General features: G+C 41.0%; 2 protein-coding genes across 3 annotated transcripts; both read left to right on the plus strand.

The window, feature by feature from the left end:
• The first annotated feature begins 13,904 nt into the window (after nucleotides 1–13,904).
• On the plus strand, nucleotides 13,905–23,127 carry LOC309567292 (uncharacterized protein). Its single transcript, XM_082272694.1, has 3 exons — nucleotides 13,905–14,082; nucleotides 19,274–19,342; nucleotides 21,919–23,127. The coding sequence occupies exons 2-3, from the start codon at nucleotides 19,289–19,291 to the stop codon at nucleotides 22,789–22,791; spliced, it is 927 nt and encodes a 308-aa protein (XP_082128820.1). The 5' UTR covers nucleotides 13,905–14,082; nucleotides 19,274–19,288; the 3' UTR covers nucleotides 22,792–23,127.
• Nucleotides 23,128–36,788: 13,661 nt separating this feature from the next.
• On the plus strand, nucleotides 36,789–80,052 carry LOC309567300 (uncharacterized protein). Of its 2 annotated transcripts, none has more exons than XM_082272707.1 (6): nucleotides 36,789–36,845; nucleotides 42,447–42,494; nucleotides 48,384–48,461; nucleotides 51,462–51,500; nucleotides 53,445–53,594; nucleotides 79,432–80,052. In XM_082272707.1, exons 1-6 carry the CDS (start codon nucleotides 36,792–36,794, stop codon nucleotides 79,768–79,770), a joined length of 708 nt encoding a protein of 235 aa, XP_082128833.1. In that variant the 5' UTR covers nucleotides 36,789–36,791; the 3' UTR covers nucleotides 79,771–80,052. The 2 variants fall into 2 exon arrangements, with proteins under 2 accessions (XP_082128833.1, XP_082128832.1); XM_082272706.1 differs by lacking the exon at nucleotides 79,432–80,052 and adding an exon at nucleotides 64,716–65,317.
• Nucleotides 80,053–136,693: the final 56,641 nt, after the last annotated feature.

The raw sequence follows: 136,693 nt of genomic DNA on the forward strand, positions 1-136,693 counted from the left end.
CAGGTTATTTTGCCATTTGAAAACTCGATCATCTTTATAATCGTTAATGTCTCTTAAGTACTTTTTTGTCTTCCTTTGTTGAACTTCTCTGTCTTTAGAGTTCAGATCTTTATTTAATTGTCCAGTCAATTTGATGAATTCGGTATTATCCTTAAATGGTTCCAGTGATGTTTTCAATTCTGTAATCAGGGCTTCTATCCGTCTCTGCTTCCTTTGTTTGCGCTTTAATAGAAATTGCACCAGTTCCAGACTTTTTTCATTAAAAAAATTATACCATTCATCGATTGCTTCCTTATCCATAAGGCCATCATTGATGGGGACCTCCCATCTTAATCTCCTTGGGACTATCTTTTCTTTCAAATACTTATCGAACGTATTGATATCCCACCACAGACTTATTTTCTTTTCCATGTTGTGCTTCAATTTTCTCATTAAACCTGTCACATCAATTTCTTTATTCTTTTTATTATTTTGGTTCCCTTCTATGCTAAAAATCTCATCCATATTAATGTTTCTATCTTCTAGGAAGTTGAACACTTCCATGACTGCTGCAGGGCTCGGTTATTGGTATGAGGAGATGAATCGTATAGTACAATGAGTCCTGCGCTGTCTAAACTAGGGTGATAGGGGATAAAATGGAGACCCCAGATGCTGCTAGTACCGGAACTGGTGACCATACAGTGTGAGATATATAAACGGTGGGGGGTACTGCGCTTCTGGGTAAGTGAATAATATTGAATAATAAATAAATAAAATGAACTAAAACTGGTGTATGTGACTAACACAGTGTATACACATGGGAACTAAACCATATACATAAAATTCATAATCATAGTGAACAAGGGTAAACATACAATAACCTAAAAATCACTTAATGTGTTCATCATTTTTTAGTGATAGATAAAGTGCTCAGGTGCATATATAAGTGTCCTCTGTGCTTCACAGAAAAATAAATCGCGGTCTGGGTGTAAATAAAGTCCAAAGACTAAAAAAATTTGTGCAGGTGAATAAATATAAGTCCACAGGTGCTATTCCTTCACCAACCACCGTGCTATAAAAAATGGGGTGCTTCTCCTTCCCCTCAGGGTGTCCAAGCCTCTCACCTTAAAGACTAAGGGTAAAAGCCTTAATAGTCATCCAGGGGGCTCCTCTCCAGTTTTATGCCGTACTCCACTAGTGTCAGATATCTGGGCTACTGCAGATGATAAGACTCCCTCTCCAGATTCTCCACAGTTCCAATGGCTCTCAAAACAGAATGCTCAAAATAGTGCAGTATGTCTGGATAATGGGTTCTTTATTAAAATTAGCTTTAAAAATACTCACATTTGTTGAGTATAAACAGCGCAAAAACAAAGGATAGCGTCGGAGTGGGATCGCAGTCCTCACTTCCGCGATGTGCGTCACTTCCGGTCCGAACGTCCCTACGCGTTACGCCACTTCCGCGTCACGTGGCTTCTTCAGGGGTAGCTATTGGACGCGTGTGACGCTCATAAATACTGTTGAAGCCGGATATACTGATCTCGCCATTTTGGATAAGGGTGTTGGATTGATTGTCCGAAAACCGGATATACCGATTCCGCCATCTTACTGGAGCCCGCTCCGGACTTACATAGTATTTCATAATTATATAATTTGGTCTGTGAGTAACGATTTGCAACTGACTGTATAAATACAGACAGGGCAATCGTATTCATAAGGAAGTGCAACTAGATAAAGCCGAATCCATTCAAGTTATTCACGGAGGACTGTGTCCCGGGAGTGTAGCACATATTACCATTACTGAATAATTGAATATTTTATGCTAATACCTAATAATATATACTCTAAAATTCCTATACATTTGAATACATCATTAAAATATAATTAAATTGATAAACCCTGAAAGAAATAATAATAATAAAGCACTGGGTCAAAAGGTACATTCATAAATAATCCTAAATGGCATAATCACTGATTCATCTCAAATATATATATAATGTATCCCAAAATCCATATATCTACAGGCAGATATTTATATAAGACAAAAATAATATTAGTGTGTCCAATATATGTTAAAATAATAAATATTATTAAAAAAATATATATATAATATATTCAATGGGTCCTAATCAACGGAAGGAAACAAAAGAAAGATGTATAATAAGTTCCTACCACCAGGTGGAGCCCATTTTAGAAACTAGGGAGATATAGTCATAGAATAATGGACAGATGATGAAGGATGGTATAAATAGGGATCTAGAGTCTCACAATGGGATAAAGTGCGAGGGGCATACATTACATCTACGCTGATACGTCAAAGTTAAAAAATTAGATAAAATTTAAAATTTAAATTAAAAATCACTTATAAAGCAGTTTAAATCAAATTCTATATTTAAACCATTGGGATAAAGTGTATCTAAGGTATGTATCCAATAAGACTCACGTTGGCTCAGGGATCTCACTTTATGACTCCCTCTCCAATGTCGTTTATATGGTTCAATCGCCCAGAACCTTAGCTTAGAGGGATCTTTCTTGTGATATTTCTCGAAGTGTCTAGATACGCTGTGTTTCTCAAAACCTTTTTCTATGTTTTTAATATGTTCTTTGACTCTGATTCTTAATAGTCTTTTTGTTCTTCCAATATACTGATGGCCACAGTCACATTCTAGAGCGTAAACAACTCCTTCGGTATTACAGCATACAAAATCCTTAATTTTGTGAGTTAGGCCATTGCTCGTGGATCTGAATTCAAAGATTTTTTCTTTTGGATATTTACTATTCAAACAGGCGTAGCATCTTTTACATGGATAAAAGCCTTTCCCTGAAAAAAATGTGAGATTTCTTTTTGGAGGATCTACTACTGTTTTTACTAACATATTTTTGATGATCGGCGCTTTCTTGTACACAAACACTGGTTTATCAGGAAGAATATTCCTCAAATGTTTATCAAATTTTAAAATCTCCCAGTGTTTTTTAATCACTTTTTCTATTTTTTTATATTGCATATTAAAGTCTAGTAAAATGGGTAATTTCTCATTAAAGGTGCTTTTATGTTGTTCTTTGTCTTTAATTAATGTTTTTCTTTCCAGATTCCCGACTTCCTGTATTTTTTCAGATATAAACATAGGGTCATATCCTTTTTCAATAAATCTATTTCCAATCAATTTGGCTTGTTCTTCATAGTCGTTGTTCCTGCTACAATTCCTTTTCAAACGTAGTAGCTGACCTTTCGGGATATTGCAGATCCAGTTTGTGTGATGGCAGCTATCTGTGGGAAGGTAGCTGTTCTTATCTACCTCTTTAAAGTGCGTTTTTGTGATTAATCTTTTGTTCTCTTTATCCTGTATAATCTCTAGGTCGAGGTAGTTCACTTGTTCCTCACTGATCTCCCATGTCAATTTAATATTCATCTCATTCATGTTGAGTTTGTTTAAAAACATTTCCAAAGAATCTCTAGTGCCACTCCATATTAAAAACACGTCATCAATGAATCTTTTATATAAAAGTAGCTCAGTGGGGGTATCAGTAAAAACAGTATCTTCTTCCCATCTTGCCATAAAAATATTCGCTACACTCGGCGCAAATTTGGCGCCCATTGCAATCCCGATTTTTTGGTGATAGTAGGTTCTACTATACCAAAAATAGTTTTTTTCTAAGCAGAAGTCGAGACATCTGATGATAAATTTTCTTTGTTTACAGATCAGCGATGAATATTTCCTCAATGCCCATTTTATTGATCCTTGTGCTTCCTTATGATTGATAATGGTATATAACGCCGCTACGTCTACAGTCGCCATAAAAACATTATTATTAAAATTCGGTAATACCTCTAAAATCTGTAAGATATGTTTCGTATCTTTGACGTATGCCTTCGTCTGTGGTACTATCGGTTGCAAGAATGAATCTATATATTGCCCCAGTCTAGATGTAAGGGAGTCTATCCCATTTACAATAGGCCTTGGTGGGGGATTCACTTTATTTTTATGCATCTTAGGTAACATATAAATAATCGGAGTTCTGCAGGCTTCAGGAAATAGGTACTTGGCTTCTTTTTTCGTTAAAATTTCTTTTTTCAAGCCTAGGTGTAGGAGTTGTTCGAGTTCCTTTCTATGTTTGAAAAGGGGATTGCTGGGTAATTTAGTGTAAGTCACTGTGTCCTCCAACATTTCCTTCATTATTTTCCCATGTTGTTCTTTATTAAATATCACAATTCCTCCTCCCTTGTCTGCAGGTCTTACTATTATATCTTTTCTCTTCTGTAATTTATTCAGTCCACTCTGTATTGCTCTAGATTCATCATATTTCTTTATTTTAAGATTCTTTAAGTCTTCTAAAACCATATCTTTAAAAACCGTAATGTGTCTATTATCGTTCAATTGAGGGTTAAAAACGGACCGGTTTCTTAAAGTGCTGTGCTGTATGCCATCCCCTTGTGAGGTAGAAGAAATGCTTGTAATCGGGTTACTTACTAAATATTTTTTTACATTTAATTGTCTTATATATTTTTGGATCCCTATGTATGTTTCAAATTTGTTACAATTCTTTTTGATCCAAAAATATATAAGACAATTAAATGTAAAAAAATATTTAGTAAGTAACCCGATTACAAGCATTTCTTCTACCTCACAAGGGGATGGCATACAGCACAGCACTTTAAGAAACCGGTCCGTTTTTAACCCTCAATTGAACGATAATAGACACATTACGGTTTTTAAAGATATGGTTTTAGAAGACTTAAAGAATCTTAAAATAAAGAAATATGATGAATCTAGAGCAATACAGAGTGGACTGAATAAATTACAGAAGAGAAAAGATATAATAGTAAGACCTGCAGACAAGGGAGGAGGAATTGTGATATTTAATAAAGAACAACATGGGAAAATAATGAAGGAAATGTTGGAGGACACAGTGACTTACACTAAATTACCCAGCAATCCCCTTTTCAAACATAGAAAGGAACTCGAACAACTCCTACACCTAGGCTTGAAAAAAGAAATTTTAACGAAAAAAGAAGCCAAGTACCTATTTCCTGAAGCCTGCAGAACTCCGATTATTTATATGTTACCTAAGATGCATAAAAATAAAGTGAATCCCCCACCAAGGCCTATTGTAAATGGGATAGACTCCCTTACATCTAGACTGGGGCAATATATAGATTCATTCTTGCAACCGATAGTACCACAGACGAAGGCATACGTCAAAGATACGAAACATATCTTACAGATTTTAGAGGTATTACCGAATTTTAATAATAATGTTTTTATGGCGACTGTAGACGTAGCGGCGTTATATACCATTATCAATCATAAGGAAGCACAAGGATCAATAAAATGGGCATTGAGGAAATATTCATCGCTGATCTGTAAACAAAGAAAATTTATCATCAGATGTCTCGACTTCTGCTTAGAAAAAAACTATTTTTGGTATAGTAGAACCTACTATCACCAAAAAATCGGGATTGCAATGGGCGCCAAATTTGCGCCGAGTGTAGCGAATATTTTTATGGCAAGATGGGAAGAAGATACTGTTTTTACTGATACCCCCACTGAGCTACTTTTATATAAAAGATTCATTGATGACGTGTTTTTAATATGGAGTGGCACTAGAGATTCTTTGGAAATGTTTTTAAACAAACTCAACATGAATGAGATGAATATTAAATTGACATGGGAGATCAGTGAGGAACAAGTGAACTACCTCGACCTAGAGATTATACAGGATAAAGAGAACAAAAGATTAATCACAAAAACGCACTTTAAAGAGGTAGATAAGAACAGCTACCTTCCCACAGATAGCTGCCATCACACAAACTGGATCTGCAATATCCCGAAAGGTCAGCTACTACGTTTGAAAAGGAATTGTAGCAGGAACAACGACTATGAAGAACAAGCCAAATTGATTGGAAATAGATTTATTGAAAAAGGATATGACCCTATGTTTATATCTGAAAAAATACAGGAAGTCGGGAATCTGGAAAGAAAAACATTAATTAAAGACAAAGAACAACATAAAAGCACCTTTAATGAGAAATTACCCATTTTACTAGACTTTAATATGCAATATAAAAAAATAGAAAAAGTGATTAAAAAACACTGGGAGATTTTAAAATTTGATAAACATTTGAGGAATATTCTTCCTGATAAACCAGTGTTTGTGTACAAGAAAGCGCCGATCATCAAAAATATGTTAGTAAAAACAGTAGTAGATCCTCCAAAAAGAAATCTCACATTTTTTTCAGGGAAAGGCTTTTATCCATGTAAAAGATGCTACGCCTGTTTGAATAGTAAATATCCAAAAGAAAAAATCTTTGAATTCAGATCCACGAGCAATGGCCTAACTCACAAAATTAAGGATTTTGTATGCTGTAATACCGAAGGAGTTGTTTACGCTCTAGAATGTGACTGTGGCCATCAGTATATTGGAAGAACAAAAAGACTATTAAGAATCAGAGTCAAAGAACATATTAAAAACATAGAAAAAGGTTTTGAGAAACACAGCGTATCTAGACACTTCGAGAAATATCACAAGAAAGATCCCTCTAAGCTAAGGTTCTGGGCGATTGAACCATATAAACGACATTGGAGAGGGAGTCATAAAGTGAGATCCCTGAGCCAACGTGAGTCTTATTGGATACATACCTTAGATACACTTTATCCCAATGGTTTAAATATAGAATTTGATTTAAACTGCTTTATAAGTGATTTTTAATTTAAATTTTAAATTTTATCTAATTTTTTAACTTTGACGTATCAGCGTAGATGTAATGTATGCCCCTCGCACTTTATCCCATTGTGAGACTCTAGATCCCTATTTATACCATCCTTCATCATCTGTCCATTATTCTATGACTATATCTCCCTAGTTTCTAAAATGGGCTCCACCTGGTGGTAGGAACTTATTATACATCTTTCTTTTGTTTCCTTCCGTTGATTAGGACCCATTGAATATATTATATATATATTTTTTTAATAATATTTATTATTTTAACATATATTGGACACACTAATATTATTTTTGTCTTATATAAATATCTGCCTGTAGATATATGGATTTTGGGATACATTATATATATATATTTGAGATGAATCAGTGATTATGCCATTTAGGATTATTTATGAATGTACCTTTTGACCCAGTGCTTTATTATTATTATTTCTTTCAGGGTTTATCAATTTAATTATATTTTAATGATGTATTCAAATGTATAGGAATTTTAGAGTATATATTATTAGGTATTAGCATAAAATATTCAATTATTCAGTAATGGTAATATGTGCTACACTCCCGGGACACAGTCCTCCGTGAATAACTTGAATGGATTCGGCTTTATCTAGTTGCACTTCCTTATGAATACGATTGCCCTGTCTGTATTTATACAGTCAGTTGCAAATCGTTACTCACAGACCAAATTATATAATTATGAAATACTATGTAAGTCCGGAGCGGGCTCCAGTAAGATGGCGGAATCGGTATATCCGGTTTTCGGACAATCAATCCAACACCCTTATCCAAAATGGCGAGATCAGTATATCCGGCTTCAACAGTATTTATGAGCGTCACACGCGTCCAATAGCTACCCCTGAAGAAGCCACGTGACGCGGAAGTGGCGTAACGCGTAGGGACGTTCGGACCGGAAGTGACGCACATCGCGGAAGTGAGGACTGCGATCCCACTCCGACGCTATCCTTTGTTTTTGCGCTGTTTATACTCAACAAATGTGAGTATTTTTAAAGCTAATTTTAATAAAGAACCCATTATCCAGACATACTGCACTATTTTGAGCATTCTGTTTTGAGAGCCATTGGAACTGTGGAGAATCTGGAGAGGGAGAGGGAGTCTTATCATCTGCAGTAGCCCAGATATCTGACACTAGTGGAGTACGGCATAAAACTGGAGAGGAGCCCCCTGGATGACTATTAAGGCTTTTACCCTTAGTCTTTAAGGTGAGAGGCTTGGACACCCTGAGGGGAAGGAGAAGCACCCCATTTTTTATAGCACGGTGGTTGGTGAAGGAATAGCACCTGTGGACTTATATTTATTCACCTGCACAAATTTTTTTAGTCTTTGGACTTTATTTACACCCAGACCGCGATTTATTTTTCTGTGAAGCACAGAGGACACTTATATATGCACCTGAGCACTTTATCTATCACTAAAAAATGATGAACACATTAAGTGATTTTTAGGTTATTGTATGTTTACCCTTGTTCACTATGATTATGAATTTTATGTATATGGTTTAGTTCCCATGTGTATACACTGTGTTAGTCACATACACCAGTTTTAGTTCATTTTATTTATTTATTATTCAATATTATTCACTTACCCAGAAGCGCAGTACCCCCCACCGTTTATATATCTCACACTGTATGGTCACCAGTTCCGGTACTAGCAGCATCTGGGGTCTCCATTTTATCCCCTATCACCCTAGTTTAGACAGCGCAGGACTCATTGTACTATACGATATAAACTAACATAGTTCAGCGTGTAGCTACAGTAAATATGAACTGGGTTCTGAATTCAGTGCAAATACTGAAATTGTGAAAGTCTTTTTTTCGCATAGGGCTAGGTGCCCCAACAAGAGTGACATGCAGTAAGACAGCTCCTCGTCTGTGTTTGCTTTTCTGAAGCACCAAAACTTGCTCTCATCTTCCGCCCAACTTGGCAAGGAAAGAAAATGCAAACAGGCTGAAATGCACTCATTTTTTTTTTCCTCATTCTACTATGTAATTCCTACATTGCCTGAGAGCCATCTGGTTCTTTTATCTATCTCTTTTCTTTGAGTGTTGACCTTATGGAATTCTTGTTAGATATCTTGGGCACCAGAGAAATTCTGCCACACCAACCATGCCTATTTTCCGGGGAAAGGGACTTACATATAAAATACTAGCACGATCTTAATGAATAGTCATAGTTAAGGCAGGTTAAGAATAAGATTTAGGAATAAGTCCCGCCTTTTATACATTTCCAGATATTCGGATATGTATGAATGCAGGATTCTGTAGCTGCAGAGCAAAAAACACACAAAACACACAAAACACAATAGTGGAAAAGCTATGCCCCTCTGCAAAGGTCTCACAGTATCCAGAACCCCTTGATATCTAGCTACAAATATAATTCACAATAACTCTTAAAAATGTAAATTTTCCCAAAGGATGGGCATTTTTCCAGTGAGCGCACACTGACTCTGGGAGGCCCCAAAATAGAATTATTTTTACGGTGAATGGGCTAAGCTGAACAGTCTCTGTGTATTATAAAACCTGTACATAAATTTTAGGGTTTAATTCATCCTGCCCCAAGAGGCCATTTAAAAACAATGATGGGCTCAGTGCAACATATTTGGGGCTGTTACTGGGGACAAAATTATTGTTGATTAACTCCACTCCCCCTAAACAGCCTGTAAAAGCTAAGTCTAACACTAACGTAACCCCCTAAACTAAGCACCAGCAATGCCCCAACAGCTAGTGCCATTTCCCCCCTCCCCAGGCCAATTTGGCATTTCTACATGGAACCAACAAGATAATGAAGCTGGGTAGCCAGTTAACCACTTGCCAACCAGCCACAGTATATATACTGCAGCAGGTCAGCTCTATTGCACAAAACCACGTACCTGTACGTCGTTTTGTGCAATAGCCAGCAGGGGCATGCACTGATTGGGCATAGGGGGAGCCAATCAGTGTGTCCAGTGGACGAGATGTCCACCAGCCACCCATGATTGCTCCCCAAAGAGGTTGAACGGCCGTTCTGTAAGGGATGAACACAGTGATCTTGTGTTCCTGCTAAACCGGAACAGGGATATCTGTGTTGATCCAGTGAGTCCATCCCCCACACCATTAGAAAGCATCCCCTAGGGACACACTTAACCCTTTGATTGCCCCTGGTGTTAACCCCTTCCCTGCCAGTGTCATTAGTACAGTAACAGTGCATATTTTTTTAGCACTGATCACTGTATTAATGTCACTGGTTCCCAAAAAAGTGTCAAAAGTGTCAGTTAGGTGTCTGATTTGTCTGCCGCAATGTTGCAGAGCCCTGCTAAAAATTGCTGATCGCCGCCATTACTAGTAAAAATAAATAATGAAATAAAAAAATGCCATAAAAATATCCGATTGTTTGTAGACGCAATAACGTTTGCGCAAACCAATCAATATATGCTTATTGGGATTTTTGTACCAAAAATATGTAGTAGAATACACATTGGCCTAAATTGATGAAGAAATGCTGTCTCAGCTAATGAGGAGGGAGAGTGTCTGGATAGCCAAGGCTCTCGTGCACATTGCTGGAGGAAGATCAGGCTTAGGTAAGTATGAGGGGGGCTGCTGCACACAAACATACAATGCATTGGGGTAAAAAACCTTCTGCCTTTAGAACCACTTTAAATGATTCTGTAGCTATTAGGAAGAGCTAGAAGGTGTAGTCCCCAGGGCATACTGGAGGAGGGAAAAGGCCAAGGGGTGATTGTCAGTTGCTGGCTAGCACAGAAGAAAAGGGGATAGAATAACTCACATAAAAATGTGGACAGAAGGAGCAAACTTCCAGTCATACAACCCACACAGAAGAAAAGACCAATTCACCCTAATCATTGTCTATTCTTCTAATAGGTCTGATTCATCATGTTGTGAGAGTTTTTCTGCAAATCAGGGCATTTTGCAAGGTGGATGTTTTACAAAAGAGCGGGCACATCTTGGCCTGAAGCCAGGCAGGTTGTAAGCTGCAAGATGGGACCCAAGCCAGTCAGGATCAGTATATAGGGACTCTGGAACTTGGTGTATATATGGCCTCGGGGGAGATTGAGAGGGCTTAACTGAAGGTGCCTTCAGTTATTATTGGGTAGCATGTGAGATGCCACGATCTGCAATAGGGCTCTGATGTGATTTAAATGTTTGAAATGCTCAATAAACTTGGGTTCTGCCATTTTGTCATAAAGTAGTTGTACAGTATGTCTTTATTTGGAGCACAGTTAGCAGTTACGTGGGCATAGTGGGCCCTCTAGACATTGTTCATCACTTGTCCATTATCTAAATATACAGCTAAATTTAGCAATTAGGGAACTATATAATATGTGATCTATGGGGAATCAGGTAAACTTTCTGAATGTAGGGCGATTTTTTTTTGGTTCACAGCTCACTTTTTACTGGACTTTAATCGGAATGACTGCAGGCATGTTGAGTTTTATGCTGCCCCAGCCAGGAATGTTAGTGTTAATATGTTTCCCCGTTCTTTCTTGGCAGCCTTTCTTGGGTCAGACCCACTGGTACTGTACTATATAAAATGAACAGGGGTCCGACTCGGGGGCGCATGATAAGTAAGTAGGTGCGCAAGTTGCCTGTAATGTCGCCGTTACCAGGGTCTGTCTACACAGCCTTCTGCTGATTCCAGAGCGCCTATAGATCATGAACCACTACAGAGTACAGGACTACTGAGAGCTACAAAAGACATCAATGCTGTAATTCTGCCATAATGTTGTAGCACTACTTGCACAAGAGTCACTGGCAACTGGTTTCACTACTTCTGCACAACCAAGCAACACGCATTCTCCGTTTGCATCCAAACAAAAGAAGTCAGTCCCTTGGCTTTGTTTTGATGTTTTATTAGGGTTAACAACTTGAATGGGTAAAGGGATTTACGGGATGTTCAACTTGAATCGGGTAACAACAAAAGGGGGACAACTTTCTTCCTCTGTACAAAAAAAAAAATCATTAACTGCTTTCTTTCCTTTCCTCATACAGTCCTTAATAGATTAATAGAAAAAGTCCATTACAGACTAGAAGCTATCAGCCCCTCCTGAAAATAGCACAAAAATTGAGGCAAACTGTGTGCAGGAGTGTATCCTCTCCGTGTGTAGAACTGCTCCCAGCTACACCGCTTGCAGGCACTACCAGCCCTCCTGGCTGCTTTGAAGATCTCCCAGGGCAAGGATAAAAGGGTTAAGCACAACGTTGACCTTTAGAAAGCTTGCTACATACGACAGTCTCTCTTCTTGAAAATCCCTGGATGTGCTGATGTACTCACTCTGTCCTTCTTGCTCCCACTACTTCTCAAGCAAGATTCCAAATCAAACTGCTCTGCTGAATGGAACCTCCTGAACCAGCTAGAGCCCAGCCTGGAGCTGGGGTCTCCCATAAGCCTAGAAGTCCCTTTCTAGGCAACCAACAGCCTTCTCAGCAATCCATTTTCCACCCAACTTCCCTGCAAGCATGATTCACCCATATTTAAGAGCTGGTCTACAGTACTGCCAGGACAGTATGCCTGGGGATGGCCTAGGTTCCCCTAAGTATGCAGAGCAACCCTCCTGACCTCTGCCCATTACCTTCTAGAAGTTTATCCCAACTTCCAGAACCAGGGGAAGGCACCAGAGACCTGCCTTTGTGAGTCATCTAGCCTGACCTACAGTAAACCCTGACCCAGATTCAGACTCATTTTACCATGAGTCATACATTTGCCTGCACTATTCTAGTAGCACACTAAAAGGTGCTACAATGGACTTTATTCTGTGCAGGTTTGCTGGGGCAGTTAGGGATTAGTTTAGGGAAAATTGTTACCTTTGTTCTACTGTTATGCCACGTAATTCGAGTAAAGCGTTTGAAACTTTGCCTTTGTGTGGTCTGAAGTTACTAAAGGGGTATAATGCATGTAACTGTCACACATAGCCTACAACTCGGGTCAGTTAAACCCTTTGGGGTATGAAAACAGCAGTACAAGAGTTAATGTGGTACAGAAAACAGCAAGTGGTTACCAAGTGTAACAATGGTTTCACATGCAGTCTGTCATAAGTGTGTACATGTGACAGGTGAGATAGCCTCTTGTTGTCACTCTCTCCTTGAGCAGATCAGAACTGCAGAGGTCCCTATCCTGTGAACGGGTACACAAGAGTTAAGTGACTGCTTGCACAGAGACCGTGCCAGGTGCAGGTTTGGACCCCATTCTGTTACTGGGAGTGAGGTAGCGGAGAAACGCTGGAAGGGTGGAGAGATCATCAGCTGTGGGTGTTGCTCCTAAATACATCAGTGACTGTGGTGGTGTATATTAACATCAAGTGAGTTGACTAGAGTTCAGTTGTCTGTTCAAGTAAAGGTACCCCATATTATAGGCAGAGACCCTTTCTAAAGTGTCTAGCGTAGACCAGAAGAACCAAGCCCAGGGTGGGCCCCTTATGTGACCCCAACTTGCCACCCAATAAGGCTGTAAACACGGAAGAGGTACCATCTGCCTGCCCCCCTGCCCTACATGCCAGAACAAAATTAACCACATAAATATTCACCTTCAATCCAGAACTATCACCTTCAGTATATTCTTTCTGCCAATAGATCTCCTTTGAGCCCAACTGTCATTACCCTGCCACAGTCTGTTACTGGACAAAGAAAAGAGCAGGCCAGTAATGAGCTCATCTCTCTGTCACTTTGCTCTCTCCTTCTGTCCTCTGTTCCTTGTCAGCACATGAACTGTTTTATTTCTTGTACTGCTTCTTTAACTTACCCTTGAATCCTGATGTACAGGAACCGAAAGAGGCTGATGTCAGGTCAAATTCAGGTACTTTCATTGTGTGCATTTAAAAAATTATGTATTAATAATTATAGAACTGCATACATTTGCATTTTCATATATATCTAGAGTTCAGTATAAACTTGAAATATTATTAATTTTACCAGTAAGAAGTATCTGTAACTCTTTGAGACCTTACAAGGTGTTAATCTGGTAAACATACTAAATCATTTTATTATAGGCTTTAGTGTTTTGGAAGGCTGCCTGGTGAGTAATAGTATACCTAGAAGCAAACAATTAGAATGATTAGTACATAAAATGTGGCGCTCTTGCTGGAATAAACTAATGATTACAACAGTCTTACTGGACTGGCATCTACAGTCTACTCTTCAAATTTTTGAAAGGCTGCCTAGTGAGTAATGGTATACCTGGAAGAAAACAATTGGTATGATTAGTACACACAATATGGCTCTTTCGCTGGATTATAACAGTGATTACAGCGGTGGCATTGGATTGGCTGCAGTACTGTATTTATGGAGTTTAAATGTTCAGCTCATCTCTCACAATTCAGTCTACTATCAATATCAACAGGTGACATCCCAGTCTTTTTGGGTATATGGTCGGGTATGTTTCCTTTTTCTTACTAAATACATTTTATTTGTGTGTAATAAATGTTGTTGTCATTACCTTTCATGTTATGCATTGCAAGTTGCACTTTTTATAATATAATCGAAATATATAATTCGCAGAAAGGCAGAACGTTTAGGTGATTTGAATTGTTAAAAACGTAAAGTTAAAGGTTAGAACAGATTAAGTAAAGTCTACAAAGATGTAACAAAGATAACCTTTTCACAGCAGTCCTTTTATATCAAAAGCAGCCTTATGGAAACTTACAGGCTGCTTTTTTAATCCATCTATTCAAATCAGAGGTGGTAGTACAGCCGTCATGTGGTGGAAGGCTCACCGTCAGAGTAGAAATACACTCAGTGTTCCTGCCATGAAGTTACCATATTACATCAAAAAGGGTTGGACGAGGTATAATATGCATTCCAGACATATTAGAAATCAATGGTACTTATTAAAAATGATTAGGATGTTTGCAAATTTGCTTGTGAAAACATTTAGAAACCTTTAGGTAGTTACCGAGGTAGTGATGGAAGGGATCCAAAACTGGTAATATGTCTATAACCCCAGTTACCCTTAAGGCCTCATGCACACTGGACCTTTTTACAGCTACTTTTTTTTGCGTCAGATGTTTTTTCTGCAGTCAGTAAACTCCCCAGCATGTTATCCTACAGTCAGGTCCATAAATATTGGGACATCAACACAATGAAACGAACAAGATGTGCTTTAACTGCAGACTTTCAGCTTTAATTTGAGGGTATTTACATCCAAATCAGGTGAATGGTGTAGGAATTACAACAGTTTGTATGAGTGCCTCCCACTTTTTAGGGGCTAAAAGTAATGGGACAGATTAACAATCATAAATCAAACTTTCACTTTTTAATACTTGGTTGCAAATCCTTTGACTGAAGTCTGGAATGCATAGACATCACCAGACGCTGGGTTTCATCCCTGGTGATGCTCTGCCAGGCCTCTACTGCAACTGTCTTCAGTTCCTGCTTGTTCTTGGGGCATTTTCCCTGCAGTTTTGTCTTCAGCAAGTGAAATGCATGCTCAATCGGATTCAGGTCAGGTGATTGACTTGGCCATTGCATAACATTCCACTTCTTTCCCTTAAAAACTCTTTGGTTGCTTTCGCAGTATGCTTAGGGTCATTGTCCATCTGCACTGTCCGATGACAAAGCACAGTCCAATGAGTTCTGAAGCATTTGGCTGAATATGAGCAGATAATATTGCCGAAAAACACTTCAGAAGTTGATCTTGGTCTCATCTGTCCATAGGATGTTGTTCCAGAACTGTGAATGCTTTTTTAGATGTTGTTTGGCAAACTCTTATCTGGCCTTCCTGTTTTTGAGGCTCACCGATGGTTTACATCTTGTGGTGAACCCTCTGTATTCACTCTGGTGAAGTCTTCTCTTGATTGTTGACTTTGACACACATACACCTACCTCCTGGAAAGTGTTCTTGATCTGGCCAACTGTTGTGAAGGGTGTTTTCTTCACCAGGGAAAGAATTCTTCGGTCATCCACCACAGTTTTTTTCCATGGTCTTCCGGGTCTTTTGGTGTTGCTGAGCTCACCGGTGCGTTCTTTCTTTTTAAGGATGTTCCAAGCAGTTGATTTGGCCACACCTAATGTTTTTGCTATCTCTCTGATGGGTTTGTTTTGTTTTTTTTCAGCCTAATGATGGCTTGCTTCACTGATAGTGACAGCTCTTTGGATCTCATATTGAGAGTTGACAGCAACAGATTCCAAATGCAAATAGCACACTTGAAATGAACTCTGGACCTTTTATCTGCTCCTTGTAAATGGGATAATGAGGGAATAACACACACCTGGCCATGGAGCAGCTGAGCAGCCAATTGTCCCATTACTTTTGATCCCTTAAAAAGTGGGAGGCACATATACAAACTGTTATAATTCCTACACCTTTTACCTGATTTGGATGTAAATACCCTCCAATTAAAGCTGAAAGTCTGCAGATAAGCACATCTTGTTTGTTTAATTTCAAATTCATTGTGGTGGTGTATAGAGCCAAAAAGATTAGAAGTGTTTTGTTGTCCCAATATTTATGGACCTGACTGTATGTGTCCATGCACACATAGGCTGTTATCAGCAGTTTTTTGGCAGGGCATTTTCTGGCTGGAAAAAAACCCCAGAACTAGTGGGTTCTGAGGGAAGTTCTAACTCTGATAAAAGTTTAAAAATGCTGAAAAACGCCCAAAAACACAGCTATTCGGCTTTTATCAATGTTTTTGAGCCATAAGCTTTTGTGGGAGTATAGTTTTGCTAAAAAAAAAAAAAAAAAGCTAAAAAACGCTGAAAAATGCTATTGCAAAATAGCTCAAAAACTCTTCTACAGCTACAGCTTTCTTCTAACGCTTTGATAATGTCCAGTGTGCATGAGGACTTATACAGTTTTGGCCATAACATTAGTTATTAAGATGGATTCCATTGAATTTAGTCATACTGGGCTAACACAAGACAAGAAAAGAAAATTTAGCCACTTAGTGGAAACTAAGTGACAGACCTGGAATCTTGAGGGAAGCTTTTTTTTTTTTTAATGCTAAATCAACATACGCTTTTACATTATAATTATTTGCAGTCAGTGAAAAATATTTTGTGCCATGACACCAAGCTAGAAGTATAGCAAAAATGTAGCAGCTCCTATCCTAAGGTGAATATAGGCAACTACATAAAGGATGAATAAAAGCACTCTTCTTTTAAACATACTGTATTGATGCATTTTACAATATCTGCTAACACCCTATTTTGCATTTAACAGACATATTCAATTGTGACTGCTTCTATTATTCAAAAAGAAACATAGCAAACAGAATAATATGCTACAAAATGGGAGACTCCAGGTTTTTGTGTAGGTATGAGTGCAGCAATGGCAAAAGTCATTGGCAAAAAATTGATTTGTCTTATTTGACTCAAGTACGAACAGTACTGAAAAAAGAACTATGGGCAAAATAAATTAAAAAAACATATATGATGCACAATAACACAGCAGTTTTCATTTTTCTGAATACTCCCTGTAATTTAGTTTTATTATCTGTTGATCCTGCCAGCATAACTCCTATTTTTCCACTTCTTTTAAGGGGACAACAACGTTTGGTGTGAACTTGCTCAGTAGTGTGGTCACCTTGTGTATAGAGAAGTTTTAAATGGAACTTAACCTAAAAAGGGTAGTTCCGCTTTTCCTCCTCCCTCTTCCTCTACTACTTTTGGATGTTTTTTGGTTTTTTCTTGGAGCAGGTACCTTTTTCTGCCCCCTGCCCGCACCCTCTTGATACACTTCACAGGTCTCAGGAGGCTGCCAGTCTATTAAGAAAGAGCAGCGCTACTTATGCAGTGGGAAGCCGGATGTGAAGCACTAGTAAGTCACAACTGGCTTCCCCCATCCAAGATAGTGGCACTGGGTACCAGTAAATAACTGGCCCGGGTGAGGACAGCACTGGATTCCTAGACTGGTAAGTGCATGTTTAATAAAAATCAACAGCTACAGTATTGAAACTGCTGATTTTTCATTTTTCCAGGGCAAAGCTCCTCTTTAAAGTGGCACAAAACTCAAAATAAAAAATGACATATATGAGGATATCTGTCACTAGCATTAACACAAATGTAAATTGAAGCACCACACCACTGCTTGGCTCCAAATACAACTTTATTCCAATCTAAAGAGTAATACAAAAAAAGAGGGGTTCCCCTATTGGTGGGACTTTTCAGGCACTCCAATGAATGTACAATTAAATAATACAAAAGTAATTTTATTTAAGCAAAATAGTATAATTTAAAAACAGAGCAAGCAGTAATAGCAATACAAAAATGCAGGTGACATGAGTACTGTAATAGCAGGAAACCTAACGCATTTCGAAGTGTAATACTTCTTCTTCAGGGGTACTCTTTAGCTTACAGTATTTCTCTACAACAATACATTAAGTAATTAGTGCATTAAATTATCATATATTACAAAGAAAAATATATATAGAGAAAGAAAAAAACATATTCATGTATTGTTGCACTTACATCAACTGCGTTGTATAGCGCTTAAATTGCTTGCAAACATATAAAAGCAAACCGAGCCGTAGAAGCCCAAGATTACGTCCGTAGATGGAAAGGAGGGAATTTGTTTGTGATATCCCAGTAGTTCAGCCAAAATGTGAAGAAGCTCCTGGTAGAGCCTATTGGACCAGAAAAGAGCCCCCTCTTTTCTGGCTCTTTCTTCTTTTTTCTTTTCTATACTTTTTACATATATATTTTTGTTTCCTTTGTTCCATTATTTACATATTAGGGCTCCTCCATTTGGACTTCAGCTGTCCAATAGGCTCTACCAGGAGCTTCTTCACATTTTGGCTGAACTACTGGGATATCACAAACAAATTCCCTCCGTTCCATCTACGGATCTGAACAGGCCCCATGCATCTTTATGGGGCATCGGATGTCAGCGGAGACATGTCCGCTGACATCCGATCCGTCAAATCTGGATGGATGAAAACCATATTTTCCATCCGTCCAGTCGATCGGATCAGATGGGATCGGATGAGATCGGACAGACGGTCCGTTCTCATGCGATTCCACCATAGAGAACAGCTGGGACCTGACAGCTCTGTCTCCGCACACAGCGCAGAGACACAGCTGCTCATCGGGGGATCGGCGGATCGATCCCCCGCTGAGATAAACGGAGTCCGCCAATGGACCGGAATGTGTGAAAGGGGCCTAAAGGAATAGAGCATGTTCATTTTGCAAAGTGAATTTTCATTTATCTTAGACAATCGGTGAAAAAAAGTGAAAAATCACTTTGTATAGAATAGCCAGTCATCAGCAAGGAACGCTACATAAAAGCAGTCTTTTTGTCTGATGGGATGACTGGAATGATCAGTTTCATCTTGTTCACTATACTTTGCAAAGTGAATTTTGATTTAGCTTGGTGAAAAAGATAAAGCTGCTGTGGCATCAACCATCCAATAAAGTGCAAGAAAAAAAAAAAAGCCGCCGAGTTCTTTTACTTCAATAAATACGGCTTCATTAATTTTTATTAGACTGGTACTTCCTCATAGAAACTAAGAAGTTTTAATGATCAAATGCTAGAAAGAAAGGTTCATTTGATTAGCAGTAGAAGTAGTAGTTATAGTAGTAGCATTAGTTCTTGTATGTATTTATTTATTTTATTTTTTTGGATTTTACAGATCCCTACCTGAATCATGGGGTGCCTGGTTCTTTTTGGTTTTATGTTAGGTTTAACCCTTGCATCTCCAGTAAGTAGAAATCATGATTTTTTTGCAATGTAACTACATTTACAATCAAATCTGGGAACAGGAATTTTTTTGGTTCCTACTACTTCCAAGTTGGTAGCGTCATCCATACGAAAAACTACTGACTGATCAGACACATATGTAATTCAATCGAAACAGCAAAGTATATATGTCTGGGCCACAGGTATATGTAGTATTTAGTATTAACGGTGCAGCTGCTGCCTAAAAAAAGTATCACCGATACTGTTGTAAATATAAGTATATATATATATATATAAATAAGTATAAAAATAAAAAATTGGATCATGTGACAAACCATACATATATCTGCACACATAAAACCTTTTTGAAAAATAAATTACTCAATAATGTATAATAAAAAAAAAAAAAAAAACACCCAGTGTTTAAATATCATATGCATTCAAAGTGTCCAGTGCTTCAACCACTTGGTCAATGGAAGGTTTTACCCCCCCTTAAAGCGGAGTTCCACCCAAAAGTGGAACTTCCGCTCTTTTGTTCCCCCCCCCTCCGGTGCCACATTTGTTTTTTGACAGGTACCCTTCCCCACTTCAGGGATACGGCGCCGCGGCGCTGTCCCTCAGAAGCTCGGCCCCCTCCTCCCTCCTCCGCTGCCGAGCCAGTAGGAATGCACAGCGTGCTTCGCGCATGCACAGTAGGGACCCGCCCGTGAAGACGCAAGGCTTCACTGCCGGGTTCCCTTACCGGCAATGGCGGCGACAGCACCCGACAGCTGATGAAAGCATTGGCTGCGGTGCCAACATCGCGGAACTCCAGGACAGGTAAGTGTCCTAATATTAAAAGTCAGCAGCTACAGTATGTGTAGCTGCTGACTTTTAATTTTTGGAGGGGTAGGCAGAACTCCGCTTTAATGACCAGACTATTTTTTTCTATTTAGTAGTGCTCTGTGCAACTTTAACTGGCAATTGCTCAGTCATGCAACACTGCAGGCAAATTACATTTAAATAATTTATTTCACACAAATAGTGTTTTCTTTTGGTGTTACTTGCAGGGTTCATTATTTTATTATATAAACAAAAATATAATCATTAAAGCCCTAAACGTTTGAAAAAAATATATATATTTTCTATTTTCTGTTATAAAACATATCCAATAAAATCAAATTTCTTCATAAATTTAGCCCAAAATGTATTCTGCTACATGTAGCAAGTGCTGGCAGTGATTGGGGCTGATCCTGCTAACATTGCATTTTTGGGGACACTATACTATTGGGGACACTAGTATAGTTCTGACTGTGATCGAGATACAGACTCAGACAGACACTATACTAATAATGGCTGTGATCAATGACTTATAGTGGGACTGTGATAGTGTAGCAGGCAATCAGGGACTGGCACTAACTGACACTGTCTGGGAGGAATGCTAACTGACTCTAACTGACACTATCTGATGTCGCTAGTGACATTTATACAGTGATAATACTGTACATGGACACTGTGCTAATGGCACTGACTGGGTGACAGGGGAGATCAGGAAGGCAGTCAAAGGGTTACCTGTGTGCCCTACAAGTCTATATGCGCTGATTTTACTTACAGACTGGTTGGCTTTTCTTCCTGATTTCAGTTCTTTCCGCTAAGTGAAATCAGGGAGAAAAAAACAGCCAGATCTGTGTTGCGTTTACTAACACACAAATCTGTGCTGTGATTGGTCAAAGCAATCCGCAGGTTCACAGATAAAAGTATTTGCTGTGAGCCTGCTAACGATCTCATGCAGTAGATAGAGTATAGAGAGATATAGAGAGCATCTCATGCAGTGTCCAACCACAGTACAAGAAGGAGGAGGTACATGAATGCATGTAAACCCGGAAGTTTGGTGTGACACAACACACCGGCCAAGTTAAAAAAAATTATGACAAGTCCAATTTTTGGGACATTTTGCGCATTGACAGCCCATTAATTTATCATTTATCTTAACAAAACACACAATTATATAACACGTGTTAAGGCACAGCACAAATATAAATGAGCACTTAGGGGTTGATTTACTAAAACTGGAGAGTGCAAAATCTGGTGCAGCTGTGCAAGGTAGCCAATCATCTTCTAACTTCAGCTTGTTCAATTAGGCTTTGACAAAGAAATCTGGATGCTGATTGGTTTCTCTGCAGAGCTGCACCAGATTTTGGACTTCCCAGTCTTAGTAAATCAACCCCTTAGTCTCTTACTAGCCCACCCCTTACCCACTTATATGACCTACTTATATACTTATATTCACTTTATAAGTTCCCCCCACAACTCCATGACAGCTATTCCTAGCATCCAATGCCCAAACATAGGCAGCAAATCAACAGGTCAGATCACTGTCATGTAAGGGAAGGGATTGACATCACCCAAACTTCTTTTCTACTATGACCCGAATTGGCAAAGTGGCAGAGTCCCTTTGTCTGTAAATTGAATTTAGAAGCAGGGTTGACTTTCAAAAACTGAAACTGTCAGAAATATCCCCTGGGGTACACACACCGCTTGTTGGGAAACCCTTTGCTAAGCTAAAATGTCAATTATTCTCTTAATATGTAAATAAAATCTGTTTTTGAATTTTCCAAGACCATAAGACCTCAAGAGCTTGGGAAAGACCAGAAGATAATGGATTTGACTATGGAAACTGGATACATGGAAACATATGGAAATAATTACACAAAACATAGTAAAGAAAAAGATGGACAAGAAAAATACCAGCCAAAACATGTAGAGAAAGTAAGAATGGACAATAGAAGAGAATCACCCACCAACGATGTTACTGATATCCAAGACAAAATCATTGAAACAAACGGGATTGCAAATGAAATAATGAGTGCCAACCTAAAAAGTCTAAAGCATTTTCATAAAAGAAGTGCTGGATTTTCCATTCATGAATACTTGGGTGAATCAAATGACTCCATTACATTTCATTACCCAGATGACTCCTCACAAGATATGGTGAATGTTACCCCGGATGATACAAGTGAAAATGATGACAGTGCCAGTTTAAATGACCCTAACAATACAGGTTCAAGTGAATGTACTAATGCTGCAGGATCTTCAGAATGTAGCAATCCTACTGGATCAAAGAATTTAGATATACTCAGTAGTTCTGAGGAGTTCATCTACGATTCCCAGGAAATGACCAATGCTGGATCAGACGAGTTAAATAGATCATCTGTTTTAAATAGTATAACCATCCAATCAGATTCAAGTGAATCTGATATGCAGTACAGTATTTTTACAACACCAGATGATGTTTCTGGGAACTCTAATGAATCCAGCGGTACCAGCATGAAAGCTGATTCTGGGCTTTCGAGTGAGCCCCAAAGTGCCAGTAGCTCTAGTGAATCAAATGACCAAAGTGATTCCAATAAATCCAGTAGTTCAAGTGATTCTAACACTTCCAGCGATTCCTCAGAACCCATAACTGCCACTACTACAGACAAAGTTATTTAAAAAGTGGAATACACATATAATAAAGAATATTACCACATATTGTCACTTTCAACTGTATATGTTTAGAAGACATGTGTTTGAACTATCATGTGAAGATAAAAAATGCTTTACCACTAAACCAAATGTGTATGTCAAGCTCAATTTTTTTTCTCTATTTTTGGACAGAGTGGGAATGGATTTGATTTACTGTTATGTCTTTACTTTATGTTTGAGTTAAATAGAGAGATTTGCCTTCACTCCCTGTCTTGCTGATAATGGTTTCGCCAGACAGAAAGACAGAAAAATCTACAACAGATACACAGATAAAAATAAAAATCTAAATAGACTTTCTCTACTTTACTAAAAAGAAAAAGATTTTTTGTTTCTGCATGTGATGCTGTTGGCAAGTTTCACTACTAAAACATAGTGTAAATCTCTCTAAAGTAGGTTGAGCAAAAAAAAAAAACCTCACAGATTCCTGCATCTATACAAGCGATGTGGATGATGGGAACTCCTCTGATTCCCATCATCCAAGCATCTATACAAGCGATGTGGATGATGGGAACTCCTCTGATTATGTTATGATAAATATTAGAAGTCAATTTTGTGATGTAAAAGAATATAAGGACTGCTTTACTGAAACATACAATTAATACTCGAGCATTACATCATTCAATAAAACAAAATAAAATATTCTCCTGAGTTTTTTTAGTTAAAACCTACAGTATGTACTGTATCTCACAAAAGTGAGTACACCCCTCACATTTTTCTAAATATTTTATTATATCTTTTCATGTGACATCACTGAAGAAATTTGACTTTGCTACAATGTAAAGTAGTAAGTGTCCAGCTTGTATAACAGTGTAAATTTGCTGCCCCCTCAAAATAACTCAACACACAGCCAATAATATCTAAATTACTTGCAGCAAAAGTGAGTAGACCCCTAAGTTAAAATGTTCAAATTGGGCCCAATTAGCCATTTTCCCTCCCCCAGTGTCAATGGACTCGTTAGTGTTACAAGGTCTCAGGTGTGAATAGGCAGCAGGTGTGTTAAATTTGGTGTTATTGCTCTCACTCTTCCATGCTGGTCACTGGAAGTTCAACATGGCACCTCATGGAACAGAACTCTCTGAGGATCTGAAAAAAAGAATTGTTGCTCTACATAAAGATGGCCTAGGCTATAAGAAGATTGCCAAGACCCTGAAACTGAGCTGAAGCACGGTGGCCAAGACCATACAGCGGTTTAACAGGACAGGTTCCATTCAGAAAATGCTTTACCATGGTCGACCAAAGAAGTTGAGTGCACATGCTCAGCGTCATATCCAGAGGTTGTCATTGGGAAATAGATGTATAAATGCTGCCAGCAGAGGTTGAAAGGGGTGGGGGGTCAGCCTGTCAGTGCTCAGACCATATGCCGCATACTGCATCAAATGGGTCTGCATGACTGTCATCCCAGAAGGAAGCCTCTTCTAAAAATGATGCTCAAGAAAGCCCGCAAACAGTTTGCTGAAACAAGCAGACTAAGGACATGGATCACTAGAACCATGTCCTGTGGTCTGATGAGACCAAGATAAACTTATTTGGTTCAGATGGTGTCAAGCGTGTGTGGTAGAAACCAGGTAAGGAGTACAAAGACATATGTGTGTCTTGTGCCCCCCCCCCCGACACCAATGAAGGGGGCACAATTTCTTGCAATGACACCAAAGACGGGGCACAATTCCTCCCACTAACACCAACAATGGGGCCCGATTCCTCCCAATGACACGAACAATGGGGCCGATGACATTATTAATGGGGCACAATTCCTCTTAGTGACATCAATGATATGGCCCAATGACATCAACAATAGGACACAATTCCTCCCACTTACACCAATAATGGGGAGCAGTTACTCTCACTGAAACAATGGGGCAATTATTTTCTTTCCAACTGACATCAGGACCGTTTCTACCCCCACTGACCATAGTTCAGGCCCCCTAAGAACAGTGATCTGGCTCTTTGTTTAGAAAGTTTGGGGACCTCTGCTCTAAGATGATAAATTTTATATAATTTTTTTTTTTTTTTATGCATCATATAAAGATACAACATTCAAACGTATTTGTATCAACAAGGAGTCATACAGATAAGTGTAAATAGACATTATTGTCGTAGTAGTCAGTATCAATAAGATATCATGGCAGAAACCAACATATTACTGGAGTGCAGAGATTGTTCGAGGTGTCACAAGACTATCATAAGAGGTTTGTTGAAATAACTAATATTTTCTAGTAGAGTAAAATGGGGAGGGAAAGAAGGAAAGGGAAAAAGAGAGGGGGGGGGGGGGGGACAAGAATAAAAAAAAAAGAAAGAAAACTCTAGTAGGAAAAAGATGAAAAAGTTATTGGACACGTGGTCCAGCCAGAAGGTAAAGTTCCATCTATTGTAAATGGTTAGTAGGGTAAGGAGTGGGGAAGAGGTACCCTCTTCGCCAAGAAAGTTTGAATAGATTCCAGAATGAATTGTTCTCTCCTACCCTGAGCAGTCAGAACTAGGTCTTCTAGGGTCTCCATCGATCTGACTCTATTTAGCCACATGGCTACAGAAGGAGACTTAGTGCACTTCCAACATAAGCTAATACAGGCCTTGGCAGCACTGAGGAGGTGGCACAAAATAGATTTTTTTTGTATTTTATGACGGAAATTTGTGAGAAGTGCAGCAGAAAGAAGGCAGGGTTTCCTGGGACTGGGAAGTTTGTAAACTTTTGTGTAATTTGTCTCACCATCGTCCAGAATTGTTTAAGCTTTGGGCAGCTCCAAAAGATATAAAGCATAGTCCCCGGCTCCTCTTGGCATCTCCAGCAGCGATCTGAAGCATCTGGGAAAAATCTGGAGAGGGCTATGGGGGTATAGTACCAGTGTGTTAGTAGTTTGTAATTTATCTCCTGAGTGTGGGTATATTATTTTTTTTTGTTTGCTAAGCACCATGTATCACATACATTTGCTTTCTTTTTAATACTTGTTTTCAACGTTTGACTATTTTCTAAGTAAAACTGAAAAGAGCATTTAAAAATTGCGTTTGGTTTTGGCAACAAAGCAAATGCAATAGTGTCCTGTGTAATACCCAAGGTCCTATGGTCATATTAATGTTTAAAACTTTAATTCTACCATACTTTACAACAAATGTAAGTTATGTCAAATTATTTTCAGATACTAATTGGCTTTTAAAGAGAAACTGAACTATGGAAGCTGTGCAAAAATGGCAAGCAGATTAGTCACCCTCATTGCCTGTGGTCCCTCTACAGTTGGTATTTTCCCCATTATTCCCATTATTGACTTACCATGTCTTTTTCTGCATAGTTCCATGGTTAGTCAGGTTGAAAAAAGACACAAGTCCATCTAGTTCAACCAATAAAAAAAAATAAAAAAAACTACACAGTCCCATATGCACAATCATATACCCACAGTTGATCCAGAGGAAGGCGAAAAACCCCAGAAAAGCATGATCCAATTTGCTTACAGCAGGGGAAAAAAATTCCTTTCTGTTCCCCCAAGAGGCATTCGGATATTCCCTGGATCAACTTTACCTATACATATTAGTATCCAGTTATACTCTGTATATTTAGGAAAGAATACAGGCCCTTTTAAAGCAATCTACTGAGCTGGCCAGAACCACCTCTGAAAGGAGTCTATTGCACAGCTCTTACTGTAAAGAAACTTTACCATATTTGGGGATGAATTTCTTCTCCTGTAGACATAAAGAGTGCCCTCTTGTCCTCTGTGATGACCTTAAAGTGAATAACTTAACACCAAGTTCATTATATGGACACCTTATGTAATTGTATATTTTGATCATATCTCCCCTTAATCTCCTCTTCTCAAGAGATAATAAATTCAGTTCCTCTAATCTTTTCTCATAGCTGAGCTGCTCCATGCCTCTTATCAGTTTGGTTGCCCTTCCCTGCACTTTGTCCAGTTCCCCGATATCCTTTCTGAGAACTGGTAACAAAAAACTGAACTGCATGTTCCAGATGAGGTATTACTAATGATTTGTGCAGGGGAAAATTTATATCTCTCTCACTGGAGTCCATAATTCTCTTAATACAAGAAAGGAGTTTGCTCGCTTTGGAAACCGCAGCTTGGCATTACATACTATTATTAAGCTTATGATCTAACAAACCCCCAGATCCCTCTCCATCATTGATTCCTCCAGTTGTACTCCCCCTAGTATCTATGATGCATGCATATTCTTAGCTCCCAAGTGCATAACGTTACATTTAGCAACATTAAACCTCATTTGTCACATAGTTGTCCAATTAAACAGTGCATTGAGGTCATCTTGTAAGTTGGAGACATCTTGTAAGGACGTTTTTTCACTGCTAAATTTGGTGCAATCAGCAAAGACTGAAATGATACTTATAATCCCAGACCCTATATCATTAATAAAGGTATTAAAAAGTAAGGGTCCCAACACTGAACCTTGGGGTACACCACTAATAACCAAACAATCAATTCAGCCAAGCGCTCACTCCGAAGGGCAAGACCGGCGTGCTGCTCTCCTCAGGCAGGGAACTCCAACTAGGATGCATAAAGGAAAGAGAAGGAGGCGCAACAACTAGTGCATTACCCGTGGTCACCGTAAAAAAATGTTTTATTAAAATGCCAAATGCATACTAAAAGACGAGAAGAATGTAAAATCGCATTAAAAGAGTCCACCACACATGGAATGGATCACGTCCTGTAAATGAGACCGCTAACGTGTTTCGGAGTCAAGCTCCCTTCATCAGACGATGAAGGGAGCTTGACTCCTGAAACGCGTTAGCGGTCTCATTTACAGGACGTGTTCCATTCCATGTGTGATGGAATCTTTTAATGCAATTTTACATTCTTCTCGTCTGTGAGTATGCATTTGGCATTTTAATAAAACTTTTTTTTACGGTGACCACGGGTAATGCACTAGCCTCCTTCTCTTTCTTTTATACACCACTAATAACCTTAGACCATTCAGAGTAAGAATCATTAACCACTACTTTCTGAATTCTGTCTTGTAGCCAGTTTTCTATCCATTTACATTTGCACTGTACCTTGGTGTGAAAGCAGCTATCTTTGTAGAGACGGGTCTTTGCTTCCTTATGCCAAAGCTGCCTCTCTAATGACTGTTGAGCGGGGGAGATACAGAATCCAAGAGAATGAATCAAGAGGAAGCAGGCAGATGTATGGAGAGCAGGTCATAAAGTACAGCATTCTCTCCAGCAAGTAGGTGAGTACAGTGAGGAGCACAGTAGAACCATCAACAAATCTCCCTCTAAATCTCATTAAACTATAAGTCAGAGGCAGCAGTGCATTAAAAAATAGCAATATGCAAATATACAGCACAGGAGTTTATGATTAAGCAAAAGATGTATGTGTGAAACGCGTCTATGAGACTTCATGTTGGTGTCTTTGGTGTCATCACTTGCAACATTTTGGAATTAAAGGTATTTGAAACTTATTGGAATCCCTGGATGTGCGGCTATTTCTTTTTCTACAGCACAGGAGTGCTAGGAACAGGACCTACTCTGCAATTTTTTAGAATTCAAGACAAAAGGTAAATCTTTCAGGGCACTCTTTGGGCACAATGACCAATTCTAAATGTTCTCTATAACAGAGAATTGTCACCTTTTAGCCTACTTTAAAGAGAACCTGAACTGTAGAAGCTGCAATCAACATGGGAAGCAGAGGACAAAGGGCTAATCACCAGTATTGCCCCCTGCAGCTGATCTTTTCCCCAATACTGGCTGTATTGTTCTGCACTGTATCTCTGAGTGGAGATTGAAATTTAGGTAGAGGAACATGGTTTTGCTTGCTTCGATTGGAGCTGTCCCCTTGATAACTGGTGGGATATTGACCAAGAAGCAGCAGGAGAAGTGGAGAAAGCATAGATCTATAGAATGAAGCAAAAGTTCCTTGCACTGGAGGTCTTTTGGTGTGGTCTTCTCTACAGCAAGCATTTAGGAGCTGTACAAGCAAAAAATGAAATGTTAAATTTGCAAAATGATTTTCAATAACATGCCTGGGGGATGCCCTTAACCTGCCTGTGAAATGGAGCAGAATGAAAATAATGTTTAAATTGCTAGTTAATAACAGCTTTGTGTACAAAGTGGCTGGGGATTCCCTTCATCCATACTAGACACTTATCCTTGATGAGGGTCTGACATAGATGTTAATTGGGAACCCCACACCAAAGTAAAGGGAGCTGGGTTCTCCGTAAAAAATACATACCACACCCTTATTTTTGAAAAATAAAAAAAAGCATGATGTCCCCCCCAAATTTATACTAGACTATTATCCGAGCTGGCAAGAAAAGGATGGAGAAAAGCATGAAGCCCCCTTCTGAACTATGCTCTCAACACGGAGGGCGAGGGGAGTACCCTGTTCTAGCCAAATTGATAAGGAAAAGGACCTCTTGCCAATAATCCTAGCCAGGTGCAGGGAGCTTATCGGAATCTGGACTCCACCTTTAAGGTAAGCAGGTTCCTAGATACTTCCCCCACCCCTCCATGTGCATAAATAACGACACCGCACTTTTTAAAAAGTCCTTTAATAAGACACAAAAAACAACATTCACATACATTGTTAACCCTATCGTCCAGTGATGCAGATCAATGTCAAACAGAAGGAACGGTGCAAAATGGCACAGACCCCCAGGTAATGTCATTGACCAAATATGGCCATTGCACATGCCACTTTCTTAACAACCATTGATACAAAGGAAGCTGTCATATGTAGACGCAGTAGAAATGCCCCTACTATATATGGTGTTCGACTCCTGGCAAACACATAAAAAGTCTGGCATGTGGCCGAACAACCGAACAGCCAAAGTTCAGTCCAGATTTGTGTTCAGACCAAAGCTTGATCTCATTCCTAACCCTGATCTGAATACTTGTTCCGCGCCAATTATTCAGCCAAAAACATCTAGGCAACTAACCTTTTCAAATGGAATAAATCAATGAAAACCTGCATATTTATCTCATGACAGTTATCCTTTAAAGAAAGCATAAAATGCATTGAAATGCATCTTCTGTTTATGTTTATGAATATTAAAGCCTGGACCTCAGGCTAGCATGATGTCCTATTTTTTCTTTACAGGTTTAAAAGAAATTATAAGAAAATAAAGAAACAAATAAGTGTTAGTTGTGAAAAAGTGCTTCCTTAAAATAGTTCTGGGGGCAATGTTAGATGAAAGGCTTTTCAGTGCACTCTGCTATACTCTGCAACATCATTATATGTTGGCATAAGTGACCAAACCCTTCCAGTAAACTTAGACCTTCAATTATAGTCGGCGAAACAAACATGTTGGCATTGCAAGGACATTTTTTGTAAACTGTGTGGCCATAGTAAGTGTTGACATTACAGGTTCTTATGGTGAGAATACGCTTAGTGATGTCACCCCTGTGGCCTGATTGGCTGGAGAAGAACAGAGAGGGAGTTTATATTGCAACATTTTTCATAAACTGAGCAGACTAAATCTGTGCTTTTCACTCTAAACTTGCGAATTCATTGAAAAAGGTAAGAAGAGCCTTGATTCTGTTACACTGTGCTTTTTCACTTTTCTAACTCCTTCAATATAGTGTTTTATTGGGTTTTAGTCAAACAAAGTTATGTATAGCCTCAGAATATAAAATTCAGATTGGAAAAGATATTGCAAGGACTGTGGAGACGATTTTTCATAGGCAGTGATTTCAATTTTGGCTCAGAAAAACCTGTGCTTGTATCAAACAACCTGAGTCAGATTGAAGCAACACAGGCCATACTACTAAATTAAAACTACTCCCTTGGTATATAAGCTCTGAAAAGGTACCTATGCTCAATTCATTTAAGCTGAAGGTTTACATGTGATTTAACCCATCAAAGATTTTCTTTTTTTTTTTTTTTACTATATAACTGTATGCACTTGCTTTCTCTGGACTCAGCATGAAAAAAACAACACATAATCAGCCAAAAACGCAGTTAATGTGATTTGTCTCTCTGTCCAATTTGGTGCATTGGGTTTAGATATTCTGGTTTTCCATCACACTATTTATTATACAGAGCCTTATTTAACAAAGGGTTCTTATTGTTATTTCTTAAGTACTGTAGTACCCAGTGCAGCCAATCAGAATGATGAATCACTGCAGAAGAAAGACCAGTAGAAAGAAGATTCTGTTTGGTTGCTGTGAGTTTATGCACCTAAAATTAGCACATAGGATTAAGAATTTTGTATTGAATAAGGCTGTTGATATTGGAAAGCAGATTCTAACATGTATCTCAGTTGTTCATGTATGGGTACCCTTACACAGTCTACGGCTTGCAAAACTACAATAAACTCTTTAGCTGGAAGTGCATGGTGGGCTTGAAGTTCTTCGAAAGCCAGTAAGTCACCAGTCTTCTAAGCCGAATAGTTTTTTCTTGAAAAGGGGATGCAGCTTATGGTATCTCACAACAGAGAAAAAGTATGGTTAAATGTAGTCAGATATGAAGTTCAGATTTAACATTCTTACAAAAGACATTGAGAGTGATTGAAGCTATTATAGGTATCAGTGAAATCAGTGGGCTTACATTTGATAAACAGGACTCAAAAAGAATTTACTTAAAGGGATAATTTGCTTTCACCTATGTTCACTTCAATATTCAATCAGGTTTAGAGTAATTTAAACAAAACATATGTTTTGCCTGATAGGGCATTTAAAGTGTATGCACACAAAGATAAAAAAATATATACATTTATCAACTGATAGCCTTTCAGTGAACGGCTGTGAAACACTTGAACTTACAGGTAAAATGTTATGTTAAAATGGGCCCTAATTACTAAGGCCCTAAGCTTGCTGACAAGGCCAACATTAATGAGTGATACAGAAGGTATAGCTTACTTATGATTTGCCAAAATTAATTATAAGGTGAAAACAGTGGGTAGCTTAAATTTTCTTTTTTTTAGTTTTGGATAGAGTCATGACGGTTTAAAAACACCTGTTGGGTTTTATTGCTGTCTCTGTCCCCACTACGAAGAATCACTCTCTCAATTTGTCCTTGTCACCACTGCCAGTAGGACTGAAAGTGGTGGAAAATCTATTTTTTGGACTTGGCACCAGAGCAGGATTTAAAGGGAAATCTCCAAGTAAGACACTTGTTCTGGTGACAACTGTTTCAGAGGGAATTTCCCACTGAAAAATAATTCTTCTAACTTCCTGTTGTATCTACTGGACAGGAAGCGAAGGGAGATCTCCCCAATGTAACAAAACTGTAAAAAAAAAACCCAGCAGAGGTTTTAACTATTCCCTACTCCAGGGATATTCAAACTGTGGCCCTCCAGATGTTGCAGAACTACAAGTCCCATGAGGCATAGCAAGACTGACAGCCACATACATGACACCCAGAGGCAGAGGCATGATGGAACTTGTAGTTTTGCAACAGCTGGAGGGCCACAGTTTGCATATCCCTGCCCTACTCTATCCAAAATGTAACAAACGTTTGGCTTTAGATATACTGAAATTGTTTTAAAAGCACATGTTGATTGAATATTGAAATAATATTATTAGTACTATTCATTAATGAAAACATAATGTATATTTGTTGTTCAACATTGAAGAATGTATTCTTCAGTTACAAAATTGACAATTTAGATTTTGATCAGATACATAAAATCAGATTTTTTTACATTTTTACAACTTTTGTTTCCATCCATCACATTTCAAAACCAAAACAAATCAAACAAACATACCAGGTTCTTTAGATATTAGGTAATATTGTTATATCATATGGTGCCCATGTCCCTTTTTGCATAATATGTTACAGCTTGATATATGTTTACCAATTAAATTTACTGTTTTGCCATACCAATGCTTTTATTGTATTGCTATTTCCCTAAAACAATGAAAAATATATTTTTATATTCTTTATTGTTAATTGGTCATTTAAAGTTATTTCTCTTAAATTGTATAATTTTATCAACAGTCTATGTTAAATATATTTTTCAAACAAACCCATATATTTGATTGTGTGCTTAAAAACTGTGCTTTGGTTTACCAGGCATACAATTGACTTGACCCTGGCAGAATTAAAGTGGTTGTAAACCCTTAGTGCCTTAATGCCTTGAATGGGCCCCCGCAACTTCATTGTATGCCCCAAAAGCTAAAAATCACATTTTTATTGCCTTTTTTTAAATATTTCTCCCCATCATGTGACTGCGATCCCCTGCACTGGCAAACACAGGGCGGCCAGTGTGTGCCTACATTCTCTTCTAGCGTCATTCATGACGTGAATGCATCATAAGAAGGGGAACTGGAAGGCAGGATTGAGTGGGGCAGAGTAGAGCTTGCTGGCCGGGGAGAACAGGGACCCTTGTTCATAAGAAAGCATGTGATAAGCATGCATCACAAAACTAGGGAAATGGAAGGCAGGACTGAGTGGGGCAGAGTAGAGCTTGCTGGCCAGGGAGAACAGGGACCCTTGTTCATAAGAAAGCATGTGATAAGCATGCATCACAAAACTAGGGAAATGGAAGGCAGGACTGAGTGGGGCAGAGTAGAGCTTGCTGGCCGGGGAGAAGAGGGACCCTCGTTCATAAGAAAGCATGTGATAAGCATGCATCACAAAACTAGGGAAATGGAAGGCAGGACTGAGTGGGGCAGAGTAGAGCTTGCTGGCCGGGGAGAACAGGGACCCTCGTTCATAAGAAAGCATGTGATAAGCATGCATCACAAAACTAGGGAAATGGAAGGCAGGACTGAGTGGGGCAGAGTAGAGCTTGCTGGCCGGGGAGAAGAGGGACCCTCGTTCATAAGAAAGCATGTGATAAGCATGCATCACAAAAAAAGGGAAATGGAAGGCAGGACTGAGTGGGGCAGAGTAGAGCTTGCTGGCCGGGGAGAACAGGGACCCTCGTTCATAAGAAAGGATGTGACAAGCATTCATCACAAAAAGGGGACATGAGAGGTGGGGCTGAATGGGGAAGAGCATTGTCGACTGGCTGGGTAGAACAGGGACACAGAACTGTCAGTGAGCAGCCACATTCAATTGCGCAAATCATTTATTGTCGAGAGAGAAGGGCCCCTGAATGGCTTTTTTTTTTTAAATAAGCTATTTATAAAACTAAAAATGGATAACACAAAAGTTGATGTTAGAAGTCATAGACATCTATGGGAGATTATCATTTTTGCCTGGAATTCCACTTTAACCCTAGGAAAAAAATACATTACATAGCCAAATTTGATCTATAGTGAATATATTTTACACAGCTATGAACAAATTATGTTTAGTCATTCAATTGTTTTATATATAATTTGTATTGGACTGATTCTAAATCATTAAGGCTGGGTTCACACATATGCGGCTTCAGTGTAGCAGTCTGCTATGGTTCTGTTCACCGGTTTGGGTGCGATTCAGGTGAAAATTTTTACCTGGAATTGCATCTGAACCGGACTTAAAATCACACAGGGCCCTTTTTAAAACCACAACACTGCTGCCCTGCACATCTGTGAATCTGCTCCTTTGAAAACCAATCTGATTCACATGTTATGTGAATTGGATGCAGTTAAAAACACATCCAATTTGCATATATGTGAACCGAGCCTTACACTGAACCAGAAAAAGGAAAACAAGCATTCTGTGTGATTATTATATCTATACACTTTCAAAGCAAGTATATAGGAATTGATTTACAGTATTAAAACTGGAGAGTGCAAAATATGGTGCAGCCTAACAGAATCTAATCAGTTTCCAGGCTTTTTGTCAAAGCCTTATTGAACAAGCTAAAGTTAGAAGCTGATTGGCTACCATGCACAGCTGCAACAAATTTTGCACTCTCCAGTTTTAGTAAATCAACCCCACGTGTTAAAATTGTTATATTGCTGTTTCTGGTTTTATTATACCATGTGTGCTTCAGACTTCAATATACATATCATCATTATACACACCCGTGTAGGTTCTGATCCATCTGTTGCTTTTAGAGTCAACTCTAAGCTCTAACTAGCTAACTCTTAACCGCCCAACATCACCTTGCTTTATTTTTACCTCTACTGTTTTGTACCTAAAGGGTAAGTCCATGTAATATTTAAGCTATAGGTGGAAACTGGTAAGCCAGGCCAGTCCCTTGCTCCATTTATCTTTTGGACAGTCCATCAGTAGGATCTATGTCATAATTTCTGCACTTTCCACTTGGAAGATTTGGGTGTCTGTGCCTACCTTTTGTTCAAGCTCCTCCAGCTGCATTCTCCATATAAAATACATTTTTAAAAATCCAACAGGAAGAGTAGGAAACCCATGCTCATAGATCACACCAATAGCACCCTTAAGAGATGTGAGAAATAGTAAGGGGATTTCACTCTCCACAATTTATTAAAAATGAAAACATCAGTTTTGAGTGGATTAACCTTTTAACATGATAACCTTATCCCTTTAATGTTAAAAAGACCCCATCAGTACTTTAAGCATTTTCAGCCAAGCTGAGCCTTTTAAAGAGGAGGGTCAATACATACATTTTTGGCAGTCATAGTTGGTCACATTGTTGATCTTTAACTGTTGCAAGTATCTGACACCTCTGGGTGGGTCAAATACTTGTTCCTCCACTGAACGCTGTGGTTTCTTCTGCTGGCTCCTATGTCCCGTCCTTAAGGAACATCTCCCTTCAGCATTTAGCCATTGAAAGTTAAGACTAACATTAACTCCTCATCTCTTTTGCATAAACACCTCATCCTCAACCTTTGCATGCAGGTCCCAAACCAAAACTTCACTGATCCTCTACAGCCAAAACAAACTGACCCACGTTTTCCTTTTTCAAATAGCTTCTTTTAGTTTATTTTAAGCAGAATGAGTATAGCTGAGCTTGGTTGGTACCTGTTTTAAATATGAATTATGGCCCTAATAATAAAAACTGCTATATGCACATACCCCTTTAACAGTATATCAAACTGGGCATGAAAGCTTCTTCCATCTAACAGGTAAAACATAATAAAGATTCTGTAGGTGCAACATAGGGGTAAGAATGTGTCACACAAAGCTGGCACAGATACATAGTTCGAAGACACACAATTTAAAAGCTATACTGTAATGACACCATTTTTGTCGCAACAATACCAAAAATGTTGTCTCCAAAAATAATAAATCTGTTACAAAGTTAAAGTAGACCTATAGGCAAAACTTTTTTCACATTGGATAGAGTAAAGGAGGGTTATAACCCCTGTCAGATTTTTTTTTTTTTTTTCGTTATCTGTGCCCCATTGTGGAGATTTCCCTTCACTTCCTGTACCATAGCCAAACAGGAAGTGAGAGGAAATACCTGCAAAGTAAGGGAATTCCTTGGGGTCCCCCAGGTCACCAGAACTAGTGTCCTCATTGGAAGATTTCCCCTCTATTGCTTTTCAGGGGACAACCCAAAATTTGGGATTTTCTTTTACTTTCACTTTTACAGATAATGGTAAACAGGACAAATAAAGAGTGTGGATCTCCCTAATGGGGGCACAGACAGCAATAAAAACTGACAAGTGCTCTAATCCCTCCCCCCTCTATCCAAAACAAAAAAAAAAAATGTTTTGCTTTTAGTTATACTTTAATTCTATGAATATAAAGTCAAAGAATGATAGAAGCTTAAAGAGGAACTCCAGGCACCTAAAAAAAAAAAAAAAAAATCGGGTACCTGCTCCCCCCGCTTCTCAAAAGTGCTAATTGTGCAAGAGGAGCGGGGAACGAGTCCATAAAGCTGAACTTCCCATTTTGGGTGGAGTTCCTCTTTAATTAGCGGTGTCCTGTGTGATTATGCACATGTACAGTCCAATAAGTATACAGGTGATACAGAAAGATGCACACTTACTGCAAATAAACTAATGTTGTCATCCTACTTGCTGTGTCAGGACTGTCTTTGAAAATCAACTCATAAAGGTAACCTCATGTTATATGCTCTCATTCTAGCATTTCTACTATTCCCTAGACATTTGTATATCTATAAGGTGTTAAAGAAAATCATTATATTTATAATGCAACCTAACATTAATAAATGAATGAAATTTTATTAAAGTATACATTTTCAGCAGGAAAATGAAGACAGCCCTTATATTCATCGTTCTTTGGAGTTTGAGCAGTGCATTTTATGTAAGTATGACATAAAATCTTATATTTGTGAAATTTCAAAATTTCATTTTTTTGTACTTTCTCAGTTAATATATTTATATATCACATAATACTGCCAAAAAAAAAAGAAAAAAAAAAACTTTAACAGTTTTAATCTATGTCTCTTGGCAACCACTGTCACTGGAATGTAAAGTGAGGTAAAATATTAAATTAACCAGAACAGTAATAAACTGGAAATATTCCCATTGGGACGCCTGTTGCAGTGAAAAGAGTGTGTAAGAGGATTTGTCTCACTTTGGAGAGGTTTTTTGGCTATTCCTGTTGTGTCTAGGGGACAGCAAGTAAAGAGAAAACTTCTCAGTGGTACACAGACACAAAAAAAAAAAAAGAAACAAGCCTGACACAGGTTTAAATTCTTATCCATTCTATCAAGAACGATTCAATAAAGTTTTTACATTTTATATATATATATATATATATATATATATATATATATATATATATATATACACTGAAAAGGGAGCATGAATTTATTCAACTCTATCAAATAATAATTGGCACTTGACATAGTACTTTTACAGCCCATCTATGGATAAATATAGTTTCTATGTTGACCAAATAATTTTTTTTTACAAAAATGTTGTGTTGTGTATTGTATATATGTATTGCCCCCTTATTCAACTCTATCAAATAATAATTGGCACTTGACATAGCACTTTTACAGCCCATCTATGGATAAATATCATTTCTATGTTGACCAAATAATTTTTTTTTACAAAAATGTTGTGTTGTGTATTGTATATATGTATTGCTCCTTTTGAAAGCGTTCCGCTGTTATATTTTTTATTTTGTGTTTGATATTATTTTTAAAGTGCATAATTCAGTCATGCCATACTTATCAGATCATCATAAATAGAAATTGCTAAATCATTGTGATTTTTCTTAATTCAATTTAGTTATACCAAATTGTATATAAAATGTATAGCCAATGTTCGGATCCCTATATTATTTCTCATATTTTTCCTGTGTGTGTATGTATATAAATATTGCATCCCTCCATTATCCAACATAGACGTACTTATATAACTGGAATCAATTTTGTGGTCTTTTTACAACCATACAGAAATTAGTATTATTTTAGAATACTGTACATATAGAATATATGTATTTTTTTTCTATATACTTCTGATAGCCATCACTTGTCCTGAATGAAAATAGTCCACAAGCCACCAGTTATGTCTTTTACAGACAAGCAAGAAATGTCAGCTTTAAAGCAGTTTAAAAGGCTTTTTTAAATTAAAATGTTAAACATTGTTATACTTACCTGCTCTGTGCAATGCTACTGCACAGAGCAACCCCTTAGCTCCATTTCTGGCACCCCCCCCCCTCTGGTGCTGTCTGCTTCTCCTCTTCTCTGAATGCCCCTATAGTAAGCTACTTGCTATGGGGGGACTCATACAGGCTTGTTCCTGAGCAGAGCTGTGTTCATCCATATACACACGCAGCGTGGTTCAGCCCTGCCCCCAGCTCTCTCACAAGATTTGATTGAAAGCAGCAGGAGCCAATGGCTGCTTCTGTGTCCTGTAAATGCAGGACAAGCGAGTAGCCCTACTGCAGACGGGCATAGTGCTGGATCGAAATAGGAGCCAAGTAAGTATTTAAGGGGTAGGGGGAGCTAATCCTGGAAGGTTTTTTACCTTAATGCAGAAAATGACTTTAGAGCCACTTTAATTTGTAGTTGGATTAATCTACAGCCATCAATATATACCTGTATTTGCTCATTTAAGATGAAACTCTGCGCTAACCCTAAGAACCCGTTAATGAAAGCCTCTTTAAAGATGCTGAGGTCAATTATCCTATTGTATAATGAAATAATAACATCCAAAAATACCTAGTGATAATTAACAGTTAAAACCAAAGACAAATGTGCATTAACAATTTGGTAAAAACAAATGGTGATCAAACATATGACATATACCAATCAGAAACTACGACCACGACCACAAACTACGAAACTAAGTCCACACAGTATATAGGATTAGAAAGTCCACCCAAAATGAAATTCCACTGTAAATGACCATGCAGAGGTAGTCCAATGTAAGCTTAATTCTTTCAAATACAGCACACCCCCATGCAAGTGTTTCAAACACAACTCATTTATCAGATTTCAATGACCTCCTGTTATAAGTAAATCTAAATATGCTCCCTATAGGTACAGCTTTGTATGTACTGTCCCAATTCTGATGTTGTTCATTTCCACTTTACAATTGTAGCCCTACCCCCAGAGGGGTTGCTGAATGTGTTCACATCCTTCTCACTTCTTTGGCCCTGAGCACCTTCCAACCCATTTGACACCATAGGTTCAGACATGTTGAGTGAATGGACACAACCAAGTTTAAATAAATGACTAGTTTTACTGTCTTTAGTAAAAGAGAGTAAACAGTTGAAACTTCAATATAGCAAGTAGTACAAAGACCAAGAATAACAGAGAGATCCTGAATCCTCGAACCCAAAATTATATAGGATTCAGCACTCAGGATCTGATATGACAAAAAGGTAAATAAACATGTGAACTATGAAATATCGCAAGAGGATTGATGTATCAATTGCTCATCAATAAACCACCCTCAATTGAAATGTGAGAGTGACCACAGGAATATATTCAATGCAATATTGAATAGCCCTACTGTCAATCTAACTTCTATCAGTGACCCTATCCACCAACTGCTATGCAGCCTATCAGAGTGCACTCTGTATCCTACAGGGGTCCCTTTACTATGAACTGCGTGAGTCTCCTTGTTGAGCAAGACCTTGCTAGGCAAAAGATCCCCAATCACTCAAGGAATTACATTTGTAATCCACTGTAAAGGCAAAGTTTAATAGTAATCCAAACTGGGAAGGAGCATGGGCTTCTGAACTCAGTCAAGTTGATGTACAATCTGGAAACTGAAAGTGTAAAGTGAGGCCTTTTGGTTTGCCACGTATCACTCAGCACTACAGTGTCTTATGGCAACTGTTATATGTATATCAAGGCAGCTCTCTGTCCAACTAAACTGTGTCACAGGCCTTCTCTGACACCGTCTAGTAAATCACTGTGTTTACTTCCATTTGGATTTCTCTCACCCGATATGATGGGGATCTGCATCCCCCCGACACTCCTTAGAAGCACCTGCAGTCTCTCTGAGTGTCTCTCCTCTCAGTCTACCCCCGAGCTCTGTCACATACGCCGCTCTCTCTCGAACGTCCTTCCGATAGGCCTCCGGCCTACTCTCCTCTGCTCACCGCAGCAGGTCTTCACCTTCACAAAGCGCGCTGTCCTCGAGGCAAGAGAGCAAAATTTTAAACCCACCCCCTATTTATAGACACTCCTATCTGTCTCCACGGGACTAAATGCTCCCTGGGAGGATAGTCCAATCAGTCGAGTCATCCATAGTTTCCACTTTCCACTGAACTACGTTTCCCACAATCCATTGTACCATCACTTCACAGAAGTCTCAACATTAAAAAGATAGAACAACACCGAACAGGCTGGAATGAATACTTTATCCAGGCTACACAATCAAATACAAAGCATGAGAAAAAAGTCCATAGTGTTTAAATACTGTATGTTTAAACAAAACTCTTGTATTAAACAAACTAAAACCACTCACATTTGCAGGTATACCTCTCACATTTACTGTTGTACCATGCTTGTAAAATGCTGCTAAGGAGTCCCAGCAGAGCAGGCTGGACTTCCTGGTAGTGTCTGACATAACATATGGACATAGCATAATGCCTGCCCGCTCAATGCATTTCGTCCAATCGACTTCCTCAGCAGTTCTTATAAGGAAATCCATTGGATCTGGTACAGTACATGCTAATGGGAGTGGATTTTTTTTTCTCTATTAAAAGAGTTTAACAGATTTACACTACAGGAAATGTTTTTTCGTATTTGATGTTTGAGTGTACAACAGAACAGGACATAATGGAACTGGGACGCTACATGTAGCTCTGTATCTATAGGGAGCTTTTTTAGACCTGCTTAGCAATAGGAAGTAATGTAAATCTGGTGAGTGAGCTGTGTTTCAGGCACTTGCATGGAGGTGTACTGCACTTTGAAGCAAAAGGACTGAGCATGGAACACAATCATTCACTGCAGAAATTCATTTTAGGGTGGATTTTTTTCACATATTACTAGTGTGGAGTTTAATGTTTTAGTATCTGATTGGTATATAGCACATGTTTGATCACTATTTATAAAAGTGTTAATAATTCACATTTGTCTTTGGAAGCGCTGTTTTTTTTTTTGGAAGTTATTAAGTTTATATTTGCTTCTACCCCTGCTAAACTTCTAAAAGCTGAATTTTGATTAGTATCAACAGCTCCTTCTGTAAAGCTTCTGTGCAGGAAAGTAACTGATGAGATGATGCAATTCTCTAAAATCGTCAACAAAAATATCTTTTTCCTGGATCGTTGTCCAAGGCCTTTAATTATAGGTTTATTTAAAAAAAAAAAAAAAAAGCTACAATTCATACCTTCAATTCTTGAATCTTCTACAAAGCTTGGCAGAACTAGCAATGCAAGAAATAAGGAATAGACAGTGTTATGCCAAGTGAAGAAAAACTAGTAATAACATTTTAAAACAGGACAGCCTAAAATATATATAAAACCATACATTTTTTGCCTTATTAAATTCTGTTATTTACATTTATGCTAATCATGTAAGTTAAGAGATTTTTTCTGAGTGGCTAATTTTGTTTAGTGACACGGAATGATCAATTGAAAGATCACATTGAAATGTGTGTGGTCACAATAAAGATTAATATATGTTAAAACTGGTGCCAAAAATTACTTGAAAGAGAACAAGGGACTGAAAAGGTTGCTTCTCTTTTTTTTTCCAGTCGCCTTACAAGTTAATGTCATTTATAGTATGAGTTTTTCCTGCAAAAAATTAAGTTTTGTTTCAACAAAAGACATCTAATTTCAAAACAGATTATATACCTACATATCCAACCCTTTTCACCTCTCACTTGTTGCTATTGATTACTGCACTTACTGTTCTATCAATCTTTTTATTGAATAAATCCAAAAATATAACAAAATGATCAATGTTGGCTGGTGGGGGTTAGGGCAACACTAAGGCCCTGTTCACCCCTGAGCATTTTTCAGCTCGTAAAACGCTCATCTCTGAAGTCTCAAAACACCCAACAAGCAAAATCCCATTCATTGCAATGGCCCCTGTTCACATATGAGCGTTATGTCGCCTGAAGCAAAACACCTGAAGCTCAAAAAAGTACATGAGCTTCTTTTTTGGCTGATCACAGGCATTTTGGTTAGATGTCAATGCCTGCCTCCAAACACCTGCAAAAAACACCTGAAAATGCCCAAAACGATAGGCTCATGTGTGAATGGAACCTAGTGAGTACAGCAGGAATGCTTTACTGCATATACAGACTGATTTTACTGTTATGGATTCAGTAACATTTAAAAAACAACAACAATTATAAGGGTAAATAAAAATAAATTATTAGAACAAAATCAGATCAATCTTTTAACACATTTTTCCTTTGTTTTTACTTTATAAATTTGTCATATATACCAGATAAATAATACACTGATTATCTTTGTTTTTTTTTTCTCAAGGTAAATCATTTTCGTAAGTGGAAAGGAGATGATTCAGATGAAAAAGGGGTAAGTAACATACTCTGGTGGTAGCTGGAAGCAGTTTCTTCAGGCTGTATGCACATGTAGGGATGCTATAGGTTGCTGTATGTCATACATTCTGCTCTCTGAACTACAGATACAACATCTAGTTTACTTTTCTGTATTGGCTGCAGGAATAAGGAAAAAAGGATGTGTACTGGAACTGGATTCACCATTAGTGTCTGTAAACGTCCATCAATTATGTGTACCTATAGGCAAGCCTATAATAAAGCTTACCTATAGGTACTGTAAATATTTAGAGTACATGCAGGCGATGATGTCATTGGGGCATGTGCTCTAAAAGAACGACCATCCGTGCCGTTTCTTCAGAGCCCTGTGCCATGACTGGCGGCTCCTGGGCGCATGCGTGGGAGTGACGAGTCACACAGCTGGAGTTTGCAGACCCGGAAAGAAGAGGGGCGAAAATGGATGCAGCCTCCAGCAGTGACAACGCATCAGTGGAGGCAGTGGTGTATTTTGGTTTTGTGCTGTCCTAGGCAAGACTAAAATTGCCCCCCCCCCCCTTATGTAAATTTGCCCAACTCCTTTTTTAACAGATGTAACTCCCTCCAAAATTGAAGGACTACAAGTCCCAGCATGAACCCCTGAGATCTCACGAGAAGGGGGGGGTGAGAGGGGGGTGTGTGAGGGAGAGAGAGAGGGGGATGGGTGAGGGAAGGAGAGAAAGAGAGAGGGGGAATGAGAGATAGAGAGAGAGGGGGCAGTTGAGGGAGAGAGAGAGGGGGATGAGAGAGAGAGGGGGGATGAGAGAGAGAGGGGGATCAGAGAGAGAGAGGGGGGATGAGAGAGAGAGGGGGGATGAGAGAGAGGGGAGATGAGAGAGAGGGGGGATGAGAGAGAGAGGGGGGATGAGAGAGAGAGGGGGATGAGAGAGAGAGAGGGGGGGATGAGAGAGAGATAGGGATGAGAGAGAGAGGTGGGATGAGAGAGTGGGGGGATGAGGGAGAGGGGGAATGTGAGAGAGGGGGAATGAGAGAGAGAGAGGGAGGGATGAGAGAGAGAGGGGGGATGAGAGAGAGGGGAGATGAGAGAGAGGGGGGATGAGAGAGAGAGGGGGGATGAGAGAGAGAGGGGGGGATGAGAGAGAGAGAGGGGGGATGAGAGAGAGAGGGGGATGAGAGAGAGAGGTGGGATGAGAGAGTGGGGGGGATGAGAGAGAGGGGGAATGTGAGAGAGGGGGAATGAGAGAGAGAGAGGGAGGGATGAGAGAGAGGGGGATGAGAGAGTGGGGATGAGAGAGAGAAAGCGCGAGAGAGAGATAGGGGGTGAGAGAGAGAGAGAGAGAGGGGGGATGAGAGAGAGAGGGGGGATGAGAGAGAAAGAGAGAGGGGTGAATGAAAGAGAGGGAGGTGAGAGAGAGGGAGAGAGAGAGGAGGGGTGAGAGAGAGAGAGAGAAGGGGTGAGTGAGAGAGAGGGGGGTGAGAGAGGCGGTTCTAGCAACCAGTGGCCAATAGAGTCTCAGGTGGAGGGGGTGGCTTTTTTGCTGCCCCCCTGCAAAGTGCCGCCCTAGGCCTGGGCCTTGTTGGCCTAGGCCAAAATACAGCACTGAGTGGAGGGCTTCGTTTGCGGGTAAGTTTCAAATAATCTGCTAGTATGCTATGCATACTAGCACATTATGTCTTTACTTTTCAGGTCAGAAAAAAAAAAAAACATTCACTTCCTCTTTAACCCTTTAACATTACCAGTTTAGCAAAAGTCTGTCCTGTTTTCACTTACATTGCTGGCATTTCAACCTATTCATTTTGAATGGATTGCTTAACATAGTGCAATGCGATGCGCAAAAAAAATGACAATTGCATGCATTGCAGTTCGCAGCATGCGTTGTGAATGGGCCCTAGGTTTTGTAAGCTTCAAATAGATTGCTAAGTAGAAATTCAGCTCCTAATAGTATAAAGATATGCTTAACTTTAATTCTATTTTGCACATTAAACATATTGCCAATTGTATATAAATGCAATTTCAGAATAAATAAAAGCACATCTCAAGAAAAAAATCTGCAAAAAATACTTGGCAGATGAGTGTATTTTGAGTTATTTTAACTCATGTGGAAAATATGCTGTAAATGTGTATATGTGTGGGATCACTGTTTGTGTGTTTTGGCAGGATGCAACTACAATTACATAATTATAGAGGAACACCATACACACCTCCTGTACTTTGGAAGAAGGATAAAAATGAATAACAGTCATTAAAATGAAAATGCTGCCCAGTAAAAACGTGATGGTGCTTATTTTACTGACATGTGCTATTCATTTTCAAAGTTCGGTTGTTGGAGATGAATGAGACCTTTCCTTGAACTTGTGCTATAGATGGATCTGTCGCCAGGCCACCACTTTGGCTATTATATAACTTGAGTATGATGAAATGTGGTCAGATAAATACTCCTTTCTCTCCACTGTCCACATATCCTTGGTGTCTTTATAGGGATCTTATGGTTGGGGTTAAAGAAAAAGACTTTTCTTTAAACAGATATAAAAAACTATCAAATTCATTTAAAACAATAAAATCTGTGGTCTTTTGTATATGCATGCCTTCAGAAGGAACTGGAGTTCACTGCACTGGGAGTCTGCAGGTGGGCTGTATTAGCTTTTGCAGTAGAAATGTAGATACACCTGCCATTGTAGTCTCTGTTGCTCTGCATAAACTAAAGCTGGGTATACAGGTACCAAAAGATGACTGGTTCAGGAGGAACCGTTGTATAGGAAATGGTTTGACAGCAATGAATAAACTAACCTGATTCGTGAAATGCGTCTGCTGTTTGAGGCATCTGTTCATTATGCTGTCATGGTTTTGGAGAAATAAAGACTTTTTATCCGCTGACACTGGAGTGCTGTCGAACCATTTCCTATACAATCGTTACTTCCATGGTCCACGGACTAGAGGTGCACCCAGCACAGATTGGATACTTATCTCTCACCTGGAGCGGCATCAAACCCTTTTGTTCAAGAGGAACCGGCCTGACTTTTGTTACATGTGTACTTCTCTCTGTTCAACAGAAGTCAGTCTAACACCAGGTCCTTAAAGGTCCTAAAAACTTTTACTCAAATACCTTGTTCAATGGAGTCTTCATTTACTTCTTAAAACAAACCTTCAATCGAAACACCTTAAACAAAGTAAAGGCACCTTTCAAAATGTTTAGAAATGAGAAAAACATTATATATATATATATATATATATATATATAGCTACTCTAACTTGCAGGCTCTTCTTTCCTTCCAATTTTTCATCTTTTACCTTTTTTTATTATCTTCTCCGGGCTTCCAGTTTTTTTAGAAAGGACAGATTATTCTATGCTCTTTAACTTTTGAGATATATAAACCCCCCTATAGATGCAGCAAGATACTGCACATGTGCAATAGAGTGCAACCTAGAAGCAGATGATGTTGTGTTTGTAATATGAGATTGTATTATGAGTAGGAAGCATCCATAAACAAGTTAACAAAATCTTTTGGGAATGCGTGCATAGCTCTATAACTTCCTCTGTGCCCATGTGACCAAGGCCGCTGATAAGAGGGTAGCACCTGCCTTCCTGTACAGGGCCCAGGCCCCATAAGTTCAACAGGGAGGCCTGGAGCAGCAGGAGGGGGCGCAATAACTAGAACCAACCTCCCACGAGCCGAGCCTCTCTCTGTTTACAATGCTTCAGTTTGTAAATGAACAAGGAGCCTCTGTACAGAGGGCTTTCTGTTCATTCACTCTTTAGCTGATGCTGCAGAGAAAGGATTGAGGAATCTGTGTCCTCAATCTCTTTGTCTCAAAAGTGATATGTTGGGTGTCTGTTTAGACATAATTTTTATTTTGCCAACCCCCATAGGGCTGTTAAACAAATGTAAAAAATAAAACATAAATAAGGGCTCATTCTCATTGGTATTCTGGTTGCATGGATTAGTGGTTTGTTCATGGGGCTGGAGCCACCTGTTAGGCTTGGTTCACTGTACCTGTCAGCTAGTCTGTATGGGGCCCCATGATTTCTATGTATAGGGAATGGGTTGTGGCACTGCTCTACATGCAATAGAAAATTAATGTATCCTTAAAAGTATCAATATTCCAAACACCTCAAAAAAAAATCAAGTATGTGCAGCATATACAAAAAAATATTATGTTCAAAAATTTAAAATGATCAATATTCCAATAACCACAAATTAATTCAAAGGTTATGTGCAAAAACAGCTGCGGTGCAAAATGTACAACATTAATAAAGAATATGTGCAAAAAATGCTAAAAGTGCAAGTGCTACAATAATGGTGCCCAGCTAAAGTGAGCTTCCAAATGCGCTCAGATCATAAGCAGTCTATGAAATCACACATAAAACAGAAAGTGATTTGTGCTTGGTAAACCCTTAAAATCACATGTGAAGCGTTAACTGATCTGTGCTTGATAAACACTTCATGGGTAATGTGCAGTGTCCTATAAATATGCCGTTCCCATTAGCCTTGCTGGTCCTTATGGTGACATCAATAGAGGGATGTTACTTGATGATGTTACAACCAGGGGGGTTGTGCCACAGCATGCAGTGTGCTTGGTAACTCATGCCCCCCTCCTGATGTTACACTCACCTGATGTTTCTCCCCTTGCAACAGGGGTATCCAGTGTTTCCTTACAATTATATAAAGCAGTAGTGTAAGTGAATACTGATTATTAAATGGAAAGAGCTGCAATCATATTATGAGATATTAGACTTAGTTTAAATCCACCAGCACCACATGTTGCGCTAATTCCAATACTTCAGATAAAAATAAAAAACTGACCTAATTATGATAACTAATTCAAGTAAGATTGATTCTACAGAAATGCATATGCTTATAAAATGTTTAAAAATTATATATATATATATATATATACTGTATTCTGTGTGTGTATATATATATATATATATATATATATATATATATATAGTTCCATATGGTAGGATGTAGAGAGGAGACATTACTAGAAATGGCAGCAGAGGAGCGGTTACACAGATGGAGGGTTAGCACATGGATAACATGGATGTGTTCGCATGTCCAATCCTGCACAGTTGGATACACAACAGTTTTTGTTGGTGCAGCGATCTCTCATGCTATGCCTATGTGTTCTGATAGTGGGGCTCCCCCTACCAGAACCCACTGATCAGCGCTCGCCTTTGCCTACGAACAACTACTCAATCTTTCAAATATCTCTGTTGTCCCCTTCCTGCATCCAATCTAATTTTAAAAAGTGAAATCAAGTTTTAAAACGTGATCCACACGCTTAGCGGCTGATCTACTGAATGAGTTGAGAATCTTCACACAATAAACTTTGTGAATATTTGATTTAAATATCCAATCATATAAATTGCAAATTTCCCTCTCTTCTTCTCACATAATTGGGTATTCAAAGTAAACAGAAACTTTTCTTTTACATGATTGGATAATACAACACACTGTATTGTTACTGTATACCAGTAACAAGACACATGTCTATCAAGCTCAACCATAAAAAAGGCCCCCAGAAGCCTAAACCCACAGTTGATCAAGAAGAAACATTAATAAAAAAAAAAAAAAACTTAACTTCATAGAAAAACAGATATCTTCTTGGATTAAGATTATACAATGTTGCTTCTTATAAATATTATTCAAACATCCCTATAAATCAGCAAGAACCAGTTTTTTGGGAAAATACATTATGGCATGTTTTTACAGCTCCTACAGTCAAGAACTCGTTCCTTATAAGGAGATTACACCATATTTTTCCAGTTGCAAAGACTAGCCTCGTGTCACCCTCAGATATTCTAACCCTTCTCTATTCTATTTTCCATATATCACATTATATTTTATTAAATTATTATATTATATTTTGTTTCTTGCCTTTAAGCTTATTTTTCTTCTCTACTTCTAGGTATTAAGGAATAGATATGGCTATTTTTTCAGACGCGTACACGTTCAAGCACCTCCTAAATACATAACTTATGCCAGAGTAAGTAACTGCACCAATCTGCATGGTTAATTTGAATAGATACAGATTTGTGGTATACGGTATTAAGAGTTTGCAAAACTTTTTGAACGTTAAATGGTTGATTGAAATATAAAATTGCATTGTGTTTTCATCCATTGCATCAAATGCCTTTTAAGAAAAACTGTAGCCAGAAAGGAATCACTAAAATCATGTATATCGTATTGTATGCACCTGACATATCTGCTAATATTATTTTAAAATACATTTTAGATTAGGCAATTTTCTTTCATAGTTTACACAGTTTATCAGGATGTTTAAATCTATGGTTGAAATGCTACTGATATAATAAATCCTAGGACAATGAGTATACATCAGCAGTATAAGCTGAATCCCAACTGACACAGGCAAGTTGTGAGAGAGATACCATAGGCTTTTATAGGCTGCACTTGTGATGGAATAGTACTTTTTCAGGCAAAATAGTACAATCCCAAACAAAATGAAAAATATAATAACCATAGACAAATATTCACATGAATAACTGCATTTTGTGTTTTGAATTTAGAGTGAGCCATGCAGTGCAAATATTCATGATAAGCATGACCAAGTCAGCATGAATTAAGTCTATAATCACCTGTGGCCTGGTGACATTTATAGATAAATACAGAGGTTTGCTTTACTACTTTTAGGAGCTGCTTCCTGTTTGCAAAACACAGAGTGCTCCAAAGGCAAGGTTTTACTCTGAAGCAAAATTATAATTTTACTATAAATTCACACTTCTGTTCTAGCAAACATGTCATGCATATTAAACTTGGCAACACCCAATAGATTTATCTTACATTAAGATTTATTGATGTCAAAGAAAACATAAACATACCATGTTATAATTTCAGCTGTATCTTTGTGTACTTGGAAGAGTGAGATTTGTAATTTTTTAATAATTAAAATTTGTTGCAAATACAAAAATATCCATTATAAAAAAATAGTTGTTACAGTACCCTAACCAAGTTTAGAGGCAAGACCAAATCATTCTGCCTTTGAGTTACATTGACCTCTGAGGTGTCACCTCCTGTTTCAACCCCTAAAAGGCCACACCACCATGCAGTTGCATAGCAGCTGTGATGTGGCCCTATTCACGTCAGTATAATTCTTTCTGCACTGCAGCAAGTATACACCCAGTCCAGCTGCCTTTGCAGCTCAAGGGGGGTGGTAGGGGGGGGGCAGCAAACATGCATTTCAACCTCCTGCTTTAATATACTTGACTGTACTTGTACATTCAGCCTGCCCATACATGGTTCAAAACTCAGAGATTCAAACCATCTATGACCAGTTTCACAAAGCTTTTATTTTCTCTTATGTTATCCTGATAGAGCCTTTGTAATTTGCCAGTTATTTGAATGTCGGTTATCAGTACTAAAAGCAGGAAACAGAATTGCCTTATAACCTCAAACTCAGCCTGACATTTTTGTTCACAAAGGGAGGAAATACAAGTAAATAATACAAATTAAAGTGCAGAATGCATGAAGGTAAAAAACCTTCAGCCTTTACAACCACTTTAACCTCCCTGGCGGTATTCCCGAGTGTGGCTCAGGGTGGAATTTCAGTGCCATTAGCCATAACCCCGAGCCACACTCGGGGTACTGCCAGGGAGCATCGCTGGATCCTGGTAGAGGGTACTTACCTTGTCCCCGGGATCCCGCAATGTGTCCCTGCAGCATACGGCCGCCGGATCTTCCGCCCCGATGCTGTGAGCCCCGACTCCCGTCTCCTGCGACGTGACACTCGCAGGGGGGTGTGAACCGGCGGAAAATTTGAAAAGTAAAACACACAAACACACTGATATATAGTAATCCTATTGGATTGACGTTAGTTCAACCCCCAGTGCCCTTTCCTGCAGTGTTACTGTACTTCTTATATATATATATATATATATATATATATATATATATATATATATATGTACACACAAGTAAATCTATATATATATATATATACACACACACACATATGTATATATATATATATATATATATATATATATATGATTTATGCTGTTTGGATGCTTGCACTTGTTTCCAGCAAATTGGAAACAAGTGCAAGCATCCAAACAGCATAAATAAAACAAAACATAAAATAAACCCTGGCCACTTGGGGCGTCTACCTTCACAACACAGGAACCTACCTATGGAGTCTGTCACAACCTACTGCTGGGCAGACACTGCTGGTCATACAGCAGAAAACCAATAGTCTATTTGTTTTTCTTTTCACACAGAAAAAGTCAACACCACCTCACCTTCAGAAGTCTTTCTCAGCTCACTGCTCTCCTTAACGCAAAAAGCCTCAGGATGCAGAAATCAGTAGTCATCCTCTGGATAACTTATAGGGGCCTTAATTGCCTCATTCTGAATAGCTGGAGCTTTCCAACATCCTAAACCTTTCTGGCTACCTCCGCAGCCGACAACTGATAGTAATTGGTGAATTGTCTAAACAAGGCAGAAATGTATCTCCCGTCTGTGACAACACCTACAGATTTACCTGACTTCCTGTCACAATATATATATATATATATATATATATATATATATATATATATATATATATATATATATATATGTATAATTTAACTTGTTTATAGTTATTTATTATATTATAATTTATGATTTTGTGTTTCAAACTTTATCATACCCGAGATGTTATAAAGAAGAACGCACAGTAAAAAAAATCATATGTAAATAGTTGGGTTGGGCTGCTTGTCCTTAAGAATTACTAGCAAAATAATTGTACCGCTTTCAGCACATAAAATCAGAAACAATCATACCGCCAGGGAGGTTAAGTAATCCCATAGAGCAAAATCTCACAGGGCGAAATACTGCATTATTTTATCAACTAAAAGTGGGAATTTAATTTATTAGGGATGCTCAATGGTGATTATCTCTCTTTACAGCCAGCTAGATGTCAGTGAACATTTTACTTTGTGACCATTTGTGCTAAAATGTCCTAATTCTTTATTTTTTAATTTTGTAGGCTGGAGGTTCCTCAGAAGAAGAAGATAGCTCTGATGAGGTACGCATCAATTGAGATTGAAAAAAAAAGTAGTTCCCAGATACAAAATACCAATTGTAATCATGTATCCTGTTTTTAAATCGTGTGGTTTCATGACTCATTATATTGCTTTATTCTCCAATGATTACTTCTTCAAAACCACAATAGAGGTTAACCTCAGATTTAACAGACAACAATACAATATTATATGTATACAGATTTCAGATAATAAAAATAATAATGACAAATAATAAAACATCAAATTGAGTAAAATATAATTTCCACTAAATACATGACACATTACATTGCAAAATATGCCAGTTATTTTAGTTAAAAGAAAAGTATGGGAATCCATTTTTTTCTTTTAAATCATAACTGCCTAGCGGGATGCATCATTGGTCTAATGCTGCATTTGTCTCCCGCCGGCTCTAACACTAAGAACTGAGCGATCAAACACTGCTGTTTACTCGGCTCTCAGATTTCCCTGAGCAGAGAGCTGGTGACTGTCAGTCACTGCTCTCTGTCCTACCCCCCCCCCCCCTCCCATCACTTACTGGTGCGCTGGACTGTGCAGGGGGCAGGAGTGACCGGCTCAGGTTCTTAGCTGCTTGCTGGGAGCCTGAGCTGAATGCCGGTCCAGGCATGTGGGCGGATCTTGACTTCAATGTCACAATCTTGTCCGAGCCTGGACCGGCTCTATGACATCAGCAGACAGCGGACTTCAGCTCAGTGTCTGCTGAAAACGGGTCACAGGAGTGCAAAACAAACTGCACTCCTTTGATCCACAGGAGAAGTACAGCCAAAGCTTGTTTGGCTGTACTTCTCCTTTAGGTCCTATAGTGTATCTACTGACAGGGGATATAGGTAGTGGTAAAAACATGTCTTGTTTCTCATTAGGTAGATTTCTCTTCCCGTCCTGTTCCAGAGACACAACAGGAAATAAAAGGAGACATCTTCTTTTAGACAGTTGTTAAAAAATAGATTTCTACTTACCTTCAAATGCATTGTCATCTCTAAAATGATGGATTTCCTTTGCCTTTCAGTCCATCTGGGTAAACAGAAGGTAATGAAAACAGAAGTCCCAAGTTCCCAACCCATCTATAATCTATTCAAAAATAAAATGTTTTGGCTATGGAAAAGAAGGAGTATATTTATACATTTGTTCACAGCCTATTTTCACCAACTTTCACCCAGAATTTACATATGTTCCCTATTGAGTGAAAGCTGTGGGAATCTTTGGTAGAGACATTTATAAATAGCCCCATAAACCTTGCTGCTGAAATGCCAGAGCCTCAGCTAAACCATAGTGCTTCCCGGCCAGTGGAGCACCGGTTACCACATTTACAGCAAGGACTCATCAATTACCATGTAATCGGACTTGAACCAATGCACGTTTATACCATACCTGGTCAATGTCCCTGGAAACTGGAAATCACTGCAGTAGACACGTCACCTACAGTGATCTACACTAGCTTCTGGGTCATGTTGCCACTTCCCTGCTACATTCTGAACACAGGAGGTCAGTCGCTTGGCATGGGTGCCATCCAGAGAATACATTGCAGTTTCTGAATGAATAAAAATCATTCTGTAATTGGATGAGGGAGGTAATGTTGCTCTTTCCATCTTGTCCAGTCAGAGGACACTTTGCATTCATTCAGAAACCACAAAGCATTCTCTGAATGGCGCCTTTGCTTGGGGGCAGAAGGGTAGCTACTAAGCATGGAACCGGAAAGTAGTGGTGTCTACTTCAGTAATTTGTAACTTCCAGGGGCATCAGGCAGTTATGGTATATGCATAGTTACTTTGGTCCAAACTAGAGCATAATATGATCCACACCTAGAATTCAACCTAAAAATGATGGTCTATGAAATATTTATGTATTTATCATTTTTGTGATACAGCATTTTTTATTGTACTGTTTAGTACATTACACAAATGTAGACTAATTAGATTGTATGTGTACAGCAAGAGGATTCAGTGGATGCTGGTAAGAATGGAACGAATGCAGCATCAGAAGAAGCAGGAGGAGAGGGAACAGAGGGGAAAGGAGCCGAGGAGGAAGAAGCAGATTCCGAAGGCGGTGAGGAAGAAAATGGAGGAACTTCTGCTCCAGAGGTAAGAATGTACTAACATGAAAACTAATAAATCATTAATGAAAATTAACTAAGTGGAGCAGATTACAACATGTTTCCCACCTCTTAATATGTTCTACCATGCAAAGGTTCAATGACAATTATGAAAGTCCATATATTATATATATATATATACATCATATATATATATATATATATATATATATATATATATATATATATATCATATATACAGTGATTCTGCACACATGATCAGTTATGACACCAGCCCTTTGACGGTTCGACAGTTTGGTCGAGAGCACAAACATTGTGACAGTTGCATTCCTGGCATGTACTGGGAATGTAACTGTTTTTTTTAAACTGGTCGCTGGGTTAATTTCCACTTTAATATTGACATTTGCTGCAGATCACAACATCAAACATTGTGCGTATTTTAACGCTGTATGGGCACCGAATGTGGGTTTCCCACACTGCATTCTGGTGTGAACTGGCCCTTAGACATACAGATAAAAGAGGACAGCTTGATCTACATAATATTAGTAATGTGGACTAAGGCTTTAAAATGCTTCTTTCTGTGCTCATGTGCAACTATATATGGCCTCATTTTACATTTTATTTACTGCTTCTTCTCACAATGAAAGCCTGTGAAGGTGGCAAAAATGCAAGGTTCTCCTACTCACTCTGCTCTACTCACTCTGCTCTCCTCCTACCATGCACAAAATTATAAATAACAACCCTATAGAGAAAAAATATATTAAATATATTCAGGGCTTTTTTTACTTAGACAATAGGTGCAGGAACTCCCCTTTCTAAGTCATCCCTTGGTTCCACCCCCTATCTACCTCCAAGTACCACCCCTTTTAGAGAATACAGAACCAAGTATTATTTTGTGATGCCAAGTAATCTGCATGGAATTTGTTAATGATAACAAGAAAAGCAGTAATATAGATTTCATGCAGCCAGCAACAATAGATCCCCCCAGAAACAATGGACCACCCGACACAACATACTCTCTACCCCAGCAGCAAAAACAGATCCTCCCTGCAGCCAGCATCAAAAGATTCTCCAGCAGCCAGCAACATTAGATTTCCCAACAATGGACCACCCCCAACAAAATACCCCCTCCCACAGCAACAATAGACCCCCAGCAGCAACAATAGATCGCTGTGCATCCAGCATCAATTTACTCTTCTACAGCCAGCAACAATAGACCCCTCCCTCAACAGTAGATACCTCCCAGCCACAACTGACTCCTCAGCAACATAATACCCACCCCAAGCAACAAAACATCCCCCACCGGCAACAATAGATCTCCTCAGCAACAATAGAACCCCCTCCCTCCTCCTGCAAAAACATATTTCCTCCAGCAACTATATATCCCATCCCTCAACAGCTAGCATTAACAGACCCTGCACCCCTTGCCATTACATACATTTAGTGCTGGAGGTTCGGGGACTTCCTCCCCCTAGTTTCTGCTGAAAAAGGGCCCTGAGTACACTTACCTTTCCACCAGTTTCCTAGGCAAGGGTGACATCATGTTCCTGTGATGTCACACTCTGCAGTAATCAAGGTGGATGAAAGCAAAGTATACATTTATTCATTTTTTTTACCTAAATATTTTTATTTTTTTACAGCATTTTAGAAATGTGGACAATGCTAATAAGCAGACGTTGCCTGTAGTGCAAGGTCCGCATTTAAGCATATATAAGCCCAATCATAAAATCCCACAATCATAAGCTCTAGCATGTTATCATAATTTCAAAAGTACGTTTCAAGATGTTTAAATTGGCCGCTGTTATTAAAAAAATATCTGGTGCCTTGTTCGGATACTTCCCGTTTTAGGATGACAACAGTGTTTTTTGGTGTCCTAGTTGTTCTCATACATTGTCCCCCATTCTCCCAAATGGAGACACATATTGCAAAGGTATATTCCACTGTTGTCACCAAAATGAAATTCACCCTTAGAAAAGATGTGCAGCAGTTGCAGGAGTGCTCATAGACATACTGGGGTTAATTTACTAAAACTGGAGAGTGCAAAATCTGGTGCAGCTCTGCATAGAAACCAATCAGCTTCCAGATTTTATTGTCAACTTTTAATTAAATAAGGTAGTTAGAATCTGATTGGTTAACATGCACAGCTGCACCAAATTTTGCACTCTCCAGTTTTAGTAAATCAGGAAATCAGCAATGCTGATATTAACCACTTGACCTCTGAAAGATTTACACCCCCAATGATACGGCACTGTGCTACTTTACTGACAATTGCACAGTTGTGTGACACTGTGCCCAAATAAAATGTATGTCCTTTTTTTTTCCCCCACAAACTGAGCTTTCTTCTGGCAGTATTTAATTACTATTTAAAAATAAATGTCTTCATTAATTTAGGCCAATATCAATAAGCGTGTATTGATTAGTTTGCGCAAAAGTTATCTCGTCTACAAACTATTGGATATTTTTATTTATTTTTATTATTTTTTTTACTAGTAATGGCGGCAATCAGCAATTAAAAGCAGGACTGTGATATTGCAGCAGACATTCTGACACTAATGACACTGGCTGGGAAGGGATTAACATCAGGGGTGATCAAAGGGTTAACTGTGTGCCTGACCAATGTTTTTGTGTACTGTGGGTGGTGCTTTTACTAGGGGAAGACATGGATCCTAGTCACCGCTTTGCAGAGACACATGATCCATGCCTTCCCTCCTGACAGAATGGTGATCTACCTTGTTTACATAGGCCTCTGCACCGAACAATCAGCGGGTGGCGGCAGACATCCAGACCACAGTACCAACAGATCAGCTCCCGCTGTGTATAGCCACAGCAGGAGTGAGCCACCGGTGGCATTCATCCGTGTCCGTTACCTGGTTAGAGCCAAATCACGTACTGTATATATATATATATATATATATATATATATATATACAGTATATATATATATATATATATATATATATATATATATATATATATATATACGTGATCCGGCTGCCCTGTAGCATTAAAACTGTTATAGAGCGGACCTTAAGTGTTTAAACTATAGATGGTCAAATCAGCATTTTATTTTTAATCCCTTTTTCCACCAACACTGCCTGTCCCTTTAGGAGGATCCGAATGCTAAGAGGTAGAGGCGGGCCTCCTGATCATGTGATTGCTGTAATTGACTGTCACAGTGGTTACATGTTCGGAAGCTTCAATCGTAAATAATAATCATAAGTGATTTGTGACAACTTTTTCACTGTGCTGGGACACAGCGCAGAAAAACAATTCCTAGTGGATGCATATATGTGTCAGCTCGGCATTAAGGACCACCCAGGTGTTTCATATATGCATACGGCCAGCTGTTTTTGAAAGACGGCATATAGCAAACAAAATGTCATTCAGCTAAAGTTTACATCTACTGCCTGTTTGGCTTACAGAGTAGTACAGAGCTCTCTCTAGCGTTCAATTTACAAATCTCTATAGAGCAGCTATAAGCAGCAATTTCAGAACTGCTCAGCACTAACAGATGTTTCTGATCAGTGCTTGATTAAATGTTAGCAAAACCTAAATTGAAAAAAAAAATGCTTTTTTATAACTAAACTTCTTTTTTATTATTAACACCTGGGTAACTCCTTGTTAATCCTAACAAGCCGTAATTAACTTCTAATCCTGCCCTCCTAAGTTTTTTTTTTTTTGTTCATAAAATTAAAATAAATTGTTTGTGTTTTTATTTATTCCAAGTGTTGCTGCAGAAGCATTAAGAAAAAACTCATCCACAAAATATTTTAATAAATGCTTAATTTGTGAAAAACATTTTACCACTTTTTTTTCTTTTGTTTTTAAAAAAATTGAGACAGATAAATAATTGGATTTTTAATACAGACTTACCTGTAAAATCAATTTCTTAAAGTACATCACAACACAGAGCCATAAATCATAACATATGGGTTATATAGCCACCTACAGGTGAAGGACACTAGCAACCAATCATAATTGATTCCCCCCTATATAACCCCTCCCACACAGTAAGTTCCTCAGTTTTGTAGCAAGCAATAAAAGGCCCCATAGAAGAGGGGAGGGACCTCTGTGTTCCGTGATGTACTTCAAGAAATGGATTTTACAGGTAAGTCTGTATTAAAAATCCAATTTTCTTTTGTACATCACAGGACAGAGAGCCATAAATCATTTGAAGTCCCAAAGCAATGCATCTGAGGGGGACGGGGGGGGGGGGGGACACCAAAAAATACCACCATCTGACCCCAAAAGAAGGAATTACACCGCTACCTACAGAACCCTGCGGCCAAACACAGATTCCTCCTGGGTTCCAACATCCACCCGAGATGACGAGTGAACATATGTCCCAACGACCAGGTTGCAGCCTTGCAAATCTTAGCCATAGAGGCTTGATTGCAATGTGCCCAAGAGGCTCCTACACTTCTGGTAGAATGTGCCTTTACAGGAAAAGGTGGAGCCTTTCCTACTAAAACATACACCTGGGTAATAACCTGGCGAATCCAACAAGAAATCATAGATTTAGATGCTGCCAACCCCTTTCTGGGGCCTTCTGGCAGCACAAACAAGCTCTCTGTCTTACGAATCTGAGCTGTTTCCTGTAAGTAAAACTTAAGTGTACGCATTACATCAAGCGAATGCAATAACTGTTCCTCCTCTGAGTGAGGATCCAGAAAAAAAGAAGGTAGTATAATGTCCTGATTCAAATGAAAAGCAGACACTACCTTGGGCAAAAAATCTGGGTGTGAACATAGCATCACCCTATCTTGATAAAATATCAAGTATGGCTCTTTACACGTAAGAGCTTCTAGTTCCGATATTCTTCTAGCGAAAGTAATCGCAGTAAAAAAAAACATTTTTCTGGTCAAAAGAACCAGGGGAACCTGCCCCAGAGGCTCAAAGGGCTATTTTTGTAAAACTGCCAATACCAAATTCAAGTCCCAAGGACATAGTGGTGGCTTCACAGGTGGAAGCAAACGTAACATTCCCTGGACGAAGGTCTGAACCAAAGAATGGGAAGCGATTGGTTCCTGGAAAAAAAATGATAAGGCTGAAATCTGCCCTTTGATAGTGCTCAAGGCTAACTTCATATCTATTCCTGTTTGAAGGAAAGCTAGAATTCTCCCAATAATATATATGCGGGGATGCCATTTCCTGGCTTCACACCAGGCAATGTAGGATTTCCAGACTCTGTAGTAAATGCTTCTAGAGACTGGTTTTCTAGTGTTTATCAGTGTATGAACTGCAGGGCCAGATACACCCCACTCCTTCAATATTAAGGCTTCAATAGCCAAGCCATCAAATTTAGAGACTGTACAGTAGGGTGGAATATCAGACCTTGAGAGAGTAGGTTCGGATGCAGTGGAAGGGCCCAAGGCCTCGTCACTGCCAATCTCTGGATTTGTGCAAACCAAACCCTCCTTGGCCATACCGGAGCTACCAGAATTAATGGTTTCCCCTCTAGCTGGATTTTGCACAATAGGCATGGTATCAGCTGCACGGGAGGTAAGGCATACATCAGGGAATACTCCTCCCAAGGAGTCACTAAAATGCGAGTGGATTCCTGGTTCTGGACACAAATTTTTTCAACTTGTTTTTGAACCTGGATGCCAACAGATCTATGCCTGGGACTCCCCAGCATAGGCAGATTAATTGTAATATCTCGGGGTGTAAGGACCACTCTCCAGGAAACATCTGTTGATGACTCAAAAAGTCCACCTGCCAGTTCTCTATTCCTGGAATAAAGGTTGCTGTTAGGCATGGCACAAACTTCTCTGCCCAAGACAGGATGATTTCCACCTCCTTCTGGGCTGACCGACTCTTTGTGCCTCCTTGATGGTTGATGTAAGCCACAGCCTTTGCGTTGTCGGATTGTATCCTGACAGGGTGGCCCTGAAGCCTGCATGTCCAGAATTTTAAAGCCAGACTGACTGCTTGGATTTCCAAAACATTGATGGGAAGACCTTTCTCTAACCGAGACCACCTCCCCTGGACAGTGCCTTCCTCCAGAGCTGCCCCCCAGCTGGAGAGACTGGCATCTGTAGTGACTAATTTCCAAGTCACTGGAAGAAAGGATTTCCCTTTCTCCAAAATTCTGGTCAACAACCACCAATTTAGACTCTGACGTAGTCTTGGTACCATAGACATGGGTCGGTCCAGAGACTGAACCTTTCTGGTCCAGACAAACAGAACGTTGTTCTGTAAGCATCTGGCATGGAACTGGGCATAGGGAATTGCCTCAAATGCGGATACCATTTTCCCCAGTATCTTCATGCAACGACGTATAGAAGGGTTTTTTAAACTTACTACGGACCGAACCTGCTCCTTCAAGTCTGTGACCTTACTTGCTGGCAAGAAAATCTTTGCCAGCACCATGTCTACAAGAAGACCCAGATATTCCAGACGCTGGACCGGCTGTAATGCTGACTTTACCAAGTTCAGTATCCAACCCAGACTTTCTAAGAACTATACTGTCTGATGAACATTTTAGCTTAGAACCAAATTTTATTAATAGATCGTCCAGATATCCTATTATAGATATCCCCCGGGATCTAAGAACAGCCAATACTGGAGCTAGGATCTTTATGAACACTCTTGGAGCTGTGGCTAGCCCGAAGGGTAGGGCCACAAATTGGAAATGACTGTTCTCTATTGCAAAGCGTAGGAACCTGCACGCCAATTGCGTTAGAACACACCCACCATGTGGCGTAAGCCTGTACTCATAGGCGAAGATTCCTGCGCACGCGTGCGAATAGGCCTACGCCATAGACATGAGTTCAAGGCAGAGGCAAACATGCGAATGCTTATGCGCCAGGGTGAACATAACAAACAAGTGGGGTAAGAGCAGCTTAGGCTAAATCCTGTTTGTCACAGCTGATACTGTTTGAGGCATTCAGCACAGGGTACACACATGTAAAACAATAGGCAAGGAAATAATGATTTAAATCAACAATCCTACAGCTGCCTTAACAAAATATAACTTGTAAACATAACATCCCTAGACTAATGGAGGGATACATATGGCACATGGTCTCTGTTATCTTTAAAAGGAACAGTGCATAAAATATTTACAATTTGCATTTATCACAGCAAATTTTTACCTTCAAGGATTGCTGAATCAGTAAATATTTTAAATTGGACTCACCAGTCCGGCTGCAGGATTCGGTTTAGAAACAGGAATCCAATCTTCACCCATCACGGCGAGCTTTGTCTTAGCGACCTTCAAGGACTGGGTCCCCTGTGTTTTAGAGGTGCCATGGCCTTGGACCTGTAGAGCATCCTGCAAGGAGCGCCTTTGGGGTTTGGTATTGCAAGGGTCCGGATCCCAGGGGTCCAGCGCCTAAAAAGGACAGCATTACAGGCAACACCTCGTATCTGCTTCCCGAAGCTCAGGTACCATCTTTTTAGTCCACTGACTGTTTAGGATGGATCTGACAGCTAACCCCTTAGATTCAGTGACCTTTGATCGGGGTATGTAGCATATCTTCTTTCTTGAAATGTGGAGAAACTCTCCACCGTGACCATCATCTTTAGACAATGGCGAAAAAACAAAGGCACTTCCTGTGTGGGAGGGGTTATATAGCGTGCATCAATTCTGATGGGTTACCAGTGTCCTTCACCTAAAGGTGGCTATATAACCCATATGTTATGATTTATGTCTCTGTGTCCCGTGATGTACAAAAGAAAACCCTTGTAATTCAATACCAACAAAAGACTGCCATGTTTCCCAAAAGAAATATATACTGTATGCTTCACTTCACATGTCCATAGCTGAAATTCTAAAATGGCTCAAAGGCTTCATTCACATATTGGCACCCTGGATTGCGGGCAGAATCCCAGCGATTTTTCCCGAGATTCCGTATAACGGGAAATCGTGGGACTCCCGTGCGATTCCCGTCACTTCCAATGGCACCCCAAACGCCCAACGAATCACAGTAAAATTGCACAAACTGAGTCGCGGGACGCCTGATAAGAACTTCTTTTGGGCAACAGACATCCTACAATTCTGTTTGCGCGATTTTACCACGATTTGTTGGACAACAATCGTGCCAAAATTGCACCGCTTTTAAGGGGGCCATTGGAAGTGAAGGGAATCACACGGGGGTCCCGTGATTTGCCGTGATTCGGGATCGATTCTGCCCACGATCTGGAACACCAAGATGTGAACAGAGCCTAGGGCCCCTTTCACACCAATTTTGCCGTGATTTTTTCCCACGATTTTGACTGGACTTGAAGCAATGCCTGAGTAATCTTGAGGTCTATAGACCTCAAAGCGCTTCAAAGTCGGACCAAAATAGTGCACACATTATTATTATTTTTATTAATATTATTTTTTTACAGGATTTATATAGCACCAACAGTTTGCGCAGCAACATGAGGGCAGACAGTATAGTTACAGTACAATTTAGCATAGGAGGAATTGGAAGGCCCTGCTCATTAGAGCTTACAATCTAAAATGGATGGTCAAGTGATAAAATAAGTAATACTGTGGGGGATGGGCTGATGGAGAAGATAAAAGTACAGTTGTTAGGTGGAGGCATGGTAGGCTTCTCTGAACATAAGGGTTTTCAGGAGGATAGAGTAGGAGATAGTTAGACTAGGGTAGGGATTTCCAGAGAATGGAGAGGCTCAAGAGAAGTCCTGGAAGGGGGTAACAATGGAGCTAGAGAGCAGGAGGTCTTGGAAGGAAAATGTGTTATTTTGGGACTTGGTAAGAGATGTAGCTGATGGCAGAGTTGTGAATGGTTTTGTAAGTTGTTGTTAGTATTTTGAATTTTATTTGTTGGGTGGTGTTGGGGTCAGCAGACACTGTACGGTTGGTAAGATGGATGATTCTGGCAGCTGCATTCATGATGAACTGAATGGGGGGATAGCCTATGGAAAGGTAGTCTAGCAAGGAGGGAATTAAAGTAGTCGAAGTGAGAGATAATTGGGGAGTGAATTAGAAACTTTGTGGTGCCATTGGTTAGGAAGGAGCATATTTTGGAGATGTTACGGAAGTTGAGGCAGCAAGCTTTGGATAGTGATTAGATTTGAGGCCAAAAGGAAAGTTCAGAGTCAGGATTACTCCTAGCACCCTGGCATGCACGTATGGGTTGAAAGTTACAACATCAATCTTGACAGAGAAGTCATGGGAAGGGGCATTTTGGCCCATTCGATGCACTTTATGTATTTTTATTGCAAATGGTTCGTCTATTTTCATTTTCAAATAGTCTATTCTATTCCACTTTTTCTTTTTTATATTTTTTACACCTTTTATATCTTATTTTTTTCACCACATGTTATATATACATACATCACATATTTATCTTCATTATTGTTTTTATTATTTCCTATTTTTTACTTTTTATTATCATTTTTCATTATCATTATCCATTCATTCACATTTTTTACATTTCATATCCTCATCACACCATTTTTTACTTTTTTCACCTTTTCACTTTTTACTACATGTCACATATACATTTATTCACTCCACCTATATTCAACCACATACCATGAATAAACTAAACACATCTCTTACCCCTTCACATACCTGAGTGACTGCCAATGATGCGTAAATACTCCCCATATGCATGGGATCTCCATCCCCATGACTTAGCTCTGAGGGGCTGAGCGAAACGTGTTGAGGGCGTGGCCTGGTTGGGGCCCATGCTGAGGTTGCCATTCTGATAGTAACCACAGAACAGGACAGATGTGCGGCTTTGGGGATTACCATTAACTCCTCCCTTTTCCTTTGAGCATGGGAAGGGGCATATAGAGAAGGAACTATTATGAGCTTGGTTTTGGATAGATTGAGTTTGAGGAAGTAGTGTGACAAACTGATATGTCCAGTAATTAGTAAATTAGTGATAGATTTGGGTGTCATCAGCAAAGAAATTGTATTTAAAGCAATGGGAGGCTATTAGGGAGCAAGAGAGGAGGAGTAGATCGAGAATAGGAGAGGTCCAGATACAGAACCTTGGGGAGTCCAGATGGAAAAAGCAAGTAGACATGGAGTGTTAAGTGGGGGAGATTTCTGTACAGTGGAGATCTCATCACGAATTATATCAATCTATTTTTTTAAGTGATTGGCAATCTTCTGGGCAGTGAGTGAGTTAGTGGGTGGAGGCAGTGGAGGAACAAGCAGAGAGAGTTAAAGGAAAAGAGTTGATGGGAACTGGATGAGAGGTGATTAACGACAGTGATAAAATAAGCATGCTTGGCAATGTGGAGGCAGATATTGTATTTTTTGGAGGGAAGATTTATATTGGTTGAAGTCTTTCTGAGACTTAGTCATATGCCACTGATGCTCAAGAGCGTGGCTACGATTTTTGAGACTTCTAGTGTCATCTGTTTGCCAAAGTTGTAGGGTTTGGGACCTGATTCTGTGTGTAGTGAGGGGGGTAAGTATGTCCAGTGAGAATGACAGCAAACTGTTGTAGACAGAAGTGGCTAGGTTGGGGCAGGAGAGGGGTGAGATTTTGTCATAGAGGTGGTCAGTAGCAGAATAGAGAAGGTAAGGGTCTGGAAGAAACAAGAAAAGTGCACTAAGATTTAAGTAAGAACTCACATGCCTCTTGTATTTAAACAATATTTGTTTAGCCCAGATTTCAACTTTAACTGATTAAAACAGTAATAAGAATATGTAAGAGCAAGCATGTACAGTACAATTGTGAAAGTAATATTAAATGACTAAATGGAGCTTAAAAGCTGTGCTCATTGAAGATGTAGTACACTTTCCGTCTAAAGCCCCGTACACATTTGCCGAATGCTGGGCGATATCAGCCGCTTCAAAAAAAAAAAAAAAAACGGTCGACATTTAGACTGTGTGTATGGCTGGTGGCCTGACAAGCATGCTGGAAAACCAGCAGCCGACCAGTCAATGGCTAAGAGCGCAAATTGGGGACGCCCCCCTGTCAGAACACAACAGCTTAGTTGGGGAGATCGCTGTACTAACATCAGATAGTTAGTACAGCGGCTCAGACCAGAGAAAATCTTTTTTTTTTTTCTTTTAACCGCTGGGTTGAATGGAAAAAACTCATAGTGTGTACCAGGCTTTAGACTCTATGAACTGTAATACTTACAGTGCACTAATTAAAAGAGTACTTTAACTGTACTATATAAATGAGCTTTAAGTTCGTCTTACTTACACATCTTACCATGTGATTAGGTTGAAGAAAGTACTGCGAGCATGAATGAGACAGGCACTGAACAGACGAGTTCTGCGAACGAGAGCAGCACAGACGTGCAGCCTACACAAGTCGGCACCATAGAGCCTGCCACTACACAACTTGAGGAGAATGCTGGTGTGCCCACTGAGCTTCCTAGGAGCAGTGACTATGAAAACGTAGCCACTGAAGAAGGAAGCAATGGAGGTGTTGCAAGCACCACTGCTCCATATGATCCAGAGTATAATGAGTACCAATATGAAAATGGTTACTATGACCATGAAAATGAAGTTGACCCTAGGAGAGTGAGAGGTGATAATTATGTTAGATACGAGGATGAGTATGATCCTCATGCACCCCAGTATCAATATTAACAATAAAGAAAAAAGCTGAAAGGTTGCGCATATATTTTAGTGTATTATGTTACTCTGTACTACCTTTTATTTAAATTGGTATAGGATTAAAGCTTTTGTCGGATATTAAAAAGTGAGAATATGCACATCCTCTTCTGTTCAAAATTGACTATACAAACTCATCTAATCTGACAATTTAACTCAGGTATTCACCTAATTTAAATGAGTTTTCCACTTCTTAGAGTTTGACCCTTGAGGGACTTGTTTGCAACCCCTATGATCTTCCTGCTAATAAATGCAATGGCATGACTGACCAAATGTGCCAATGCCATTGTACCAGTGTCATTTTTAGTTTGGATTATAGCGGATATCAGACACAAGGCAGGGACCTTAGTGCAAGCCAAGGCAGTTCATTTCTAAAAAGTGGAAAGGTCTTTTAACAAATACTGCAAGTATTATAGCACTGAAAGAACATGCTGAAAGACCGTGTTGGTGTCATTTCCATAGAGAAATATGGAGGCTTTTTATTGCAGACCTCATCCTTAACTGCAAGCTCCCTAGCTTCATCCTGACCCTTTGGATTACATGATTTCTCATTGACTGAAACAAATAAACATGTCAGTGAAATCAGGAAAAAGTCAGAAGTACTTAAAGCCGAACTAAACTCACTCAATCAACATTAAAGTATAACTAAAGGCAAAACTTTTTTTTTTAGTTTTGGATAGAGTGGAGAGGGAATAGAATACTTGTTAGTTTTTGCTGTTGTCTGTGTTCCCATTATGGAAATGTACCCTCTATATTTGTCCAGTTTACCATTATCATTAAAAGTGAAAGTAAAAGAAAATCCCAAATTTTGAGTGGTCCTGCTAAAAGTAATAGAGGGGAAATCTTCCAATGGGGACACTAGTTCTGGTGACTTGGGGGTCCCCAAGAAATTCTCTTAATTTGCAGGGATTTTCTTCCACTTCCTGTTTGGCTATATGACAGGAAGTAAAGGGAAATCTCCGCAATGGGACACAGATGGCAAAAAAAAAACCTGACAGTAAAAAATAGTAAAAACAGTGGAAGGTATATTATATTTACTTGTTTTAAACTTTTTTTGTGATTTTAAACTTAAAAACTTTTTTTTAACATTTTTTCAGTTGATTGTTGGTTTCTGGCCTAGGCCAAAATGATGCCATACATCCCAGCGGTCTTCTTGATCTTTTTTTATTCTTTCTGGGGGGGGAGGAGGCAAGGAGGGGTTTTCTCAGCTAAGGTAAGGCTAGACAGATTCTAGGAAGTAAATGCTACATGAATCATCTGCCCTTACTCAAGACAACTGCATATTACAAAATAAAGCATGGAGGTATGGATGGATGAGTAGGTTTGCTTTGAATAAAAAAAAAAAAATGAATTAATAGTATTTTCAGTTTCTGATGCTCAGATCCAGTTTAGTTCTGCTTTAAATACATACTTAATTTAGGTCAGCGAAGCCAAAGGGTCAGCATAACAGCCAAGCTAAAGCGTTTGCAAAACGAGAAGCCAACAATATTAGTCACCATGCTCCTTTCTCCATTTGACAACAACAGATTTAGACATTTTAACCAGGATGATCTAAAATAGCAGACATAACAATGTCTTTGTATACCCCATTATATAAATACTTTTGAAAATGAATATGAGTAAAAAAACTTTACTTTTCAGCATGGATACTCAGTATGCTCTTTAAATATTTCTCATACACTGTCTAACAAATACAGTATATACTTATCCAAGGTGCTTTTTAATGTATCAATATTTATGACAAAATCTAGCACTGACATTTCACACAGTTTACAGCTTAATATTGTCATTTCCAGTATCTGTAATGAAATAAATATCATGTGAAATAGCTCTGAAATAAGGCAAATCATCTTTTTTTACATGAAAATATATCTTTGTCTGACATGTGAAGTAGCAATTGCATAGTCTTCAGTTCTCTACAAATAATTATATAAACTGCTTTATGTTCTTTGTCACAAAACGTCTTAAAATGTAAAATAAAAAACAAAATGTTTGCTATATTCTAAGAGTCTTGTGCTTTAATCCATACTGACTAATTTGTTGCGAGATAACTATGTATTGGGTTGTATTTGTGACAGGGGATTTATTAAAAAACACGAAAATTTGTTGTTAGATTTTGGACCCTCAAAGGATATTTGAAGATTCCCTACTTCCCACAGCCTCCTAGCAAACAACAGATGAAATGAACCATATTGTTTAATATCGATGAAGAAATGAGGTCTGCAGGGAACCAATATATTTTACTGTTGTAATATCGTAAGAAATCTAAACAGGAGAGGATAAGGGCTCTTTCACACGGCCGCTCCGATTTTTTATTCCGCTGCTGCACTTTTTTTTTTTTTTTCACAGACACGGATTGAACTTGTGTCATCCGCTCCGTATGTCCGCATATCATCCCATCCGTTTGCGGATGATATACGGACATAATGTATGTCTATGGGGATTGCGGATGTCAGTGGATGACACCGCTGACATCCGATTTTGTATCCGTTCCGTTTTTTAAACGGAAGAAAAAATAGGATTCTGTTCCGTTCCAAAAAACGGAACAGAACTGAAAGGACGAAAATCGGATGTCAGCGGATGGTCATCCGCTAACATCCGCAATCCCATTGACATGCATTATGTCCGTATTTCATCCGCAAAAAAATGGGATGAAATACGGACATACGGAGCGCCCGTGTGAAAGAGCCCTTAGTCTAAAAGGCCTCATACACACAGGTGGCCGAGGTAACATAGTAGTTAGGGTTGAATAAAGACTGGAGATAGTCCATCCTGTTCAACCTGTGTAGGTGTGTGTTTTAGTGACGATAATCATTTCCAATATCCCTATATTGTGTTCCTTGAGATGCACGTCCAAGAGTCTTTTAAAAGTTTTAATACTCCCCGCTGAAACCACCAATTGAGTTCCACATTCTTACCGCCCTAACAGTGAAAAACCCCCTACGCAGCTTAAGGTTAAACCGCTTCTCCTCTAATCTCATTGTGTGGCCCCCGTGTCCTCTTATACTCCCTGAGACTGAATATTTGTTTTCCTATGCTAGGATCACCATTGAGGTATTTGTAAATTTCTATCATGTCCCCTCTCAGGCGTTTCTTCTCCAGCGAGAATACATTTAGTGGTTGTAGTCGCTTCTCATAATTAAAGTCCTCCAATCCCCTAATTCATTTCATTGCCCTTCTTTGGATTCTCTCCAGCTCTAGCACATCCCTTCTGAGGACTGGTGACCAGAACTGGACAGGATACTCCAGATGTGGCCAGACCAGAGTTTTGTAAGGTGGCAGGATTATAGTTTTATCTCTGGTGTATATCCCCTTTTTTATTAATGGCAATATTTTGCCCGCTTTGGCAGCTACAGCTTGACATTCCATTCCTTTGCTCAGTCTGTCTTCTACTAGAACCCCCAGATATTTCTACATCCTTGATTCCCCATTCCCCCAGAGGTTCTCCCCCTAGTGAATAGTTTGCTTTTATGTTTTTAGCCCCAAAGTGCATTACCTTACATTTCTCCACATTAAACCTCATTTGCCATGTAGTTGTCCACTCCAGGTATTAATCGGACACATTGTTGGGGGTGCAGTGCAGCAAGAATTATACCACTATCATGTTTTGCACAGTTGCAATGCAGTGCTGCAGGCTTTCAAAGTTTAACACAGGCAACATATTTGTCACAGGAGTTGTAAACACTGTTGCATGTCTAAAAGAAGCATAAAGTCATTGTAAACCCTAACATTTTTATATTTCAAAATTACAAACATGTCATACTTACCTGCTTTGTGAAATGGTTTTGCACAGAGCAGCCCGATCCTCCTTTTTTTCAGGTCCCCTGCTGGCTCTCCTGGCTGCTTACTATGGGGGCACTTGTGTGGGCTCGCTCCTAAGCCAGCTCTGTGTGGCCATAGGCATACAGAGCGCAGCTCAGCCTGTGGCTCAGACACAGCCCCGCCCCATGCTCTCTCCTCCCTTGCTGTGTCTGTGCCTATGAGGAAGGAGAGAGTCAAGAGAGATGCTACTGTTGTGTACATTGCTGGATCAAGATCAGGCTAAAGTAAGTATAATGTATGGCTTTGGGGGGGGGGGGGGAGCTGCACTCACTTTCAGTTTTTCACCGTAACCCCTTCCAGACCTCCTCACGCAAATATACTGCAATGGGGTGGCCCTCCTGCATGAAATCATGTACCTGTATGGATGATTGGAGCCAATCAGCGGGTCCAGTGGACCCGAGGTTCCTTGGCACCCGTCAATCTTTCTTCGGTGAGGCAGAACGGCGGTCTTCCCATGTAAACAATCAGACCGCCATTCTTGGGAGGGGAGGATAGAGATCTTGTGTTCCTGCTTAGCAGGAACAGGGATATCTGTGTTCCCCCTATCAAAGCACCTTCCACACAGCTAGAAAGCACTCCCTAGGAGCACATTTACCCTTTTATCGCTCCTGATGTTAACCCCCTCCCTGTCAGTGTCATTAGTACAGTGACAGTACGTTTTTTTTAGCACTGATCACTGTATTGGTGTCACTGGTCCCCAAAAAAGTTTCACTTGGTTTCAGATTTGTCCACCGCAATCCAACTAAAAATTGCTGAAAGCCGCCATTACTAGTAAAAACAATTAAAAAAATATAAATTCCATAAATATAGCCCATAGTTTTTAGGCGCTATAACTTTTCTGCAAACCAATCATTAACTACTTGCCAACCGCCCGCCGCAGTATATCTGTTGGGCTTCGCGAACCTCCATAGCTGTATGGCAGTTCGCGGGAGCGCTCCCTAAAGTAAAGTCCCGAATCGCAAAAAATGGCCTGGTCATTAAGGGGGTAAAACCTTCTGGGGCTGAAGTGGATAAACACTTACTGGGATTTTTTTTTACCAAAAACATGTAGCAGAATACATATTGGCCAAAATTGATGAATACATTTTATTTTTTTATATCTTTTTTTAAATTGGTTAGGTTTTATAGCTGAAAGTAAAAAAATATTGTTTTTTTTTCATGATTGTCTTTTTTTTGGTTATAGGGCAAAAAATATAAATTGCAGAGGTGATCAAATACCACCAAAAGAAAGCTCTATTTGTGAGGAAAAAAAGGACATAGTTTTTTTTTTTTTTTTTGGTTACAGCATCACATGACCGTGCAATTGTCAGTTAAAGTAACGCAGTGCCTTATTGTAAAAAATGGCCTGATCCTAAAGGGGTAAACCTTCTGGGGCTGAAGAGGTTAATACAGAAAATGCATTGGGGTAAAAAACCTTCAGTCTTTAGAACCAGATTAAGAGAAGATTTTTCTCATAAGAGAAGATTTTTCTCATAAGAAGATCTGGGTGAAACAGGTGCGCCTCCATCTTATGATTGATGTTTCCCTAAAAAAGACTGAAGATTTCCTTTTATCCTCAAGGGTCTCAGAAGGCCATCATGGCCCCATGGAAAGTTCAGATCGCCAGTCTCCAAAATGGCCGTGAGTATATTGCACATGTGTGGTGCAACGTACATCCTAGGTTCCTCCCTATGCGCTTCGTCCCAGATGACATCACCAGGGGCCATGGGAGCACAGCCCCACCACGCTGTTCAAATAGGGCAAGACACAGGGAGGATCCGAAGATCATAGAACAACTCATGTAAACTAGGCGGACCCTGTACGCAACAATATTGTGTTATCGCATCATTACGGTTCCATCTAGTGCCCAAAAAACAAACAGCCGATCTTGTCGGTCTTATCCAGCCAGTCCAAATCACAATAAAAAGATATATATACAGCATCTCACAAAATTGAGTACACCCCTCACATTTTTGTAAATATTTTATTATATCTTTTCATGTGACAACACTGAAGAAATGACACGTTGCTTCAATGTAAAGTAGTGAGTGTACAGCTTGTATAACAGTGTAAATTTTCTGTCCCATCAAAATAACTCAACACAGCCAATAATGTCTAAACCACTGGCAACAAAAGTGAGTACACCCCTAACTGAAAATGTCCAAATTGGGCCCAATTAGTCACCCCCCCCCCCCGTGTGTCATGTGACTCGTTAGTGTTACAAGGTCTCAGGTGTGAATGAAAAGCAGGTGTGTTAAATTTGATGTTATTGCTCTCACTCTCTCATACTGTTTACTGGAACTTTAACATGGCACCCTATGGCAAAGAACTCTCTGAGGATTTAAAAAAAAGAATTGTTGCTCTACATAAAAATGGCCTAGGCTATGAGAAGATTGCCAAGACCCTGAAACTGAGCTGCAGCACAGTGGCCAAGACCATACAGCTGTTAATAGAACAGGTTCCACTCAGAACAGGCCTTGCCATGGTTGACCAAAGAAGTTGAGTGCACGTGCTCAGCGTCATATCCAGAGGTTGGCTTTGGGAAATAGACATATGAGTGCTGCCAGCATTGCTGCAGAGGTTAAAGGGGTGGGAGGTCAGCCTGTCAGTGCTCAAACCATACGCCACACACTGCATCAAATTGGTCTTTGGAAGCAACCTATTCTAAAGATGATGCACAAGAAAGTCCGCAAACAGTTTTCTGAACACAAGCAGACTAAGGACATGGATTACTGGAACCATGTCCTGTGGTCTGATGAGACCAAGATAAACTTATTTGGTTCAGATGGTGTCAAGCTTGTGTGGTGAGGAGTACAAAGACAAGTGTTTCTTGCCTACAGTCAAGCATGATGGTGGGAGTGTCATGGTCTGGGGCTGCATGAGTGCTACCGGCACTGGGGAGCTAACGTTTATTGAGGGAACCATGAATGCCAACATGTACTGTGACATACTGGAGCAGAGCATGATCACCTCACATTGGGGACTGGGCCGCAGGGCAGTATTCCAACATGATACCGACCCCAAACGCACCTCCAAGACGACCAATGCCTTGCTAAAGAAGCTCGGGGTAAAGGTGACGGACTGGCCAAGCATGTCTTCAGACTTAAACCCTATTGAGCATCTGTGGGGCATCCTCAAACAGAAGGTGGAGGAGTGCAAGGTCTCTAACATCCGAAAGGTCTGTGATGTTGTCATGGAGGAGTGGAAGAGGACTCCAGTGGCAACCTGTGAAGCTCTGGTGAACTCCATGCCCAAGAGAGTTAAGGCAGTGCTGGAACATAATGGTGGCCACACAAAATATTGACACTTTGGGCCCAATTTGGACATTTTGACTTAGGGGTGCACTTACTTTTGTTGCAAGCGGTTTAGACATTAATGACTGTGTGATCGGTTATTTGGAGGGGACAACTAATTTATACTGGTATACAAGCTGCACATTCACTACATTGTAGCAAAGTGTAATTTCTTCGGTGTTGTCACATGAAAATATATAATAAATTATTTACAAAAAATGTAAGGGATGTACAGTAAAACCTTGGTTTGAGAGTAACTTGGTTTAAGAGCGCTTTGCAAGACAAGCTAAATTTTCAAATAATTTTTGACTTGATATAAAAGTGATGTCTTGATATACAAGTAGCCTCAAGTCACAGCTGAGTATAAACAAGAAGAGAGGCACCTCTAAGTGTAGCAATATGGTTACATTTAATGAAGGTATATTTAGCAACTCACATGGTTGATGATTGGAGCAGGCACATCTAAGGATGCAGGCATCCAGGCTAAAGCTGTCCACATAGACCATCCTCCGCACCGCCATCTACGTCATCCCTTCCATGCTGCCCCTTAGTTTTCAGATCGATTTACTGCAGGGTGGTTTTCCCGGTCAGGATTACAGACTGGCAGCCGGCGCTGCAGAAGATAGTCTATGTGGACAGCTTTACCCTGGATGCCTGCATACTTAGCTGTGCCTGTTTTATTCATCAACCATGTGAGTTGCTAAAAGTTGTACCTTCATTAAATGGAACCATATTGCTACACTTAGAGGCACCTCTCTTCTCTTTGATACTCTGTAGCTCCTGCTGGATTTTGCTTCTAATCCCCTTGTGGAAGCAGCTATTTGTGGATGGACAGTTTATGGTTATATAACCTATCGCAATGCTATAATCTTTTTCTATGGACTATAAACTGAAGGACTTATGAATAAATGGTCATGGAACGAATCATCTGAGTTTCCATTATTTCTTATGGGGAAATTCGCTTTGATATAAGAGTGCTTTGGATTACAAGCATGTTTCCAGAACGAATTATGCTCGCAATCCAAGGTTTTACTGTACTCACTTTTGTGAGATACTGTATATATATTTAAAAATGCCCATGTGCAATATACTCCTGGCCATTTTGGAGACTGCTGAATATTTGTAAGTGAAATACTTTTAATAAATGTTTTATTGTACAAATGGAACTTCACTATAGTTAGTGTTTTTGTTCCATTTCAATGTCTGATCATTGATAAGACTGATTAGCCTGGCTGGGAATTCCTGTCATGTTTGGTTAAACATAATTCAAGGAGATACATCCTAAGGCTGCATGACTAATGTTTGGAGTGTATGGCAGAAGGGTCTGGAGGATTGCAATATCAATCAAAAACGTGTGTTGACCACCATTCATTAGCGGTCTCATAGTTCCATATTTCATATATCTCCAGGAGATACATCCTAAGGCTGTATGACTGATGTTTGGAGTATATGGTGGAAGGGTCTGGAGGATTGCATTATAAATCAAAAATATGTGTTGACCACTATTTTTTAGCGGTCACATATTTCTGGTAAGCCTCCTGCTTGTTACACCCGGGTGGCGTGATAACCTCTTGGGTTCTTGGACAATTTTTCTTCTGTTGACACCCCTGCACTGAACTTTAGAAGGACTTCTCCTTTGTTACTGTGAACCATTTCTATTCTCTATTTGGAACGGACACCCATATCCTAGGATTTTTAACCACTTTACCACTAGAGCATTTTGCTGTCTTACGTCTGGGCCACTTTTTGCGATTCGGCGCTGTGCGAATTTAACTGACAATTGCGCAGTCATGCAACGCCGTACCCAAACGAAATTTACGTCCTTTTTTTCCCACAAACAGAGCTTTCTTTTGGTGGCATTTGATCACCTGTGCGATTTTTACTTTTTGCGCTATAAACAAAAAAAAGCGTTTATTTTGAAAAAATAACAATATTTTTAACATTTTTTTATATGAAATTCCACCCAAAAAAGATGTAAAAAACTATTTTTTTTTAAATTTTTGGCCAATTTGTTTTCTGCTACCCATGTTTGGTAAAAAAAATTGCAATAAGCGTATTTTGATTGGTTTGCGCAAAAGTTATTGCGTTTACTAACTATGGGAAAGATTTCTGTCATTTTTGGTGGGTTTTTTTTAACGCGTAATGGCGGCGATCTGCGATTTTTTTTGCGGGACTGCGACATTGCGGCGGACAGATCGGACCCTTGACTGACATTTTTGACACTTTTGGGGGTACCAGTGACATTACTGCAGTAATCAGTGCTATAAATATGCACTGTTACTGTAAAAATGACACTGGCAGGGAAGGGGTTAATTTTATCGAAGAGGGAGGGGTTAATGTATGCCTGGTGCTTACTGACGTGTGGGGGGGGAGGTGACTGTGTGAGCCAGGGACAGATCGGATGTTCAGCTATGCTGAACACTCCGATCTGTCACTCCCTGTCACTTAGGAGATCCGCCCGCTCTGTTTACACAGGCGGGCGGATCTTCAAACTGGATTCCCCGACGATCGGGGCAGAGCAGCGGCGATCGCCGCTGCTCCTCCCCTGGCCCGACTCCCGCTGTGAATGAAAACAGCGGGAGCGCGCCTCCGGCGGCACGCGAGCGCCGCCTACAGGGGGAGGAGTCTGGCGACGTAGGTCTACGTCGTCAGACGATAACGAGCCACTTTGCCGCAGTAGTACTACGGTACTCAGCGGTAAAGTGGTAAAACTGTTCCTTGCACTTTGCCATTTACTTTGGTTTCAATTTTTTATGTACTATAATTTAACCACTTATATGTATATCATTTTTGGGGGTTTATTGCATGTGATTTGATGTTTTTTTGTATGAGGTTTATTTTACTCCTATTTTATTCTAGGTGATATAAATTTGCAGCGCTGCACACTTTTGGTTTTTCCATGCTGTTATACTTTATACCTGAGTATTGTGCTGATAACTTTTTTTAAGATAACATCAGCCATAGCACAAAATATTCTCTTTCTTTATATAGTTACAGCACAATTCAGTATTTTCATCTCCCTCCTCCTCCCTTTTCTCTCTCTGAACCCCCTAGTTTCATGAATTGAAAAAAAAAAAAATACTGTATGCATACCTCAAATCATGCAGGCTATGGTCTGGTCACTTGACATCATGGCTCTTTCTCTAGCAGTGGGCAGTTCCTAAATGCTGCAGAGTGCCATTGTTCTCCTGTGATTCCAGGGATACTTGATAACATGTTCCACAGTTTAGGTTCTTGACACCCTGGGCTCACAGGAAGCAAATTGAATGAAGCTGAGTGTCATTCAACCCAGAAGAGAACCAAGACTGGATAGCAGAAAGGTTTGCAGGTGACAGTAAAAGAGAGAACTGCAGAGAGATGACCTTTTTTTTGGACCTTGCAAATAATATTTATATACAAGGCTGCCGATAGGGGGGTACCACCGGTCCTCCTGTAGAGGGCCCGAAACACAGGAGGGCCTGGACAGTGAGGGGATCGGTCAGCAGTGGGGGTTATTTACAGAACAATGCCCCCTACACCTCTCCCTCCCCCCAGCTTTCAGCTGCTGGAGGGAGAGACACACAGGGCATCGTTCCTGTACTTGCCCATCTACTGTGTGCTGTGTACAGATAGCTCATGTACAAACCGCACCGACATTTATATATAAATAGGGTCGGCATTTATGTGCAAATTTTCCAGTAATTATATGTACATCATTCAGGAATTTGTATGTAAATTGGGTCGGTATTTAAAAATTTGCCGGGATACATATGCAAGTCACGCCCACGTCTCTGCATGCTGCCCACTACTACTGGCTACTGCAGGTACACAGGGAGATGAAGAGCAGGAGAAAAATGTAATTTACCTGACCGTTCCTTTTCTTAATAAACACAGTAGGTGATCTGTACCAATCACTCCTGTGTCCATTCATAACTAAAGCATAGTAAACTGTGTTTACAATGCTTTGGTTTATGAATGAACAGGGGCCTCTGTCTGTATTAGTACAGCTGCTACATCCCCATAGCGTAACATAGGCTGCATGCACACAGCAATAGTCACATTTAAAAAAAAAAAAATGTACACTGTACTGGCCACAGCAGCTATGTGAATGAATCCCAAGACCTCATTTACACAGAGAGGATTATTACCTCAATACATTTTTCTCTTTTAGATTTAGCAGGGATTTTGTCAGTTATGTTATGTTTGTGTCTGCTAATAATGATTTTATTGTATTTTTACTGACAATATATTTTTGATATTTTCTGAGTTGCCCTGTCAGATAAGCTGTATATGGCCCCATAAATTCTAATAGCATTCCCATATGTATAATATGTACTAAGCCAAAGTTAGGCGTTAAGCCCTAGGTTTGAAAACATTCTTTCTAATTGCCAACTAATTCTGGAAAGTACCATTTTCTTTAACCGCACGCTCGTTTCTCCCCCCAGGGACACAACACAGAAAAATTGGGGATAGATTGTTACTCCTACCAAGCCAAATCTAAGTTCAAATAATTCCCCAAATAGTTTCAAATTAATCTAACTTCTGACTTGTATGTTTAGGATAGACCTATTTTTTACTGTAGTGTTATTTTTTTCTGCATACCTAACAGTTAAAATATTGAAATGAAGGCTAAGAAAAATGCCCATTGCAAGTTGTGGATTCCGTGCTCAGAATAAAAACTGTTGTGTTTGTATAGACAACAGCATAAAGTGGAACAACATTGCATCTGGGCAATACAAAACAGAAATGCTATTTGATTCATTTTTAATATTCAAAGCCTAAATCACTTTGAAAAACATTCCCCTAGCATTTCTGGCCATGGCCAACGTGAGTAAGGACAGATGGCTCATGTAGCATTTACTTTGTGGAATCCATCTGTTCTTAGCTCAGGCATGCAGGCAGGAGGGTGTGCTTAGCTGTGATAACTCCTCCTCCTCCCCTCCTGAACTATCCTGACATCATTTGCCTAGGCAAGACACCAGGAAGTAACTTAATGTAATATAAGAAAAAAAAGTTTAAAACGTAAATTTGATATACTTTCCTAAGTATTTACTAATGTAAGAAGCATATGGACAAAAAAATCATCAATGTTAAATGAGAGAGAGAAATTTAGCTATTTGCGTCATTTTTTATAAACACATTTTTATAAATCAGCTACTTACCCTAAATTAGAAGGTTGTACCTCAAAGCAGGTATCATGCTATCTTACTCCAAATAAATAGAAAAAAAATTATATTAATAGATTTATTAAAACAGCAGCTTTACTATGATAAAAATATTCTGGCCCTTCATAGCTAACTAAACATGATGATTGGATACTTGGAAATACACCAAAATATTATTTAAGGTTTTTACAAGCAAACTCCTTTAGTTTATTTTTCTGCAAAGTTTCAATAAACACAATATATTAATAAAAAACCTAAAACTGAAACAAAACCATTATAGCTTACATTAAAGTGTGTGTCCAGGTATTACTCAAAATTACTCCCAAATCTCTTTAACCTCCCTGGCGGTATGATTCTGTCAGGAATTACATACCAAAAGCGGTACAATTCTTTTCATGGAAATTTGGCGTTATGTATTATAGGCCTACAATTCTTAGTAATTACTGACTTAAACCTGACCAAAACAAGACTCTAGTAGACATCCCAGATGTGATAAATTTGAAACACAAACGCATGAATTATAATCGAATCAATAATATAATTTTATTACATAATATATATAATAAAATTATATTATTGATTAGATTATAATTCATGCATTATATATTATATATATATATGTGTATATATATATAATATATATATAACGCATGAATCATGATCGAATCAATAATATAATTTTATATATATATATATATGTATGTGTATATAGGTATTTATATATATATATATATATATATATATATATATATATATATATACATATATGTGTGTGTGTGCATATATATATATATACATATATACATATATATATATATATATAATATAAAATGTGTTATGTGTTTGTGTTTTGTGCAACTTTTTTTTTTTTTTTTTCATTTCCCTCCCTAGTTCCACTCCCATGCAGCATTGCTGCTGCAGGGAACGGAACTAGGAAGTGATCATACCGACGGAGACCGACGGAGAGCGGCGGGGATCTCGGCTGGCGGTCACAGCAATGAGAGATCATCGCTGGATCGCCAGGAGAAGGTAAGAGAACACCGCTGCGCTCTCTGCACATCCACCCCGAGCGTGACTCGGGGTTACCGATCCTGGTATGAAAAATCAACCCCGAGTCACGCTCGGGATTACCGCCAGGGAGGTTAACTCCTTTGAAGCATATCCCTGCATTTTGCTTTCCCAGCATCCATGCTTTTATCATCTAGTATACATTTGGAACCATGACAGTGCCTTATTGCATGTTATGAATTCTACAATGGTACTTCCCTATAAACAACTTTGTAAATTACGTTAACAAATATTTAAATGCAAGATATTCTGAATTGCTAGCAAACTAGTCCACCCAAAACTGTTTAGTGGATACAGGAAAGTTCTGCTACCTAACAGTAATGTATATCTTTTTGTTTGAGGTCATTGTAGCCGTATTAGTGCACTTGCGACAGAGACAATTGAGTACTGTGCGTGATACTTTTTTTATTTGCACTAATATACAATTTTTCAGGACAAGCTTTCGGGGTATGTCCCCTTCTTCAAGATCCAAGCAGTACTCAAAAAATTGTATGTTAGTGCAAATAAAAAAAGTATCACGGACAGTATATCTTTTTGAAATTTAAGTAATTAGATCTGGGTCTGCACAACTGCCATGTTCAGCATAAGGGGGGTCTTCATCTCCCTGATTAATTTTTTAATTCTCCTATGGCTAATGCAGGAGAATAAGTGGTGACACCCAAGATGGACATGAATGGTGAAGACTTCAAGATGAGCAGGAACAGAGCTAGGAACTAAGGCAGACATGGTTTGCCACCAGTATCTCAAATATAAATAAAAGGCTAGCTGGGTATTTAGCCTACCAGACCTATAACTGAAGTATGACATTTGGGTGCGTGGAATTGGTAAGATACTAATAGAAAACATAGTTATGGACATAACCCTTCTTTACACAGTCCGATAACAGATATATAAAAACATTTTGTGATCGCGAGATCTACTACGGTAAATATATATACAATGCGTTGCCATGGGGTGATTTAAATTCTGTAGGTATAATTATTTTATCTTTCTTGTATTTTTCATAATCATTAGGTTGAAGACAGCACTGCAAGTCAGAATGAGACAGATACTGAGCAGCCAAGCACAGCCAGCGAGAGCAGCACTGAACTTCAGCCAACACAAGCTGCCACCATTGCTTCTACCACTGAGGCACATGATAATAATGGTGGAACCAATGAAATCTTAGGTAATGAGGAGGGAAGCAATGGGGGTGCTGAAAACGCTGCTGCTCCATATTATCCTGATAACAGGTACAATGAGCAATATGACCCTCATGACCCTTATGGATACGATAAAGGTGACTATTACAGAAGATATGAAGAATATTACAGACAACAACTCTATGCTCACCACTATCATTACTATCAATAAAAATACCACCAAACCAAGAGAAAAACAAGAAATGTTAAAAGGTTAAGCCACAAATTATAGATTATTTAACATTCACTCTGGATATTACAATCCTGAGAATGACAATGGAATTACAATGCCGCATTCTTGAATTCCCAGGAACTACATTTCATGTATTTATATAAGAAAAGGTTCCATAACTTTCCAATGCATTTACGGAACCAGCTCAGGTATCTTACTACTCTTTGTTAACAAACCATCATCAATGAAGGAGCCTGTTAATAGTTAAAATAAAGCTTAAGTTTTATTTGTAAGTAACTTCTGAAATTATATCTTATTTCTGTTCCCCATATATTTTTTCTTATCTAGGCTTCTGAAGTATACATTGTGTCCAGTAAAAGATGTTGAGATGTTCCTTAATATAGAAACAGAAAAAAAACTTTATATACTATTGTAGATAACTGGTTAAAGTAATGTATGGTAACACATAACCTAAAAACATTTCTCACTGGGCATACATTATACTTTTTTCTTGTTCAGTATGTTTATTGGAACCCTAAAGCTTCAAGGTACAGAGACACATGAACATCATGGTCATTTGGCTGGTTACAACAATAATCAAATTGGGTATAATAGTAATTCATAAATACACACATCAGGAATTGATCAACGCAAAAGGAAAACATTACTATAGTTTGCTGCCTTATGAGGATCTTACAGTATTTTTAAAAGGTCGGGAAAAACAAAAATTACTTTTTTGAGGTTGTCTTTTTCAATTTTACTTGGAAAAAAAAGCCAAATCTACTTTCCCTATTTACCATTTTGCTGTTTTATATTAATGTATTTCTTTTTAAAAAAATGTTTTATTGCTGAAATGTTTGTTGTTTCTGAGTCAAGCTTCACAGGGCAAAATGTATAATTTACAAAGGAAGGATGACAAAGACGCCACTTTCTCAGGATAGCATAATTGTGGTTTTTAATATTTTGGGGTCATTTTTGGCTTTTTTAATTTATATATTAGTATTACATTTATATATTAGTAGAAAAGCATTAGCACATAACAAATAAATAGTAAATTAAGGCTGGATTAAATGCCAGTTTTCACGGGTTGTTTTATACATATCTAACTTTTTTGTAGCAAATGTTGAATGCCATTACAATTTTAAAAGGATATAAGTAAATATTGCACATGCAGTCTCTATATAGTGCATTCATAGAACATGAATACTTACCACTGAAAGGGAAAACATTTTATTGTGATAGGTCCACATTTATTGCAAGGATTTTAGCGAAAATCATTGCAGACTTTTACCTCTTCCTGCCCTGTGGATGGCAACTATCTCCTAAATGGGAGGTTCTAAACAAGTGCAAATGGTATAGAGCAGTTATACTGTTTAGGAGAATTGGAAAAAATGGAAGGTTTGTTTGCTATAATTACATGATTAGTTACAGTGTTGTTATGGAGGATGCTCAGAAGAAGAGGAACTGCTGTGTTTATGAAAGTGACAGATTACAGCATAGAAATTAACTTTTAATTTACCTAGAGTTACATTTTAAACTACAAGGTAAAAATGGTATACTATCTATATATCTTGCATCATATTTTTATGTAATTAATGTGGCAGAGTGATTCTATCTGCAATCATTTTGGGCCTACAATGAATAATTTTTTAACTAAAATTACTCTTGATATAAGCAGGTTTCTACTAACAGCCTGGATTGACAGCCTTGGATTATTTGCAGCCAATTTGATTTTTTATTTAGCTTCTTATTGTTACTTCTTAACGCATGGTATTAAAATATAGAATAAACTATTTGCTATATATTTAAGAGTCTGGTGTTTTCATCAATGCTTTAAATAGCTGTGTGACATTATTGAAAGAGAACTATGATCTTTGAAAAAAAAAAAAAAACACATTTATACTTACCTAGGTGGGGACAACATGGATCTGATGCTGCATCTGTCCCCCACCATCTCTGCACTGAGCGATTAAACACTCCCAATTGCTCAATTCTCCCCCTCCGCTCTGAGCAGAGATCGGTGACTGTCACTCACCGGCTCTGTGCTCTGAACCCTTCAGTGCTCACTGGAGCAATGGGTTGTGGAGTGGGCAGGGGCAGCTGGATTTCAGTGGATCGCTGAGAGGCTGAGCCAGGTGCTGATCTAGGCTTCTGGATAGATCTTAATCATATGGTCCAAATCTGGACCAGGTCTGTGACATCAGCCAACAGCAGGCTCTGGCCCACTGTCAGCTGAAAATGGCTCACATGAATGCAGAACAAACTGCACTCATGTGATGCCCAGGAGGAGTATAGCCAAAAAAGCTTTGGCTATACTTCTCCTTTAAACTATTTCATTCACTTTCTTAAAGTCCAGCCAAAACTGGCAATGGCATTCAGATTAGACCATATTTGGTCAATGATGTTAGCTTCTTTGTTTACATTTTTCTGGGAGCTGTCAATTGCAACTTGATGTTCACCACATTTACTTCAATCATGTTGAAGCGATCAAAGGCATCTTCTGTACAACCCTGGCCTGGTGGTTGCAGGAGTCTAATGGTGAGGGGCTTATCGGAATATGTAGATAAGGGGGGGGGTCCCCATGTACCATCCCCCATGTGAATAAATAAGAGTTACCCCTTACTTATTACCCTTGGTTATACATTCACAAAAAAACTGTAAATTAAATATAGACATCACACACAATTGACAAGTCCACATTGACAATATATGGACAGGTATGGCTCCAGAGGGGAAAAAGTGCTCACTGCGGTTTCCTTGCCAAGCCTACCTCCCAGCTCTCCTACCCTCAAAGCATCCAAAGCAGACTCAGACTGACAACACCAATGCAGGAGCAGTTTTTTCCCAACTGAAACTAATGCAGCACCATTTTTCCTCTTAGCAACATCATCTAAACAGGTACAGTTTTCCTTTCAGTAATACCACCAATACAGGACAGGGACATTTTTTTCCTCCTGGTGACACCACCAACACCGCCTGGTGACACCACCCACGCAGGAACTTTTTTCCTTCCAGTGGCACCACCTAAGCAGGGACATTTTTTCCTTTGCCACTGTTAGCCCCATATTTGTACACCAATATTACATTTTTCAGTTCCTTGTAGTGTACCATGAATATTGAAATTATTTCTGCACATACCACACACATTCATATATTTTAGTGCTATTAGCTCCATCCCATCCTCCACCCAGTAAAAGGGTGCAGTTTGGCACCGGATGACCCTGTTCTGGCTGTTTAGCTTATATTGACTTCAGATTAATGTTCAGCAAAATTTAGCAATTTAGCAAACCTCCTTCAGAATGTACCTAAGTACATTTATCTCATCACCAACTAGGATACTCCTATTGTCACATGGGGACACATTCCTCAAGGAGGGGAGACATTCTGCAAATCAAGGGGTCCAAATTAAGATTGAAATCTCACAGAAAAAGGGAAGGATCAGGGGATAGGGAGAAGAGTTTGTGCTTAATATCTTTAAACAGATTCCTGTCTACATTTGGGAGATTGTAAATTGCTACAAGAATAATAGGTTTGATATGTATTTTGCAATAAAGATTTTCTGTTAACCAAAATAGGCACACCCCTAGAGTTTGAGTTATGCATGGAGTAAAAGTCTCTTCTAATCCATGGTCTTTTTAAGGTTAAGCTTTGTGTCCCATAAAGTGGGTTAACTATAGCCATATAAGCTGGGTGACAGATTTGTAGGCAGGAAGAGGTTAATGCCGCCCCAACTGGAAAGGGTATGGTTAACTATGTTTCCAGGTTTTTCTTTAGGCATGTTTTGCTGGGTTTGACCCACTGGTTCCGTGTGTCATAAAAGTAAAAGGGGGTCTGCATCGAGGGTGCCTGGGGCCTGGGACTTAGAGCTGGAGAAATGTGCTGCTTGTCACCAGAATCTGGATTACCAGTGCCATGCCAGGATCAGAATTCCCGCTATTAGGGAATACTGCTAGGACGTCTTCTGGAAGAAATCCCCTATGGATTCTACCAAGTATGGACAGTCATCCTATGCAGGTACGCTGGGGCAGCCACAAGCTTAAAGTTAGGGACTAGGAATGTAGGAAAAGACTGCAGTTTATGTTGAACTGAAAGGGAAAGTGTAAAAAAATAAATAAATAAACAATAATGTAAAAAAAAAATGTTTAGTGCCCCTGTCCCCCACTCACTCGCACGTAAAAGTGAACGCTTACGCACGTCGCACCCACATATGTAAACGGGGTTAAATCCACACATGTGAGGTATCACTGTGAACATTACAGTGAGAGCAATAATTCTAGCCCAAGACTTCCTTTGTAACTCCCAACAGGTAACTTGTAAAAAATGTTAAAGCTTTGCCTATGGAGATTTTTAAGTACCGAAGTTTGGCTCCATTCCACGAGTGTGTGCAATTTTAAAGCGTGACATGTTAGATATCTATTTACTCAGGGTAAAGCATCATCTTTCACATTATGCAAAAAATTTGGCTAGCTTAAGTGTTTTTTTTTTTTTTTTTTTAATCATCCAAAAAACGTGTTAATTACCGTGTAACATAGAAAGTTGCAACAACCTCCATTTTAGTCCTTAGGGTCTCTGCTAAAAAAAAAAAAACATATATAACATTTGGGGGTTCTGAGTAATTTTCTAGGCAGAAAATGATGATTTTTACATGTAGGAGCGGAGTGCCAGACTTGGCCCGTTATGGAAGTGGTTGAAAACATCCAGTTGTCACTGCAGTGTTATCAGACTGGCTACAATTCAACTTTTCCCTGTGCTGGGGTTAGGCTCCTCCCTGCTAGCCGGCATGACACACAACTGAAAAGTTCTATATTGATAATGCTTAAATTAGTCCATTTCTGTTGGCCCATTGTGCTACAAAGAAAAGTTTTTATCAGTTTTAATTTGAAACTTCTTTCACTGAGGCAACTGAAACTGGCATTGTAAGAAAAAGTCTGTGAATTGTGGTTATGTTTGGGTAAACATCTTGAAGACCATACTTGTAGACAGGCCTTTTTTTTCTCAGAAAATAGGTACAGGCAGGAACTTAACCCTGACCCCCCTTCCCCCCCCCCAAAACCCCCTCCCCCCAACACATACACCTTCCAAACTGCATCAAATATTGGGTATGGTCAAATTTCAATAACAGTGCAAGGGTCTTAAATGGGCATTAAATACCAGGAGTGCATTATGTACAGAGTGCAGGGTTTGGTGGGGTTACATACAGAGTGCAGAGTTCAGGGGTGCTCCACGTGTAGAGTTCGAAAGTGCGCTACACATAGAGTGCAGAGTTCAGCCTTCTTCCACAGCTGCTTACCTCTGCATCCCCCATCCACATCTCAATTTCACCCCTCCTCTTCTCTAGTACCTCCCCGCATACTGTGGGTGGCTTCGCCTCTCTCGCTTGCAGGGAAATCATCCAGTAGGAGTATCCGCATTCCCACTGCACCCCGGGCACCTGCATCCCCTCCTGCACTCCGTCGGAGCCGTTCAGGAGTTCAGATCTATGGAAGCTGTCACTTGTAAACACCGAAGCCAGACCCCTGTGTTTACAAGTGATAGTGGTGAGCAGGGAGCAGAGGGCCTGAGCCAAGTTCCAGTTGTAAAAAAGCTCTGGGGTTAGGCAGGTGTAGCTATTTTCATTTTCAAGTCTACATCCATTGCATGATGTTTGAATCTTCCTACTTCTATAATGAGTTCTGTATTATCAATATCTTCTTTAAATTTTTTTCCTAATACATTGGCCTTTTCTTTTAGTTCCCCTGTCAATGTTGTATTCAGCTGAGCACCATGTAGAAAACCAAACATAGAATTAAGGTTCTCCATTGCTCCGAAACCTGTCACATGCTTAACCGAAAGATCAATTGTAACACCTTGTTTTTGAAGAAGTTTATGGACACGATCAATATAGCTTAGTATTTTAAACCAGAAACAAGACATGACGATAAACTCAAATTCCATGATGTTTTTCAATAGAGAGGAAGCCTCTGTCTCCCCATTTGTTAAGGAGCTGGTTGTTAGATTAGTTAATGCATGACTGATTTTGTCAAGGTGCATGTAAACATCTCTTACAGCTTCAAGTTTGTTTAACCATGTGGTATTAGATTGAGCCTTTAGAGCCGGTTCACACTACTCCGACTTGGGACACGACTTCATCACAAATTCAATGTAAATGAATGAGAGCCATCTTAATATGCACTACTGAAGTCGCTTTGACTTCAGAAAAGGTTCCTGTACTACTTCAGAAAAGGTTCCTGTACTACTTCAAGGCGACCTGTATCCGACTTGTGCACATAGACTTCAATGGGAGTCACCTCTAAGTCGGATCCTTATCTATTTTCAAGCGACTTGTTATTAGACTTTCCAGGAAGAAGAAAAAGATTAGCCAGGTGTTCCGTGAAAAAACCCTACCCGTGAAAATTCCCTACCTTCCTCACTTCCGGTGCACCTACGTCATTGAACAGCTGAGCTGCTTAGCAGTGCGCATGCTCAAAGCTCCGGAGGGTAGGGAATTTTCACGGGTAGGGTTTTGTAACGTTACACCGCATCAGCTGTTGCCGCGGTCACATTAAAACATCTCGGCTGCAACATGAAATCATCTCTGCTCCTACCCCTGTGACTTCCTTGATCTCGGCTACTAAATGTAAAAGCGGCGGCGGGTCTATGAAAATATAAATCATGGAGCCGAGATCTCCCTGATTTATATTTTCATACACCCACCGCTTTTACATTTAGTAGCCGAGATCAGGGAAGTCACAGGGGTAGGAGCAGAGATGATTTCATGTTGCAGCCGAGATGTTTTAATGTAACCGCGGCAACAGCTGATGCGGTGTAACGTTACAACTAGGGTTGAGCGGACACCTAGATGTCCGTGTTCGACGGGTTCGGCCGAACTTTAAAAAAAAGTCCGGGTCCGTGTCCCGGACTTTTACCGAACTTTTCCCGGACACCGAACCCCATTGAAGTCAATGGGGACCCGAACTTTAAGGCACTAAAATGGCTCTAAAACACCAAAGGAAAGGGCTAGAGTGCTGCAAATGGCAGCAAAACGTAATTAAGAGCATGGCAAGTGCTCTGCAAACAAATGTGGATAGGGAAATAACTTAAAACAACAAAAAAAAACAGAAAAATAAAACAATGTTCTTCTTCATCTCTGAAGGACGAGGCCCATATGGAGTAGGAGGGAGATTGAGGTGGTGGTGGATGTGGCGGTGACATAGGCGTGCGCACAGGGTGTGCTGGGTGTGCCTGGGCACACCCTAATCACCTAGGGCACATAGCATTGCCAGTGAGGAGATGGGAAAGATCTCCCTGGGACCTGCTCTGCTCTATTTCTCCTTGCCTACAGGTACATGGCCCCGATACATTACTCTCCCTGCTGGCAAACACATGCATGTGTATTTCAACTTTGGGGTGCACACCTTAATGCAATAGGCTGCGCACACCTATGGGCGGTGTAGGTGGAAGCGGCGGTGGAGGAGGACCAGGGCCGGATTAACAGCATCATGGGCTTGGTGCTGAGGATTTTGAAGGGCCTTAAGGGCCGTGCCTTGCCATGCACCCAGAGGAGGAAGGGTGCAGCCATGCATGCCTAATTCAACATGGGATGCTGTCTCTGAAGCCCATAAACACATCCATGCATCGCCAACTGTCCCTCCTTGTCCGGCCTTCACGCTGTGTGGGGAGGTTCTGAGGGTGCTGCCTGGGGAAGCGAGCATAGAAGCCAGACTTCTGTGTTTACAAGTGACAGAAGAGCGGTAACAGTGAATATGGCCAACCCGGGGCCTATATAAAAGGTAGGGGCCTGGAGCTGCAGCTCCAATAGCCCCTACATTAATCTGGCCCTGAGGAGGAGGACGAGGTAGCCAACACTGCTTCTTTTCAAAAATTTTAAATGAGGGTACACCCCAAAAGAGTGAGAAAGAGCAAAAATGGAACAATGGGTGGGTAAGGTCGGTATCCATTGCTATTCTGCATAAGGTACGGAAAAGTCCCGTGGGATCCATGCCTGGTTCATTTTAATGAACGTGAGCTTGTCCACATTGTCTCTGGACAGGCGGCTGCGCTTGTCTGTTATAACGCCCCCAGCCGTGCTAAATACCCGTTCAGATAATACACTGGCTGCAGGGCACGCCAGCACCTCCAAGGCGTAAAGGGCAAGCTCAGGCCATGTGCCCAATTTGGAGACCCAGAAGTTGAAGGGGGCAGACCCGTCATTCACTACATGTAGGCGTGTGCACACATACTGCTCCACCATGTTGGTAAAATGCTGCCTCCTGCTAAGACGTTCCATCTGAGCTGCTGGTGCTGCTGTTTGTTGTGGCGTGCTGACAAAGCTTTTCCACATTTCGGCCATGCTAACCCTGCCTTCTGAGGTGCTGGCGGTGCCCTGGTTGCGTTGGCGACCTCCTCCTCCTCCTCCTCTGCCTTGTGCTTCCACTGTGGCCCCGCTGTCAGATGGGAATGCCAGCAGCATGGCGTCTACCAGCGTGCGCTTGTACTCGCGCATCTTGCGATCGCGCTCCAGTGAGTGAATTAAGGACGGTACGTTGTCCTTGTAACGGGGATCCAGCAGCGTGGCCACCCAGTAATCAGCACAAGTTAGAATGTGGGCAACTCGGCGGTCGTTGTGGAGACACTGCAGCATGTAATCGCTCATGTGTGCCAGGCTGCCCAGAGGCAACGAAAGGCTGTCCTCTGTGGGAGGTGTATCGTCCGTGTCCTCTGTATCCCCCCAGCCACGCACCAGTGATGGCCATGAGCTGGCCTGGGTGCCACCCTGCTGTGAACATGGTTCCATCTCCTCCTCCAGCTCCTCCTCCTCCTCATCCTCCTCATCCTCCAGAACTGTGCCCCTGCTGGACAATTGCGTCCCTGGCGTTTGCGTGTGCAGGAACCCACCCTCGGAGCCCCTTGCGAATGACTGCCCTGAAAGCCTTGGAAATGTTACCTCTTCATCCTCCTCCTCCTCCTCATCCTGTGCCACATCCTCTTCCATCATCGCCCGAATTGTTTTTTCAAGGAGGCATAGAAGTGGGATAGTTAAGCTGAGAACGGCGTCATTGCCACTGGCCATGTTGGTGGAGTACTCAAAACAGCGCAACAAGGCACACAGGTCTCGCATGGAGGCCCAGTTATTGGTGGTGAAGTGGTGCTGTTCCGCAGAGCGACTCACGCGTGCGTGCTGCAGCTGAAACTCCACTATGGCCTGCTGCTGCTCGCACAGTCTTTCCAGCATGTGCAAGGTGGAGTTCCACCTTGTGGGCACGTCACATATGAGGCGGTGAGCGGGAAGGCCGAAGTTACGCTGCAGCGCTGCCAGGCGAGCAGCAGCAGGGTGAGAACGCCGAAAGTGCGCACAAACGGCCCGCACTTTCTGCAGCAGCTCTGACATATCGGGGTAGTTTTTAAGGAACCTCTGCACCACCAAATTCAGCACATGCGCCAGGCAAGGGATGTGCGTCAAACCGGCTAGGCCCAGAGCTGCTATGAGATTTCGCCCGTTATCGCACACCACCAGGCCGGGCTTGAGGCTCGCTGGCAGCAACCACTCATTTGTCTGCTGTTCCATGCTCCTCCACAACTCCTGCGCGGTGTGTGGTTTGTCCCCCAAACAGGCAAGTTGTAAAACTGCCTGCTGTCGTTTACCCCTGGCCGTGCTGAAGTTGGTGGTGAAGGTGTTACGCTGTCCGGATGAGGAGGCGGTAGAGGATGAGGAAGCGGAGTAGGAGGAGTTAGGAACAGGAGGCAAACTGAAGCGCCCTGCAATCCTCGGTGGTGGAAGGACATGCGCCAAATTGCTATCCGCCTCAGGCCCATCCGCCACTGCATTTACCCAGTGTGCCGTTAGGGAGATATAACGCCCCTGACCGTGCTTACTGGTCCACGTATCCGTAGTTAGGTGGACCTTGGCACAGATGGCGTTGCGCAGTGCACACCTGATATTTTCCCCCACTTGGTTGTGCAGGGAAGGGATGGCTTGCCTGGAAAAGTAGTGGCGGCTGGGCACGACGTACTGTGGGACAGCCACCGACATAAGGTTTTTAAAACTGTGCGTCTCCACCAGACGGAATGACAGCATTTCAAAGGCCAATAATTTTGAAATGCTGGCATTCAGGGCCAGGGATCGCGGGTGGGTAGGGGGGTACTTCCTCTTCCTCTCAAGTGTTTGGGAGATGGAAAGCTGAACGCTTCCACGGGACATTGTGGAGATGGTTGTTGGTGACCCAGGTGGTGGTGTTGCTGACAGATCGTCTGTTTGCGGGGTGGCAGGTGCCGGTATCACTACAGATGTGGCTGGAGCGGCCGAGACTGCAGCAGAAGAGGAAGCAGGATGAGCCAGAGACGTTTCTTGGTTTTGAAGGTGTGTACTCCACTGCAGCTCGTGCTTTGCACTTAGATGCCTGATCATGCAGGTTGTGCTCAGGTTGAGAAGGTTTATGCCTCGCTTCAAGCTCTGATTGCACAGGGTGCAAACCACTCGTGTCCTGTCATCAGCACATTTTCTAAAGAACTTCCACGCTAGAGAACTCCTTTGAGCTGACTTTGGTGCGCTCGTTCCCTTGCTGCGTTGGGCAGTAGCGGGCGTAGTGTCTAGGGCACGGCCGCTCTGCTTCTGCACCCTGCTCCCTCTTCTGCTGTGCTGGTGGCTCTGTGCGACCACCGCCTCTTCCTCCAAACTACTCAGGTCACCTGCATGACGTTCATTCCATGTGGGGTCGAGGACCTCATCGTCCTCCACATCATCTTCCACCCAGTCTTCACCCCTGCCCTCCTTGTCGGTCTCCACAATGCTGAACGCCGCAGCAGTTGGCACCTGCGTTTCGTCATCATCGGAGACGTGCTGCGATGATCCTTGCATGTACTCATCTTGAGAAATAAGTGGTTGGGCATCGCTGCACTCAATCTCTTCCACTTCTGGGGCAGGGCTAGGTGGATGGCCCTGGGAAACCCTGCTGACAGAGTCCTCAAAAAGAATAAGAGACTGCTGTATGGCTTGGGGCTCAGACTGCTGGCCTGATTTGCAAGGGGGTGAGGTGAAAGACGGTTGGACATTGGCTGCAGGTGCCAACTCTGACCTTTCTGCAGTAGACTGGGTGGGAGACAATGTGAAGGAACTGGAGGCACTGTCAGCAGCAAACCAATCTACTATCGCCTCAACTTGTTCTGGCCTCATCACTTCTAGGGGCGTTTGATGCCCTACCAAATACTGATGCAGGTTCTGTCGCCTACTCACACTTGAGGAAGGTGTTTCACTTGTGCGTGTAGCTGGCACAGATCGACCACGTCCTCTCCTTGCAACAGGAGCTCTACCAGCAGCACCACGACCCAGGCCACGGCCCTTATTTGACGGTCTCCTCATATTTCTGTAATTTAAGATCTTGCCCTAGAAAGGTTTTTATTGAATAGCGGAATAGGAAATATGATCCAAAAAAGTGTATGTATCTCGCACGTACAAAACCACACTAGGCCCCAATTACTATTGTTTCTACCCCTAAAAGGATGGATGAGGAGTAGGAGGAGTATGGAACAGACAGCACCCTCAAATCTTCAGAAGTATGAGATGAACCCCAAAAACTTGGAAAGGTGGATCTCACACGTACCGACACAGACTATCCCGCAATTCAATTGATCCTCAAAGGTTTTTATTGAATAGCGGAATAGGAAATATGATCAAAAAAAGTGTATGTATCTCGCACGTACACAACCACACTAGGCCCCAATTACTATTGTTTGTACCCCTAAAAGGCTAGATGAGGAGTAGGGGGGGTATGGAACAGGCAGCACCCTCAAACCTTCAGAAGTATGAGATGAACCCCAACAACTTGGAAAGGTGGATCTCTCTCACACGTACCAACACAGACTATCCCCCAATTTAACTGATCCCCAAAGGTTTTTGATTAAATAGCGGGATAGAAAATATGATCCAAAAAAAGTGTATGTATATCACACGTACACAACCACACTAGGCCCCAATTACTATTGTTTGTACCCCTAAAAGGCTAGGAGTAGGGGGAGTATGGAACAGGCAGCACCCTCAAACCTTCAGAAGTATGAGATGAACCCCAACAACTTGGAAAGGTGGATCTCTCTCACACGTACCAACACAGACTATCCCCCAATTTAACTGATCCCCAAAGGTTTTTGATTAAATAGCGGAATAGAAAATATGATCCAAAAAAAGTGTATGTATATCACACGTACACAACCACACTAGGCCCCAATTACTATTGTTTGTACCCCTAAAAGGCTAGATGAGGAGTAGGGGGAGTATGGAACAGGCAGCACCCTCAAACCTTCAGAAGTATGAGATGAACCCCAACAACTTGGAAAGGTGGATCTCTCTCACACGTACCAACACAGACTATCCCTCAATTTAACTGATCCCCAAAGGTTTTTGATTAAATAGCGGAATAGAAAATATGATCCAAAAAAAGTGTATGTATATCACACGTACACAACCACACTAGGCCCCAATTACTATTGTTTGTACCCCTAAAAGGCTAGATGAGGAGTAGGGGGGGTATGGAACAGGCAGCACCCTCAAACCTTCAGAAGTATGAGATGAACCCCAACAACTTGGAAAGGTGGATCTCTCTCACACGTACCAACACAGACTATCCCCCAATTTAACTGATCCCCAAAGGTTTTTGATTAAATAGCGGAATAGAAAATATGATCCAAAAAAAGTGTATGTATATCACACGTACACAACCACACTAGGCCCCAATTACTATTGTTTGTACCCCTAAAAGGCTAGATGAGGAGTAGGGGGGGTATGGAACAGGCAGCACCCTCAAATCTTCAGAAGTATGAGATGAACCCCAAAAACTTGGAAAGGTGGATCTCTCTCACACGTACCAACACAGACTATCCCCCAATTTAACTGATCCCCAAAGGTTTTTGATTAAATAGCGGAATAGAAAATATGATCCAAAAAAAGTGTATGTATATCACACGTACACAACCACACTAGGCCCCAATTACTATTGTTTGTACCCCTAAAAGGCTAGATGAGGAGTAGGGGGGGTATGGAACAGGCAGCACCCTCAAACCTTCAGAAGTATGAGATGAACCCCAACAACTTGGAAAGGTGGATCTCTCTCACACGTACCAACACAGACTATCCCCCAATTTAACTGATCCCCAAAGGTTTTTGATTAAATAGCGGAATAGAAAATATGATCCAAAAAAAGTGTATGTATATCACACGTACACAACCACACTAGGCCCCAATTACTATTGTTTGTACCCCTAAAAGGCTAGATGAGGAGTAGGGGGTGTATGGAACAGGCAGCACCCTCAAACCTTCAGAAGTATGAGATGAACCCCAAAAACTTGGAAAGGTGGATCTCTCTCACACGTACCAACACAGACTATCCCCCAATTTAACTGATCCCCAAAGGTTTTTGATTAAATAGCGGAATAGAAAATATGATCCAAAAAAAGTGTATGTATATCACACGTACACAACCACACTAGGCCCCAATTACTATTGTTTGTACCCCTAAAAGGCTAGGAGTAGGGGGAGTATGGAACAGGCAGCATCCTCACACCTTCAGAAGTATGAGATGAACCCCAACAACTTGGAAAGGTGGATCTCTCTCACACGTACCAACACAGACTATCCCCCAATTTAACTGATCCCCAAAGGTTTTTGATTAAATAGCGGAATAGAAAATATGATCCAAAAAAAGTGTATGTATATCACACGTACACAACCACACTGGGCCCCAATTACTATTGTTTGTACCCCTAAAAGGCTAGATGAGGAGTAGGGGGAGTATGGAACAGGCAGCACCCTCAAACCTTCAGAAGTATGAGATGAACCCCAACAACTTGGAAAGGTGGATCTCTCTCACACGTACCAACACAGACTATCCCCCAATTTAACTGATCCCCAAAGGTTTTTGATTAAATAGCGGAATAGAAAATATGATCCAAAAAAAGTGTATGTATATCACACGTACACAACCACACTAGGCCCCAATTACTATTGTTTGTACCCCTAAAAGGCTAGATGAGGAGTAGGGGGGGTATGGAACAGGCAGCACCCTCAAACCTTCAGAAGTATGAGATGAACCCCAACAACTTGGAAAGGTGGATCTCTCTCACACGTACCAACACAGACTATCCCCCAATTTAACTGATCCCCAAAGGTTTTTGATTAAATAGCGGAATAGAAAATATGATCCAAAAAAAGTGTATGTATATCACACGTACACAACCACACTAGGCCCCAATTACTATTGTATGTACCCCTAAAAGGCTAGGAGTAGGGGGAGTATGGAACAGGCAGCACCCTCAAACCTTCAGAAGTATGAGATGAACCCCAACAACTTGGAAAGGTGGATCTCTCTCACACGTACCAACACAGACTATCCCCCAATTTAACTGATCCCCAAAGGTTTTTGATTAAATAGCGGAATAGAAAATATGATCCAAAAAAAGTGTATGTATATCACACGTACACAACCACACTAGGCCCCAATTACTATTGTTTGTACCCCTAAAAGGCTAGATGAGGAGTAGGGGGAGTATGGAACAGGCAGCACCCTCAAACCTTCAGAAGTATGAGATGAACCCCAACAACTTGGAAAGGTGGATCTCTCTCACACGTACCAACACAGACTATCCCCCAATTTAACTGATCCCCAAAGGTTTTTGATTAAATAGCGGAATAGAAAATATGATCCAAAAAAAGTGTATGTATATCACACGTACACAACCACACTAGGCCCCAATTACTATTGTTTGTACCCCTAAAAGGCTAGATGAGGAGTAGGGGGGGTATGGAACAGGCAGCACCCTCAAACCTTCAGAAGTATGAGATGAACCCCAACAACTTGGAAAGGTGGATCTCTCTCACACGTACCAACACAGACTATCCCCCAATTTAACTGATCCCCAAAGGTTTTTGATTAAATAGCGGAATAGAAAATATGATCCAAAAAAAGTGTATGTATATCACACGTACACAACCACACTAGGCCCCAATTACTATTGTTTGTACCCCTAAAAGGCTAGATGAGGAGTAGGGGGGGTATGGAACAGGCAGCACCCTCAAATCTTCAGAAGTATGAGATGAACCCCAAAAACTTGGAAAGGTGGATCTCTCTCACACGTACCAACACAGACTATCCCCCAATTTAACTGATCCCCAAAGGTTTTTGATTAAATAGCGGAATAGAAAATATGATCCAAAAAAAGTGTATGTATATCACACGTACACAACCACACTAGGCCCCAATTACTATTGTTTGTACCCCTAAAAGGCTAGATGAGGAGTAGGGGGGGTATGGAACAGGCAGCACCCTCAAACCTTCAGAAGTATGAGATGAACCCCAACAACTTGGAAAGGTGGATCTCTCTCACACGTACCAACACAGACTATCCCCCAATTTAACTGATCCCCAAAGGTTTTTGATTAAATAGCGGAATAGAAAATATGATCCAAAAAAAGTGTATGTATATCACACGTACACAACCACACTAGGCCCCAATTACTATTGTTTGTACCCCTAAAAGGCTAGGAGTAGGGGGAGTATGGAACAGGCAGCACCCTCAAACCTTCAGAAGTATGAGATGAACCCCAACAACTTGGAAAGGTGGATCTCTCTCACACGTACCAACACAGACTATCCCCCAATTTAACTGATCCCCAAAGGTTTTTGATTAAATAGCGGAATAGAAAATATGATCCAAAAAAAGTGTATGTATATCACACGTACACAACCACACTAGGCCCCAATTACTATTGTTTGTACCCCTAAAAGGCTAGATGAGGAGTAGGGGGAGTATGGAACAGGCAGCACCCTCAAATCTTCAGAAGTATGAGATTGTGTTCACTGTACCCCACAAAGATTGAGTTCACTGCACCCCACAATGATTGTGTTCACTGCACCCCACAAAGATTGTGTTCACTGCACCTCACAAAGATTGTGTTCACTGTACCCCCCAAAGATTGTGTTCACTGCACCCCACAAAGATTCTGTTCACTGTACCCCACAAAGATTGTGTTCACTGCACCCTAAAAGGATGTTGTTCACTGCACCCCACAAAGATTGTGTTCACTGCACCCTAAAAGGATGTTGTTCACTGCACCCCAAAAAGATTGTGTTCACTGTACCCCCCCAAAGATTGTGTTCACTGCACCCCACAAAGATTGTGTTCACTGCACCCCAAAAAGATTGTGTTCACTGTACCCCCCAAAGATTGTGTTCACTGCACCCCAAAAAGATTGTGTTCACTGTACCCCCCAAAGATTGTGTTCACTGCACCCCACAAAGATTCTGTTCACTGTACCCCACAAAGATTGTGTTCACTGCACCCCAAAAAGATTGTGTTCACTGTACCCCCCCAAAGATTGTGTTCACTGCACCCCACAAAGATTCTGTTCACTGCACCCCACAAAGGATTTTGTTCACTGCACCCCAAAAAGATTGTGTTCACTGCACCCCAAAAAGGATTTTGATCACTGCACCCCAAAAAGGATGTTGTTCACTGCACCCCAAAAATGATTTTGTTCACTCCACCCCAAAAAGATTGTGTTCACTGCACCCCACAAAGATTGTGTTCACTGCACCCCAAAAAGATTGTGTTCACTGTACCCCCCAAAGATTGTGTTCACTGCACCCCACAAAGATTCTGTTCACTGTACCCCACAAAGATTGTGTTCACTGCACCCCAAAAAGATTGTGTTCACTGCACCCCAAAAAGGATGTTGTTCACTGCACCCCAAAAAGGATGTTGTTCACTCCACCCCAAAAAGATTGTGTTCACTGCACCCCACAAAGATTGTGTTCACTGCACCCCAAAAAGATTGTGTTCACTGCACCCCAAAAATGATTTTGTTCACTGCACCCCAAAAAGGATTTTGTTCACTGCACCCCAAAAAGGATGTTGTTCACTCCACCCCAAAAAGATTGTGTTCACTGCACCCCAAAAAGATTGTGTTCACTGCACCCCACAAAGGATTTTGTTCACTGCACCCCAAAAAGATTGTGTTCACTGCACCCCAAAAAGGATGTTGTTCACTGCACCCCAAAAAGGATTTTGTTCACTGCACCCCAAAAAGATTGTGTTCACTGCACCCCACAAAGGATTTTGTTCACTGCACCCCACAAAGATTGTGTTCACTGCACACCAAAAAGGATTGTGTTCACTGCACCCCAAAAAGATTTTGTTCACTGCACCCCAAAAAGATTGTGTTCACTGCAGCCCAAAAAGATTGTGTTCACTGCAGCCCAAAAAGATTGTGTTCACTGCAGCCCAAAAAGATTGTGTTCACTGCAGCCCAAAAAGATTGTGTTCACTGCAGCTCACACACAGAAAAATGGATGTGGATCACTGACACCTGCCTATCTCCAATCCCACACCACACAGCAATATCGATTGTAGTTTGTAGAACACAGTTTCCCTAAAATTCAGCAGACTCTGTCCCTAACAGGATTGAGAAGAGATCGTAGATCAGGATTGAGTGCAGATTCACCCCACCCCCCACACAGCAATATCGATTGTAGTTTGTAGAAGACACTGACCCTATAATTCAGCAGACTCTATCCCTAAAATGCCTACAACTCGCCCTGCCTAAACACTCCGACCTGTCCCTCAATTCTATCCGGACACAAATGGTTTTTTCCTGCCTATCTTTCCCTAATCAGCAGCCAGCACATTGATGTGTGCTCTGTCCCTTAGCTAAGCAGCAGAATGACGCTGCTGCGGCGGCTGCCTCGAACTTATAAAGACTTGGTCACATGCTTCAGACGGCCAATCACAGCTACTAAGACATTTGCAGGCATGGCTGGGATGGCTTAAGGCACACCAGTTAAACGATTGTTGATTGGCTGTTGAAAGCCCGCCATGAAAAGAGCGCCAAAGCATGCAAAACCCGGAAATAAAACGACCGAACACGGATTTTTACCCGAACATACAGTAAAGTGTCCGTGTCCGTGTTCGGGTAAAAAAAATCCAATTATTCGGTACGAACACGAATAATACAGTCCGTGTTCGCTCAACACTAGTTACAACACACTACCATGAAAATTCCCTACCCTCCGGAGCTTCGAGCATGCGCACTGCTAAGCTGCTCAGCTGTTCAATGACGTATCCGGAGCTGTGAGCATGCGCACTGGTAAACTGCTCAGCTGTTCCATTACGTATGTGACAGGAAGTGATAAGGGTAGGGAATTTTCACGAGGTAGGGTTTTTTAACGTTACACAGGCATTCCTCACACACAAAGTCGCCTATCATTTAAGTCTCTTCAAAGTAGTGCACAAGTCACTTCCAAGTCTCTTCAAAGTCACGCTAAAAAGTCGTTCCTTCATGGGGCGACTTTCTGGTCGTGGTAGTGTGAACCATCTCTCAGTGTAACATTTGCATGTTTTTGAAAGATTTCCAAACTGAAAGTGGATGCAGCAAAGAAAGAATATAGGCGATTGAGTATACCAAAAAAATATAAAGCATTTGGTGATGCACTAGCAACATGTACTACTAAATTAGGAGAGTGAGCTGTGCTAGGTACAGAATATGCTAGACTAAGCACTAGAGATTGAACACATTTATACTTCCCAGCCACATTTATACTTCCCAGCCATGTTTGCACCATTATCTTGTGATTGCCCTCTACATAGACTTTTAGATATCTAAACCATATTTTTAAAGTTTCTGTAGGATTAGCTCAGTTAGGGCAAGGTCGGTCTTTTCACTGATGGTAAAAAATCAGTAAACTTCCCAACAATTTGAGGACCATCTCATCTACTTTCACATATCTATTGACTTGGGATCTGTTGTAAGTGGCTTATATCAGGTGTACAATCCAACATCATGGAAAAATATGTTGCCTCTAGGATATCATTCAGTATCTGTTGTTTACTTTTGTAGAAATTATGTCCAAGAACTCATTTAGAATCTCTGAAGAAAAATAAGTCACTAGACCTTTATTATGGTGATATGCATTCTCCTGTACCATGCCCGCAGCCCTGCATTCTCCTGTACCATTCCCGCAGCCCTGCATTCTCCTGCACCATTACCATGCCTACAGCCCTGCATTCTCCTGTACCATGTCCGCAGCCCTGCATTCTCCTGTACCATGCCCGCAGCCCTGCATTCTCCTGCACCATTTCCGCAGCCCTGCATTCTCCTGCACCACTACCATGCCTACAGCCCTGCATTCTCCTGTACCATGTCCACAGCCCTGCATTCTCTTCTACCATGTCCGCAGCCCTGCATTCTCCTGTACCATGCCCGCAGCCCTGCATTCTCCTATACCATGCCCGCAGCCCTGCATTCTCCTGTACCATGTCCGCAGCCCTGCTTTCTCCTGTACCATGCCCGCAGCCCTGCATTCTCCTGTACCATGCCCGCAGCCCTGCATTCTCCTGTACCATGTCCGAAGCACTGCATTCTCCTGTACCATTTCCATGCCCACAGCCCTGCATTCTCCTGTACCATTACCATGCCCTCAGCCCTGCATTCTCCTGTACCATGCCCGCAGCCCTGCATTCTCCTGTACCATACCCACAGCCCTGCATTCTCCTTTACCATGCCCAAGCCCCTGCATTCTTCTGTACCATGCCCACAGTCCTGCATTCTCCTGTACCATGTCCGAAGCCCTGCATTCTCCTGTACCATTACCATGCTCACAGCCCTGCATTCTCCTGTACCATTACCATGCCCACAGCCCTGCATTCTCCTGTACCATGTCCACAGCTCTGCATTCTCCTGTACCATGGCACAGCCCTGCATTCTCCTGTACCATCCCCACAGCCCTGCATTCTCCTGTACCATGCCCACAGCCCTGCATTCTCCTGTACCATTACCATGCCCATAGCCCTGCGTTCTGCTGTACCATGTCCGCAGCCCTGCATTCTCCTGCACCATTACCATGCCTACAGCCCTGCATTCTCCTGTACCATGTCCGCAGCCCTGCATTCTCCTGTACCATGCCTGCAGCCCTGCATTCTCCTATACCATGCCCGCAGCCCTGCATTCTCCTGTACCATGTCCGCAGCACTGCATTCTCCTGTACCATTTCCATGCCCACGGCCCTGCATTCTCCTGTGCCATTACCATGCCCTCAGCCCTGCATTCTCCTGTACCATGCCCGCAGCCCTGCATTCTCCTGTACCATATCCACAGCCCTGCATTCTCCTTTACCATGCCCAAACCCCTGCATTCTCCTGTACCATGTCCGCAGCCCTGCATTCTCCTGTACCATTACCATGCCCACAGCCCTGCATTCTCCTGTACCATTACCATGCCCACAGCCCTGCATTCTCCTGTACCATGTCCACAGCTCTGCATTCTCCTGTACCATGGCGCAGCCCTGCATTCTCCTGTACCATCCCCACAGCCCTGCATTCTCCTGTACCATGCCCACAGCCCTGCATTCTCCTGTGCCATGCCCGCAGCCCTGCATTCTACTGTACCATACCCGCAGCCCTGTATTCTCATGTACCATGCCCAAACCCCTGCATTCTTCTGTACCATGCCCGCAACCCTGCATTCTCCTGTACCATGTCCGCAGCCCTGCATTCTACTGTACCATTACCATGCCCACAGCTCTGCATTCTCCTGTACCATTACCATGCTCACAGCCCTGCATTCTCCTGTACCATGTCCACAGCTCTGCATTCTCCTGTACCATGGCGCAGCCCTGCATTCTGCTGTACCATGCCCACAGCCCTGCATTCTCCTGTACCATGCCCACAGCCCTGCATTCTCCTGTACCATTACCATGCCCACAGCCCTGCATTCTCCTGTACCATGCTCGCAACCCTGCATCCTCCTGTACCATGCCCGCAGCCCTGCATTCTCCTGTACCATACCCGCAGCCCTGCATTCTCCTGTACCATGCCCGCAGTCCTGCATTCTCCTGTACCATGCCCACAGCCCTGCATCTCCTGTACCATGCCCAAAGCCCTGCATTCTCCTGTACCGAGGGGCAGGGAAGAAGGGTCAGTGAAGGGGGGGTCAGTGTAGGAGGGTCAGTGTAGGTGTCAGTGAATGGGATTCAGTCTAGGAGGGCCAGTCTAGGGGGGTCAGTGAAGGAGGGGCAGGGAAGAAGGGTCAGTGAAGGTGGGCCAGTGTAGGTGTCAGTGTAGGTTTCACTGTAGGGGGGTCAGTGTAGGTGTCAGTGAATGGGTCAGTGTAGGTGTCAGTGAAGGGATCAGTGTAGTTGTCAATGAAGGGGTCAGTGTTGCAGTCTTGAGAGAATCTCTGGGGCAGGGTATCTTGCCAGTGGAAGACTTTTTCTGCTGCAGTAAAAAATGTGAACATACAGGTGGACTAGAAAGAGCAAGATGTTCCACTGCCGGAGGGCTTTTCTGGCTTCATTAAATTTGGCTCTGGTTTTCCTGATCTCAGTAGAGAAGTCAGAGGAGATTTGCAGTGTAGATCATTTTAACTGTAGCGGTGCTTGCTTTCTAGCCTGTTCCAGGTTGGTGTCCCTGTCCCTGTAGTTAAAAAGCTTAGGAATCATAGGCCTGGAAGTGCAGCCTGCCAGTGAAGATCTGCTTGGAACCCTGTGTGCATGCTTTAAAATTAACAGAGAAAAAACTATAATTAAAAGTAGAAATTAGCCAGTTTCAATAAATATCATTGGGTTAGAGCCGTTAGATTTTTCTGGTAAGCCTATAATTCTCCATTATTAGGCTGAATGGAGCTATCCATGTCTTTGACTCTGGCCCCTGCGGCAGCTATTTTTTATGTTTATAATCCTTAAATCTGTTGGCAGGGAAAGGAGTATGTTACAATCTGAGTAAGTAGTACACACAGGCAAGGTGACAAAGGTATTGTATTTTTAAAGGTAACAGGAAAGCCTATAGAACACAGGTCTATTAGACCCCAGATCTCCCCTCTAGACTTTAAAGCAGCCGATCAAACAGTGACCAGTTTGACTGGCTGCTTTACTAGGCAATAGCGATCGATAAACAAAAGACCAAAACTGAAGTGAGGAAATCCTCTTTGCTTCTAGTTTAAAAAACCCTAGAGATGATTGGGGGAATGGAAGTTCCTCCTTTGTTTCTATGGTCACTTGGTGCAACCACTCATGGCGGTCCTGGGCTTTCCAATGGGACAGGAAGGCCTGGAAGCCGCAGTGCAGGGGGATGAAGAGGGCCATTTCACTGCTTGTAAAAGTGACCGGATATTTGTTTAGGCGCTTGGATTACTGCTTGGATTACAACATTACTGGCTGAAAAGAATTACAGTATATCAAGATCATGGCTGCAGCTCCAGCTGGCTGCAGGACACAGAAGTGGTGTTTAAATATAGCGGTGTGAATGCAAGAGAAGGATTCCCAAACACATATTGCTGACCGATTACTGTCTATCAGACTGCCAGATGCCACAGGCAACAACCAGATTAATTTCTGCATCGAAAGTGCTTTAAAGTGTAAGTAAACCCAAAATCTATTTTATAATGTGTTTGGCATCATGTTTTTTTCTGTATATGATTTTGTTAAGTAAATTATTTTATGAGTCTATTGCAAAGTTTCTTACCTTGAGATCTTCCTAGTAACAGCACTTCCTGTTACAGACGGACAATGCTAAACCACTGCCTCGCAAATAGTAGTCAGCATGTTGTGGTCATTTGGTTGCACATGCCTCCTTGTACCTGATAGGCAACCCCAGCAGCCAAATGAAAGAGCACTCACAATAGGCTGATAATACTGTTGTTAGTTCCAAGGCAACAACTAAGCACTGTCAGCCTGTAACAGGAAGTGGCAGAATCTCTAGGTAAAAAACTTGGTAACTAATTCACAAAACAATTATTTCCTTAACAGAACTGTATGCAGCGAGGCGTGATGACAAAAATACTTAAAAATAGATTTTTGGGTTTACATATACTTTAATGAGTATAGCATCAAGTCAATTAAACTCCTGGGATATTGATCTGGTCAGTTAAGTAGCAGAGGTGTGTTGTTAATCAGTTTCAGCTGCTTTGGTGTTAACGAAATTAACAACAGGGGCTCTAGATGGGCAACAATGAGAAGACCTCCAAAACAGAATGGTTTTACAGGTGGAGGCCACTGACATTTTATTCCCTACTCCTCTTTTCTGACTTTTTTCACTAGTTTTGCATTTGGCTACGGTCAGTGTCGCTACTGGTAGCATGAAGTAATACCTGGACCCTATAGAGGTTGCACAGGCATTCCAACTCCTCTAGGATGGCACATCAATACCTGCCATTGTCAGAAGATTTGCTGTGTCTCCCACCACAGTCTCAAGAGCATGGAGGGATTACAGGAGACAGGCAGTTACTCTAGGAGAGCTGGACAGGGCCAAAGAAGGTCGTTAACCCATCAGCAGGACCGGTATCTGCTCTTTTGTGCAAGGAACAGGATGAGCACTGCCAGAGCCCTTCAAAATGACCTCCAGCAGGCCACCGTTATGAGTGTCTCTGACCAAACAATCAAAAACAGACTTCATGAGGGTGGCCTGAGGGCCCAACATCCTCTAGTGGGTCCTGTGCTCACTGCCAGGTACCGTGGAGCTTGATTGGCATTTGCCATTGAACACTAGAATTGGCAGGTCTGCATTGGCAAGTCTAAAATGAAAATTATTTTTTTAATTTCAATTTATTCTTTTCTATTTTATGTAAATTTCTTTTTGCTATTCCATTCTTCCTTATTGTGTAGTCCCTGTGATAAGATTACTAGCCACTAGGGATGTAACGATATTACCGCTATCACGGTATCGCGGTGTTTTACATGGCCCGATATCGTCGTGGTGGGTGCACGGTCTGACCGCCGTCTGTCTCGTCGGCTCCTGTCTGCTGTCACTCACTCACCTCTATGCTTCTATGCTGCTTGCTTACTGGCCGAGCCGAGGCGAGCGGCTGCCAGTTGGTTGGAGCAGTGTGGGTGGGCGGGTTGTGAGGCGGAGCCAGCGCACAAGAGCGGCGGACTCGGCAGGGCAGAGCCAGCTTCCACCGCAGGCACCACGGCAAGACAGTGACACCGGACCGCCAGTGAGTAATGTGTATAAGTGGCTGAAAGAGCAAAAAACAGACCTGTCTATGGCCAGCTTTATGTAGATTATCTGCAGATAAAGCAAACACAGATGCTCAGACAGACAATGTAGGGGAGCAGGAAGGAGCACGTCCTGAAATCTGTGTAACGTCTTTTCTCTCTCTATCCTTTATGCAATATCAATGAGATTCAGTTTTCAAAGGTAGGTTTCAAGCTGGTAGGTGGCTGTAATGAACCTTTTAAATAGTTCATTTTATTCAAATCCAGCTCTGTGCGGCGGGCGGCAAGCATTGTGTCACAGAATGTGATGGGAACTACGTGTGGACAGCCGGGGGCAGGCGACTGTCATTTCAGCACAACGCTAGAACTTTGGGACTTCTCTAGTGACGTTGAAGGTGTAGAGACACTGCACTAGAGCATGGCCTCGGGACTGCCCAGACGGTGACAGCCGACTTGTTCAAGCAGAACGATAAACCAGAGCCAAATCGTAGAGCAGATAAAGTCAGGACTGGAGCAAGCTTGAAAATCAAGGCAGGCAGCAGGCAAGGGCAGAAACCAAGACCAACCATAACAGAGATAATCCAAAGTATCAGAGAATAAGACAAGAGAAGACAGATTCTGAGAGTACTCACCAGATTCTGAAGCTTGGAAGGCACACACCTTTGATCAGCTCACAATATAAACCCTACTGGGTATTTAACAATACCGTGAGCTTTTCCACAATATCGCAATAAATATCGTACCGTGAGGTCAATATCGAAATTGTATCGTACCGTGAGATTTTGATATCGTTACATCCCTACTAGCCACCCCTTCGTCCTTCCTTCTGCACTTTTTAAATTTATTCCCTTTAGTCCTGCCCTTCCTACTGGTTTGATGAAGGAGCAAGACCGCTCCGAAACATGTTGCCACTCCCTCTGTTACGTCACTGCACTCCGGCGTCTTCCGGCCCCAGTCTACAGTGTCAACTTGCAATTCAGCCGAGTGGACTCCCTGGTGACAGCCTTCTCAGCTTCCAGTGTCTCTGGATTAAGTTCTAAAGCTGATCCTGTCTGCAGCCCCACTTGATACAGACCTTCAGATCCTTCTCCCAGAACCTTTCAACACCTGCCTACAAAATGAGCCGTTCAGTACAGCATCCACTGATACCAATATTAGTGTCTGGCACAATGGTTCTTTCAGGAGATGCTTCACCCATTCCCCTGGACCCATGTTGAAGCTACTGGCCTTTCAAGAAGGAATATGATCTGCCTGACTTTTCTAATATCCTGTGAGTGCAATCTTTTATTTATTTGTATACTTTTAACCATTAAATAGATACAATTAGATGGCTATGCCTTCTTTTTTATCTTTTATTTACAGTTTATAGAGGCTTCCAATACCCTCATCTAAGAAGTGCTGCTGCAGCCATAGATACAGTGAAATTTTTTAATGAAAATGTTCTCAGATACTGACATTTTGGCCAATATACTGACTTTCTGTTTGCGCTTAAAGGTTTTTCTTCTTGCATAAATAAAATGCATATTTTTACATTATTTCAGAGCGCTGCTTGGCACTCACGTGACCACCTGCCTCTCTCCTCTTCTCCCCCCCTCCTCACGGCTGACGTCATCAGGAGTTCTCGGCCCCTGTAGTTGTCAGACTGGGAGTGGAGAGTGGCATGGAGTCACGTGAAATACACCCAGGAGGCACTCTGAAATAAGGTAGAAACCTCATTATCTAACAGAGGCGATTGTTTGATCATGACCAAGTAGCTTTACAACCACTTTAAAATAAAGGTAATTTGAAAGAAGCCACAGTTATTGTTTTATTGTAATTTGAAAGAAGTGGTTAAAAAAAATGAGGTGATCATCACATAAATGTGCCCAACAATGTGAACTTTGTTCCAAAACTGTGCCATACAAATAGGCTTACCAGAGATCCATGGCCCCACTTTCTGAGTGGTCAAAATGCAGAAGAATGTAAGAAAAAACATGGAAAATGGCTTTCATACTGTTACCCTTTAAATCTCACTAATTATCTGACATGTATGAGAAGAAAATAAAAAGAAGAGCCAAGTATTTCCAATAGAGTAAAATTCACAATCCATTTTTATTTAAAAATGCTTAAAAAGACTCATATAGATAAAAGAAACAGTGCTATTTATCAACAGTTAATCAGGACCCAATTGGTACACTTCTAGTACACTTATGCATGCGTGATGACGTTAAACCATCAGCTCCTCTCTATGCATTTTGTCACAAATGGGTTTACCACACTGTGACGCAGAAATAAGTTTTGGATATTAGTGCATTGACTTTTAACTTTTTCCCCTCACAAAAGCACTTTGATTCAATATCTATTCATCAGAATATGTATGTTTTTGTTAGATTGGCGCTACACTTGGTTTTTGAGTTTAATATTTTGATATGATATATCACATATCATGTTACTTGCTTTTCACATGCAGCAATATTATTATTACCATAAACACGGTTTCATTTTTAAAATATAAAATATCAAATGGACAGTGCTGTGCATAAATATGTCTTTTCTATTCTTGGTGCTCTTAATCCTATCCCATTGTGCAACATATATTCAAATGAATAATCAATGTAAACAATTCATGCAATAAATGAAATAATTTAAATAAATCAATGTAAACAATTCATGCAATACATTAAATAATTTAAATAAATCAATGTAAACAATTCATGTAATACATGAAATAATTTAAATAAATCAATGTAAACAATTCATGCAATAAATGAAATAATTTAAATAAATCAATGTAAACAATTCATGCAATAAATGAAATAATTTAAATAAATCAATGTAAACAATTCATGCAATAAATGAAATAATTTAAATAAAGGTAAAGCCGTCCATATATTTCATATATATTATAAAAAGTAAAAAGAGTAAATTATAGTGAAAATGTTTTCTTCTTTTAAAAAATGTCTGTGTTCCACCACCAGTTGTGCTAAAATAAACTCAATAGAGATAGATGCTGGTAATATTATAAACCAGCTAGCCGCGTAATCACCTCAGGGAGAGATAATGTGCAGGGTCAGCAAATTCCTCTTTAGAGTCTCAGAGTCATCAAGCAATAATCTGCAGGCTCAGCAATTTCCTCCATAATCTACTTTAGCACAAGCATAATGCACATAAACATGAACCCAGGATTCGCTCTGACCACTGATTCCTGAGCGCAAACGTAGTCCCAGTCTGCGTGGTGATGTCACGTCCAAGCCCTGCCCCTTGCGTTTGTTATCCGACGTCCTCAGTAGAGACACACTAAAATGCGAGTTGATAAAAATTGGTTTGATGAATAAAAGTTCTAAGGAACTTACGCTATGCAAGCCTTTTCTCTATTCCTGTTATACATTAATGAAAGTTTAAGGAGGAAATTGCTGAGTCTGCAGATTATTGCCCCCCCATCCCCCCCCCCCCGAGGGGAATGCGCTGCTAGCTGGTTTATTATATTAGCAGCATCTATCTCTGGCGAGTTTATTTTAGCACTTCTAGTGGTGCTTTTCACTTGTGATAAGGTGTGGTAGAAGAAGGACGATTTTTAAAAGAAGAAAAAAATTTCACTGGAATGTATTAATTAAAACTTTTTCAAATATATATGTAAATTATTTGGACTGTTTTAGATTTAGATTTTTTTTTTTTTAAATATTGTATGAATTGTAGAAGAGAATGTCTCATGATGGGCCTGCTGGACAGGGGTTGGCAGTTGGTGGAAGTTAAAGTGGAACTTTATCCATAACAACTTGATAAAAAATAATGTTCTTTAGAAAGGAACATACATTTCACATTATTAATTATGCTACCAAAATTAGTATGTGCTGTAAATTGCCTCTAGCATTGCTCCTGTTTCTTCTTGCTGGAAGCTGGCATTTTGCTGAAGCCCAGAGCCCCTGGGCAGCAGCAAATCATAAAGCGGAACTAAACCCATCAATTTAACAGTTTCAAAAAATAGTTACATTCCTGGAATGCCAGGATTGCTAACTGTCACATTTAATTGTGTTCTCAAACAAAACTGTCAAACCGTCAAATTGCTGGTGTCATAACTGAGCACATGTACAGCACCATGACAGTTGCAGATCAAACATAAGCAGCTTCCTTGGCTGTAAAGGATTCATATAATTTAACCACTTGCTGACCGCCCCACACAGATTTACTGTGGCAGGGTGGCTTGGCTGCGCATAATCATGTAGATCTACGTGATTATGTGCACACGGTTTCAGTGGCACATGCGCCCCGCCGGAGCCACACTCCTTCTGTGATTAGACACAGCGGAAGCCAGACTGTGGGAGAAGCGGGCTCGATCGCCGCTGGCCTCCCGCGATCTTCAGGGTAACTGACAGGAGAGCCGCCTGCTTATGTAAACAAAGCAGGCAGCTCTTCTGTCAGACAAGCACACTGAGATCGAGCTAAGCTGAAACCCTGATCTCTGTGTGCCTTTCACAGAGCCCCCCCCCCCCCCACAGTTAGTAAGCACAATTAGGCTCACACTTGATCACCCCCAGTATTAACCCCTTCCCTGCCAGTGTTATTTATACAGTATCAGTGCATACTATTTTGCCCTGATCACTGTATTGGTGTCACTGGTCCCCAAAAACTGTCACTTAGTGTCAGATTTGTCCGCTGCAATGTCGCTGTCCCGCTACAAATCGCTAATCGCCATCGTTATTAATAAAAACAAAAAAAATAAATAAAAAGTCCAAAAATCTATCCCATAGTTTGTAAACGCTATAGCTTTTGCGCAAACCAATTAATATACACTTTTTGGGATTTTTTTTTCTTTACCAAAAATATGTAGCAGAATACAAATTGGCCTAAACTGATAAAAAAGTTAGATTTTTTACATTTTATTTATTGGGATTGTTTTATAGCAGAAAGTAAAAAATATTGTGTTTTTTTCAAAATTGTCGCTCTTTTTTTGTTTATAGCGCGAAATCTATAAACCACCAAAAGAAAGCTCTATTTGTGGGAAAAAAAGGACATCAATTGTATTTGGGTACAGCGTTGCACGATCGCACAATTGTTAGTTAAAGTAATGCAGTACCAAATCGCAAAAAATGGCCTGATCATTAAGGATAAACCGCAGAGGTGATCAAATACCACCAAAAGAAAGCTCTATTTGTGTGGAAAAAAAGGACATCAATTGTATTTGGGTACAGCGTTGCACAATCGCACAATTGTTAGTTAAAGTAATGCAGTACCGAATAGCAAAAAATAGCCTGATCATTAAGGGGGGTAAAACCTTCCGGAGCTGAAATGGTTAAGGCTGTCAGCAGATTGGTCTCTACAAACTCTACAGTGCTACTAAAAATTGTTTTACATAGCTATGGTTGCTAAAGGGGCCAGCCTGAAGTGATCTAGCAGGACTTCATTGTCTGACCAAAGTTCCACTTTAAAGCGGAGTTCCGGCCTATTTTGCAACTGTAGTGATTCCTGGAGTGCTCGCTATGCTGATCAACAATTGGGCATTTTACATTTTTTTCGGGGGTCCCTTACCTTATTTTCAGGGCATTTTTGATTGTACTTCATCCTTCTCCCCCCTCTGTGGCCGCGGCCACCGACATCACTTCCCCCTGTGCATTGCATCCTGGGAGCTGTTTGTCATCACTCCCAGGAGGCTGGAATCAGGAAAAACTCCTATAACACTCCCTGGAATCAGGAAGAAGGACACAGCAGATTACACTGCGGCTTCAGATGCCCACATCTAAGATGGCCGCGTCCAGACAGCGTTTTTAAAAGTAAGATTTTGACTAAAATCCAATACTGTACACCTTGTAAGTATGAGAATAGCGGTTCTGTAAAGGGCGATGGATTAGTATTATAGGGGTATTTTTAGTTAAAAAAGGTATTTGAGGCTGGAACTCTGCTTTAAGTCATGATGTCAGGCAAACGTCAGACACTTTCATTGACCAGAGTGTAGAGCTTAGCCATAAGGTCAGGCAACGTCATGCACCAGTAAGAAAGTAAAACCAAATCAAATACGGAAACCTTTTTGGCTCATGAAGGTACTGGCTGGCATTCTGTGGTGTCAGCTCTTAGGTAGGACCTTTACTTTTGAAAACTTAAAATTGAGTACAGATTCACTTTAAACAAAACTGAAAGTACATGAAACAAACAGATGTACAGCCCTGCTGAAAAAAATTAGTTCTATTGAGGAATTGTAATCCTTATGTTTTGTAACATTACACACATATTACACAACATTTTCCGAAAACAGAAAATTTCCCACTTCTGATCACATCATGTTTAACACCAGACTCAATTTGGGATGTGCAGGAAATGATCTGTATATCTGGCAATTCATTTCAAAAGAGATGGCAACAGATTCCAAGAACCTTAATGAATAAAGTATGGTAAATGATGTGGATATGGGAAACAAAGCACAAATCTGATTCGTCTACCAGCATGGCTTAATTCCGGCCCTAATGGAAGGGAAGATTATTTCTTGGGTTTTCCAGTGTCCTTTGGTTTTCTCAAGTAAACCACAAGTATCTTTCTATGTATGACTGTGGTTAGGATCACTTGTATTTCTCAGCACATCATCTTTTGCGGTTTCTCCAAAATAATTACGTGCTGGAAAAACTGGATCATTTGTTACTAACAGAACTGAAAGTTTTATAGTCTAAAAATATTCCAATCACTTTCTTCATGCTGGATGTAGTATAGTCTGTGTCACAGCACAGCGTTTGTGGTTTTCTAATTGTCTCTGCCACAGAAATATTTTAGTTTAAAATAATCCAGTCACAGTATCCCGGAATTGGTGACACAGACATCTCAGGCGCAACAATCTGATTGGTTGTCCCTAAGTTTATATTTCTGAAATAAGAGACAGCTAGTCCCCAAATTCTTCAGTGGATGAAAAGATAATACAAGCCAGGTAAAGCCACTTTATTTATATTTCCCCACTGTTCAGCTTGATTACCAAATTGTTTTATTTGTTTAATTCTAATAACTGTTTTGCTAACTTTATTATTAAAATGTTGATTGTCTGAGTATGTATGCATAACAGATAGATCTCGACAGGAGCGTATTATCTTTCCATTTTATTTTGTATAAACATATAAAAGATTGATGTGAATAATTTACCAATTAATGTTTATAACAAAATCTTGCTTCTCTGTATAGTTTATAATAAATGCATAATTTATGTATCCATATTCGCTTATTATATGCTCAGACCTTCCGCCTGCTTTGCATGCTTCACAGTAGCTGTGCTTTACTGTTCCTTCTAATGCAAGCATGAGTCAGCCGGCTCTTTGAAAACAAGCCACTCCTTATGTAGCTGATATCTTATCACAACAGTTTTTTAGTAATTAGGATAAGTCAGTACAACAATTAAAAAGGTCCCTAAATATACATATAAATGAAAGAGAATATTACCCTGGGACTTTAAATGTGGTGAACATGGGTGGCCATGTAGAGTAAATGTAGAGTAAATTTAATTTCAAATTTATTTAAAATGAAGAAAATCATCATACATTAGGTACATATACATATGCCAAACCGGTCAGTAGTAAATACATGCTTGAAAATTGTAGTTATAATGTCACATGATGATATAGAAGCATCTTTCTAACTAGACGCGTGCTCACTTCTTCAGGAGTAAATGCGCATAGACATGTCAATTTGAGAGTATGCATAGTGATGGCCAATGAGGTATGGAAACTCATAAATGACCCTAATAGGGGGGGTCCATAAGGATAAGTCAGTAGTATCTAATCTATCCTGCTTCTATTTGCATATCTACACATCTTTTTATCTATTGTATTAACAAGAATATAAAAGAGCATGTGCGTAAAAAATAAATATAAATTAAAAAGAGCTTTAATGTTATTTGTGATCTGTGGTCACATATAGGGATGATCGAACGGTTCGGGTCGACCATCGGTTCGACCCGAACATTGGCTGTTCGAGGTTCGGCCGAATTTAGAACTTTTTGCCCAAAAAGTTCAGAATTCGGCAACCGGAACCGACCAAAATGCAATGGGACAGGAAATGGGCTTTAAAAGCCCATGATTGGACCAGAACCATTAGCAAAAGCCAATTGAGGGGGCAGGAGAATGCTAGGAATGTGATTGGAGTGACTAGGGGGTCCATAGGCCAATCATTAGTGAATATGCCCCCCAGTATATAAGAAAGCCCCCGCCAAATTCCTAGCATTGTTATACAGGGACATGGAAGAGAGTGGAAGCAGTTCTGTGACTTCTGCTACAAAGTGTCATTTAGCATTTATTAGTGTGAGGAAAGGGATATCTAGTGTAGTTAGGGTGCTCTTTTACACTTTAGTTAGATGCAAAAATTTAGTTTCTGTAGGGAAAGTATTAAGTGCCAGGGTGACTGTAGTGTAGTGTAGGGTGAACTGACAGTGACTGCTGTCGCCCCTGTCAGCTTGCTTTTTGGCTGCAGGCATCTATAGGGATTTTTTGAGCACATGTTTGGAGTCAGGCATGACATCTGAACATGTGTATAGGGGGTATATATAAACACCCATGTATGTATATATACACCTGCACATATATAGGTGTGAAAGGAGCAGAAAACACTACTTGCGCTAATGAAATAATTAACACCAATATAGTTACGCTCCTATCACACCTATATATGTCTAAGTGTAAAATACATATAAGTATGTGTGTATATATACCACTATACACAAGTTCAGATGTTTTGCCTGCCTCCAAAGAACCCAAAAAATGCCCAAAAAAACGCCCAGGTGTGTTGTTGCAGGCATTTTTTTGGGGTTTTTGGAGGCAGACAAAACATCTGAACTTGTGTATAGTGGTATATATACACACATACTTATATGTATTTTACACTTAGACATATATAGGTGTTATAGGAGCGGAGCCATATTAGTGTAAATGATTTCATTAGCGCAAGCATATATTTCTGCTACTATCACACCTATATATGTCTAGGTGTATATATACATATAAGTATGTGTGTATATATACCCGTATACACAAGTTCAGATGTTTTGCCTGCCTCCAAAGAACTCAAAAAAATGCCCAAAAAAACGCTAGCGCCAAAAAAAAAAAAAAACGACCAGGTGTGTTGTTGCAGGCATTTTTTTGGGGTTTTTGGAGGCAGGCAAAACATCTGAACTTGTGTATACAGGTATATATACACACATACTTATATGCATATATACACCTAGACATATATAGGTGTGATAGTAGCAGAAATATATGCTTGCGCTAATGAAATCATTTACACTAATATGGCTCCGCTCCTATAACACCTATATATGTGTAAGTGTAAAATACATATAAGTATGTGTGTATATATACCACTATACACAAGTATTTTAGGGGCATTTATTGGGTTTTAGGGCTTCAAAATGGTGTTTTTTGATTACCGAAGTTCGGGTCCCATTGATTTCAATGGGGTTCTGAAATCCGGGCCGAACTTTTGGGAGGTTCGGGTGTTCTGGTCGAACCGAACTTTTCAAAAGTTCGATCATCCTTAGTCACATATAAACTTTCATTTTATAACATCAGCATTGTAATAGCAATACAAACAATAGTTATATTTGACAATCCAATATAAATTTACTTTAACCTCCCTGGCGGTATGATTCTTTCGGATTTTAGGCACTGAAAGCGGTACCATTATTTTGCATGTAATTCTTAAGAATGAGCAGCCCAAACCAACTATTTACATATGATTTTTTTTACTGTGCGTTCTTCTTTATAACATCTCGGGTATGATAAAGTCTGAAACACAAAATCATAAATTATAATATAATAAATAACTATAAATAAGTTAAAGTATGTATGTATGTATACATATATATATATATATATATATATATATATATATATACTGTGTGTGTATATATATATATATATATATATATATATGTGTATATATATATATATATATATATGTGTATATATATATATATATATACATAAAAAAGAACAGTAAAACTGCAGGAAAGGGCACTGGGGGGCAAACTAATGTGATTTTTTTTATTTTGCATTGTATCAGTGTGTTTGGTGTGTTTTACATTTGAATTTGCCGCCGGTTCCACCCCCTGCGAACGTCACGTCGCATGAGACGGAAGCCGGGGGAACGGAGAGGAAGATCCGCCGCCAGACACCGCCGGGATACATCGCTGGATCCCGGTGACAAGGTAAGAAACCGCGCTTTCAGGATCCAGCGATCTTCCTAGCGGTACCCCGAGTGTGGCTCAGGGTTACCGCTTTTGGCTCTGAAATTTAACCCCGAGCCACGCTCGGGAATACCGCTAGGAAGGTTAATAATCTCCTTTTATGTTGTGTGTTCTGCTTGTCTGGTGGCCATCTCTTTCCATAACTTCCTGGATTCCCTGCATGCTTTGTAGTTTATCCTCCTCTGTTTAATTTCAATTTCTAAGAAACACATATCCCATGGTACCTTGCTGCCTGCAAACAGTGATTCCTGTACTGACTCCGCCTCCTGAAACTCCCCCTGTCAGCTACTCTGTAGTTCAGTGCTCTGTGAAATGTGTGGCACAGCAGTACCTACTCACATGGGCATAGTAAATACATATCACAGAATTCAAGGAAGTAAATGTGTGGGACCTTCACAAAGTAAGTTTACAAGCTTAAAGATTGTTTAGATTAGGCGTAGGCTAGGAAAAATAAAAATACAATATGGAAATTAATGTATGTTTTTAAATTTTGACAATAAATATGCTTTAAAAGTAAATGACAAATAATGCAATATAAAAATGCTGAAATTAACAAATATTAAAAAATAGTCCAAAAAGAAATATTATTGAGGAAAGAAAAATCAATAAAAGAAAATAGAAATGAAGACCTCTCTGTGCTAATGAGATAAAGGCTTATGTGTATGTTCCCAAACCAGGGTAAGGTGAGTGAGCCTTTTATCAACTAGACAGTCCAATGTGGGATCAGAAAAGATGGCTGCTGTTACAGCAGCAACCACGCTTTCAGTAAATCTCAGACATCCGGTTGGAATGAGTAGCCCAGCGACACTCCTCCTTTGGATGAGGCTAGAATAAATGAAGCTCACCAACAGCCAGAGAAAGTCCTCATAGTTTTTGTATTTATTTTATTCATTGTAGCATTAAAAGCCATGGTAAAACATGAAAAAACAGCATTCAGATGCCGCTGCCTACCCGGGAACAGACAGCGGTGTGACTAGTGTTGACATCATGCCGCTGTCTGTTCCTGGGCCGGCAGCGACATCTGAACGCTGTTTATTTATGTTTTACTATGACTTCCCTTCCTAGCACCACCACTCACCCCCCCCCCCCCCCAGGCACTGACATTCATCCCATCCCATCCCTTCCCTCCCTAGCACTGACACTCATCCCATCCCCCCAGCACTGACACTTATTCCATCCCTCCCTAGCACTGTCACTCATCCCATCCCCCCCACCAGCACTGCCACCCATCTCCCACCCCACCAGCACTGACACTCATCCCACCCCCTCCCCCCAGCAGCACTGACACTCAAACCCCACCAGCACTGACACTCATCCCCCTCCCCCACCAGCACTGCCATTCATCCCCCTCCCCCACCAGCACTGACACCCATCTCCCACCCCACCAGCACTGCCACTCATCCCATCCCCCTCCCCCCACCAGCACTGACACTCATACCCCACCAGCACTGACACTCATCCCCCTCCGCCACCAGCACTGCCATTCATCCCCCTCCCCCACCAGCAGTGACATTCATCCCATCCCTCCCTAGCACTGCCACTCACCCTATCCCTTCCTAGCACTGGCACTCATCCCATCCCTCCCTAGCACTGCCACTCATCCCCCCAGCACTGCCGCTTATACCATCCCTTTCTAGCAATGCCACTCACCCCCCAGCACTGCCATTTATCCCATCCATCCCTAGCATTGCCACTCCTCCAACCAGCCCAAGCACTGCCACTCTTCCCATCCTTCTCTAGCACCACCACTCGTTCCACCTCCTCTCCCCCATCACTGACACTCATCCTATCCCATCCCATCCCTCCCTAGCACTAACACTCATCCCACCCTCCCCCCCCAGCACCGCCACTCCACCCTCCCCCAGCACTGACACTCATCCCATCCCATCCCTCCCTAGCACTGCCACTTATCCCGGCCCCCCAGCATTGGCACTCATCCCATCCCTCCCTAGCACTGCTCCTCATTCCATCTCTTCCTAGCACTGCCACTCATCCCATCCCTCCCTAGCACTGCCACTCACCCCCCCCAGCACTGCAGCTTATCCCATCCCTCCCTAGCACTGCCACTCACCCCCCCCAGCACTGCCACTCATCCCATCCCTCCCTAGCGCTGCCACTCATCCCATCCCTCCCAAGCACTGACAATCATCCCTTCTACCCCCCTAGCACTGTCACTTATCCCATCCTCCCCCCTAGCACTGTCACCCATCCCATCCCTCCCTAGCACTGCCACTCATCCCATCCCTCCCAAGCACTGACAATCATCCCTTCTACCCCCCTAGCACTGTCACTCATCCCATCCCCCCCCAGCACTTTTACTCATCCCATCCCCCACCCCACCAGCACTGCCACTCATCCCATCCCCCACCCCACCAGCACTGCCCCTCATCCCATCCCCCTCCCCCACCAGCACTGACACTCTTCCCCCTCCCCCACCAGCACTGCCATTCTTCCCCCTCCCCCACCAGCACTGCCATTCATCCCATCTCTCCCTAGTACTGCCACTTATCACATCCCTCAAGCAGGGGCATATGTACAGGGTTCCCAGGGGTCACAATTGCATGCTCCAGGGTTCCCATGAAGCCATCTGTACACCTGAATAGGAGGGATGGCATATAGAGGAACCAATCCCCTTCATTTCCCCCCCTGCAGCCTTTCAGCTGTTGCAGGGGGAAAATAAAGGGTTTCTATTCCTCTATTTGCTATCCCTCCAATCCACTGCCTGCTGCCCCAAGCTCTTGTGTACTCCTTGGCCCCCCCATCCTCCACAGTGCTACTTGGTCCCCCCCCCCCGTGCCAGCTGCTGCGGGGGATGTTTTGTGGATGGAGAACAGGGAAGGGGCAAGTGAATGTGTAGTTTACTGGCCCCTCTCTTGTCTTAGTGAATAGAGTCAGTGATCCGTAGTGATCACTGACCCCGTTCATTTATAACTGAGGCATAGTAAACTGTGTTTACTATGCTTCAATGTGTGAATGAACAGGAAGCCTCTGTACAGAGCTATTCCTGTCCATTCATTCTGTGCAGCTGAGGCTGCAGAGATGGAGATTGGAGGCTGTGTCGTCAATCCCCTTTCTCAGTTTTAAAGATGAAACATGAGAGGTCTGTTTAGACCCCTGATATCTCACCCACAGTCCATATTCCTATCACATGCTCATGGAATGAGCTCTTAAGGTACTGGGTGCTGTAGCGACCACCAGCTTGATACGGGAACCTGCAGGATACATAGAAATTTGCCAGCACACCAAGGATCATCAATTTTGTCCAAATGTTTTTTTTATTCAAGAAAGATCACATCACAAAAACGGTGTACTGCAAAGTTTCAGAGCCACGCAAGACCCCTTTGTCAGGCCTTTATTTGGACAAAATTGATGATCCATGGTGTGCTGGTGAATATCTACATATGATATCTTACCCTAGCCCCCCCCCCCTCCACCCAAAGGGCTACAAAAAAAATGAAAAATTCTAATAAAAATTGTTTTGGAAAAAAATAAATAAAATTGTGAAAAAAATAAATAAAATAAACTGGTAAAAAAATAAAATAACTAAAATAAAAAAATACTGACACCAGTGGCGGAACTACCAGGGTCCCAAAAGTTGCACTTGTGACTGGGCCCCAGTGTTTAGCCAACAGCTGGGGGACAGGGAGGGCTTTTATGGTTTCTTGCACCCGGGCCCTGAAGGTTTTAGTTACGCCTCTGGCCTGATTTGTCATGCTGTAGACTTGTAGAGCTCTTGCTGTAGACTAACCACTTCAACTTTGCTATAGACTTGCCACGCAAATTTTCTACAAATTGGAAAAGTGTCAACTAAAACTTGTGCTTCAAGGGCTCTGCAAGTGTACAACTTGCCAGTGAAAATGTGCGCCACAAATTTCTGACTAATTATCCTTGCTATCTGGGACACAAACAAGGTGGATGGAGGAATCCCTCCTACCCCGCCAGGACACTGAACACCAACAGCAGGACTCAAGTCCTGCTGTCAGACTACTGTGATCATTGGCTGCAACCGCTTGGCTGCAGCTGCTGATCAACAAAAGGTTTCCAACTAAGGATTGACTTCTGTCAAACAGGGGTGGCCACACATTGATTGAAATGTGTCTGGTCCCTGCTGAACTAGCTGAATTTTAATCTATCTATGGCCATCTTAACTCACGTACATACATGCCCAGGGCAAATTAACCTCTTTTTGGAGTTGGGGAGGAAATCAGTGTACCCAGAAGAAACCCACACAAGCACATGGAGAATATACAAGCTCCATACAGATAGCATGCTGGCTGAGATACAAACTGATGACCCCGGTTCTACAGGACAGAAGTGCTAACCACCAAGCCACTGTGCTACCCTTACCCTTGTTTAAGGTTTACAGTATAGTATATGTCACATGCTTAAGAATCTAAATTGTCTGTTTTGTATAAAACAAGCGTTACCTGTGTTGTATGTTGATGCAGGATTTTAGCATTTATAGTATGCCCAAGAGTAAATGTTCAAAATCTGCTGTGTCTGTGAAGGTTCTCATTTACCCAGATCATGGTATAGCTAGTAGTAGTTAGTCGCATTCGCTGAACTTGTTCTGAAATGTTGAAGACATTTTACATTTTAGCAGCTTCTAAATTTGTAATGGGAACTTGTCAGGAATAGTTAGAGAACTATCTACAGCGCTTGCTGATTCCTAGTGCAATATACTGTATAGGTGTATATTGTATATAGATAAATAAATTATATAGGTAAATAAATAGATAAACATTCTGTGTAATCAAATTAATATAATAAATATTATATGACTTAATTGGTGACAAAAAATATAAATAACCAATAGTGCAAAATAATTGTGCAAACATGAAGCCAACAGTGTGACAAGAAAAAAGTATTTTTCAGGATATAAATCAAAGTGCAGGTGCTTTGTGCTCAATATTCCAATAGTTTGTGACTTTTGGTGGCGTGGGTTCCTTTTTCCAGTGAAGTGTGGTAAAGGTGGATCACTTACCAGAGGTAGTGGTTCTTATGTGCTGTATAGCACTAAGAGCAATCTCGCTTGCAGGCGTGTTCCTAGGCGCGGGGTGATACACTCTACCTTAGTGTCATCTTTTCTTACATGTAATGGGAACTTACTCTAGCATTTACAGTATGACTGAGATACTCTTTTTGGCTGTGAATGCTGGAGTGTGCTCTTGACCCTTGTTAGAACTGAAGAAGGAACTGAAGGAACTATACATAAAGCTAAGTACTACTTTGCAAATACATATTATTTTCAAAATACTGTTGTTTATGCTGAATGCTGATTTCCAGCTAATTTCTAAGAGAGACAAGATATACCTGTTCTCAAACCCCAATAGCTGATTTCTAAGACACTGCAAATCCAAAAAGTAATTGAGTTGCATTTCAATTGGGAATAATGGCTTATTTGTAATCTGCATATAGCCATAACATGTAAAGTAAGTGCATTCTCACTTTACCGTCATACACTATCAAGTTAACCACTTTCAGACCGGAGGATTTTGCTGCTCAAAGACCAGGCCCTATTTTGTGATTCGGCACTGCGTGACTTTAATGGACAATTGCGCGGTCGTGCAATGCTGTACCCAAATATAATTGATGTCCTTTTTTCCCACAAACGGAGATTTCGTTTGGTGGTATTTGATCACCTGTGCGATTTTTATTTTTTGCGCTATAAACAAAAAAAGAGTGACAATTTTGAAAAAATAACAATATTTTTCAAAATTTTTTATATAAAATTCTCAAAAAAAAATGTAAAAATCAAAATTTTTGAACATTTTAGGCCAATTTGTTTTCTGCTACATATTTTTGGTAAAAAAAAATCATAATAAGCGTATTTTGATTGGTTTGCACAAAAGGTTTTGCGTTTACTATCTACAGGAAAGATTTACGTCATTTTTATTGTTTTTTCTTTTTTACTAGTAATGGCGGTGATCTGCGATTTTTTTTTTTTGCGGGACTGCGACATTGCGGCGGACAGATCGGACCCCTAACTGACATTTTAGACACTTTTGGGGGTACCAGTGACATTTCTACAGTAATCAGTGCTAAAAATATGCACTGTTACTGTAAAAATGACACTGGCAGGGAAGGGGTCAACTGTACTGGTGATCAAGGGGTTAAATGTGTCCCTAGGGGTGTGATTCTTACTGTCAGGGGGCGTGGCTTGTGAAGTAATCACAGAGACATGCGACACTATACAGCAGGATCACATAGCCTCTGTCATCACTTCAGGGAGAATGACATGTGTTTATATCAGCCATCTGTCTTTCTCCCTCAGCTGCGGAAGATCGCGAGTGGCCAGCGGCCATCGGAGCTGCCGGTCACACGCGCTGGCTCCCCAGGTGACGATCGAGGGCGGGAGCGCGCCGCCGGCGGCGCACGCTCACCCCCTAGAGCCTCCTAAACGAGCGACATAGTACTACGTCGCTTTGCCCAGGGGCGGCTGCCTGCCCCAGTAAAACTGCGGCGGGCGGTCGTTAAGTGGTAAATTTGCACAAATTTGTTTTTCTACAATAAAGAATGTATGATGTAGGTTTCACATATAATACAATATCTCTACTTGATGTATTCCTAGACATGTGCAGTTGGTTTTGTTCCGAATCAAAATTTGGACATATTTTTTGTTATTCAGAAATTTTCGAATTACAATAGTAACGAATTTAAAGTAAACTATAAGATATCATTTGTATCTACAGGCAAGCCTATAAAAAGGCTTACCTATAGGTATTGTAAATATCTCCTAAACTTGTACTGTTTAGGAGATATTTACATTACATGCAGCTGATCACGTGCTGTTCCTTAAGATACCTGTGCTGTAAATGACAGCTCCACTGTGCATGCGCAGGAGTGACGTCATCACGGCTCCGGCCTGTCATACAGCCGGAGTCCATGGACCCGGAAGGAAGACCGAGAGAAGATGGGCACTTCCTCCAGCGATTACATTGCATCGCTGGAGCCCTTTGTTTTCAGGTAAATGTGACATAATGTGCTAGTATGTGATGCATACTAGCACATTATGCCTTTACCTTGCAGGTCCAAAAAAAAAAACCTACGGTTTACAACCGCTTTAAACTAATCCAAAATCATGAAACATTTTAAGGTAATAGGCTTACCTATAGGTATTGTAAATATCTCCTAAACTTGTACTGTTTAGGAGATATTTACATTACATGCAGCTGATCACGTGCTGTTCCTTAAGATACCTGTGCTGTAAATGACAGCTCCACTGTGCATGCGCAGGAGTGACGTCATCACGGCTCCGGCCTGTCATACAGCCGGAGTCCACGGACCCGGAAGGAAGACCGAGAGAAGATGGGCACTTCCTCCAGCGATTACATTGCATCGCTGGAGCCCTTTGTTTTCAGGTAAATGTGACATAATGTGCTAGTATGTGATGCATACTAGCACATTATGCCTTTACCTTGCAGGTCCAAAAAAAAAAAACCTACGGTTTACAACCGCTTTAAACTAATCCAAAATCATGAAACAAAATTGTGGGCGAAATTCAGATTCCAATCAAATTTGAATAGTTTTTAAATCTAATTTGAATTAAAATTTTCGAAGAGTATAAAATATCATAGAAAATAAAGAAATAGAATAGAAAAGAATATACTACAAAGAAAAATGAAATATTAAAATAATAGAGTAAAATAGAAGAGAATACAAAATAAAAGAATAGAAAAAAATAGAATAGAAAATAAAGGGATAGAACAGAAAATAATGGAGTGGAATAGAAAATAAAAATATAGAATAGAATAAAAAAAAAGAATAAAATAGAATACAATACACAGAATATAACCATCTTCTGAAATTTAAAAAAATAGAACAAATAGAATACATTTGAATTTAAAATGAATAAAAAAGAATAGAATAGAAAAAAAAAGAATAGAAAAGAAAAGAAAAAAAAAAGATGAGAATAAAGTAGAAAGAATATAACCTGCTTCTGAAATTCGAATTTCGAATAGAACAAATTCAAACTTGAATAGAATAGAAAATAATAGAAAAGAATATAATATAAAATAAAAGAATATAATATAATTTTGTGAATAAAAGAAAAAAATTGAATTGAGTTTCTGAAAATTCAAATTGATTCTGATTTGAATAAGCTAAATTAATTCTGAAAATGAATTTACCTAAACGGATCCATGTAAATAAAAGATCGAAGCAAAACAAAACAAATTTTTTCGTTCTGCACATATCTATCTATTACATGCAAAACTACTGTAAGTTTTATATAAAGTAGGCACATAATAGTTTGATTTTCTTCTGTACTAAATAAATATGATATCTAACATTAGCCACGTCTAACAAAAAAAAAACATATTTTAGCTACATATTAAGTTCATTACCACAATACCTTGCCCACCAAAAAGACACGGAAGCTGATTAAGTTGGAAATAGTGCAAGGCCACAGCTTTATTGACATATAAGGAGCCTAGTAGGCTGAGATAGGAACTTTCCAACCTCTCTAAGGTAGGCTGTGTTTCATGGGCCCTCCCAATGTCTGCACCCACCCAGTACCCCAAACATATTGTCCAGAAAACAGCGTTACTCACAGGGCCAGATTAACGTAGGGGCTATTGGAGCTGCAGCTCCAGGCCCCTACCTTTTATATAGGCCCCGGGTTGGCCATATTTACTGTTACCGCTCTTCTGTCACTTGTAAACACAGAAGTCTGGCTTCTATGCTCGCTTCCCCAGGCAGCACCCTCAGAACCTCCCCACACAGCGCGAAGGCCGGACAAGGAGGGACAGTTGCCGATGCATGGATGTGTTTATGGGCTTCAGAGACAGCATCCCATGTTGAATTAGGCATGCATGGCTGCACCCTTCCTCCTCTGGGTGCATGGCAAGGCACGGCCCTTAAGGCCCTTCAAAATCCTCAGCACCAAGCCCATGATGCTCTTAATCCAGCCCTGGTTACTCACCAAGCCAACCTCTGCCTCTCTCGTAGAAGATACCCGCCGCTGTCGATAAGCTTAGACTGGCCCTTCTCCCGGGAGTCCTTTCAGCTGCTGGAGAGAAGACAGGGTGGTGGGGCTCACTTTCTCAGGCTGTTGGGGATCTGGGCCGACTGTCCAGCATCCCTGGGATATAAACGTGAAGACTGCAGTCCCATCCACTACCACAGGAACTCCATCTTTTGTATGTTGAGGGCAGAGGCCAACCACACTCTGCTCTGTTGCCAGCAATTCTGCTGGGTTGGTGTCATCATTCTGGGGCACCAACTGCTGCTGGGAAGGGGAATCAGCTGTTCCATCTTACTTACCCCCATCTGGTGGCTGGGACAACCTTTCTCCGGTACTGTCTCCCAGATGCACAGATCCTGGCTGGGGAGGGAAGACAGTTTCCTCCGCTCTGACTGACTGTTGGGGAGAGAGGACAGCAACCTCCTCTCCCTTCTCACCCTGGGCCTCCAGAACCGCCACAGTTGTGGGGCAGAGGTTGTTGAATCTCTGTCCGGCTGCCGGCGCTTCAGCTTGGTGTAGAAGCTTCACTTCATCAGCTTGTTGCTGGCGCAAAGGGCCAATTTCCCCAGCTTCCTGGAACTTTGTAGCTTTTGCAGGTACTGGGCAGAGGTTGGTAGCACTCTTTCCTGTTGCCAGCTCTTCTACTGGGTTGGGATTGGTGAATACTACCCCAAGGACCTGGTTGGAGGTCTGCTGTAGAGAGGAGGGATCGCCTACCTCCTCCTCCTGGTATGCGGGGTAGGTTGAGGATCTGGACCGGCCATCCAACATCCTTGTAGGTCTGGTGCAGAGACCGCGGTCCCATATGTACCATTGGGGTCAGGGCTGCTGTCTCCCTGCGGTTGGGTTATGAAGATGGCTTTCCCTTCTCCCATACCTTTATCCAGTGGCTGGACAGATGCATTCCTCCATCCAAGCTCATCCCAGTGCAGAAACAGGTTCGTCCAGGTAAGTCAGCACTTGCTGCATCCGCCAAAAGACATCCACATCCAAGACTGTGGGTGCAGGTGAGGAAAGCACACTACTACTGTGCCATATTGTCGATTCTTCAGTCAGGATTTCTGGACTGTTAGCTGGTTCTTCTGGATATTCCCAGGCAAGGGAAGCCCATCCCGGGCGCTGAGCAGAGTCCAGCAACCGTCTGTAGGTGATCTCCAGCTTCCATTCCTGAATGGCCAGAAACTCCACATCTTCCAGTGCCCAGAGCACTTCCGAGATGTTCAGAATCCTTTCTCTGTAATCCATAATTTCCTCTAACCGCCACTCCAAATCGCTCATAAAGCTAGTGTCCCCTGACAGCTTCTCATACAATAGTCCTCGGCTGCCATAGCCAAAGCCTTCCATTGGTCTGTCATCACTGTGTGTGTTCCTGCTGTGAGCCTCTATATGGTGTGCCACATCCCAAAAAGCATATAACAGCAAAAAATGCCCCTAGGGGTGGGACTTTGTAGGCACAAGTTTAGAAAAAACAGATCATGAATATACAAAATAATTTTTATTAAGTACAAAAAATATAGAATAAAGTACAACAATGGTTGTTGATGCATTAAAAACAAACAATGCAAGCAGTAATGTGTGTGTGATGGAAAAACCTCAACCAACAGGACCAGGTTATCCGACGCGTTTCAAGGTTTTTATGACCTCTTCGTCAGGGATGATCCCAGCATCCTATCTGTAAGTGTTGAAAAGAGCATGTATAATATATACCATTTTCAGAAGTAGCATTTACATAAGAAATGACATTATGAGGAATACAAGAATGGTTTAAACTTACATGGTTGGTTTCCAAACGTACAAACATAAAGCTTGCTGATTATTAAAAACAGGAAAGAGACTGCGACCCAGATACTGCCGTGTGTTCATAAGGTAGGATTTTTTTCCTTTTTTGCATATATCATACACAAGATATGGATAGGACTGATGGCAACAGTGCCTCTGGTTCAGAGCAGCTGGAGTCCAATTAATTGCTTAGCGGGATGGGCCGAGCAGTAATATGCCCAAGCTGCAAAAAGCAAAAAAACAAAAGGAAATCAATGGAATGTATGAAGGGGAATGTTATAAACATGTACTAAATGGCAAAAATAAAAATAAATTGCCAAAGAAAAAAACACATCTGCATCCAGTTTTCCGTGGGATCGAAGCCAACAAGTTTGTATAATATTATTTTAAATATCTAAGGGCATTGTATTTGAAAGATAAAACTACAAAAATCAATGTAGTTAGAGATAGATATATACAGGTACACTGAAAACCAAAGCTAATAGAATAGCAGTGGCTGCAGTATGGCTGATTGCATATCTGTAAATTATAAATAAATTGGATTTGATATCCCACAGGAATTTGGAAGGATTATGTGGTAAAGAAAAAAGAGAAAAAAATTTCAAAGACATAATGCCCCATATAAAAAGAAAAGGGGACTTTCTTTGTTACCTTTAAATTTTATGGGGATCAAAGGTTGCATGGACTCCTTCTCCCAGCGGTGGATCGCACAAATGACCACCGCTAGGAGCCGGTTGATATAGCGTCCATGTAGCTGATCCCGATCTAATAATCAGCAGCGAGTCCTGCCGCCAGCTGAGGGCTCCCTGGGCGGTGCCTGCCTGAACACGTCCACAGGCGTCAGACGCATGTGGATGTGCGTCATGGCGCCGGATGTAGGCGTGGTCGGCAGAGCGCTTCCCACCGACACGGATATGATGTCGGTACGTCGCGCGCATGCGCGACCGCTGACATGCCGGGGTGCGGCTGACACGGTGAGGTGTCAGCAGTGTATGCTCACGTACTCCCGGAAAGGGGGCATATCTAGGGACAGCCCCTCTCACCGTGCCGGATTGCTCCAATCTAGAGGGGGCAAAGCCAGCAGTCCAATCTAAGTACAAGAAATGTATTTAATACAATTGAACTTGCACAATGTATCACAGGGGCCAAAGAAAATCAAGCCACTGAGAAAAATGCAAGCATTATATAAAATGGAACTTGGAATATATAATGTAATGATAATGAACAAATTTAGAACATGGCTGTAATGAGCTGGAGTATTTCCTGTTTTTTTACATGGGCAAGAATGGGCATATATTACTGTACAAAGGAGAAAGAATACAGCATGTCAGACAGTATTATAAACAAGCTAAAAAACAAAAACACACAAGAAAAAACTGTACACTAGGCATAGGATTATTAGGTTCAATGTGCAATAATTGCACAAAAAAACCCAATGTGAATACATGAGAAAATAAGGGAAGAGGAAGGGAATATATCTCATTTCTCCATACCACCTGAACTGAACCCTTCCAAAAAGGGCTTGAACGAGATTGCCTCGTTCAAACCTGGAGGCTCAGTCGCTTTGAGAAAATAGATCCATCTGAGCTCCAGCTGCAGGAGACGTTTGTTCCAGTCTCCGCCTCTGGAGCCAGGATGGATGCGATCCAAAACGAGAAATTTCACTTTTGGAAACCTGCCAGAGTGTACAAGGGCAACATGACGCCCCAGCGGTAACTCAGGGTCACACATTTGCATGCTCCTGACATGCTGGTATATGCGTCTCCAAAATTCCAATTTGGTCTTAAAAGCAATAAAAGCAATTGCAATCGCAAAGCAGGAGGTAAACCACTCCATTGGTACGGCAATTTGCAAAGTGTTTTGCTTGGAATTTGGTGCCATTGGGTAAAATGATGTTACGCTGTACATGCATGTATTTGCAGTAATTGCAAGACCCACACATGTACGTTCTCTTGTATTTGCAGGGATCAAAGCTAGATGGTTGTTTGAACTCGCTGGTAACCAGTTTGTCCCTGAGCGTGGGGGCCCGTCTATACGTGAACTGGGGCACCTGAGGCTCATGAGGGCCTAGCAGGGGGTCTAGGGCCAAAAGGTGCCAGTATTTCATGACTATTTTGCGCAAGTCCTGATGCTGCTGGGAATACCCTGTGATTATTCTAAGGGTGTCGTTGGTTTTGCGTTTTTTGGGTATTAATAGTGTATTTCTATCACTAGTGAGAGCTTTTTTGTATGCTTTTTTTAAAAGTTTATTAGAATAACCCCTAAGCAGCAATCTATTACGCAAGCCATCTGCTGCTATCTTGAAGGAACTGAGGTCAGTACAATTACGTCGAAGACGCAGGTACTGGCCAGTGGGGATGAATCGTATCAAGGGTTGGGGATGGAAACTGGTGGCATGGAGGATGGTGTTCCCCGCAGTGGGCTTACGATAAAGACCACTGCGGAGGACACCATCCTCGCCTTTGAGAACCTCCACATCGAGAAATGTGATCCTAGACAAATCTGTGTGTGAAGTGAAAGAGAGGTTGAAATTATTTTTGTTGAGTCTCTCAATACACCTATCTAGGAGGTCATGGGGGCCGTCCCAGATTAGAAAGATGTCATCTATATACCGGATCCAAGTCCGGATACAGTCGGTATATATAGAGAGAGACTCATCGGAAAGAAAGGATTTTTCCCACTCCCACAGGTACAGATTGGCGTAGGATGGGGCACAACATGTCCCCATCGCTACGCCCTGCACCTGGAGGTAGTGGGAATTTTGGCCTCTTGGCCTGCGATGGTATGGCGTACAGCTGCAATTCCCTTGTGGTGGGGAATTGAGCTGTATAATGCCTCCACATCAATAGCTACTAACAAGCAATCTTAGGGAACTCTGAGATCACTGATTCTTTCTAAGAAATGAATCGTGTCTCGAGTGTAAGATGGCAATTGTAGAACAAAGGGCTTAAGGAAGGCATCAATAACCTTGCTGGCGTTGTCTATGATGGAACCAGACCCAGATATGATGGGTCTACCAGGTGGATGGATTGGATCCTTGTGGATCTTGGGAAGAGCATAGAAGGTAGGTGTTATAGGGAAGGTCGTGCGTATGAACTCCCAAGTGTCCTTTGTTATGACATTGTTTAAGTATGACGTGTCTACTAGTTCGTAGAATTGCAAGTTATACTTTTGAACAATGTCTTGGGTTATTGGCCTGTACCATTCAAGATTTTTGAGGATCTTGTGACACATGTCGATATATTGTGTGTTGTCCATCAAGACAACGTTTCCTCCCTTGTCAGCTGGTTTTATGACAATGGAGGAATCCCCAGCCAAAGCATTGATGGCTTGCCTTTGTTCAGGAGTGATATTAGAATCAGAGAGTGTCTGTATTCTTAACTTGTCAAGATCTTTAGAAACCATTTTCAAAAACGTGTTAATATTCGCATTTTGAATGGATGGGCATTTGTCCAATTTTTTCTTTAAGGTAGAGTGAGATGTGGAGGGTGAGGGCTCTATTGGCTGAACTCCAGCCAAAAGGGATGGTAGATCGACCAGGTCTATCAGGTCCTCATTCTCCTCCAAAAGAGATATTAAGGTGTCCAAAATGGGATCACCAGGAGTGCCCGACGAGGTTGCACCAGTCTCACGCTGGAACAAAACCTTAAAGTTTAACTTGCGAGCAAACAAGTGTATATCTTTGAGGAACTCAAACTTATTAAGACGAGTACTGGGACAAAAGCTCAAACCTTTTTTCAGTATTGAAGATTCATCTTCAGAAAGCCTATGATTGGAGACATTTATAATTGTGAGATCAGTATCAGGTAGAGAGTCGGACACTAACTGGGCTGTGATGGGGGTTTTTTTTCTTGTGTGTTTTTGTTTTTTAGCTTGTTTATAATACTGTCTGACATGCTGTATTCTTTCTCCTTTGTACAGTAATATATGCCCATTCTTGCCCATGTAAAAAAACAGGAAATACTCCAGCTCATTACAGCTGTGTTCTAAATTTGTTCATTATCATTACATTATATATTCCAAGTTCCATTTTATATAATGCTTGCATTTTTCTCAGTGGCTTGATTTTCTTTGGCCCCTGTGATACATTGTGCAAGTTCAATTGTATTAAATACATTTCTTGTACTTAGATTGGACTGCTGGCTTTACCCCATCTGGATCGGAGCAACCCGGCACAGTGAGAGGGGCTGTCCCTAGATATGCCCCCTATCCGGGAGTACGTGAGCATACACTGCTGACACCTCACAGTGTCAGCCGCACCCCCGGCATGTCAGCGGTCGCGCATGCGCGACGTACCGACATCATATCCGTGTCGGTGGGAAGCGCTCTGCCGACCACGCCTACATCCGGCGCCATGACGCACATCCACATGCGTCTGACGCCTGTGGACGTGTTCAGGCAGGCACCGCCCAGGGAGCCCTCAGCTGGCGGCAGGACTCGCTGCTGATTATTAGATCGGGATCAGCTACATGGACGCTATATCAATCATCCTAGCGGTGGTCATTTGTGCGATCCACCGCTGGGAGAAGGAGTCCATGCAACCTTTGATCCCCATAAAATCTAAAGGTAACAAAGAAAGTCCCCTTTTCTTTTTATATGGGGCATTATGTCTCTGAAATTTTTTTTCTCTTTTTTCTTTACCACATAATCCTTCCAAATTCCTGTGGGATATCAAATCCAATTAATTTACAGATATGCAGTCAGCCATACTGCAGCCACTGCTATTCTATTGGCTTTGGTTTTCAGTGTACCTGTATGCATCTATCTCTAACTACATTGATTTTTGTAGTTTTATCTTTCAAATACAATGCTCTTAGATATTTAAAATAATATTATACAAACTTGTTGGCTTCGATCCCACGGAAAACTGGATGCAGATGTGTTTTTTTCTTTGGCAATTTATTTTTATTTTTGCCATTTAGTACATGTTTATAACATTCCCCTTCATACATTCCATCGATTTCCTTTTGTTTTTTTTTTGCTTTTTGCAGCTTGGGCATATTACTGCTCGGCCCATCCCGCTAAGCAATTAATTGGACTCCAGCTGCTCTGAACCAGAGGCACTGTTGCCATCAGTCCTATCCATATCTTGTGTATGATATATGCAAAAAAGGAAAAAAATCCTACCTTATGAACACACGGCAGTATCTGGGTCGCAGTCTCTTTCCTGTTTTTAATAATCAGCAAGCTTTATGTTTGTACGTTTGGAAACCAACCATGTAAGTTTAAACCATTCTTGTATTCCTCATAATGTCATTTCTTATGTAAATGCTACTTCTGAAAATGGTATATATTATACATGCTCTTTTCAACACTTACAGATAGGATGCCGGGATCAACCCTGACGAAGAGGTCATAAAAACCTCGAAACGAGTCGGATAACCTGGTCCTGTTGGTTGAGGTTTTTCCATCACACACACATTACTGCTTGCATTGTTTGTTTTTAATGCATCAACAACCATTGTTGTACTTTATTCTATATTTTTTGTACTTAATAAAAATTATTTTGTATATTCATGTCATGATCTGTTTTTTCTAAACTTATGCCTACAAAGTCCCACCCCTAGGGGAATTTTTTGCTGTTATTGGTCTGTCATCCACTATCCAAGGGCATGTTTGGGATGCATGCCACCGGAGGGCTCTATAGCTCTCTTCCAACCGCATCTCTGTCCAGACCAGCCTGCTTAACTCAGCTGTCTCCTCCTTGTGTGGTGTATCTCCCAAAAACAGCTCCCGCAATCCATACTGCGACCAGTACCTTTTCTGGATGGAGGGGAGGATTTGTCCCTGATGGCACTGCTCACAGGCTAGCGTTTCCTTCCAGAGATCCAAGTGCACAGAATCATGCCATCCTAGCAGGACCTGGAATGACACTGGTCCCCTGTGCTGTATCTGCATCTCTTGCAACCTCCTTACGAATTCCTCTTCCATGGCGACACTGCACGGGTGTTAGCTCGCTCAATAACATTACCGGTGTCTCCGAGCTGCTTCTCCTTGCACTAGGACACCATCCCACCACTTGCTACTAATGTAACGGTCAACTGGCACCTCAACCGGGCCCCTCAGTTGACGGATGCTCCTAGTGCTTCCCGAGGGCTCCAAGCACTCCACCAGACACCATAATCACTTCAGACCCCACAAACTGTTGCAGCTTGGTTGAGATCTCGCCATCCCTTACCCACCCTGGACCTACGGCAAGGCTCCAGGATCCAGTGGGTGAACCTCTCTTTCCCCAGAGAGTACAGCAGGAACAGAAACAAGCTCTTACAAGAGGTTAGTGATTATATAAAGGAGAAAGAAGGACATAGCAATCCCTTGTAGCATATTCCCCCAATGAGAGACAGGACTCTAGATATCTTAAGGCAGACAGAACAATGTGAGGTCATTAACATTTAACAATGAGACAGGCACAATCCACATTCCCTCCCAATACACAAACAATAGGGAAGTCTGCCAATGACAGTCTGTGTGTCTCGCTTACAGACGAGCACATAGAATACACTGTGTAAGGTGGTATTAAATCTTCATATTTCTACATGAAGACATGGTTGACAAATATTACTGTCCCACTTGAAGCAATCCAAACCAGTATGACTAAATCATTACAGATGGATACTTACAAGGCCTGCCAACTATCTTGCGCAGCATGTCTTTCACTCAGAGTAATGTGGTGTGTCAGCCCCAGACTGGAATAATAATGGCTAGATGGTTATACAGTATATTTATATACTTCCTAATTAGAGGTGGGCCTCTAAGCAGGTGAGGGCTTAAACAAATTTGCAGATGCTTCCACCTTCCCCTCCTCAATAGGCCTGATACAAAGCATCTGATGGCGATCACCATGTGATCTCCCCCGCGTCCCAGGAGAGTGTCTTGTTATATCACCGCTGACTCATTGGCAACATGCGTGGCACCAATACATCATGCACACGCGCTCTGTCACCACATCCGGCGGTGCTCGTATACGCGCCAAACATGGCCACCTGGAGCCAGCCACAGGGCGTCGCTGACATGGCAGAGTCAGTGGTCACTGGGGGGGGGGGGGGTAATACAGGAGGGACACAGCTGGACATGGTGTCACCAAATAATGCATAGAGCTACTTAAACAATTCCATTACAACAGTAATAAACCCAAAAGCAAACATTAATTAAATTGCAGCCTACCAATTCTTAGATATGATGACTGCATTCATTTTCTTTTTTAGGCTTTCTTCCCTTTATTTTTACCTAGTGATCCAAACCGCAAGTCTGTTGTTTTTCAACAGAACAAGCTCTCCTGCAAATATATCAGTTAGAGTGTTGGGACAAACCATTTACCACAGTCAGGGGTGCTCATAATGAACAGCTTTTATTTATAAATGTAAAGCCTTTATCCAAAAAGAAAAAAATGTTCCTGTAACTTCTTGTGTAACTGCAATGTGAGCTAAAGTTTGACTTGTATTTTTTAGTGTATTTAAATCTACTTGTCCATCTAACAGTCCCCTCCCCCCAGACTGACAACATTGCTATCCAAAGGTGCCCCTGTACAACTTCATCCAAAGTGGGGGCACTCTAATACAGGAAGCATGTTACTGGCCAGATCATCACTTAAAAACAGAAGGAAAAATGTATAAAAAAAAAGAAAACGAATGCAGCCACCACATCTGCAATATAATACATTTTTGATTTTGGATTTATTACCGCTTTAATTACTATATAGGCATAACTATAGAGATTGTACAAAAAATTGGTATATGTTTGTTACACCAGCTTAACGGGGATTGACTACAGCTTGAGAGTGCAAAATGTGGTGCAGCTGTGCATAAAAACCAATCAACTTCCAAGTTTTATTTTCATTCTTAGGCCCCTTTGGCCCCTTTCACATGGGCGTAGCGCCCGATGGACTCCGTTTTGCTCAGCGGGTATCTATCCGCTGATCCCCGCTGAGTAGGCGGATGACAGCTCCGTCTCCACTTACTTTGCAGAGACAGAGCTCTCAGAGCCCTGCTCTCCTCTATGGGAGATCGGATGAAAACAGACCGCCTGTCCATTTTCATCCGATCCTATCCGATTCGATCCTCCAGACGGATGGAAAATAGGGATTTCATCCGTCCGGATTTCACAGACAGGATCGGATAGCAGCGGGTGTCAGCGACATCTGCACTGACATCCGCTGCTCCATAGGGGTGCATGGAGCATCCAATCAGGTCCGCCTGAAAGACTGACAGGCGTACTGGATTGGAAAGCCTGTGTGAAAGGGGCCTTTCACACATGTTGTCCGTTTTTCCGTTTTTCATCCATCCATTGACGGATGAAAAACGGACATCAATACATCTCTATGAAAAAATGGATGTAAATGGATGATCGTCCATTAAGTCTCGGTTCACATTAGTGCGATCACGGAGATCGCATGTAATTCGGAGCGCACTGCTCCTAAATTACATGCGATCTCATGTGCGGTGCAAATTTCAGCCATACACTTTGTATGGCTAAATTCGCACCGCATCAGCACTAAACTCCCACATGAGGCTTTTTTTTTATCCGCAGCAGAATCAGATCGCATAGTGGTTCACACTAGTGCGATCCGATTCTGTGTGAACCTGCAGATCGCACTGCGATATGCAATCGCAACTGGGGGTGTCGTTAACTTTTAATTGACACCCCCTGCGTATCGCATATGGCAGTGTGAACTGCCAGAGGTGCGGATGCGATGCCGGATCATGCTGCATATACGCAGCTTTCCCGCATCGCACAAATGTGAACCGGCACTTACTTCCGCATCCATCATCATCAGTTTTTTTAAACTGATCAAAGCTCTATTTTTTTTCCGTTAAAAAAAAGAAACAGATCAGACAAAAAACGGGTGTAAACTGACAAACGGTCAGTTTTTCATCGTTTTTTGCATTGGTAGTGGATGTAAAAAAAACGGTGAGCACTGATGAAAAACTGATGAATACTTCATCCATTTTGACGTGACAAAACTGATGAAATGAACATGTCCGCCGTTGTGAAAGGGGCCAAAATTGAACAAGCTGAAGTTAGAAGCTGATTGGCTACCATGCACAGCTGCACCTGGTTCTGAGTGCTCCAGTTTTAGTAAATCTTCACCATAGTTTCTGTTACATTTATTTTCCAATTCAGTTTTCTGCTGTTAAGTCCCGGTTCACACTTGTGCGATGCGGGAAGGCTGCAAATTTGCAGCCTGTTCCCGCATCGCAAACGCACATATGGCAGTTCACACTGCCATATGCGATACGCAGGGGGTGTCAATTAAATGTTAACGACACCCCCAGTTTGATCGCATATTGCAGTGCGATCTGACGGTTCGCACAGGATCGGATCGCACAAGTGTGAACCACTGTGCGATCCGATCCTGATGCGGCTGGAAAAAAGGGTCCTGTGCGTCTTTTGTGCGGGTGCAGTGCGAATTTAGCCATACAAAGTGTATGGCTGAATTCGCACCGCACATCCGATCGCATGTAATGAAGGAGCAGTGCGCTCCGATATTACATGCGATCACCCCACTCGCAAGAGTGTGAACCGGCACTGAAACTTCTGGTAGAAATGTAAAACAAATCATATTTCTAGATGACTTGAAAACCAGAGACATTGTAATTATTTTCATTTTTTTCCAAAGTGTATTTGCAACTTGTAGGAGCTGCTATTCATGACCTATGTTTGAAGTTGCAAGCTCCAGGATTATAATCCGTACCCTACTGACCTAGAACACTAGAAATTGTGATATATATTAATTTAGGAGAATGTCCATGTTTTTGGGATACATGCGCATTTTGAAGATAAACCGAGGATGCCAGCAGGCACTACAACCAGGGCTGCTGATAGGGAGGGACCACCAGTCCTCCTGTATGGGGCCCAGGCACAGAGGAGGGCCCAATAGCACGGGGAATCAGTGCGGTCAGGCAGAAGGGCATTAACAGAAGGAAGCCCTGTGTGGCTCTCTGCAGCAGCTGAAAGCCAGTTTCTCCCCCTCTTGCCAGCTTTCAGCTGCTGAGGGGAGAGACACAGACACAGGGCATCATTCCTGTAATTGCTTCTCCGACACCGATCCCCCTCCCTGTTCTGCCTGCTTCTGATCCCGCTTCCCACAGTGCTGCAGACTTCCTTGTCCTGTAAAAAAATAACAAAAAAAATAATAATTAAACATTGTAATAAACAATTAAAAAAAATTGTAAATAAAATAATTTTAAACATTTGTCAACATTTTAAAAAAAATTATATATATATATATATATTTTTTTTTTTTAATGTAGACACCGATCCCCCTCCCTGTTCTGCCTGCTACTGATGCCTCTTCCCACAGTGCTGCAGGCTTCCTTGTCCTGTAAAAAAATAACAAAAACAAATAATAATTGAACATTGTAATAAACAATTCTAAAACAATTGTAAAATAAAATAATTTTAAACATTTGTTAACATTAAAAAAAAAAATGATATATATATATTTTTAAATGTAAAAAACAATTAAGGGCTAATTCACACACGTTTTCTGTTATGTTTGTGTCCGCTAATAATCATTTTAGTGTATTTTCAGTGAAAATATTATCTTGATATATTGTGGGGGGCCCTGCCAGGTAGGCAGTACGGGGCCCCGTGATTTATAACGGCAGTCCTGACTACAACATTGTTAAATCGGTTGGTCAATGACCAGCACTAGTTACTTTTAAATATTGAACATTAAAATCTATGTATAAACTATACATTTAGGCTTACTTTTGAAGTGCTAATGTATTCGGGATAGGGACGTTTTGTTTTACCTGTCAGATTTTTACAATGCTAGCTAAAAAGAAATCTTGTGTCAAAGCTTTGATGCCAGCAAAATATCAGCATATGCAGTAAATGTAAGCTGGGGACAGTTCTGTTGGAATCAGAAGTGATTGAGGTGTCTAGAAGTTTTCTTTTTTTGTCAAGACCCAAACGTCATCCAAAAGCCTAAATGAAGATGCAAAGAAAAAGAAAATGAGATTCATAAATAAATTGGCAACTAAACTACCAATCATTTTCATTTGTTTTAGGAGGGCATATTACAAATGCACATGTTCATAAATATAAATATGCTGTAATAACAATAAGAACCACTAGATGTCACCCTTTTAAAACATACAGGCATACCCCACTTTTAAGTACACAATGGGACCAGAGCATGTATGTAAAACGAAAATGTACTTAAAGTGAAGCAATACCTTTTTTCATTTCTCAATGCATGTAAATACACTAGCTCCACAGGAAATATTGGTCTGCTTGACATGGCATTGCTCCCAAACCATGTGACAAGGACACCAAGCTTGGGGAGCATGTTAAGGGGATCCAGGACTATGACATAATAGATTACCTAGGCAAGCTGGCCAGCCACAAACAGGATATTTTGTAGTCCTGGGTCCCCTCTCAGTGCTCCCTAAGTTTGGTATCCCTGTCACTTATGGTTTGGGAGCAGTGCCATGTCAAGCTGACCAAGATTTCCTATAGACGCCAATGTTAAAAACCGGGAGTAGTGTCCTGCCAAGCTGAACAAGCTGTGTCCTTACTCGCGAGTGTACTTAAAGTGAGTGTACTTAAAGCGGGGTATGCCTGTATATCACTGGGAAACATTCATGTTACAATAGCATCAATTAGAATGGTGGAGGATTTCTGAGTGGTCTACATTGTGGACCAACCTGAGAAGGTGCACTAAAGTCTCTGAACTTTATGGTATTATACACCAGCCCAATTAAACACATTCTTTCCAGTTGCCTGTCCAGACGCCTTTGGGGGCTGTGCATCCCCAAGTACTCTTACATATATTTTGGAGCTGCGACAGGCTTTCTTCTACATGGAAGATGGCCTTCACTCTTATTAATTAGCTTGTAAAGACATTACACTTTCTCATCTCAACTGCCTTTTATTTTATAATATACCAGAAACACAAGCTCCCCTTATGCAATTGATCCACACTATATGTGTTGCTACACTTTGGACTATTGCTTTCCATTGGAAGAAACATTCTGTACCATTCTCACAGATTATATCAAGAATCAAACAAATTAGACTCATGGAAAATATCTTTCACAC

The sequence above is a fragment of the Pelophylax lessonae genome (assembly GCF_965119305.1).
Source record: "Pelophylax lessonae genome assembly, chromosome: 1".
Taxonomy (NCBI): Eukaryota; Metazoa; Chordata; class Amphibia; order Anura; family Ranidae; genus Pelophylax; species Pelophylax lessonae.

Excerpts from the sequence above, each read along its gene's own strand:
- LOC309567292 (XM_082272694.1), top strand. The coding sequence starts at position 19,289 with ATGGGGTGCCTGGTTCTTTTTGGTTTTATGTTAGGTTTAACCCTTGCA. Across the intron at positions 19,343-21,918 it reads GTTTAACCCTTGCATCTCCA|ACCATAAGACCTCAAGAGCT; the intron begins GTAAGTAGAAAT and ends GAATTTTCCAAG.
- LOC309567300 (XM_082272706.1), top strand. The coding sequence starts at position 36,792 with ATGAAGACAGCCCTTATATTCATCGTTCTTTGGAGTTTGAGCAGTGCA. Across the intron at positions 36,846-42,446 it reads GTTTGAGCAGTGCATTTTAT|GTAAATCATTTTCGTAAGTG; the intron begins GTAAGTATGACA and ends TTTTTTCTCAAG. Across the intron at positions 48,462-51,461 it reads AATACATAACTTATGCCAGA|GCTGGAGGTTCCTCAGAAGA; the intron begins GTAAGTAACTGC and ends TTAATTTTGTAG.